At 44.1% G+C, this 144,179-nt stretch overlaps 1 protein-coding gene, 1 non-coding gene and 1 pseudogene across 5 annotated transcripts; 1 reads left to right on the top strand and 2 right to left on the bottom strand.

The window, feature by feature from the left end:
* Window positions 1-26,246: 26,246 nt before the first annotated feature.
* On the bottom strand, window positions 26,247-94,960 carry PXN (paxillin). 4 transcript variants are annotated; one of them, XM_040350391.1, is made up of 16 exons: window positions 94,858-94,960; window positions 60,646-60,857; window positions 56,413-56,489; window positions 56,187-56,326; window positions 55,431-55,620; window positions 55,205-55,340; window positions 38,423-39,142; window positions 37,888-38,151; window positions 36,814-37,275; window positions 36,459-36,530; window positions 36,094-36,216; window positions 35,800-35,970; window positions 35,545-35,718; window positions 35,379-35,460; window positions 35,092-35,240; window positions 26,247-29,410 (listed from the first exon to the last, which is right to left on the bottom strand). In XM_040350391.1, exons 1-16 carry the CDS (start codon window positions 94,868-94,870, stop codon window positions 29,144-29,146), a joined length of 3,252 nt encoding a protein of 1,083 aa, XP_040206325.1. In that variant the 5' UTR covers window positions 94,871-94,960; the 3' UTR covers window positions 26,247-29,143. The 4 variants fall into 4 exon arrangements, with proteins under 4 accessions (XP_040206325.1, XP_040206336.1, XP_040206345.1 ...); XM_040350402.1 differs by lacking the exon at window positions 36,094-36,216 and having other exon boundaries at window positions 94,858-94,959; XM_040350411.1 differs by lacking the exons at window positions 36,814-37,275; window positions 37,888-38,151; window positions 38,423-39,142 and having other exon boundaries at window positions 94,858-94,959.
* A 10,740-nt stretch (window positions 94,961-105,700) lies between these two features.
* On the top strand, window positions 105,701-105,807 carry LOC120925147 (annotated as a pseudogene).
* A 37,641-nt stretch (window positions 105,808-143,448) lies between these two features.
* LOC120925657 lies at window positions 143,449-143,607 on the bottom strand. Its single transcript, XR_005746875.1, has one exon. It is a non-coding gene; the product is annotated as a U1 spliceosomal RNA (small nuclear RNA).
* Between the last annotated feature and the right edge of the window lie 572 nt (window positions 143,608-144,179).

Genomic DNA, 144,179 nt, shown 5'->3' with positions numbered 1-144,179 from the left:
CATTTCTAGAATGACAGAAATCCCCAAATTTAAACAAATAGTGAATGGAAGCAAGGTAACTCTTCCATTCCCCACTAACTTTAGCATAGTGCCCATACTGAAAGTAAGGGGCGCTACACAGGTACATCTCAACAAATTAGAATACCATCAAAAAGTTCATTTATTTCAGTAATTCAATTCAAAAAGCGAAACTCATATTATATAGATTCATTACACAGAGTGATCTATTTCATTTCTTTCTTTAAAATTTGGGGATTATGGCTTACAGCTAGTGAAAACATCAAATTCAGTAGCTCAGAAAATTGGGGGGGACCCCCACGCTATTTTTTATTTTTTTTATGAATAAATTCTCTCTGAATTGCCAGAGCCGACAATTCATTATAGCCGCAAGTCCGGTTTTAAAAGACTTTTTTTCCCTTTTAGAAATGACACTTTGTGCAGGGACAGTTCTAAGTACAGGAAACATGCGCTATTTCACATGCTAACTTTAGGTACGAAATTTAAAGTAATATTTCACTTTTATTGTTTCACTTTTAGCATTATTAAATTCACTGCTCCCGAAAAAACAGCCGTTTTAAAAAAAAAAATGTTGCATTGATACATGTCCCCTGGGGCAGGACCCGGGTCCCCAAACTCTTTTTTAGGACAATAACTTGCATATTAGCCTTTAAAATTAGCACTTTCAATTTCAAATGTTCGAGTCCCATAGACTTTAACGGGGTTCTAAAGTTCACACGAACATTTGTGTGTTCGCAAGTTCTGGTGCGAACCGAACAGGGGGGTGTTCGGCTCATCCCTATTCTTTACCTTTTAATCTTGCACACAGGCCCACTGATCTCATGATACTCCTCGGCACTATTCACTTCACAAAACCATGTGGACTGGACATAGATATTTCCCACTCTACAGGAACAAATGTTTACCAGGCAAATGTCTTTGATAAATATCAAACCCAGGTTCAAGAACTGCAGGGCAAGATTGATAACTAGTAGCCAATACAGGTCACTCTATAATACAAAGACAACCTGCTATCAATGATTGGCAGTCCACAAATAAAATACAGTATATATTATATTGTGCAATGGTCAGTATCCACTGACGTTCATAAGCTTTTATCCCTTGGATGGGGTATACCTGGAGAGTTTCAGTATTTGAACAACTCTAGGAATTATTTTTAAATTGTTCTTAAACAACTCTTAAAGGGTCTGTGAACCCATTTCTAAAAGTATTTTCCAGCCCCTCTGTAAGGCCCCTTTCACACTGGGGCGGGGGCGGTGTCGGCGGAATCTCATCTCATAGCTGTAAAGCGGCCGCGAGTCACGTGACCGGCCTGAAGATAGCTAAAAATCGGTATGTACAACACTTGTTTAAAAAAAAATGCATAGCACAGTATACTATGCCAGCCTCTAAGGCCCCGTACAGACGACCGGATCTGTCCGCTGGGATTTATCCACGGATCAGTTCCAGCAGACAAATCCGGTCGTGTGTATGGCCTAGCGGACATTTTTTGGCGGACATTTGTCCAGCCGACCGTTTTTCAAGCGGATAAAAATTTCTTAGCATGCTAAGAAATCTATCCGCTGGAAACCTGTCCGTCGGACGTGTTCGGTCGTCCGACCGACCGCCATCCCTCGCATGCGTCGTACTGATTCGACGCATGCGTGGAAGCTTTGAACTTCCAGGGCCGCCCACGTCGCCGCGTCATCGTCGCGGCGACGGCGCGGCCATGCCCCGTGTATTGTTTACGTGCGGATTTCTGTCTGATGGTGTGTACAACCATCAGACAGAAATCTCCGGGCGGACATGTCCGCTGAAAACGGGGCCTAATAGTGACAATTTATATATATATATATATATATATATATATATATATACACACAGTATATATATATATTTTTTATAGCGGCGGGGCTGAGCGGAGACAGGCAGAGAGGGCGTTGACAGGGAGGAAGGAGGGGGTGAGGGGAGAGAGAGGAGAGCAGAGCAGAGAGGACAGCAACCTATCACTGAGGGAGGCACTCTAGCCACGGTGATCAGAGCGAAGCTGCCCTGGTTATCATGGTCTGATTACAGAGGGCATACAGGAAGTGGTAAGTTTTTTTTTGCAGTTTAGAGGGGGGTAGATTACATAGCACAAGCACTGTGCTATATAATCTGCTTTAAAGCGAAGTTACACCCAAAAGTGGAACTTCAGCTTTAAGCATTCCTCGCCCCATTACATGATTGCCACATCTGGCATGTATTTTTTTGGGAGGGAGTAAGGGCTTCAGTAGGAGTGGGACTTCCTGTCCCACTTCCTCCTTCCGCCCAGGGACCGACTAGGCAACTCCTCCTCTCGCCTTAGACGGCCCCTCCCTCTAGGCGATCTCCTGGGACACGTGACAGGTCCCAGGAGATCTCCTGTCCACTCCTAGTGCGCAGCGCAAATCACGCATGCGCAGTGCGTGCCCAGTCGTGAAGCCGAAAGCTGTCACAGCCGGGTGCCCACAGTCTGAATGGAGGCGCCGGCGGAGAGGGGGGTAGAGGAGCGATCAAATGGCTGGAACTCTGCTTTAAGGGACCAGGATATGATTTTTTTCCTCCAGGTTAACAACTGCTTTAAAGCAAAACTAAATACTCTTATCCTTAGCCTCTTTTTGATAGCAGCTATTTGATTGCTTGACAGTTCATTTGAGAGCACAAGCACCTGTGACAAATATCATTCACGACATGACTTGAGTAAGTTGGTTTTTTTTCAGGGGAACTTGGGGGAACTCAGTTCCACCACCTCTGGCTCAGACCCTTTGGTGCCTGCTCACCACAATCACTTGTAAACACAGAAGTCTGGTTTCTGTGTTTACAAGTGACAGCTCTGCACTCTGTGTGTAACCTCCTGAACTCTACACTATGTATGTAATGCAATCCTGGTATTTAATGCCCCTTTAAGACCCTTCTACTGTTTGTGAAATTTGAATGGGGTCATGGTTGAGTTCCTGCACCTATTTTTTGAGAAAAAACGCGTAGAGTATAACAGTTTTGGAAAACCAATAAATCAATGTGTTTAGTTCCGCTTTAATTTCCGAAGTCTTCTAGATGGGTCACCTTTCCTTCTTCCCTCTACAACAGTGGTGTGTGGTCTTCATTAATACAGAAAGCAGTATGACGACAGATCATCAGTTTTGTTCCGTGAGCCCAGGCTCATGTGATGTACCCTCAAGAGGCATTCTCATGCCATGACAGCTTTGGCTCACAGGAAATGGCCTCAGAGTGATAAGTCTGCTGGTGACAGCATCAGAAGAAGCATTTTTTTTTTTTTTTACATTTTTCAAGCCTGCAGTGCGATGCAAAAACTAAACACCGGTGTGAACCAAAAAAAACTGCACTAGGGTGTCATATGGTCACCTTAGTAAAGGCTCTTCCCTGAGCTCCTGAAGTGGAATATTCCTGAAGAGGGCTAGGCGCTCTAGTCCACCTAGCCAAAATGTCCAGCAGTTCACACATCTTCCCCCTAGACTTCAGGGTAACCCTGAACACCGAAACCCTACCAGTGACACACGTGGTAAGTAATAAATAAATGAAAAAGGGTGCCATCGTATATACAATGGCCTATGCCTCGTGGCCTGGTAACAAAAATTGCCCCAGTCCCGATCAAAGGACCTAGCCTATGAGGCAATGTGCAGAAAAAAAAACAATTGGTGTTGTGGTCTGGTGCCTGTTTTCACAACTCCATAGTGATACTCAGAGCATTTCTGGGTAGCCAATCCCGGGGGTGCTTAAAGGTGTTGTAAAGCTTCGTTTTTTTTTCACCTTAATGCATCCTATGCATTAAGGTGAAAAAACACCTTTCACTCTTGGGCCCCCCATCCCCCAGTTTTACTTACCTGAGCCACGAAACTCCGTGGGCGCCATCACACGATGCTTTCCCCCAGCTTGAGGTGGCTCTTCGTTGGAGATTGATAGCGGCGCAGCCATTGGCTCTCGCTGCTCTCAATCAAATCAATGACGTGGCGTGACCGCCACTGTATCACACAGGAGCGCTCCCGCAAGCTAACCCCCATGGGAGAGAGCTTCCCAGAAAGGGGGTTAGCTCCTGCGGGGAGGAGCAAAGACAGCCGCCGAGGGACCCCAGAAGACGAGGATCAGGGCCACTCTGTGTAAAACGAACTGCACAGTGGAGGTAAGTATGGTATATTTGTTATTTTTTTATTTAACCCTTACAACCCCTTTAATGCTGCAGGCTGTCTGCCTTCCCAACCCCTGCCCAAACAAGGTAGCACCACTCAAATCAGGATACACTGGGCACCTTGAGCACTTGATTCGGATTCCTTTCCACAAGGAAGGTCCCTCAGAACCCCATCATAGAAGCAGGGAAACTATACAGCCGGCCATCCTAGTCAAAAGGCCAGAATGATGATGGAGGACCCCTACTGGATGCTGAACAGATACTACACTTCATCTTAGCCAAAAGGCTGAGAAAAGATTTATCATGTATCCAAGAGCAACTTTTTTTAGTTTTAGATTTGGATAGAATAGGCAAGTGTTAGAAAGAACCTGGCAGGTTATTTGCAGTCTGTATTCCTCTAGTTAAAGCGGAGGTTCCGCCGTTTTTTTTTTTAAAGTCAGCAGCTACAAATACGGCAGCAGCTGACTTTAAAAAAATGGACACTTACCTGTCCAGCGCGCCCGCGATGTCAGCAGCCTCGGCTGAGCAATCGCTCGGTCCTCGGCTGCTTCCGCCGCCATCCTCGGTGAGGGAGTCAGGAAGTGAAGCCTAGCGGCTTCACTGCCCGATTCCCTACTGCGCATGCGCGAGGATCGCGGCGTGCCGCCACTGGTCCCCGCTTTCTGCTGGGAACAGTGTTTTCCAGAAGACAGCGGGGGGACGGACGTCACAGGCTGGATACCCTGTGGGGATCAGACCCGGAAGTTGTGCAAATACCTGTCTTAGACAGGTATCTACACCCCCCTCCCCCCTGAAAGGTGCCAAATGTTTCACCGGAGAGGGAGAGGGATCCAAAAAGCGGAGGTTCACTTTTTGTGTGAACCTCCGCTTTAAAATCACCCTCTCTATTTGTTTTGGTGACCATTGTCACCAGGAGTTCTTTCCTTTCCCACACTCTACCCAAAATAAAAAAAATGGCTTTAGCAAAACTTTGAACACTACTTTTATCTTGAATTGTATTTGGGTTAGCACAAGAGATAGAATGCATCCTGTGTATTAGTGCAGTGAATAACCACATTACCACTAGGTGGCAGTTAACTTCAATTATTCTGATTTGCAATGACTTCATGTTCACAAGGAGGATGGTTTACATATAATGGGGGAATAATTCACCATTGCAATCACATATTTAAAGGTGATTTGAATGTTTCCCGGATCCTGCCTTTCTCTCTACAGCATTGGAACTACATGGCTTCTCAGAGCCAACTCTGTGGTATGTTTTTCCCTTTATGCAAGTAGCATTGTGGTGCTTTTACTTTGTTCCACGCATTTCCCTAAGTTAAACCTGCAGATGCAGCCATACACCTTTTGGTGGCAAGAAGTGGTGCAACATATGTTGAAAACCGAAACTACCCAAATTACCCTGATCAAAAGTTTACATACCCTGGTGATTTTGGCCTGATAACAGGCACACAAGTTGACATTACATGATTAAAGGTAACCATCCTCACCTGTGATCTGTTTGCTTGTAATTAGTGTGTGTGTGGGTGTATAAAAAGTCAATGAGTTTCTGGACTCCTGACAGGCCTTGCATCCTTCATCCAGTGCTGCACTGACGTTTCTGGATTCTGAGTCATGGGGAAAGCAAACTAATCGTCAAAAGATCTGCGGGAAAAGGTAGTTGAACTGTATAAAACATGAAAGGGATATAAAAAGATATTCAAGGAATTGAGAATGCCAATCAGCAGTGTTTTAACTCTAATCAAGAAGTGGAAAATTAGGGGTTCTGTTGAAAACCAAACCACGATTAGGTAGACCAACTAAAATGTCAGCCACAACTGCCAGAAACATTGTTCTGGATGCAAAGAAAAACCCACAAATTACTTCAGGTGAAATACAGCACTCTCTGAAAACATGTGGTGTGGCTGTTCCAAGATGCACAATAAGGAGGCACTTGAAGAAAGATGGGCTGCATGGTCGAGTCGGCAGAAGAAAGCCATTACTACACAAATGCCACAAAGTATCCTGGTTACAATATGCCAAATAGCAAAGAGACAGCCTCAAACCTTCTGGCACAAAGTAATTTGGAGTGATAAGACCAAAATTTAGCTTTTTGGCCACAACCCCAAATGCTACATTTGGAGTGGAGTTAACAAGGCCTATGATGAAAAGGTACATAATTCCTACTGTGAAACACGGAGGTGGATCGCTGATGTTTTAGGGATGTGTGAGCTACAAAAGGCACAGAAAATTTGGTCAAAATTGTTGGCAAGATGAATGCAGTATGTTATCAAAAATACTGGAGGAACATTTGCATTCATCAGCCAGGAAGCTGCGCATGGAACGTACTTGGACATTCCAACATGACAATGATCCAAAACACAACAGCAAGTCGACTTGTCATTGGCTACAGCAGAATAAAGTGAAGGTTCTGGAGTGGCAATCTCAGTCTTCTGACCTCAATATCATTGAGCCACTCAGGGGGGATCTCAAATGTGCAGATAAAGAGCCTCACCCACAAAAGACTTCAAGCTGTCATTGATGTTAAAGGGGGCAATACACGGTATTAAGAACTGGGGGATGTAAACTTTTGATCAGGGTCATTTGGGTAGTTTATGTTGTCATAATGATTTAACCTGCAGCTCTTGTGGGATATTCACACTCTGCAGTGATCAGGACCGACCAAAAGTGGTCCAAGGAACAAAAACTGGCGAACCAACAACAGGGACATGGGCAGTCCAGGGTCACTGATGCATGTGGGGAGTGAAGGCTGGCCTGTGCTAAAAAAGTTAATGCTGTTTCTGGTAGAAAGGTGTCAGAGCACACATAGCATCAAAGTTTGTTGCATATGGGGCTACACAGCTAAAAGCATCAGAACAGAACCACGGAACAACGGAAGGTGACTTGAGGTGTTGGCTTGGCCTCTAAATTCTCCAGTTCTCAATCCAATCAAGCATCTGTGGGATGTACTGGAAAAACAAGTCTGTTCCATGGGGTTTCTAGCTTGCAACTTGAATGACTTAAATGATCTGCTACTGCTGACTTGGTGCCAGATACAACAAAATACCTTCAGAGGTCTAGTGGAGTCCATGCCTCGAAGGTTCAGGGCTGCTTTGTCAGCAAAAGGGGAACTACTCAATATGAGGTGGGTCATGATGGGTGCTGACTTAAGGTATACCTGAACAGAAAAAGTGAAGATTTGCCATCTTATAGCAATCATTTTGAAAGATTAATTGCGCCTAAGCAGTACTAAAAGATTAACAGCTTGTCCTAAATGCTTTCTGAACAGCAGTGAACTTCCTGTGCTTTGAGCACCATGGCTATTACATGTTCAGTGTGAAATCATCCAAAGGCACTGTGACTGGGAGCATAAAAAGAATTACATTTCACTACTGTGCTGCTCATAGTTATCCTTCCTGGAGAGGGATTCTGCACCTGAGAATCTGTCATGCAAAGATCTCCTTGCTTCTACTTTATCTATTCTTTGGATCTGTGCTTTCTGCACCATGCCCACTGCTTTATGACCATAACCTCACCAGTCGGTAGGAATGAAGCTTGGATACAATAGCCTCCACTACACAGAGACAGTGCGGCACATGGCACGGTTAGGCCCCTTTCACACAGGCTTTCCGATCAGGTCCGCCTGTCAGATTTTCAGGTGGACCTGGCCGGAGCTTTCATTCACTCCTGTGGACATGTTCGCTGACACCTGCTGCTATCCGATCCAATCCTGTCTGTGAAATGCAGGTGGTCCGTTTTCATCCGATCACCACATAGAGGAAAGCGAGGCTCTGAGAAGTCCTTCTTAGCACAGTGAGCAGAGACAGACCTGTCATCCGCCTGCTCAGCGGGGATCAGCAGATTGATCCCCGATGAACAAAGCAGAGGACCCTTAATCAGTAATGGGGAAAAGATGAGATACAGTGAGCGCATGGGCGTCCGCTCCATAGGGCAAGGGGGGGCAATTGACCCCCCCCCTGGAAAATAGAGAAGGCGTTGAAGAGTCTCGCGGCTGTGGGCTGTCTGAGCAGTCCCGGGCCGGATGTCACACAGACACAGCGAGCAGAGTGAAGCCACCTCCCCCTCCAGTGTTTATGTGTACACAGGGAACCTGCTGTGCCCATGCCGTGCTGATGGCTGATCTGAGGTACTGAATGGGATGGGGGGGGTCTGTCTGTGCTGAAGGGGGGGTTGTGCTGAATGGGGGTCCATCTGTGCTTAATGGGGGGGCTGTGCTGAATGGAGGGGTCTGTGCTGAAGGGGAGTCTGTACATTCTCTAGGCTATATTTATATGGGCATGGAGTGAAGCTGAATTATCTCGAGCTATTTCACACTGCCAGCTGGCTGCGTTATCGGTAAAGTGTCGCTTTACCATCATTTTAGCTGCGCTATTTGGCCGATAGCACAGTGTTTTTAACCCCTGCTAGCGTTTGAAGAAAGGGTTAAATGTGTATTGCGGCTGCGGAAGCGCCCCCCCTGAAAAAATTTCAGCGGACGCCCATGAGTGAGCGTATGGGTAATGCTCGTGGACTAGTCCCTTGCTTACCTTTTTTTAAGGCACAGGTTTCACAGTTGAGATCCTCTAAGGGCCCTTTCACACGGGGCAGATCAGTAATGATCCGCCTTCGTGTGTCCGTCAAGCTCACCACAGCTGGAGGGCCGAGGTTGCCTACCCCCTGCCTAAAGCAAACCTGTACTAACAGAAATACAGTGCCTTGAAAAATTATTCATACCCCTTAAAATTTTCCACATTTTGTCATGTTACAACTAAAAACAAATGTATTTTTGGGGGATTTTATGTGATAGACCAACACAAAGTGGCACATCATTGTGAAGTGGAAGGAAAATGAGAACTTTTTACAAATAAAATATTTGAAAAGTGTACCGTGCATTTGTATTCAGCCCCTTTACCCTGATACCCCTAACTAAAATCCAGTGAAACAATTCGCCTTTTTAGAAGTCACCTAATTAGTGAGTCCACCTGTGTGTAATTTAATCTCAGTATAAATACAGCTGTTCTGTGAAGCCCTCAGAGGTTTGCTAGAGAACCTTAGTGCACAAACAGCATCATGAAGGCCAAGGAACAAACCAGACATGCCAGAGATAAAGTTGTAGAGGAGTTTAAAGCAGGGTTAGGTAATAAAAAAAAAATATCCCAAGATTTGAACATCTCACAGAGCACTGTTCAATCCATCATCCGAAAATGGAAAGCGTATGGCACATCTGGAAACCTACCAAGACCTGGCCGTCCACCTAAACTGACGGGCAAGGAGAGCATTAATCAGAGAAGCAGACAAGAGGCCCATGTTAACTCTGGAGAAGCTGCACAGATCCACAACTCTAGTAATGCACTCCACAAATCTGGCCTTTATGAATGAGTGGCAAGACGAAAGCCAATGTAACAGAAAAAAAAGGCATAGAATTCCAGTTTGCGGTTTGCGAGAAGCCATGTGGGGGACACAGCAAACATGTGGAAGAAGGTGATCTGGTCAGATGGGACCAAAATTAAACTTTTTGGCCTAAAAGCAAAATGCTATATGTGGCAAAAAACTAACACTGCATTTTACGCTGCCATGAAACGTAATGGTGGTGGCAGCAGCATGTTGTGAGGATGCTTTTCTTTATCAGGGACAGGGAGATGGTCAGAGTTGATGGGAAGATGAATGGAGCCAAATACAGGGCTATCCTAGAAGAAAATCTGTTATACCGCGTACACACGACCGTTTTTAATGTCATGGAAAAAACGAGTTTTCTCGACGTGATTCTTGTCAAGCCTGCCTTGCATACACACGATCGTGAAAAAAAAAATGCTCAAGCAAAGCACGGTGACGTACAACGGCACTATAAAGGGGAAGTTCCATTCGATTGGCGACACCCTTTGGGCGGATTATGCAAATTTCCCTTCTCATATAACCTGCTTCTGAGCATGCACGTTTTTCTCCACCTTCGTTAAAGCCTACACACGACCGTTTTTTCCGACGTGAAAAACGAAGAGGAAAAATAGAGCATGTTCGAAATTTTTAATGCCCATTTTTTCACGTCGAGAAAAATGCTTTGGAGCCTACACACGGTCGTTTTTATTGACCAATTTCAAAAATGGCATTTTTCTCGTCATGAAAAACGGTCATGTGTACGTGGCATTAGAGTCTGCAGAAGACTTCACTGGGGCGGAGGTTCACCTTCCAGCAGGACAACGACCCTAAACTTACAGCCAGAGCTACAATGGAATGGTTTAGATCAAAGCATATTCATGTATTAGAATGGCCCAGTCAAAGTCCAGACCTAAATCAATTTGAGAATCTGGCAAGACCTGAAAATTGCTGTTCACAGACGCTCTCCATCCAATTTAACAGAGCATGAGCTATTTTGCAAAGAAGAATGGGCACAAATTTCACTCTCTAGATGTGCAAAACTGGTAGAGACATCCCCAAAAAGACTTGCAGCTGAATATGCAGTGAAAAGTGATTCAACAAGGTATACAAATGCACCCCACCTCTTTCAGATAATTTCCTTTAATTTTCCTTCCACTTCACAATTATATGCCACGTTGTGTTGGTCTATTGCATAAAATGCCAATAATTTTTTTTTTACATTTATGGTTGTAACATGACAAAATGTGGAAAATGTCAAGGGGTATGAATACTTTTCCAAGGCAGCCAAAGCAGATATCTGAAAAGGCGATTTACCTAGTTTCTATTCCGAATCATATATTCCGCTTTCTGAAGTCCTTTTTTTCAGGTTGACAATTCAAAATACTTAATTCAGACAGCCAGGAAATTAGTATTTTTTGCATGCTAGTTTAACCACTTAAGACCCGGACCTTTAGGCAGCTAAAGGACCCGGACAGGTTTTGCGATTCGGCACTGTGTCGCTTTAACAGACAATTGCGCGGCCGTGCGACGTGGCTCCCAAACAAAATTGGCGTCCTTTTTCCCCCACAAATAGAGCTTTCTTTTGGTGGTATTTGATCACCTCTGCGGTTTTTATTTTTTGCGCTATAAACAAAAATAGAGCGACAATTTTAAAAAAAATGCAATATTTTTAACTTTTTGCTATAATAAATATCCCCCAAAAATATATAAAAAAATGTTTTTCCTCAGTTTAGGCCGATACGTATTCCTCTACCTATTTTTGGTAAAAAAAAAAACAAAAAAAAAAATCGCAATAAGCGTTTATCGGTTGGTTTGCGCAAAATGTATAGTGTTTACAAAATAGGGGATCGTTTTATTGCATTTTTATTAATATTTTTTTTTTTACTACTTATGGTCGGCGATCAGCGATTTTTTTCGTGACTGCGACATTATGGCGGACACGTCGGACAATTTTGACACATTTTTGGGACCATTGTCATTTTCACAGCAAAAAATGCATTGTTTACTGTGAAAATGACAATTGCAGTTTGGGAGTTAACCACAAGGGGGCGCTGAAGGGGTTATGTATGACCTAATATGTGTTTCTAACTGTAGGGGGATGTGGCTGTAGGTGTGATGTCATCGATTGTGTATCCCTATAAAAGGAATCACACGATCGATGACGCCGCCACAGTGAAGAACGGGGAAGCTGTGTTTACACACAGCTCTCCCCGTTCTTCAGCTCCGGGGACTGATCGCAGGACTCCAGCGGCGATCGGGTCCCGGTCATGGAGCTTCGGACCGGGTCGCGGGCGTGTGCCCGCGACCCACGGCTGTGTACTAGCACAGGACGTACCTGTACGTGCATGTGCCCAGCCGTGCCATTCTGCCGACGTAAATGTGCAGGAGGCGATCCTTAAGTGGTTAATATCAAAAATTAAGAGTTTACCAAAAGTGACAAAAATTCTCGTACAATAGAATAAAAATTCAGAAGTAATGTAGTGTATTTTGGAATGACAACTGTATTGATTAAACTAAAATCGTACGATCTTGTATCGTACAAGAAATCTTTTCATGCTTGCCTCATCGGATGAACTGTCGTGATGGGGTCTCGAAAGCTGTGTACCAATGATTAGATTATCGTACAATCGATTTGAAAGTGGTATTTTTCGTACAATTTTTTGATCGTGTGTACAGGATATTAGTCAGTACACTTGGTCATGTAAGTAAGGCACCATCTAAAGAAAACTTAGAGGAGGATAATTTTGCACCATAGCAGGTTTGAAGCCCTACACACCAGACCTCAATAATCAGGGCCACAGATAGGAGGGGTACAAGCAGCCCTCCTGTACAGTGCCCAAGCCCAGCAAGGGTGGCCTGTGCCGTTCTCTCTATTTATTATATATACACACACCCCGTTCATAGCTCCCAGGTGCCAGGAGCATGTTCTCTCCAGGGGGCAGAGGTGGTGGGCGGGGCCACCTCCTTCTCTTCTCACAGAGGTGACTGCTGCACTGTGGCTGATGCAGCTGCCAAAGATGGGGCACCAGAGAGAAGGAGAGATGGTAGCTGGGCTTTACCCTCCAGGAATGTGGTAAGAGGCCAACATCTTTGCTTTTCCCAGCAGGAATGCCCCTGCCACTATATGCTGCCAACTGCTCAGACTTGCCACTACATACTACCCCATCGTGCCCTGCCACTTCATACTGCACACTTCTGACTTGCCACTACATACTGCCTTCTGTCAGGCACTTACACTAAATAAAATCACTGGCCTGCACTGTTTTTCTATACTGCCAGTACATATAACTGAGCGTGCTCTGGACTGCCACTAGGTACAGTACTGTGCATGTTCTTGCACTTTTTTACTACTACATACTGCTCACTGCATGCCACTAACTGTCCTGCACTTTTCCACTGCCACATACCACACACTCCACAGATATTTCATACTGCTCATTGTGCAATAAACAATCTCTCCATCCTGCGGCTGCACATCGCACACACTAGTACCATGCAGGGCCTTGTCAGGTAGAGTGTACAATACCCCATTATTTTTAAACGCAGCCCTGCCCACAGTGTATCTTAAATAATAATAAAAAAAAATGCTGTGAATTATCTGTATAACATGTAAAACCACTTACACTTTGCTTTATTGTATACCTTTTCCAAGAAACACAAGTGCTAAGGACATTTTGTCATATTTGGATAACCAACAAAAAAAGCCGTCTTATCACATATGCTCACGTTACATGGTATTCAAAAGGAATGCTGAATATTTTTCTCAGCCTTTGGTTTGTATACACCAAATACTTTAGTGATTTTTATCAGCATTGGTTAGCGTTTGACAAATCAAACCTGTTAGCTGGTCTTTTATGGAAATCATTTTACCTTATCACAGCCATGTAAAATGCAAAATAATCACACTTCCCATTACACAACTGGTCTGTCCAGGACCATGTAAAGGAAACCTGTCCAAGAAATACAGAAATGGCCACCATTGACCACTTTTCATAAACTCTACTTACCGTGCTGTCTTTGCTGATCCAATGGTTTCCATATTTTGAGTCACACACCCAGAGAAGTCAAAACTGTACATAGATAAATATTACAACTCAGTGACTTGTACTTTGAGGAGAGACTGGCAAGGGCATGGGAATGTAGGCCATACCAGTTCTTACCTAATAAATAATAAAACCAAACCAGGACCATCAAAGATGGTGATAAATTGGCCGCGGCACCTTTATTGGTATAAATATCTATATAATACAAACATTGTAATATAAATTAAAATCTTATCTTTATTAAATTTAATAAATAAATAAATATTTAAAACTTAAATTATTTCAAATCTTTCCAAATCTCACTCAGTCTTAGGACTCGAGCGAGTACCATAAATAAAATATTTAAACAAAGTCCCCCCTTGATTCAAGGGTGACAAATCACATATAAGGTGCAGCGACAGGGTGGGGGGGATGGGGAGCTCTTCAAACCTCTCAGGTAACTGACCTGATACCTGCCCTCACAAGGGGGGTTTATATACCCCTCCTTGCACGTGGATGAGTCATCCAGTACACGTGCCTTTCCCGCTCAAAAAACACCTGCTTCCCGCTCTAAATACCTGTAGACTTCCCGCCTAAACTTCCTCAACTGCCTATGCCTCAATTACCTCAACTAATAACCCACTATAGATACTATTGGGATGGCCACAATCCCATGCTGTGGGCACTAATAATGCCCCCTCGCTCATGGGAATGTAGGCCATACCAGTTCTTACCTAATAAATAATAAAACCAAACCAGGACCATCAAAGATGGTGATAAATTGGCCGCGGCACCTTTATTGGTATAAATATCTATATAATACAAACATTGTAATATAAATTAAAATCTTATCTTTATTAAATTTAATAAATAAATAAATATTTAAAACTTAAATTATTTCAAATCTTTCCAAATCTCACTCAGTCTTAGGACTCGAGCGAGTACCATAAATAAAATATTTAAACAAAGTCCCCACCTAGCCTATTTTGTTTTGTAAAAACAAAAAAGGCTACCCCAACACCGCGGCCTTCTCAATCATGGTTTGGATACCGGAGTTAAAAATGTCCAGGCCTACCTCAGACAAATGGACCCCGTCCTGTCTATATAAACCTGGAAAGCCACCCTCCAAATCCACATGCCTAAATGAAAACCCCCCCAGACTGGGCATGAATTTTTCCATCGAATGATTGAACCTGCGCCGTATTTTTTCCAAATTCCTCACCTTACCCGATGACAACCAAATTAGCCTAGGAATTATTTCTGAAAAAATTAACTTTGCCGTTGGAAAGAAACCGTTTAACAGTTGAAAATCTCTTTTAACCATAAACATCAACTCTAATGTGGATTGTTTACCAACATCATTACCCCCCCCCGTGTATGACATCAGGGGAAGGCCAGCATTCAGCCAACTTAAATATGTGTGACGAAAAATTGCTCCATTGTAATCCACGGATACCTTTCCACCATATTTGACACCGTTCAGAAGAAAAAGATAAGTTAGCAGTATAACATCTCTGACAAGCTCTTTTATGAGCCCAATGCACAAAAGAATGTCCAAATATCCAAACCACTTTCTTTTGTCCTAAAAATTAAACAGATAAATTAGGACGAACGTACAAATTAAATCTACTAGAATCCCACCTACCCAAATTTTTAATAACAGCATTATCAAGGCCCATTCTAGCTGCCTCTGTTGCCGCCCCAATTCTAAAAGAATGGGAGGAGAATTTTAGATGCGAAAGGCCAATAACGGATATGCATTTTTTTAGAATTGCTGAAAACTGAAATTTTGTCAGAGGTGAGTAATCCAGATGTACCAAAAAATTACTGGTACACTGAGGCCTAACACTCTGATACTTGGACAATACCAACAAGGGACAAATAATAGGGTCACCACAGGCATTTAGAATGAGCCAATGACCTCTACCCTGAACATCAGTTTTTGATTTTTTAATGAAAACCCGCACCTTATCTTCAACTACTATCACATCCTCCCACATCAGACCTGATGCGCCCTGCTTACTGTTAGGGACTAACTCCGAAATTGGCAGAGCCGCAAAGAAAATTAAAACAAACGCCGCTTGAAACAATAACGCTTCGTAATCCGAACTACACATGGAAAGTGTAACCGCGCAAATTCTTTTTAAAATGTCAATAGAAATTGGCCTGCGAGTGTCCGGTCTGCAAGTCCTTAGTTTATATCCCTTCAGCGCTTGACGCACCGAGAAAAAACTATTACAACCCGGCAGCCTATTCATTTTGAAGAAAAAAGAAATACCCACCATCGTCTTATTAATATGCGTAAAGGAAAAACCTTTCTCCATTAGTGAACTGAGAAGGGCTAAAACAGTGTTCTCTGTAGGTAACAGGCCTGAAAAACCCAGAGTGTCGTTAAACAGTAGCCACTTCCTCCATGCGATTGAATAGTCAATCCATGTTCTGGGACGCACTGACTGTTTAATAGATTCTAACACTGGCGTTAAATCAATTCCCATAAGTGGCTTGGACATTGCAAACCTACCAGATCCGCTTCCGGAAAGAGCAGCCTGAACCGAGTCATCTGAAATCGAGATAACGAATCAGCCACTGTATTTTGTTTCCCAGGTACATGTTGTACTTTCACCCAGATATTAAATTTTAAACACAACAAAACAAAATACCGTAGCAGCTTTATTACATTTTCAGATTTGGAAGATAAACAGTTTATTGCAAATAAAACGCCCTTATTATCGGAATGGATTAATATTCTTCTGTTAGCGAAAAAACTCCCCCACAATTCAAAAGCCACTATTATGGGAAAGAGTTCTAACAGAACAATATTTTTTGTTGCTTTACTATGCACCCAAAAAGGAGGCCAAGATCCGCAACACCAGTGAGTTTCCCATATAGCCGCGAAACCCAAAGATCCCGCCGCATCCGTGTATAAATGCATGTCCGCCGAAAAAATGAATTCCTCCTGAAACATCGTACGAAAAATACTCCAAAAATACTCCAAAAATTGTGTCCAAACTAAAAGGTCATCTTTTAAATCAGTAGTGAGACGCACATGGGAAAAAGGTGATTTTAAACCCGCTGTTGCCATAGCCAATCTCCTAGAGAATACCCTGCCAACAGGCATGACCCTAGACGCAAAGGCCAGTTGGCCCAGGAGGGACTGCAGCTCTTTTAAAATCACCTTCTTCTTTCGCAACAGACAACATATAGTAATCTGTATCCGAACGATCTTAGCCTCAGGAAGCTTGAACTGAAACAAATTAGTATTGATGCTGATACCCAAAAAATCTAACTCTGTTACAGGGAAAACGGTCTTATCCTTTGCAATCGGAACACCAAAGTATTCCGCAATTAAAAGGAAAAGATTCAATAGCAACCCACAGATAGGAGAATCCGGGGGGCCTATGAAGAGAAAGTCATCAAGATAGTGGGTAATTCCCTTACTACCTGACTCAAAAAGGATTACCCACTGCAGAAATGTCGCAAATAACTCAAAATAATGGCATGACAGCGAACATCCCATAGGAAGGCACAATGTCATAGAAAAAATATCTTTCAAAACAAAAACCTAAAGAACTGAAGGCTTCAGGTGCAATGGGTAACAACCTAAAAGCTGATTGAATATCTGACTTCGCTAGCAGCGCACCAATCCCAAACTGTTTGATGAGAGACACTGCATCATCAAAGGTGGCATAAGACACTGATGCTGACGCCGGATCAATCTCATCATTCAAAGATTTCCCTTTAGGGTAAGAGAGATGATGGATTAATCTGAACGAATTTGCTTCCTTTTTTGGCACAAGGCCCAAAGGGGATATCCGGAAATCGTCAAAAGGGGGGGAGACAAAAGGGCCGGCGATATGCCCAGCCGCTATTTCTTTTAACAATTTACCCCTCACTATCTGGCTATTCAAAAGTACTGATTTTAAATTATTTACCGCCTCACAGCCCGTACCTGAAAATTGAGGGAGTTTGAAACCTTTGGAAAAACCGTTAAGCAAAACCTCCGCCCTCCCCTTGTCGGGGTACAGCAGAAGCCATGGTAACATTTTTTCCAACCTCACCGGGGTGCGTTCCTTTGGGATTGTCTTTCTGCTGAGAACTCCTTTTAAAACACTTCACCACTGGGTGCGTCCCAAAACAGAATGAACATTCATGCTTGTAGCGACACGATGCAGCCCAGCGGCATTGCGACTCGTTAAAAGCATAGCATATTCCTTTTTTATACATAGAAGAAGAACTGCTCTGACCAACCGTAGGTTGTTTGTTAAAAACTGGCTTCTGCGGTACTATCAAATTTAACCACAACCCTACATCCTTCATTCCCCAATGTAGGTTTTTGTAAACTGCTAACTTCTGTCGGAATGACTCATCATAGTTATACCAGCCAAAACCTCCAAAATTTTTATACGCTTCCAATACATGCTCCAAATGTTGGAAGAGTCCACTACACTTTTCTGGGTGTTTTTCCCCCAAAACTGCGGAAAAAATACAAAAGGCTTGAAGCCAATTGTAAAAGGATCTAGGCGCCTGACGACGCCTATCCTCATCATCCGACTTTTTTTCACTTTTAAAAAATTCCTTGGAATTTGGGAGTAATGACATTAAATCAATGAAATCATTATTCCATATTTTTTCCTTAACCGTAGAGGTTAAGTGAAAACCTAAGGGGGAAACTTCGCATGGTAAGACCTCCTTAAAACAATTCTCAGGGATATCAGTTTGAATTTTTTCCCTAACCTCACAAGTGCTTGCAGGCAATGTATTATTGCTCAACCAAACACTTGCATGTGAAACAGGTGTTTTTTTAGGTTGCAAAGTGTCAGTCAGTTTGTCAATTTTTAACAATAATTTTTCAATCAAGCTGCATTCTGTTAACTCACCAGCAGGCGCTGCGGGAGCACACTGAGCAGCTGTATCAGCATTCGATCTAGCATCCTGGCTTCTGGCCGCCATCGCCGCCCCCAGCTGGTCAAGCCTGGAAACACGTGACGCTGATAATCCTGCTGCATTCGATCCGGAGACCTGTGGAGAAAAAGACACATTCCTCCCTCCAGGCGGAGACAATTGAGCCTTGCTCTGTCCTCCTCTGCCGCGCCCCGGAGATGGCGACGCATTCTTCCTCTTCTTCGTGGCCTTCCGAGCGCCCCGCTCACCCGCTCCGACCTCCCGACCGACATCTTCCTCCTGGCGGTGCTCTACCGTTCCGCGAGGTGGCTCAGAGGTAGACGGACGCTCCGGCGGACGGTTGCGCTGGGACCTGCGGGCTGAAACAGAGAGAACAGCGGGTGGAGGCAGCTCACACGGCGACACTACCTCACCCTCCTCCAGACCGGCAACATTCTCCTCCGGGACATCTTCGCCATGGTCCTCTGCAGCCGTCGCCGTGATACCCGACAGGCATCTTTCCAGCCACTCCTCTCCTCCTGCCGACTCCGCTCTCTCCACGACCCTCTGCACCAACGACCTCAGCGCTTCAGAGGTAAGCAGGCTCATCTTCCAGCAGCGACAGGAGCTCTTCAAACCTCTCAGGTAACTGACCTGATACCTGCCCTCACAAGGGGGGTTTATATACCCCTCCTTGCACGTGGATGAGTCATCCAGTACACGTGCCTTTCCCGCTCAAAAAACACCTGCTTCCCGCTCTAAATACCTGTAGACTTCCCGCCTAAACTTCCTCAACTGCCTATGCCTCAATTACCTCAACTAATAACCCACTATAGATACTATTGGGATGGCCACAATCCCATGCTGTGGGCACTAATAATGCCCCCTCGCTCATTCTACATATTGCTGCTGGCAAAGGTTTCTTCAATATGTTTTGTGGATTGAGAATGAGATTACACATGGCACTGATTGGGGCTATGGGGGTTAATTACAAAAGGCAAATCCACTTTGCACTGCAAGTGCACTGAATTTGCACTTGGAAGTGCAGTCCCTGTAGATCTGAGGAGGACATGCAAGGAAAAAAAAAAAAGACAGCATTTTAGCTTGCGCATGATCTTCCCCTCAGATCTACAGAGACTGCGCTTCCAAGTTGCACTTGTAGTGCAAAGTGGATTTGCCTTTCGTAAATAACCCCCGATGTGTCTGGTGTGGAGGCACATGAGGTGGAGCACATTCACAGTAGTGAAAGCACTGTTTATGGTGGAGTCATGTGAGTAAAGGTGGCCATAATTGTCTGATTTACAAGTTGGTTTGTTTAATCCGACCGTGTGTACGCGCCATCAGACAATTATTGGCTGAATTAACGACATCAAAAGTTGGCTCTTCATGCTCACCAATTGTTGGGCCATAAGTCTGTTACGTCAGTCTATCAAAACGTGTGTATGCAAGTTGGTCCAACTAAAACCTGATGTATCCAAATACTCATGCTCAGAACTGCTAAACATCAGAAAACAATAGCAGAAGTTGCCCAAAGGGTGGCCATAAAGAGCTGAAAAAACACGTGGTTTGGTGAAAGTTGGCTGAAAAAGCAATGTCGTGTGTATACAACGCCCTTCGTAACAAAATCCATGGAAAAGTTGGTTGGAAGTTGGAACGTGTGTACGAGGCTTTAGATCAGGGGTGGCCAACCAGTGGCCCTGGGGCCACATGTGGCCCGCGGAGCCCTCTGTTGTGGCCCACGAGCTCCTGCTCTGGAATGGCGGTTGGCATGCAAAGATCGCAGGTTGCCGACCCGCCATACCACAGCATCAGTGTTGTGATATGAAGCTGGTGGTAGAGGAAGAAAGGGGCTGCGGAGCAGAGCCCCATATGCTGATGCTTCCTCTACAGTACCGGCTTTTGTCACAGGCGGAGTCTATGGCAAAGTTCAGCTAACCCCCGGGATAGACACAGCTGGGTAAACCGCAGCACATCAGTGTGAAAGCAGTCTTAGGCCCTTTTCACACGATCAACCCAACCAAATTGGACCCTCAATTCACCTCTACAGAGCGACAGATGTCAGTTTTACGCCCGCCTATCTCCAATCCGAAAAACATTTGTCCCCTTCCATCTGGCCGGATCTAAGGGCCTATAGAGTAGCCGTGACCTGTCATCCGCCCGCTCCGCTCATTGTGGACCGCGATTGGTTACCAAGTTGCTCAAGTGGTCCTCGCTCTTCAAAAGGTTGGGCACCCCTGCTTTAGATGATGGTTATTTGTAAATAAGTGATAATAGACAACACAAGACGCTTTCCCCGACTTAGTTGGGGTAGGCGGTACACTTTGGTGGGGGTGGGTCAGCCACACCCTGTGACCTCTGGGAACCCGCCTTCTGACCTTTGGGGGAGGTCCCTGTTCCAATTCCTGAGTCCTAGCCATATTCTTCAATGGGAAATCCTAGCCCCTAAATTGGAATCATGAAAAGGAATTAAATTCAAGATGTGATGAAAATTGGATGGATGATTCAATTTAACGTGTAGTCAGCTATGCATTTATATATAAAAGAGCATACAGCATCTCACAAAAGTGAGTACACCCTTCACATTTTTGTAAATATTTTATTACCGTATATACTCGAGTATAAGCCGAGGCACCTAATTTTACCACAAAAAATGGGAAAACGTATTGACTCGAGTATAAGCCTAGGGTGAGAAATGCAGCATCTACTGGTACGGTAAATTTCTTTGGTTTTCTAAACAACCAGTATTAGACCTGGTCAGACTTATCCCCTCTATTCCTCTGCAATATAAGTCTGTATAAGTAACTTTTGATAAACAGTGGTCGTTGCTCAGTTATTTCAGCACAGAGCACTGCAGTTGATGTGTAATTTTTATTTGAGTCATAAATCCATGCTTCTCCAAGCTGCCCTAAGGACCATATCTTTGCGACGAAACCCCTCAGACCTTTGTGGACCACCACATCCTAAAGTTCAGGCTTGTCATTCTAGGAGAGTGTTCAGTGCCGGCAGCATTAGGGAGAGGGTGTACAGTGCCTTCTCAGAGAACACTGGTGTCACAGAGTAAAGTCACCAACAGGCGGCAAAAGACTTAAATCACTTACTGTTCCGGGGGCCGCTCCGGTGTGGGCAGGTGTATTTCTGTCTCTCCGGAGCCGCTGTGTGCTTTTACTGTGACTGGTGTGAGCCGCGGCTACAACAAAATGGCGGCGACTCGTAAACAATGCAGGCTGCTGTTAGACCTCTAGAGGCGGCTATGCCTCATATTCTGTATAGCATGACGATCCGCCTCTACAGGTCTAACAGCGGCCTGCGTTGTTTATGAGTCTCCGCCATTTTGTTGTAGCCGTGGCTCACACCAGTCGCAGTAAAAGCACACAGCGGCCCCGGAGAGGCAGAAAAACATCCGCACACACACTGAAGCTGCCCCGGAACAGTAAGTGGGGGCACCGACTCGAGTATAAGCCGAGGGGGGGGCATTTTCAGCCTAAAAAAAGGCTGAAAAACTTGGCTTATACTCGAGTATATACGGTATATCTTTTCATGTGACAACACTGAAAAAATTACACTATGCTACAAAGTCCTCTTCCACTCCTCCATGATGACATTACGGAGCTAGTGGATGGTAGGGACCTTGCACTCCTCCACCTTTCGTTTGATGATGTCCCACAAATGCTCAATAGGGTTTAGGCCTGGAGACATGCTTGGCCAGACCATCACCAGACCATCACCTTTACCCTTAGCTTCTTTAGAAAAGCAGTGGTCGTCTTGGAGGTGTGTTTGGCATTGTTAAGTTGGAATACTGCCTTGCAGCCCAGTCTCCGAAAGGAAGGAAACATGCTCCTCTTCAGTAGGTCACAGTACATGTTGGCATTCATGGTTCCCTCAATAAATTGTAGCTCCCCAGTGCCGACAGCACTCATGCAGCCCCAGACCATGACACTCCCACCACCATGCTTGACTGTAGGCAAGACACACTTGTCTTTGTACTTCTCACCTAGTTGCCGCAGCCACCACACAAGCTTGAATCAATCTGAACCAAATTAGTTTATCTTGGTCTCATCAGATCACAGGACATGGTTCCAGTAATCCATGTCCTTAATCTGCTTGTCTTCAGAAAACTGTTTGCAGGCTCTCTTGTGCATCATCTTTAGAAGAGGCTTTGTTACTGGGATGACAGTCATGCAGACTAATTTGATGCAGTGTGCAGCGTATTGTCTGAACACTCACAGGCTGACTCCAACTTCTGCAGCAATGCTGGCAGCACTCGTACATCTATTTCGCAACGACAACCTCTGGATAGGACGCTGAGCACATGCACTCAACTTCTTTGGCCAACCATGATGATGCCTGTTTGGAGCGGAACCTGTCCTGTTAAACCGCTTCATGGTCTTGGCCACCGTGCTGCAGCTCAGTTTCAAGGTCTTGGCAATCTTTTTATAGCCTAGGCCAGTGGTGGCAAACCTTGGCACCCCAGATGTTTTGGAACTACATTTCCCATGATGCTCATATACATTGCAAAGTGCATAAGCATCATGGGAAATGTAGTTCCAAAACATCTGGGGTGCTAAGGCAGTGATGGCAAACCTTGGCACCCCAGCTGTTTTTGAACTATATTTCAAACTGCACTTTGCAATGTAGGTGAGCATCATGGGAAATGTAGTTCCAAAACATCTGGGGTGCCAAGGTTCACCATCACTGGCCTAGGCTATCTTTATGCAGAGCAATAATTCTTTATTTTTTTTTTGCCATGTTGAACCTCCAGTCACCAGTATGAGAGCGGGAACACCAAATTTAATGCCCCCTTATTCACACCAGAGACCTTGCAACACTAAAAAGTCACATGACACCGGGGAGGGAAAATGGCCAATTGGGCCCAATTTAAAAAAATTTATTTAGGGGCATACTCACTTCGATACTGGGCACCTTCACCCCCTTTCCGTCAGAGGCCAATTTTCAGCTTTCAGCGCTCTACCACTTTCCATAAGAATTGGTACCCAAATTTTTTTTTTGTTGTATCATTTTGTTCACACAAATAGAGCTTTATTGCGGTAGTATTTATTCATGACTCCGTTATTTTATTTTTTTGTGATGCAAGCAAAAAAAAAGTGAGAAATTTGAAAAACAAACAAATATTTTCTATTTTAAAAGAAGTCCAATAAAATCAAACTTTGCCATAAATTTAAGCCAAAATGTATTTTGTTACAGGTCTTTGGTTTAAAAAAAAAAAAAAAAAAAAAAAAAACGTTAAAAGGAACACTAAAGGTTTTTTTTTTTATTAGATCAATTGATTTCTGTAAGCTAGAGCATTTAAATATCACTTACCTCGTTTTTCCTTTTGACCTCCAAAGTACAGTAATCCAGGTTTGAAAATGCCATTTCCTGTCTCTCCTCTTCTTGCTTTCCACCAGCATCTGAGCCGTTTTGCATGGTGGAAAGCAGAATGTGCTCACCCCCTTCCCTATGACTACAGCCCTGCGTGAAGATGCTTTCTTATCCCTCACAGGCATGGAGGCTAAGCCTAATGGGAACTGTAGTTCCCATTAGGCCGTGATGTAGCAATAATGAATGCGCACCGCAAACCAGGAAGTCAGTGAGAATAATGATTCAGGAGTGACGGAGGTGAATAAAATGGCTCGATTTCAACAGGTATCAAACTAGTTATAATGCAAAACATTACTTTTTACTTTATCAGCTACTGTCAGACTTTAATTTAAGAGGAAAATATTTTTGTCTTTACAACCCCTTTAAGCATATAATTGTTTTGTGTGAGCACAGACATATGTGTGAGAGGATTACTGGGACATATGTGGGGGACAGGTGATTTTAGTGTGTGGGGACACATAAGTGGTGGGACACTATTATGGGGGTGGGCACTGGGCCGGTGATCAGTGTGCAAAGTAAAAAAACAGCTCATACTCACTGATTAACAGCCAGTTGCAGCGATTCTCCTCACTGACAACTTCTGGGTGAGAAGAGAGCTGATCGCCTAGAACCCGGCTCTCTATTTACATCACATGATGACTGTGATTTGACATAGGGATCATGTCATAAGGAGGGCCAATCACAGAGCCCTCCTGCCTATTTGAGATGCACCATGTGCGGGTAACGCGATCGCATCGGGCTTGTGCCATCCCCTCTCCTTCTGAAGGATGTTCCTGAACGTCCACTCAGAAGAAAGAAGTGCCCAGCCGGCCGTATATGTGCAGTTGGAGGTGGTTAATGGCTCTGTTTTGCGTTAATTTGAGGGTGACAGTAAATTGACACCGTTATACAAGCTGTACACTCACTACTTTACATTGTAGCAAAGTGTAATTTCTTCAGTGTTGTCACATAAAAAGATAATAAAATATTTACAAAAATGTGAGCGGTGTACTCACTTTTGTGAGATACTGTATGCGGTGCCTCCTAAATTTAAGGACCCATTAGAGATGGGGTCCCACTCTGCAAAGGTGAGCGTACATCTGGCACGGAGTGGTGAAATTGCATTTGATGTGGTGCCACGTTATTCTTTTAGAAGCTCAAGCCATTCATTGTTCTGGGACCCATTTACCTCACAACAAGTTCTCTTTATAACCCCTCTCCTTGAGCAAAGCTATTAATTTTCTTATCTCATCTCATCCTCAATCTAATGTGCCTTTTTCTTTTTATCCTCAAGTACAGTCCATATGGGATACACATAATGAGCGCAATCTTTGCTTCCAAAATGTTGTTTCGTGCCATTTATTCCCCCCCCGTATAACTTAAGAACAGAGTCTGTTTTTTTTTTTTTTTTTCAGACTCCGCGTTTACACATTAAAAACACAATTTTTGCTTGAAAAAAAACAAAAAAAAACTGTATAATGTTTGGAGATTTCAACAGCCTGGGTACCCAGTTTTTAAACAGGCACCCAGCTCCCACCTCCCCAGGCTCTGCGGCACCAGAAGTAAGTTCACCTCTCCCCCTCCCTCCAATCTTCTGGGACAAATCACAGGTGCCAGAAGATTGTCCGGCCATTCAGTGTGCACCTGACTGTAAAGCCACAGCCAGGCGCAAATAGTTAGAATGCCGGGGCCGTGGAGAGGAGCAGGGCTGTGTGCGCCCACATTGCTGGACCGTGAGACAGGTGAGTGTCTGATTATTAAAAGTCAGCAGCTACACTGTTTGTAGCTGCCGACTTTTAAATGGGTGGAACTCCACTTTAAAGAATACTGAATCATATCTTCTACTGGACTAAAGTAGTGGACTAATTTACGTTTTAACGTAAATTCAAAAAAAAGTTTTAATCTTCAATTCTGCAGGTTCTGTTACACTTCAAGTCTCCAAATGCTTCTACATTGTCACATACCACTGGGGAAACTACAAAATGGCCATGCCAACAACTATTGCACAGGCATGATCCACTATTGTCACCATCAGGAAGCCCACACTGAGCAATGTGTAGCTGAAGCACAGAATATCATTATAAAAAAAAAAAAAAAAAGGATAAAAACAAAAAAAATCTACACATATAATGGCAATGGTTATTGACACACATGGCTTTAACAAATATAATGTGTGCCGCTTAGGGCTTACTTTTAAAGATCTTTGGGAGTCAGTGGAAGCCAGGCTGTTCCGTTTGTCATATTACTAAAACATCCCAAGATTCTTTTGTTGGTAAATCAGAGCTACTAAGGAGTATTGGACACATGCACAGCTCTGATATTTTACAAAAAATTCCCTTCACATCAACGACCAAGAGACACTAAACATTTTTTTATTTTCCTTAATTTTCACTGGGTTTTTTAGTCAGTTGGAACGCAAACAGAAATTAGAATGTTTCTTCAACCAGTAAAAAAAATAAATAAAACACAAACAAAATTTAAATGTTTATTGTCATTATGTCACAGAAGCAAAAAAGTTACATAAAGCAATGTGGAAAAAACCACAAAAAAAGGAAAAAAACTTGATGGTTTTGCAGGAGTTGTGGCTCCAAAAACTGTTGACTTCCAAAGTGGAGGCTTTTTTTTTTATTGTCTACAAAACAACTGCAATGTGCAGTAAAGCAAGTTCACTCCACACACCGCAGCTCAAATCAATACAGTAAATGCATCTGCAAATGTGACAAGACACCTTTAGAAGAGCTGAACTCCCAGAGACAGCAGTCTAGGTTGGGCTCGTTCATTGCAGAACAATTGAAATGTGTCCTTAAGAGTTTAGAAAACTGTGAGGTAACAGAAAAAATAGTGAAGGTGCTGTTCCAGAAATCACACAGAAATCCAAAGCACCCCATTTTACAATTCATTCTAAAAATGTATGGGGCTGATTTCTAAATACCGAAGAAAAAAAAATATATGATGTTGCCCCTAGCCACCAGATAAAGTTTTAAAAATTCCATAATTGGCACTGGAAAAACAAAAGGGGGATCAGATTTGTTACCAGTACTGTCCCTTTACCTGTGGTCACCTTATAAGAATGCTAGCCTGTGCGAACATGTGACTTAGGGAAATGTTCAGATTTAACATATTGATGCCCTTTAAGTGAACAGAAAAAAAAAAAAAAACACCTTTATTTTCTGTTGGTCAATTTTTAACAAACATATCAATTTTAATGCGCGTCAAGTACAGAAATACAAAAATAAATTCAACAGAAATCTTCTGTATTGGGCAATATTTCTCCCCATGTATGCATCAACACGTGCAAAGATTTCACTGGTGTGAACCTGTCGATATTCATCCAATCAAAACACCAAGTCCAAGCAAATGTTTTTTCCCCACGTTTCAGAAGTACTTGGGAAGAGTGCTGCTTTTGGGGGATATTTAGCTTTTGTTTATGTTTCTATGACAGTGGCACAGGAAATGAGGGGGGGAGTTTTCACTGGAACATGTAGCCATAAAAAGCAAATCATAATATGACAGATGTTATAACCAATGCACATTTTTATTAAAAAGTGGTTTGTAGCAGTCTGTCTTTCCCATCACTCACTGTCCTGACAGAAAAGTGTGAGGAAGGCTTCTCAAGCAGGACCCAAACCAAAAAAATGGACAGTGGTTGCGTTTACTCTCACTCTGTCCAAAACTAGAAGCTTTAGAGCTGAACTCCAGGCACAAAAACTTTCATCCAAATATATTCATCATAGCTGCAAATGGTTAAAAAAAAAATCACTTGTGTGCACCAAATGCCTTTGGAAATCCAAACATTACCTGGTAAAAGTAATGACATCATGCCTATGCAGAGAGCAGAGCTGTGGGAGGGACCCAGAAACTCTACCCGCTACAAGCTGTCTGAAGAAAATTTAGGAGAGTGGGATCAGCAGTGACTGGTCTTATAAAAAGGAAACTTCATACAGAAGCAAAAGTACAGGAGTTGATTCATGCTACACAAAGGATAGCAAGATTCATAAAAGAACAGCCTGGATGGATTTCTGCTTTATGCAAAGTGTGTCTCTCAATACTTAACATTTTACATTCAAGTGAAAAGTCCATGGACAAAAGATTATAAAACCGCAACAAAACAAATACATAGGATTTCCCCAGCACATTCTAGAAATGTTTCATTAAAAAGGCATGTTGGCCACAGTCACCAGTCCAGGGTTATCTTTGGCATTTCAATCACATTTTTAATATTAGCACTGCATGCCCACAAATAATTATTTTGACATGTTTAGGCAATGCTGAAACTTCTAGATTCAGGTGTACAAAATAGAGCAATACATATAGAATTGCAGATTGCCCTAAAAAATTAAACAGGGTCATCCATCACAAAAATGTGGTATGCTTCTCTAAATCAGAAAATAAAAAAAACTATAAACATGATTTATATTTTAATTTGGCATTTGCTACTCATACTTGATTAAAGATTATTTCTTGATTGTATTTCAACACTGCTTTTAAATTAACATGTATCCAAAAGTTGTTAATATAGTAAATTCACTCTAAAAATACTGAATGTTAATAGCCAGGTTTAGTTAAAGCAAAAAAAATAAAAAAAAATCCTAACGGATATTCTTTGATATAGGCATATATATATGTATACTTTATTCAAAAAACTGATTTTATTTTGTCAATAAAACTTATTTCACGGATAGGAGAGCTTAATTTTAATGAGAAAAGAGTGTCATTACGAGTTAAAAAAAAAAAAAAAAAAAAAAAAGGTGAGTGAGCTTACTCCCCCAATAAGGCGACAAGTTACCAGTAACTGTCAGTAGAAAAAGTTATTGCTGCAATTCCCAGACCAGGCCTTTTCTAGCACAGCTTAATCAATAGTATCAAAGCTGCCAGATTTAGTAACAAGAATGGGATAGTTCCATTCCAAAATAGTTTTAATTTGAAGGGAACCTACAGCAGATTCCTCTCCATTTCATTACAAAATCACTCACACGCACTATCGCACGCACGCAACCCTTCATCTGCTGCATAGAAGATTGTCTCTCTTTCTAAAGTGCCGCGCCACCCACAGCACAAAGTAAACATGCCATGTAGTTCCGTGATATCATACAAACCCAAGGAAATGGGAATTCATGAATACGCATCAGGAGCAGGAGTTTGTGAAACAAGAGGGGAAAGAGGGTGCTTCTTGAAGTAAGGAAAGATGAAGTGCCTGACACCCAGAAATCAGCACCTTATAAGAAAAAGTGGAAGTGAAAGAGTATGAAATCCCACTCTCTACCTTCTATGCTCCATTCCTTTCAGTATCCAGCTATTAACCACCTGAGCTGCCCACAAGAGCTGCCCTTACCATCATGAGCGAAACGTTTAGACACAGTACAGAACTCTAACAGAAGAGCTTGACAAAGCAGTTCTGGCAGTATGGCTTGTCATTCTGCTCCTTGAAGGTTCCTTTGTTAAGCTGTTTAAGGCAAAAGGCACAGACAAAGTGCTCGGGATGGAACTTCTTCCCCATAGCGGTGATACAACGGCCAGTGATGGGCTTTTGGCAGCCAGAACACAGCGATCCACGGCGTTCATGATAATGAACCTCACAGTATGGCTGCCCGTCGTGTTCAAAGAAACTCCCATTAACAAATGGAGTAAAGCATTCCTGAAAACAAAGCACATGATTTATTTAGCTATAAAAACAATTTATGTCAGGAAAGAAAATAAATAGGCATTTTGATGTACTTGTAAACTCTACATCTTGGGATACAGTACAAGACACAAATTCATTCACAGACCACGAGTTAGATGCTGATACCTTCAGGTGATTGGACAAGCTTTGCTGGGTCTGCCCACTAGTGTCCCCCGTCTAAATCTGCCCAGCCCGGGATGCTCCAGTTTTGGTAGCAAGGGGAAAAAAAATAAATAAAAAATAATTCATAGACCACTGAATGCCTCAAAGTAATAATTGAGGGGATGTCAACAAAACAGATAAAAAGCAACAAGCTCATAGGAACACAGGTGGAAATGGGCCAAAAAAGGTTAAAAAGCACAACGCTGATGAGAAGAAAAGCCAAAATTCAATAGCGATCTTTGGTAGAAAGTAAAATATAAATTTAGGAGGAGACTGCTCAAAGTGCAGACTATGTGCTGTATATGTCCCGGAACCGAATCTCAATGGGAGCATGGAAGGGGGTGCAATGACCACCCATACAGGTGGGAGTAGTGGGGGGAACCCAAAAGGAGAACCATCTATCTAGCAAGAACAAGGAAAAAAGGGACACTATCCCTTAAGGCACAAGTGTCGAACACAAGGCCTGCGAGCCGAAACCGGCCCTCCTAGGCATCTCATGTGGCTCTCGCACCTCTCCTCCTGCAGCAACCCCTTCATCTCCTCCCTTCACCTTATCTCAGAACTTGGCAGCAGAGGAGGATAGAACTCCTCCACCAGATACTGTGCCTCGGTTTCAAGGGGCAACAAGAAAATATACGAAAGCAATGAGAATTTAACTCCAGGCTACCCTGTTCCCAAGTGGAAGAGAAGTTCAAGGTGGTTATAAAAAAAAAAAAAAAAAAAAAAAAAAGTACTGATGCTCTCTGTAACAGGTGGAATTAATTTTATGAGGATCCTGCAAAAGAATGATCCCTCGTTTTGGAAAGATAAGGCTCGGGACAGTAAGAAGGTCTTGCAGAAAACCCAGCAGGTGACGAGAGTCATCTGCAGTAGAAGGTTGAACATAGAGTTCAAAGTTTCAAGAGCTAGAGAGGCTGTAAACGGTTGACCAGACTTAAATGCCTAAGGCCCTGGCCAGGCCAAAGTATATATAGAATGAGGGAGGAGTAGGGAATACAGGAAGTGGTCCCTATAAGACCACTACAGAGCAGGAGGAATTAACCTGCCTGAATGGGAATATAAAGGGGTACATCCAACACAACAATGGAATATGCCAACATAGGGAATATCAGGGAAGTAAATATACCAGGAAATTGAATGCCCATGGCTGATGGGCATCCATAAGCTAAGGAACATGCCTCGGCAAGGTAGGCAAATGCCAAAGCTGCTATGGGCCATAGTGGGGAGGAGGAAGAGGAACATCCCAATAGACACTAGGAATAGTGGTATTGCAAAACTTTCCAAAATAATTTGGCAGGAAGTTGCCCTGCACCAAAGTCAAGACTTAGGAAGGGTAGGAAGCGCAGATACCTTAGTCTCAAACAAGCAAGTTGGCTAACTGCTGCTGTGGATGGGGTAGGAAAGGATGTGTTGGGGCAATAGCTAAGCCAAGGAGGACATACCATGGCAAAACAAGATAGTAGGGGCACTAATCTCCTCAGGTTGAGGGGATTAGGAACTGGTAACCCGAGAGTAATGAACTACCCCCCTGTGCGGTCTAAAAGGAGAAACTACAAAAGAGAGAAAAAAATTAAATAAAAAAAAAATATCTCAAATGGGCCACTGAATAGTGCCAATAGCAAGGGAGTCTGCAAAGACTTTTGTACTTGGACAAAAAGCGTCAGTAAAAAAGACACACACTCAAAAAGGATGTAGGCACAGCCTTTAGGGAGTATGGAGAGCAGCAGCTATCAAGTAATACATGACAGAATTATTGTGGAGGCCTATACCCACAAACTCCTAAGAAATACCCTTGTTATCCCAGGGGTTGAGGAGGAACTCCAAAAGACATGGTGAAGGGGAATAATCAATCTAGTGAATAAGAAAATGTTTACAGGGATAAGTGGACACAAGGAGAGAACAACCCGCTTTTCCAAAAAAAAAGAAAGAAAAAAAATCACTGATAGAGCTTTAGACACAGAAGCACAGGAATCTTGCTATATATTGTTCCAGCCGAGGTAGCCATTGATTGGACAAGTGCTAAGGTGACAACGGCTGCCTATAAGGCAGTACCTGCTAGAACTACAGAGTCTCCAAATGTCAATCCACTGGACCTTTAAAAAGATATACCCTCAATAGAGATAGTAGATTCAGCATTCAGTGCAAGAATGGCCAGGACCACAGTAGGGATGGACCATTTTGTCAAAATCCAAAATGGACATAAAAAATCTTTCAAATTGTCAAAGATGGCACCAGGCAGCCAACTAGCATTAAGGTAGAAAATTAGCCTTCAAAAGGAGAAGGCATTCATCACAGTAGCAAAAAAAACCTGGAGCTTCACAGAGCAGGCGGGGGTAACTTTGGGGACACTAAGAGGCAGACCCAGAAAAGCCTTTGCCTTGTGTCCAGTCTTCAACAGGTAGCAGTATATAACCCATGGTCTATGGATTCCTGTGTGTTGTACAATAAGGCACCCAATAAAAGAACAACTTGGCCTGTTCGAAAGCACCAACTCCTACAACTCCTTCACCACTTATGATGTCTTGGGGATTACTCGGCTAACAAAAGTGAAATATACAACACAAAAAAAAAATAGCTTCCTATATGTGAAATATATCGCTGGAAAATGGATGCTACTGGTGGGCACCCGTGGACACTACTACTGGCAGTACCTCATCTCCCAAGGTTGCAAAGACAAATTTATGACTGCATATACTCTTGCCAATACTCCTAACGAAGGTGTCTGAACCAGAAATGTGTATGGTTTCGGCGATATTACTATAATACCGGAGAGTATATTTATATTCTGTCATACTAATTATGTACCATGTCATGTTCTCTTCGTCTTGTTTTTGCTTTTGATATATGTATCTGTTTGCGATGTGACTTTTTGATTATCATTTCATGTTTAAATGATAAAGTGATTTTATACAATCATAATAAATTCTGTCTATGCATTGATGTGTGGGTTGTTGCCTACAAAGTTCCAACCGGGGGGTTCCTTTTTTCTTCTACATACACCGGGATGTGGCGACAACACACTGATCTGACATGGTGAAATCCTTCTCTTTCTACAATTGTTCCATGTCAATAACCCAAAATACTGAAGTAGAAGGCACCTTGCGTTTGTAGCAGCAACGCTTCCCTATTTTCTCTAAATATAGGACTTCCTTTAAAAAGCTAAAGACGTTTAATAAGAACAGAAATGATGTCTTTAAAGGTCAGTGCTATCTTGAGTATGATTAACATGGTGTATAGCCAGCTCGGAGGTGCACTATATTGTCAAAAGTATTGGGACACCTGCTTTTTTTTTTTTTTTTTTTTAATATACACACTATAATAGCATCCCAGTCTTAGTCCCTAGGGTTCAATATTGAGTTGGCCCACCCTTTGCAGTTATAACAGCTTCAACTGTTCTGGGAAGGCTGTCCACAAGGTTTAGTAGTGTCTCTTTGGGAATGTTTGACCATTCTTCCAAAAGCACATTTGTGTTCAGGCACTGGACAAGAATGCCGGCTTGCAGTCTTCGCTCCAAGCAAGGTCCATAAAGACATGGATGAGAGAGTTTGGGGTGGAGGAACTTGACTGGCTTGCACAGAGTCCTGATCTCAACCCATTAGAACACCTTTGGGATGAATCGGTGGAGATTGCAAGCCAGTCCTTCTCATTCACATCAGTGGTCAAACATTCCCATAGACACACTCCTAAACCTTGTGGATAGTCTTCAAAGAAGAGTTGAAGCCGTTATAGCTGCAAAGGGTGGGCAAACTCCAGATTGAACCCTACGGACTAAGAATGGGATGCCATTAAAGTTCATGTGCCTGTAAAAAGGCAGGCATCCCAATACTTTTGGTAATGCACCTGTATATTTATAATAAAAGACCAGTTTTGGGTTACCAGGCATCCAGATATCCTTTATGGCAGACCCCGTTAATGCCCTGTTGCTTTTCACTGAACGAAACTTTCAACCAAAATATGGGTGCCATAAAAATCTTTGGTCTACACTTAGTAGCACATTAAGCAGTGAATCCAATTTCTGTTCAATGTTCCTGGTGCATGTATTTTTAAAGGCGAGATATATAGAGATAGAAAAAAAATATTATATATATTTTTTTACTTTTTAAAAACAAAAACACCAAATAAATGCACCTTTTTGCAGGTAAAAAAAATATGCATTTAATATTTCTATACTCTGGATCCTGTAAGACATTGATGCCAAGCTGACCACTCATTTGTCAATAAGGGGCTAGAGAAGTGTTAAAAAAAAAAAAAAAGTGGTTCTGCTGCCATGTTCATCACAGAAGGGATGCAAGCTCATCACAAAATTTCCAACCAGTCAAGTTGATATGATGTGGCAACCTACCCATTCTCAATGATAAAGGTCACATCATGTTTATGAGCAACTCGGCTCCTTTGTAAAAAGACTAGTTTGCAGCGCACTGAACTCAACGTACTTCTAAGTGTCAAGCAAGAGGTCAATCGCAAGCTAACTTAAAGTGGATGTAAACACGATTCATATTTTTTTTTAGCTGGGCACCTATCTGCAGTGTTTTATTCTCTCAGTTCAAAGCACTATGTCCTGTAGATGTCTCCTGCTCAATTCTCCTGTTATAAGCCTGATAACTCCTGAGAAGTTCAATCACATATGATAAAAGCAGACTGAGTTTTGTGTTGGGGAGGCTACTATAGACATTGGCAGAGCCCTGAACAAATGAAGCTGAAAGTCTCTACATATGAGGAGAGGGGGTGTGTGCCTTTCCTCATATCGGCTGTATGCCCAGGCTTCACTGCAGCGCTAACCAGGAAGAGAAAAATCTCCCAACACCATGTGCACTTTCTAAACAGTATATAAAGATGAAGACAGCATATACATGTGAATTTCATGTAGGGAGATTTTTTTTTATCTCTGTGCATCATCTGAGGCTGTTCATTTCACTGGGAATATGTGAGGGTTTACATCCACTTTAAGCTAGGTTCACACCTATGTGCTTTGGTAACATGTATTTTTACACATTGCATTAAGGCAGCCCAGTTATTACACCAGAATCATACATGCATACATACATTTTTTAATTCAGTAAACCACAATGCATGGCAATACATTACTATTCCCTGTGCGCACACTGGAGCGCCAATAGGAATAAATGGCACTGCAGAAAATCGGCAAGAAAACACGTTCCTGCGGTGTACTTATGTGAATGGAGCCCTAGACCCCATACACACCATTAGATTTTCTGCAGATTTTTGTCTTCAGATTTACCAAAACCATATAATAATAATGATGTCAAAACCTTAAGAGTTTCAATTTGTATGCAATCATTAGTATTGCATTGAACTACATGGTTTTGGTAAATCTAAAAGACAAAAAGCTGCAGAAAATCTAATAGTGTGTATAGGGCTTAAGTCTCCTATGTGGTTCAGGCCTAAATCACAGCCAATTGGCAGTTGCTGCACATTACAGGCAAAAATACTGTGGTTATTGTAAGTGCTGGCAGATGAGCAAAGGTTCTTACCCTGCAAACAAAGCACTCCGGGTGCCACAAAGTGTTCAGAGCAGATATATAATTCTCCAAGATGGCATGGGTGCATCCACCACATTTGGGGGCAAACATGTCAAAGTAATCCTTACGACAATAGGCCTTACCATCCCTCTCATGGAAGCCTGTGAAATGGAGATATGTTAGAACAAAACACACAAGCATTGTGCGTTATATTATACATTAACATTTTAAGAATACACCCAAAGAAATGTACAATACTGTTTTCACATTGCTTTCTGAAAACCACTGAAGTATATTACCGTCTGGGCCAAAAAATGATCCGCACTGTGCACAGAAGAAATGTTCAGGATGCCATGTTCTATCTAATGCAGTCACAACTTTCTATTGAGGAAGGGGATAAAAATACAATGTAATAAGCCCAACACAGAATAAAACACCATGTTATTTGACAAACAAAGCACTTACATCCAGTATGGGCCCGTTACAGTAGAAACAGCGTGGGGAGAATAGATTATGATAGTCTTTTTCACAGTAAGGCTGACCATCTCGCTCAAAGAAGTTGCGTGATCCAATTTCTTCCTGGCAGTGTGTGCATACAAAGTGTTCAGGATGCCAAGTCCTTCCCATAGCTGTGACAACCTGTGCACACAAAAATATTCTCAGCGTCAGCTGAAGGTTCACTAATAAACTTTCCTTTCAACACCAACAAACTAGACTCACCTGACCAGCAATCGGCTTCTTGCAAGCTCCACAAACACCCTTAGCCACAGTGGCTACTCCCAGCTTGTTAAGGTCAGATTGTAGGCTGCCCAGCATGTTGTCCAACTGACTGCCTGGCTTTGGAGCACTGGAAGGGGGAGAGCTAGTCACAGACTTTCCTTGAGCCATGAACTGTTAAAAAAAAAAGAAAAAGAAAGACAGTTTGTCATAGAATCATGCTCTTCTTATGCAGTCCCAATTTCAAATTGGATGGACAGGTTGACATTTTAAGTGCGTCACACACAAAGTATATACCAAAGATGTTTCATTAGCAGTAAGGGACATAGAGGAAGGATTACGATAGTCATAACCATTTATGAAATCCTCATCTTCCTGTGAAGCCCATGAAGGGGAAGGTGGAAGGAAAGGAACCAATGGCTAAAGACCAATACAAAAAAAGAAAAAAAACAAGAAGTGATGACTAAGCCACTGCACAGGATGCTACCCAGCATGCAACTTGACACACCAACTAAACACATGCACCCATTTATGTTAACAATTCTAAAGAGGATATGCCAACTAGTTTTCAACAAATGTATTTACCAAATTGGTTTGTGAAAAACTACTTTTCCATTACACTAAAAAAAGGTCAAAAGACCTTGCACAGCAAAATAACCTGCCTTATCAGGAGAAGGGTTCAGAGGAGGACGTGAAGGAAAGACTGCCACGTCAGTGGAATCAAAAGGAGAGATCTGAAAGAAGGACCAAATTGGTCTTATTGAAAAAGCCAACTGACCTATGTTCAAGAGACAACACTGAAAAACCAAAACACGGAGCCAATTTTTTCAAACACAAGACGCACATCCATCACAACATATTACTAATCTCAGAAAAATCTTATAACCATCAGATGGCCACAATCAACATATATTTTGGTTAAACCATGATCACTTAATGTTAATGTTAGAATTTAAATACAATTTTCTTCTTTTTATTATGCCTATAAAATCAGACAGCAAATTAGCAAATTCCTGCCTGAATAGGTGGAAAGAGTGGATGATCATCCGTCTGGCAGGCAACAGAAATGTGGGACTTGGGAGCAGGCAGGGTTCTTGAGGGAGCAGCTGTGAAGACCCATGGGGCAGGAGGCTCTTCCCGATAGTAAATTTGGGGTACTTCCTGCAGCGGTACTACTCTAGACAAATCCTGATAATCATCGCTATAGCTTTTCCAAGAAGGTGGTGGCTGAGGAGGTAGTGTACTCAGTGCAGGAGGATGCAAAGGAGGGAGAGTGGGGGGTAAAGGAGGTGCAGGAGGAGGAAGAAAAGAGGAGAGTAATGAAGTAACAGTAGCACTGGAAGAAGGAACTGGAGTAGGAGGTTGAGCTGGCGATGTAGATTTAGACACAAGTCTGGTCGTCTGCAGTGTGCCAGGTGGAGAAGTAGTGACAGATAATGTCTTTCTCATGAGTTGTGGAGAATCCGGGGGTATAATTATCTAAATAGAAAACAGTGGTATAAATTAAGTCAGAAAAGAAAGGAATAATTAGGGAACATAATGTGTGTTTTATTTAAATAAAAAAAAAAAAAAAAGAAGAAGGAGGTTGATGCTGCTGCACGCATTGCCAAAAGCAACCAACATCACAAACCAACAATCCATTCCAAAACATTCTAGGTAACTTAGCCATCTGAGTCAGCTTTCCCAGTGGAGCTTCACATATCACAGCCACGTCTGGATAAAATATTGTCCCCTATATGGGCTTATTCCAAAGATTTCGGGAAGTTGTTCTTTAGTACTGTGACTTTGTCATATCATTTCTAAATAATTAACCACAAAAGGTTAAAAGAGGAACTGTTGCACTTCTATGTGCTTATAAAAAAAAGAAAAAGATGGTCATGTTAAAGTCACAATTGTCAATTTATGTCAACAGGGTGAAAAAAAATCTCTGAAAAAAAAAAAAAAAAAAAAAAAAGACGGACTGACAAAAAAAAAAAAAAAAATGCTGGCAGGCAAACATTTAAAAATGACAATTCAGTGACTTTCTACTGGTCCCAAATCTTCAGTGTCCATGCAAAGCATTCTTTAGACAGACACATGCACTAGATGTACCTTCTCCACCCTTTGTTCTGACGTTCGCACATTTTTAGCAGGCTGAGATGTAATAATTACTCCCTCTGTCAACCAATTATCTTCTGGACTCTTGCAAGTCTCCTGCTTGTCTATACCAAATCGCCCGTGTAGTTCTTCAATAAGTCGATCTTGTGAAGGACTCTTGTTATATATAGCCGGTCCAAATTTTCTCCGAGGAGAAAGGTCCCGAGACATTGGATGCACATTAGGCGACTCTTTTGTTCTTTTGATCACAGACTTTATCTGAACATTAAATACAGTGTTACTGAACAGCAGCACACAATGTGCCTAACAAAATGCCCAAGTTTAAACCATAAGTGCACACTACACAATGAGGTACCAAATGTCCATATTAGACTTCATTGTTATAAAAACTGTAGTAGATACTAAAAACATTCCAGGATGTGTTAGGAGGTCATCAGTTTGTTCAAATAATGAAGCTGAATTTTCATGCACCTACGGAAAACACTTCAGACATGCACATTATGCCATGCACAGAAAACTCCATGCTTGCCTGGCGCGAGGCTGAGATTCGTTCCTGTACTGAAGTCTCTGGAAATGTAACTTGGGAAGATTCCTGAGCCCAAGAAGGCTCCATGGGTGCCTCTTCAGACTGAACCCCAAATGTTGTATGCTGCTGAAAAACTCCATTGGGGGCAATGCTACCAGCCAGATCACCAAAAGACAGCAAAAAAGTGTTGTCATTCACTAGTTCAATACCTGCACCCCTCACTGGGTCTTCAGTTTTTTCAGGGGTTACATTTTGTTGGTATGGTAGTTGTGATAAATCACTTTCTCCATCAACAGTTACTTGTTCATGCGATCTTATAATTTTAGACCTGTTTGTTCCAAGAAGTGGATCAGTAACTCCATCAGGCTGAGCTGCATTCATTGGTTTTGTAGATTCTTGATGAACAAAATCAAGCTCCTTAACTTGAGGCTTTTTTAAAAAGCTTGGAAGATAAATGTCTGTTCTCAGACTGTATGCACTGAAAGGGCTACATGCTGGCAAATCCTTGCTGGCATTATCCGTCTCTAAACCAAGACTTTGTAGGATAGTTTCTTTTCTGGAAGAGGGCGATGAAACAGAGCCTTCCTCCTCCTCAATGTGCAGGAGAACACCGGGACCGATAGGTGCGAGAGTCTCACACACACTCTCTGGCCATGTGTGCAATGGAGTTTGTGGAAGGCTACTACAAAGCTCAGAAATGGGCTCAGAAACAGCATAACATGTCTGCATTAGAGGTAGAAAGGGAAAAAAAGTGAAACAAAGCAGTTATAGGGAGAAATGGCAATGAAAGCATGTAAGAAAAATTAGGTCAACACCCACTAAGTAGAAATTATTCAGGTGTGCAGAGATTAGAGAGTTTATTCATGAAAAAAAGCATGACACAACCTCACAGAATGTGGGCAATGCCTAAACTGAGCTACAGGTGTGTAGGACAGACGCTTCTCCAAGTAAAACACAATAAGAGACTTTCTGCAAGGTATGTGGGAAAGAGAAAGTGAGGTGCCACTACAGGAAAGGTAACATTTTTAGAATATAAAAGAAAGAAACCGAAAGAATTCTAAAAACGAAAACTTTGCATTTAAGGGAGTAAAACTGGATAGCAAAAAAATAAATAAAAAATCCACAACAACTGGGCAGTGACATGGCTCCAATAATGACCCTCTTAGCCTGCAGTTCAAAAGACACATAACCAGTCACGTGACCATGGACCTAGTTAGGTGGGGTCTATTTTTTAATTGCCCCTGCGATTACAGCAGCCGATCCCTAGCTGGATCTCTTTAAAATGTGTAATGCAGCTTAACTGATTTAGACAGTGTCCTTTATCAATTGCTTTTATGCTATATGTTTACAATCAGGGTGTATTTGATTTAAATCCAGTCGATTTAAATCACAATTTAAATCACTAGTAAAAAGGCTTGATTTAAATCATAATTTTTAAAGAACTGTCATCTGTCCCACAGCGGCTCCTCCTTTGACCCACTGTTGACTCACCAACAGTCCCATTCTCTTTAATAGGACAGCTGGTGAGGGAAGTGGCAGCAGCAGGTGAGTGGATGACCGATAACAGGCACTGCCATGATGGATCTGAAATGACAGGTGCTCTTTAAATGTAAAGCCTTATTCTTGCCGGCAGTTAGAACCTTCATTTTGTTTGCAAATATTAAAGGTTTCCCCATTTAGAATAATAAGCGGTCAGGTTAGTAAAACAGCGCTATCAGAAGAGATTTACTCATACAGTTTGTAGTGTACATCAGTGTTTCCCAACTCCAGTCCTCAAGGCACACCAACAGGTCATGTTTTGAGGATTTCCCTCAGATGACACGGCTGTGGTAATTACTAAGGCAGTGAAACTGATCAAAAACATGACCTGTTGGTGTGCCTTGAGGACTGGAGTTGGGAAACACTGGTGTACATAGATTTGCAAAACAATGAGATAAAGGAATATTATTTGTTTGATCTCATGGTTACTGTGAAATTGTGTGAATGCATCAATGCAGTGCATGTTATCTCAGCTTGGATTCATTCAACGAGTACTAAAAAATGTAAAAATAGTGCAAGCGCCATTTCATGCTGAAGCAACTAAATTAATGTATCTTTAATAGATTTTTACTCCAAAAGCATTTTATAAAAACAAACATGTGTGGTGCGATCACCATTTACATATGCGTGAGGGACTAATGTTTTTAATTACAATTTTTACATTGTACCTTTAATTTTTTTTTTATCAACTTTATTGCCATCACAAGGGATGAACCCTTCCCTTGTGATAGCATGGGCCATGACAAATCCTTTTTATGGAGAGATCTGGGGTCTTTAAGACCCAGGATCTCTGCTTTGGGCTCCAAAATTAGTTTGATCTGCTGCTTCACAAGTCAGTGACAGCTTGTCAACAAAAATTGATATGAGAAGTTACAAAATAGTTTGTTTAGCCCAAACAAATCATTTCCTACACCAACAGGTGTGCCCGCTGGGCATGCTGTATTGAACTGTATGTATCCTCATCTACATACAGTACTGTATTGGCTGTGGGACAAACATGTTCAACACCTGGGGGGAAAAAAAAAAAAAAAGTCAGGCTGAGCCATTCTTAGGCATCTTTAAGCTCCTATTCACACAAAGCTTCCTCCGATTGGTTGAGGCAGGGATTGCAACGGCATCCACCCACCCCAGCCAATCAGAGGAAGCATTCTCTGAATGAACACAAAACTTCCTTAGACTGAGGTGGAAAGCGGGGCGGTTGACGTCATGATCCCCATCTCAGCCAGAGGAAGCTTCTGTTTCCTCCAACTTCTCTGTATTCAGAGAATACAAAGCTGCCAACGAATGGCTCAGCCCAACTCAATTTTGTGTCAAATGTGGAACAGGATGTTCGCATCCCACAGACAGAACACTATCCTGTATACTGTATGTAGCCGAGGCTACATGCGGTTTATACAGTGTGCCCAGCAGCCTGACCAAGTTCACACCAAAGAAAAAGAAATAAGGTTTACCATATTTAATGCTGCCAGCATTTTTTTTTTTTTTTTTTATACCATATTGCAGAAAAATGGACATCAAGTGTAATGCCTGCCTGAGATGCTATATTATATAGTATATCCAGGACCAAACTAATCATTGCAGAATGTAGGATCTGCTCTAAAGTTAGACTCATACAAGATTCACCAATGCTAATCAGTATGAGAGCCAGGAAATAAAAAATAAACCTCAGAAGAGAATTATCTAAAAACCAAGACCATGCTGCTCCAAGTACAAGTGAAAAACATGGTTTTTGATGGGACCATAAGAGGGACCTCCTTTATTGACCTCCAAGAAAATAATTTTACGGGCAAGTCAAAATTTCCATTTAAAGTAAAACCTTGCTTTGATAGCATTTTGCAAGACAAGCAAAATGTTTTAATACATTTTGCCTTGATATACAAGCGATGTCTTGATACAAGAGTAGCGTCATGTCACAACGGAGTATAAATAAAGGAGAGGAGACTCCAAGTGTAGCATAGTAATGAAGGTACTTCATTAAAAGGTACTTTAGCAACTTATTGCTACACTTAGGAGGTGCTTCTTCTATTTTATACACTGTAAAAAAATGCTTTGATATACAAGTGCTTTGGATTACAAGCATGTTTCTGGAACGAATTATGCTCGCAAACCAAGGTTTTACTGTACATAATTGTACATTACAGGATACAGGAACCTTCTCTTACATGATTGCAATGTTTCAAAGCAATACAAAGGAGGGGGTAAACAAGGCAACACACACACACACGAAAATGAGCCAACAGAGGATTCAAACTCAGAAAAGCCTGAAACACCATGTGCCCAAAAGTGGCATCAGAGACCCAAACATGGTAAAGCTTAAAACATGTAAACAGAAAACCAGGTGGCAGTTTTAGACTAGGGTTTCATGAAACCCCATAATTCCTCCAAAAGTTGCAAGGGGTTCATTGAGTAATTTCTAACTTAGATAAGTTCCCACGGACCACATAGATCTTCCCATTGACAACCACACCAATGTATCATGATCTACTAGATCATAATATTGTATAGCTAGTATTTAGCAGGGGTTCCCGGAGAGTGGAAAGTTATTTCAAAGGTTCCTGTGCCGAAAAGGTTGAGAAAAAAAAACTGCTTTAGGCTGGAATGAGGAATTGTCCACCGGCCAACTGTCAAATGAGAAGCAGATGTACCCTTTGGGAACCCTCAGGAGTAATAAAGAGTGAATCCAACGGGGTAAAATGTTGTGCAGAGGTAAATTCCCACAGCATGCGGCACATCTAGAAAAAGGAGAAATTTTCCTGAAATGTGACAGAGGAGGACACAAAGAAAAAAAAAATGTGGATTAAAAAGGTGGGAGCACAAAACCACCTTGGAGAGAAAAAGAGACCTTGAGTCTCAATACAATCCTTTCCCTATCCTAAAACACGAAGAGAAGCTCTTTACAGGATAAGGCCGTTAACCCAGGAACTCGTCTCGCACAGACGACAGCAATGAGGGAGGCAACCCATTTAGGGAGCATAGACTGGAAAATCTTCCCAATAGGTTCCCTGGACAGTTTAAAGACCAAGGGGAGCCAGGCTGAGAGCCCGCGGTGCCACTAGAGAGTGAATAGGGGAGCCCAGGAAGCAACATCTTGCACCAGTGGCAGTCAAGACACCTTTGTTGTAAATTCAAACGCATAGGAATGGAGTAAATCAAGGCTCATTCAGAATTCAGAAAGGAATGAAGGCAAACAGATCTGTTGCACGGAGTACCTCCAAGGGTGGAGTTTCCCAGCCCTGCATGAGGAGAAATACACTGTCCAAGTGCAAAAGTTAAATGAGCGAATTTGATTACCTCCAAGAGCGTGGGAATAACTGAAGAGAATAGGCTCCTGTTTCTCAACAGCCAAGTTGTGAAGCCAGCAACCAAGAAGCCGGGCAAAGCACTGGCCCCTGGAACAAAAAAAATCTGAATGGACCAGGGGGGTCCATGGAGAGTTGGCATTGAGTCTGAGTATGCCTGATTACCCCACCTACAATAGAGCCCTTGAACATGCAAAGCAATCAGGGCTGGAATGTGAAATTCTGCCCAAACCATAATCCGAGACACTACTCTCACCACACTCTTAAAACTACCCTTTCCCTCTCCCAACACCTATTCTGACTAATCTTTGTAGCAAAGATTTGCATACTTACCTATTTTCAGGCTGCTTCAGTCCAGTCACATGTCAGTCAGTCAGTCAGTCAGTCAGTGTCAGCGGTGGAGTAGGGCGCTTCGGACCTTCCGCATACGAGCCTGCTTCCACCCAGACCTGGCAGTCAGATGCTAGGCAGATGCTAGGCAAGACTCTCCAAGAAACAGCTCCCTGGAACCAGGAACCAGCACCTCGCTCTCCACGAGGACTCCTCTTTACTTCCGCAGGTAAGACCCTGCCTCTCAGGGCCTGACATCCTGGGGATCCACTGACGGCCGTCCTTATCAGGGCAGCCGTCACACAGACCCCACACTGCGGCTCTCTATACTATCTCTCGCCGGCATCATTCGCCCGCACGGCCACCCTCGTTTGTGGTGGCCCCAAGTCACCCCCCCGGGTGTATTTCCGGCGTTTTTGGTGCTCCTTCGCCCCCGCGCCAGCCTGCTCCTTTTCGCGGCCGCCGCACCTTAGGAAAGTCCGCGGCTTCAGCCGCGGCCTACCGGCGCGCCGTTCGTTTCTCCCTACACTAACTTCCAAAAGCACAGATTGCTCTGGATTTCCACCCCCACACCCCCAGAGGCCCCCTGTTCAGCAACTTCATCGGTAAAATATTGTTTTTTACCAAGCTGACAGCCCCCCCCCCAGCCTGGGTCCTGTGCTTTGCCTGGCGGCCATTATTTTGGTACACCCCAGCAGCAGTGACACCCAGTATCCCCCCCCCTTTTTTCCCCTCCATAGCCGTCAGTCTTTTGATCCAGGGTTTTGATCCGATCGCCTTTAGGGATCAGGAAGGAATTTTTTTCCCTGCCGCAGCACATTGGCCAGCTTGCCCAGGGTTTTTTTGCCTTCCTCTGGACCAAAAACCTAATTCCCCTTGAGCTAGGATTCTTGAATCCTCTCTCACCCTACGCCCGCACTCCCGCCCATGGTGACTGGCAACAATGGTTAAGTTGCGATACTCTGCAGAAACCATTTGGGGTCTGAGACAATTCGCAACTACATTACCTGCCGCCACCACAATAGCCTTAAAATCAGATCAACTTTTGAGATTCGATCATCGATCGATCATCAAAAATTTCAATCATTCAACACAGCTCAAGCACATATCATGTGCTTTGCTTAACACTAGATCAGCAGTTAAACACCGTTCAGAAATCCATGATTTCTTACTACAAAACGATCTAGACTGCCTCTTTATTACGGAAAGTTGGCTGTCGGACGATTGCAACACCATTCTCGGAGAACTGGTACCAGCAAACTATCGCATCTTAACGGAAAATAGAATAGGGCAAAGGGGAGGAGGCCTGGCGGTGATTCATAAGTCGCATATTGCAATCACTAAACCGGTCCTTCAAAATCCTCTACCTTTTATGGAAACCCTTACGCTTCAACTTCAAGCTCATTCTCAAGAGACCGTTCACATTCTCCTCTGCTATAGGCCCCCTGGGCCCAAATCGCAGTTAATTTCAGCATTAACGGAGTTCATTTCCACCTACTCCCTTAACAGCAATCATCTTTTGCTGCTCGGGGATTTCAATTTATGGGCAAACTCCTCACAGGATCCCATCGCGGACGCCTGCATCGACCACCTGGAAGGATTAGGACTTCAACAACTTATACGCGGACCAACGCATGCTTCAGGTCACACACTCGACCTAATTTTCAGACAAAATCTGAAAATAAACATTTTGGGAAATGAACCTTTGCCATGGACAGACCACCATGCAATTAGCTTCATAATTCCCAAAACTCCATTAGTCATGAAAGTACCCAAGCCGGTGACAATACACTGGGCTAGATCTCAGAAGAAGCTCCACTCGGAACTCTTCAGATCTACCCTGGGAAACCGAATTGGGGCTATTCCTCCTCAGCTAGCAGCCTCAGATACTTTGGATGCCATAAATGCAGCTCTGCTACAGTCAGCCGACTTAGCAGCACCAAAGCGCAAACTCCGCAGCCGGGCAAAAAAGTCCAGCTGGTTCAATAACCAGCTGTCGCTATTGAAGCAAGAGCGCAGAAGGGCGGAAGCCGCCTGGAAAAGAAGTCCTTCAGAAGACCGCCTCAACTTCTACAAAGCAGTAACAACACGATATCACAAGGAAATTTTCAAAGCTAAAAAACTTCACTTCTCCAGGGTGATTAACAGCGCAATGAATCGCCCACGCGAACTCTTCAGGATGGTCACCCAGACCATGAATCCGGGATGTCTAGAAGTCCCCACTTCAGACACCCAAGAGTTCTGCAATGAACTATCGGATTTCTTCATCAACAAAATTGAAAAAATTCGGGTAAGTATTCGGCAAAACAATACTCCACTTAGCCCCTTCTTCATTCAAAACAACGACGGAACGCCTCTACAATCAACTAAGTTCTCTTTGGAACCCATCTCCATCGATACAACAAAAAAATTCATTGGTGTGCTGCGCAACAGCACAGCACCGAATGACATCATTCCCACTAAGCTACTGAAGGAATGTGCCGACATCCTGGCACCTCCGATCACGCAGCTTATAAATCAGTCATTTAAGGAAGGCATAGTGCCTTCCCTGCTGAAAGAGGGCACAATCCTGCCGATCTTGAAAAAACCTAATTTGGATCCTATGGACCCAACTCACCGCCGTCCCATAACAGGTCTAAATGCTCTGTCCAAGATAATGGAGAAAGTGGTGGTTAATCAGCTGCAACAGCATCTGGACACCCACAACCTACTCGATCCATTTCAATCCGGGTTCCGTCCCGGACACGGGACAGAAACGGCCTTACTGAAAATATGGGACGATGCGCTCGAGGCCGCAGACGAAGGAGAATCGTGTCTCCTGGTTCTGCTGGACCTAAGCGCAGCTTTTGACACAGTAGACCATAAATTGCTACTGAGACGACTAACAGAAGTCGCCGGAGTCTCAGAAGATGCCTTACCATGGTTCTCCTCTTTTCTTGGAAACCGATCACAAACAGTGAAACTGGGATCCTTCACGTCAGAAAAACGCACGGTGCCATGTGGGGTCCCCCAAGGATCCCCCCTATCACCGGTGCTGTTTAATATCTATCTTCGTCCTCTCTTTGATATTATCAGTAGCCATGAACTACTTTATCACTCTTATGCAGACGACACGCAGTTGTATTTTCGCATCTGCCATAAAAAGGATCATCATCTCAGATTAGAGAAATGTCTCTCTTCAATAGAAAGCTGGATGACTAAGAGTTATCTCAAACTCAATAGTGCTAAAACAGAACTCTTTATCTTCGATGCCAGTCGGAAGAAACCACCGACAACAAACTGGACACCATCTCCCATCCTGGGACAAATCATCGCCCCTAGCTCCAAAGTCAAAAGTCTGGGAGTCACGTTTGACACCTTCATGACAATGGACGCACAAATAGGGTCAGTAGTCAGCGGGGCGCACCATTTGATGCGCCTACTACGCAGACTGATTCCATTTATCCCCAAAGAAGACGTAGCAGTCGTGGTGGGAACTGTCGTGAATTCCAGACTGGACTATGCAAATGCCCTTTACCTCGGGCTACCCAAGTACCAAATCGCTCGTCTTCAAGTCGTACAGAATACGGCCGCTAGACTGGTGACTGGGAAAAAATCTTGGGAATCAATCTCACCTTCACTGAGATCCCTTCACTGGTTGCCAGTGAAAGACAGAATTGCATTCAAAGCACTCTGCCTGACACATAAGTGCATCCATGGGAAGGCTCCTAGATATCTATGCGACAAGATCAAACCGCACAATTGCAATCGCATGCTGCGATCCACCGACCAAAATCTGGTCAAGGTTCCTAAAACCAAATACAAGTCCAAAGGAGAAAGAAGGTTTGCTTTCCAGGGCCCCAGGCTTTGGAATGCTTTACCAACCAGCATTCGGTTGGAGCAAAACCACCTGTCTTTCAGAGGGCAGATCAAAACCCTGCTTTTCTGAAAGGCATGAGACACAAACAACAAGCGCCCAGAGGCGATTCAGTTCGCATGAGCCGCGCTATATAAGTTTTTCATTCATTCATTCATCTCCTGTATCAGCCAGTGCCAGATACAGGGGGAGAGGGAGAGCCCTCGGCTCAACAATGGCCGATAATGCCTGGGAGTGGTGACCTCAACAATAAGCTTATTATGGCCCATCTGTTGCCAGCTCTCCCTCCTTTTCCCTGCAGCTGCCGCTTACTGACACACGGTAGCTGGATCACATGACTGAAGCAGTCTGAAAATAGGCAAGTATACAGATCTTTCTTACACAAGTTAGTCAAAATAAGTGTTAGGAGGGGGGAGGTGACAGTTAATGGTAGTAAAGCTTAAGCAGAATTGTAGTTTAATGTGTAAAGGAAAGTGTTTTTTGTTGGATGAGATGGAGAGGTTAGAACACAGGTCAGATTTTTATTGCAGTTAGAACAGGAAGAGAGGGGAAGCTCTTGTGAGCCTGGTGAAAACCCATCATCTATTACATTACACCAAAGCAAAGTTGGAATGTTACAACGAGCACCAATTAAGAGCAAGTTCTGCAAAGAGCACCAATGAAAGGTTAATGTTGCTGCTTTAGCGCTTCTTATATCTACAAATTTATTGCAATATCTATAGCTCACTGGTCACATGTTTTCATGGGTTATTTGTGGATAAAAAAAAAAAAAAAAAAAAGTTGAAAAAGGCTGGGGTTTGGAATACAGTCTGTTGCCGCAGTCTTTTAATAGGAATAGAAGTACAGAAATTCGGCTATAGTGTTGCAAATTCTGAACAACCTGTGTCGACAGGCATTTTTTTCCCATACAAGTCTATAGGAAAGCAAAAGCAACTTGAAGCAGATCAAAAGCAGGTCAGAAGGAGGTTAAATGCATCTGTCAAATTCTGATGATCTCAAACTTCGGTCACGGAGACAAGCCCAAAGTCCATTAAAAGAGGCCCTTAACTTTCAAAATATCTCAACTCTTCTCAAAGTCTTCCTGTTCTCTCAAAAAGTCACAAATAATGTATCCATAGCACATACATTTTCATAAAGTCCATAATTTCTTCTCTCTAGTCTTATTAAAATGCTCTGCTGACCCAAGAACATTAAAGCACATTTCCAAATTTCCAATCAATTTTGAGAAACACCACTATGTGTTGTGTTTCCATTCACACAAAAATAAAAATGTCATACTTTTATAGCTTCTTTGAAGGAGGATTATAATAGCAATACAAGCTATTCTGAACAATTTCTGAGACAAAGCGGAGGACAATGTCGGCTTACATTCATTAACATACAATGCAGAAGCCAATCCTCGAGATCTGTAGCCATTTGATGGGACAGGGTTTGGATCTAGTTTACAACCCCAAAATTAGATTTGCCAGCACAGACAGGGTTACTTATGGGGACATTACCACCGCCACAATGTTACACAGGGGTCAAGCCAAGTAGCTAAGCAGTCCTTAACCCACTGGATGCACTGGCCATCACAGCTCTCCTTCCCCTCTCCACAACATAAAGTTGCATTTTTCTGTGTTTTTTTAACATGGGTCGACTGAAGTTCCTCTTTAAGTTAAAAAAGCACTTAAAAATGTAAACAATTTTTTTTTTTTTTTTTTTACAGTAAGTAAACAACAATTTTTAGATCATTTAAGTTGGTAAGACTATTTTTATGTAAGCACATAACAAATATAAAGTAGGCGTTATTGGCTGGAAAAGTTTAATTACATCCAGTCAAAAGGCATGGTTGCCATGGTTATGCGAGAATCATTTCAAATGATGTGCTTTGTATGCACATCCAGGCTGTGAAGTTTTATCCCTGTGAAGGAAACCCAGCAAAAAGAAGGTGAAGTAAAACGGAGAATTCAGTAGAAGGATTTATGACTAAGCAGACAAAAAGTTCATTGTTCAAAATATGGCAGTGAGAACATTGCAGAGTGAAAAGTAAAAGCTGCAAACACAATACACACAAAGCATTAGTGAATATTAGAGCAAGCAGTGATTGACAGCATACAACTGTTACTACAGCCCATGAGGAAACACCTGATCAGAAAAGCAAAAATTCAGCACTGAAAGCAGGCATCCAAGCGCAACATTACATATCTTCATGTTGTGCCGGTAGCTTTATGCCAACCTGTGCTTAACCACTTAAGGACCGCCTCCTGCACATTTACGTCAGCAGAATGGCACGGCTGGGCACATGCAGGTACGTCCTGTGCTAGTACCCGGTCGCGGTGCGCACCCGCGACCCAGTCCAAAGCTCCGAGACCCGATCGCCGCTGGAGTCCCCGGAGCTGAAGAACGAGGAGAGCTGTATGTAAACACGGCCGTTCTTCACTGTGGCGGCATCATCGATCGTGTGATCCCTTTTATAGGGATACACAATCGATGACGTCTCACCTACAGCCACACCCCCCTACAGTTGTAAACACACATGAGGTCACACATAACCACAAGGGGGCGCTGATGGGGTTAACTCCAAAACTGCAATTGTCATTTTCACAGTAAACAATGCATTTTAAATGCATTTTTTGCTGTGAAAATGACAATGGTACCAAAAATGTGTCAAAAGTGTCTGAAGTGTCCGCCATAATGTCGCAGTCACAAAAAAAAAAAAAAAAAAAAAAAAAAAGCTGATCGCTGCCAGTAGTAAAATTTTTTTAAAAAAAAAATGCAATAAAACTATCCCCTATTTTGTAAACGCTATAAATTTTGCGCAAACCAACCGATAAACGCTTATTGCAATTTTTTTTACCAAAAATGTATTTTTTTTAAATATATTTTTGGGGGATGTTTATTATAGCAAAAAGTAAAAAATATTGCATTTTTTTCAAAATTGTCACTCTATTTTTGTTTATAGCGCAAAAAATAAAAACCGCAGAGGTGATCAAATACAACCAAAAGAAAGCTCTATTTGTGGGGAAAAAAGGATGCCAATTTTGTTTGGGAGCCACGTTCCACGACTGCGCAATTGTCTGTTAAATCGACGCAGTGCCGAATCGCAAAACCTGGCCGGGTCCTTTAGCTGCCTAAAGGTCCGGGTTTTAAGTGGTTAAGGAAAAATGACAGGCAGGCAAAAATAGAGTTGGCCACTTTGAAACCAGCAATGCGCCATCCCAGGAACATTTCTCATGTTTAAAGCCACCATTCAGAAATTGCAATGTAGTTCAATAAGTATATAGATAAGTATAAGTAGTGATGCTAGGATTTTCTTTAAGCTACACATGACAAAAAAGATCAACTAAATTTGGCACAAAACAGCCTCAATCCGCTTCTCGGGTCGCAGCTGCTCTTAGCCCCTCCCACCTCCTGAGTGCCCCCAGAGCAAGCAGCTTGCAATGGGGGCACCCAAACAGGTTAATTCTTGAGCTGTAACTCTGCATGCCCGCCCCCCCTCTTTCCCCTCACTGGCTGACATTAACAGCAGCGGAAGCAGATACTTCCCACTGCTTTCAGTCAATGAGGGAGAGCCAAGGCCCTCGTGCACATAGCTGCATCAAGATAGGGCTCAGGTAAGTAATTGGGGAGGGGGGGGGGGTGCATGATGCACATAGGTTTACTACCTTCATGCATACAAAGCATGAAGGTAAAAAACCTTGAGCCTTTACGGCCACTTTAAAAAAAAAAAAAAGGGATTTAAAGCCAAACTTTAAAATCATATATGAGATAAGCTGCCTATACAAGACCGGGCTCTATACCCACCAAATCATTTTGGAAATACCTGTAAAAAGGGAAACAAAAAAAATGTCATAAAAAGTAAAGTAGGTAGCTTTAATGCAGAAACCCCCCAAGCACGTCTCTTCTGCATTAAAAATCCTGCCCACCCCCAACCCTCCTTTTAATTTTATAGCCTGAGATTCCACTCTAACATGCCAACTTACATTGAAAATGTCCATTTATCACTCTGAGCAAAAGAACTAGAGGCTTTAGCTAGATTTTAAAGAGAAACTTTACTCTTCCTCCTCTACCAATAATGAAACCCGCTCCCACTTTAGCTGGCCAGGGGCATCAAACTCAATTTCAATGTGGGCCTCGTCAGCATCATGGTTGCCCACAAATGGCTGAATGTATCTGTAAGACTATATATATATATATATATATATATATATATATATATATATATATATATATATATATATATATATATATATATATACACACACATATACACACACACATACATATATATATATATATACATACACACACACACACACGTATAAGCCGACCCGAATATAAGCCGAGGCACCTAATTTTACCACAAACAAAAAAAAAAAAAAAAAAACTGGGAAAACTTGACTCGAGTATAAGCCTAGGGTGTCCGTGCCTAGCCTAACGTTTAACATGGGAACAATGAAAGGGGTGCCCGGCTTTGAAAAATCCGTGCTCCCCAAACTGCACACTTGTAGAGGAGAAATAGAGCTATAATGTGTGCCAAGTTCCTGGTCCAGGGGACCTACAAACTGCCTGTACCGGGTCCCCAAAGTCACCAGAGAAATTACCATTTAACATGGGAGTCTATCGAAGGGGTGCCACGCTTTGAAAAATCGGTGGTTCCCCAGACAAACTTTGCACACTTGTAGAGGAAGAGTGGGGCTACATGTGAAGATCAGGCGCAAAAAGGTGACTCGAGTATAAGCCGAGGGGGGCATTTTCAGCACAAAAAAAAAACTTGGCTTATACTCGAGTATATACAGTAAACTTACCCAGGGCTCCCCCCCCCCCCCCTCTCAAAAAATAGGTGCCCCAACCAACACTATACCTACATCTCCCTCGTCCCAGCTGTGAGCACAGGGTGGGCAGGGATCTGTGAGAGCACCAAGAGACAAGCTGCCCATGCAAACACAGAAGAGTGATACTGGCACCGGCCCCGAGTGAGGACAGCACTGTATCCCTGGACTGGCAAGTGTATCTATTAAAAGAGAGAATCTACAGTATTTGTAGCATCTGACAATTAAAAAAAAAAAAAAAAATGACTGATGAACCTCAAGTTCACAGCTTTAGAGCGATCAGCTAGCAAGCCAAAAAGCGTTAAGCTTTGATACGCAAGTTCCCTAGTCTATGATGTTTAATAAGTTACACATTTATATTCGCTGTCAAAAGACCTTCATTACAAATACTGTGCATAAACCGGGCCTTCAAACTTTGGTTATGCTTTAAAAAAAAAAATAAAAAAAAAAAAACACACATAACCAGTTGAACCAAAAGTCCAGCCTGCAAAAATCTAAGCCAAGGATCCTTGGGTTGTTCAGACCCAATACAAATGGAATGGAATAGATATGGTGGAAAGTAAATCTTTTACATCCATAAGCATTCACTCTGTACTGCCGTAAATTTTACATTCACTTGAATAAAAAATGTTGATGTGGGTTGCATACCTTGCATGCTTACTGTATCATTTAATAACATTTTAAATACGTATTTGCAGCTTTACATACTTACAAGTGAAGTCGCTGCAATCAACAATTTTGCAGAATGACTACTGTGGAAGGGCTTATAATAGGACGAACCTTTAAAAGCAATAATCACATTTCTATACCATTAAACTCCAAAAATGTGTGTGTGTGCGCGTGTGTGTGCGAGAATATATATGAGATTTAATTATGTTTGCACCAAGAGAGATAATTATATATATATAAAAAAAAAAAACACTATTATACGACTTACCTCACCTACAACCATACCCCTTAGAGTCCTCAGTTATGTAGCAAGCAAAGCAGAGTAACAATTAGAGTTTAGGGAGGGTTGCCTGTGTCCTGTACTATATACCAAGACAAGTCATTTACAGGCAAGTCAATTTCCCTAATCTTAATCAGGACATGGACAACTTATTCATACACCATGAGAATAGATACCCAACATGTCACGGATCTTCACTATGTCCAGGCAATGATGAGAGATCTCTTTTGTATGCTTGTGAGCAGGGCACAAATGTGGCAAAATAGTGTCTTCAAAAAGATGAAACTCTGAAACTACCTTTGGAAGAAAAAAAAGATGGTCTTGGGCATAACACAACCTTGTCATTGTGAAATATGAAGAAAGGCTCTTTACTGAAAAGGTCTGCCAATTCATTAACTGTCCGACAGACGTTATAGCGACTAAAAAGACTAATAGTCAGGTTGAAAAAAGACACAAGTCCATCTAGTTCAACCAAAAAATAAGAAAATAAAATAAAAAGATACAACCCCATATACAAAATCCTTCACCCACAGTTGATCCAGAGGAAGGCGAAAAACCCCAGCAAAAGCATGATCTAATTTGCTACAGCAGGGAAAACAAATTCCAAGCATCATCTTTGGGGTGCTTTAAGAGCAGTGTAGCTCCTAAAACAACCTGCCCATTGAAATCAATGGGCAAAGCCGCCAAAGTGCCTGAAAAGCAATTTGGCAGCGGCGCATTGCAGCGCTATTAAACCTCTTCTTCGCCCGCTAGCGATATACCGCTTTACTGCAGATGCCCCCCCTGCCCCCATTGCCCTAAATACGTTAGTACACCGTTATATTTTCATTCAGAAAATAATCTGAGCTTGCCAGAACCACCTCTGGAAAGAGTCTATTCCACATTTTCACAGCTCTTACTGTAAAGAAACCTTTTCGTATTTGAAGATGAAAGCATACCCCTTGTCCTCTGATGTTCTCAACTACTTACGGACCGTCCACCGCAGGAATGCGTCGCTACTTTGAAGAGGAATATTAGCTACCATAACCCCGATATCCTCCTCTTCAGCAGGCAGTCCGCTTTCAGATAAAAGTGCTCTCTGTGGCGGTATTGCTTTTAAAAATCGGTGGCAGGAGAGGGGGCCCCCCTCCCGCCGCACCCTGGTGCCCCCTGCCGCTTACCGGAGCGGTCTGCAGCAGCGGAGGCGACCAAGTCTGTTCCACGGGCTGACATGGAGACAAGCGAGGGGAAGATGGCCCCCACCTGTCTCCATATCATTGCAGGGTGGAAGCAATGTCAAAACGTCACTTCTGACTCCCCCCCCCCCCCCCCCTTTTTTTTTAAAATGGACATTTTTTATTGTGTTTTAGTGTAAATATGAGATCTGAGGTCTTTTTGATCCCAGATCTCATACTTAAGAGGACCGGTCATGCTTTTTTATATTACTAGGGATGTTGATCTTCATCCACCTTTATTCTTTCTAAATAAAGGGTGACCCTGTCTTACTTGCTCACGATGCTGACTGTATATAAAAAGTCAGGACTTTGCCAGTCACAGTTAGTCCTCCAAATCGGTCTTCAGGAAATGGGTTACATAGCAAGGTGAACATCCCAAGCAAAACCCAGTGTCTGAAGCAACATTATAGGTCTCCCCCCAAGAGTGTGATCCAGGTCCAGCTCCCAAGAAGGCTTAAGAAGACAGCAAGATTGAAAAATACAAAGATTAAAAAAAATATATAAAAACTAGAAGCTGGTTTCTTCAGGAAAGGAGAAGAAGACCATCAACTACAGACACTAGCATAAACAGGACTCATGGGAGTAGGGTATAGTTATAAGGGAGGTGTCACGAGAGTGTGCATTCTCAACAGCTTGCCAGTGTTCAATCACCTGAAGGTATACACCTATAAACCATGGTGTAAGAATAAGTTGCCTGTGTCATGTATGATTTTAGTAAACTCACTAAAATAACAAAGATGAAAATACAAAGGGCTCAATGAAACGTTAACTTTAGAACACATACCTTAAAATCAGAAAGTGAGGCCATGAGTTCATCCAGTTCACGTGTAGCAGAAGAGGCGGAGATTCGAGTTTGCTGCTGGTTGGTGCTGACCCTCTGAGGGTTGTGCATCTCTCCTTGAGGCACAGTGATTGACGGACTGCATTAGATATAATAATAATAATAATAATCAACAACAGAGTACAGATTCAAAAACCGGCAAATATATTCTTACAGCAGTGGTACTTACACTGGACTGGGAACAGAGCTTTCTAGTTCATCTAAAAGGCTTTCCACACTTGGACGGACATCTTCTATGCCTCGTGCTCCATTTCGCTTAGGCTTTTCCTTTGAGGCTTGTCCAATCTTAATGGCAAAGTTGTCAGAGACACTGGTGACAGGAGGAGCCATGGGCTGCGAGAGGTTTCTGCTCAGGTCATCTGCAAGTATAAGTGTCTCCAAGAACTGACTGGTGCAAAAATATTTTTTCTCAAAGCCACTGCTTGAGGAAAGGTTTAAAACAGAAGTCATATTCCTGCACTGGCACAGATGCCGACATGCAGTGACTCATAACATTGGCCCAACGAGATCTATAGTTTGCTGTTAAACTCAAATACAGAGCTTTAGTTCTCATAAATGGCTAAAAAGCTTAATTTACACAGGCGCTTAACCCCAAGCAGCGCTGAGACACTTTTTGCGCACAGCTTTATGCTGGCAGCCTATACAAGTAAGTGGGGATACAGTGGCTGTATGGACTTATACGCAAGTTTGACAACGCAAGGACTGCTGCACGGCTGTGTGGGTGAGTCCATACAGCCTTTGAATCTCCAATCATCTATATGGGCTGCCTGCATGCAGCCAAGCCCTACTCAAAAAAATAAATCACGCTGTATGGAGCACAACGCCAGAAGTTTTCTCAAAACTGTAATATGGAAAAATTGAAGAGAAACTCTTTTCAGGGTACATATAGGTTAAACAAAATCAAGCAGTACACATTGTGTCTCACCTGATGATATGCTACTTGGAGGCCCTTGCTGCACAGCATTTAATTCCAGAAGTAGACGGTCCAGCTCTGACAGATTGCTGCCCAGAGACGTGCTTATGATTGTGGGAGACGGCTCTGCAGATCGCTGCTTATTGGGAAAACTGTCCCAAGAACAAAAAGCAGATCAAATCAAAAAGGGGCATCTCAGACAGGGAAGAACATTACAAAGCTGTCAAATAATGCTTACCTGTATACATGCTCCTCTTCACCAGCAGAAGGGGACAGAACAGTCTCCTTCAGAGATGAAGAATTGTGAAGGGGATTCTGGGGAATAATATTAAAGGATGTCAGAAGGTCAATCACAGTTAGCTACTAGTTTTTAATTTTTGCAGCTGAGCTCACAAATGTGACATGCTGGCTGTACCCAAGTCAATCTTATCCATCGAGTTGGACACAAGCAGCCTGCCCATAAGATAGATTTGGAGAGAGATAGATAGAGATATATATATATATATATATATATATATATATATATATACACAGTGAGGAAAATAAGTATTTGAACACCCTGCTATTTTGCAAGTTCTCCCACTTGGAAATCATGGAGGGGTCTAAAATTGTCATCGTAGGTGCATGTCCACTGTGAGAGACATAATCAAAAAAAAAAAAATTTATTTGTATGATACAGCTGCAAATAAGTATTTGAACACCTGTCTATCAGCTAGAATTCTGACTCTCAAAGACCTGTTAGTCTGCCTTTAAAATGTCCACCTCCACTCCATTTATTATCCTAAATTAGATGCACCTGTTTGAGGTCATTAGCTGCATAAAGACACCTGTCCACCCCATACAATCAGTAAGAATCCAACTACTAACATGGCCAAGACCAAAGAGCTGTCCAAAGACACTAGAGACAAAATTGTACACCTCCACAAGGCTGGAAAGGGCTACGGGGAAATTGCCAAGCAACTTGGTGAAAAAAGGTCCACTGTTGGAGCAATCATTAGAAAATGGAAGAAGCTAAACATGACTGTCAATCTCCCTCGGACTGGGGCTCCATGCAAAATCTCACCTCGTGGGGTCTCAATGATCCTAAGAAAGGTGAGAAATCAGCCCAGGACTACACGGGAGGAGCTGGTCAATGACCTGAAAAGAGCTGGGACCACCGTTTCCAAGGTTACTGTTGGTAATACACAAAGACGTCATGGTTTGAAATCATGCATGGCACGGAAGGTTCCCCTGCTTAAACCAGCACATGTCAAGGCCCGTCTTAAAGCGGTGGTTCACCCTCCTTCACATCAGTCTAGCATTACATTCGGCATCGTAGCGCGAAGCTACAGTATGCCGGTCTTACATTTTTTTTATCCCCGTACTCACTGCGCTATTGCACATTGAAGATTCCGACTCCCGCGGGGAATGGGCGTGCCTATGGAGAGGGAGGATGATTGACGGCCGGCTTTGGCACGTCACGCTCCCCGAAGACAGCCGGAGTAGGTCTCGGCTCTTCACGGCGCCTGCGCACAGGCTATGCGCAGGCGCCGTGAAGAGCCAAGCCTATTTCGGCTATTTCCGGAGAAGCGTGACGCGCCAGGGCCGGCCGTCAATCACCTTCTCTCACCATAGGAACGCCCATTCCCCGGAATCTTCAATGTACAATAGCACAGTGAGTACGGGGATAAAAAATGTAAGACCGGCATACTGTAGCTCGCGCTACGATGCCGAATTTTATGCTAGAATAAAAAAAACATTTTTTTTTTTTTTTTTAATAGGGTGAACCCCCGCTTTAAGTTTGCCAATGACCATTTGGATGATCCAGAGGAGTTATGGGAGAAAGTCATGTGGTCAGATGAGACCAAAATAGAACTTTTTGGTCATAATTCCACTAACCGTGTTTGGAGGAAGAAGAATGATGAGTACCATCCCAAGAACACCATCCCTACTGTGAAGCATGGGGGTGGTAGCATCATGCTTTGGGGGTGTTTTTCTGCACATGGGACAGAGTGACTGCACTGTATTAAGGAGAGGATGACCGGGGCCATGTATTGAGGGATTTTGGGCAACAACCTCCTTCCCTCAGTTAGAGCTTTGAAGATGGGTCGAGGCTGGGTCTTCCAACATGACAATGACCCAAAGCACACAGCCAGGATAACCAAGGAGTGGCTCTGTAAGAAGCATATCAAGGTTCTGGCGTGGCCTAGCCAGTCTCCAGACCTAAACCCAATAGAGAATCTTTGGAGGGAGCTCAAACTCCGTGTTTCTCAGCGAGAGCCCAGAAACCTGACTGATCTAGAGAAGATCTGTGTGGAGAAGTGGGCCAAAATCCCTCCTCCAGTGTGTGCAAACCTGGTGAAAAACTACAAGAAACGTTTGACCTCTGTAATTGCAAACAAAGGCTACTGTACCAAATATTAACATTGTTTTTCTCAGGTGTTCAAATACTTATTTGCAGCTGTATCATACAAATAAATAGTTAAAAAAAAAATCATACATTGTGATTTCTGGATTTTTTTTTTGATTATGTCTCTCACAGTGGACATGCACCTACGATAACAATTTCAGACCCCTCCATGATTTCCAAGTGGGAGAACTTGCAAAATAGCAGGGTGTTCAAATACTTATTTTCATCACTGTGTATATATGTATATATATATATATATATATATATATATTTTTTTTTTTAAATATACGTTTTTAGTAAATAGTTTGCAAGGTTACATTCAAAAAGCCCATAGTCTGGATCGCCTTCATCCCATATATCACAACATTGATGAAGCCAGAGAAGTAAAAACTTTTCTAATATTTGGAAGATCAATATAAATATATCTCATCATCTGTTCAACATAAACAACTATACTTACTTAAAGTCACCATTATTACACTTGGGCAAGAATCTACCCAAAGGCAAAACAAAAGACAACAAAAAGAAAAATAGGAAAGGACAGAGGAAAAAAAAAAAAAAAAAAAGTTGGGAGAATTGCACAAGCAATTCAATCCATTTCTCTGACAAGCTATGTGGGGAACCACTATTTTAAGTCAGAGTCACGTCATGAAGTAAAAACTATTTATAGGAAAGATCTTAGAATAGCAAAGCCCAAAAACGCAACCCAAGGAGACCCTATTGCCATATACTTAGGCTAACAAGCATGTATGTTTGCCGTTAATTCTTCCATTCTCCTTAAACGACTCAGCTATCCACTCTTTGAAGTGGTTATAAAACACAGCAAAAAAAAAAAAAACCTGCAAGACAAAGGCATAATAAGCTAGTATGCATAGCATACTAGCTCATTATGAATGACTTGCCTTACATCAAAGCCCCCGCAGCGGTCCTCGTACCCTCCTCTGGCCGGCGACATCTCTTCCGGGGGTTACTTCCAGGTATCGCGGCTGGACGGAGCTGGACTGATGTCACACTCCCTGAAACAATGGCACATACGTGCCATTGCTTCAGTTTGCATGTGCCGATGACATTGGCACATGCAGGAGACAGGGGATATCTCCTAAACTGTTCAGGTGATATACAGGGTAGCTACAGGTAAGCCTTATTATAGCTGCAGCAAAAAGTCTCTCCCTTAGAGCCTAGATAGACAGACAATAGGGCCATTTCCAGAGATTCCTGATATGGCATACCAGTAGCAATAGAGCAAATTTGAAAAACAGACTCCCAAAAAGTTGTAATCTGGGGGCAAGTCCACCATATGTGGATCATTGTTCTACTGCAGCCGTAAGCTGTTTAGTTATTGGATGTCCCATGTATGTCCGAAATACTGAACTCGTTAATGTTTGGTACCTGCTGTCAAATGATTATTTTATATTACAGGCTTTCTACATACAATATATAATTACAATTATCATCCAAAGTACCTACATAATTTACAAATCTTTTGAATACTGTATATACTCGAGTATAAGCCGACCTGAATATAAGCCGAGACGTCCTAATTTTGCCACAAAAAAAAAACAAAACAACGTATTGACTCGAGTATAAGTCTAGGGTGAGAAATGCAGCAGCTACTGTAAGTGGGGGAAAAAAGGGTCAACAATGCCCATCTGCAGCATCACTGTGCCCATTCTGCAGCCTTATGATCTCCCGGCGCTGTAACATGGTCTAGTCGGTGGCCGTCCAGTGTAACAAAGCCCCGCCTTCTACGCGATGGAACGCTGACTCAGTTTCCCAGCAGTGAATCAGTGTTCAGCCTATCAGGGGCGAGGACGAGAAGAAGGCGGGGCTTTGTTACACTGGACAGCTGCTGACTAGACTGCATGTCACAGCGCCGGGAGATCATAAGGCTGCAGATCGGCACAGTGAGGCAGGAGAAACGAGTATAAGCCGAGGGGGGCTTTTTTAGCACACAAAGAAAAAAAATGTGCTGACAAACTAGGCTTATACTCAAGAATATACAGTAATCATGTATGTTTTGATAGCCCCAATCAGGATATGAAAAAACACTCAATTCTGCCTCGAAGCCTTTCACCAATTTACCTGCTGATGTGAATATTTATTGGAGCTGCTGGTCCAGGAATCCAAAGAGTCTGCATGGACTGTGCCATTGAGGGACTCGCTTGCAGCTGGAACAGAAATCTCTTGGTAGGTTTGGCACCCACTGGGATAGGAATATGGGGTCTCCTCAGATAAGAAGACAGGCCGCTTGGAAATATGAGATGTGGTAGATTCCAGGTCAGCAAGCAATGCATCTGCAATATACAAACACAGCGTTTAGAAAACTGCAATAGTAAGTCACTTATAGGGCACCTTAATGAATAACTAATTAGACAACTTCGCTACTTCCACTATGGAACAATTTTAACATTAAAATCTGTATTTTTGGCTATAAAAGTATTCAAAACCCCCAGGATATGTTCTGAAAGAATGGGGCCATGTAAAATAAAAAGATGGTAGTTGAAAGGTTTTATATTTGCGCAACCGATTTATCAAATCTATATTTTTTGGGGAAAATACACGAACATGAATTTAGGTACACACAAATCTAATCAGTTTTTATTTTATTTTTTAATACCAATAAATAAAAAATAAAAGTTGTGTTAAATAGATACCAAATGTATTAGGCCTCAACACTGAACACTTTGCCTATGAAATTATGGTACCTAAATCATCAATAAGTAGCACTTTTAAATTTCTGTAAATGAGGAAAACGGAAAGAAAATAGGTGTTGTGAAATTTACATTTATGTGTGCTGCATTTGTGCTTCTGCATTCGAATGTGTGCACACGTGCATGTTATTTTCCTTTAATTAGATTTTACATTAACACATATATTTTTACTTTGTTAAAAGTTCCAGAAGGAGCAGAAGAGATTGTGAACCACAGAGTGGAGGGCAAACTCAATCTGTCCCCACTGACAATAAGGGAAACCGTTTCTCCTCATTCACTTTCAATGCAGAAGTACAATTTCCAGATAACCCCATGTTAGGACAGAAAGGGTTCCGATAAAAGTGATTTGCCAACATAGTACAGACAGATTTGATGTCAACTTTCAAACACCACCTCAATTTTATTAGCCCTTTAATTCCAACCCGTAGGATGTTTGTTACCTTGAAAATTTGTTTCATAAACCGCTGTGCAAATATCACAATGCTATAGCAAATTGCAACAACCTTTTTATTCTCCATGGCCTTTGCTTTAAGAAAATATTTAACGTTTTAATAAATTTTCTGGCAAAAAAAAAAAATCAGATTTTTACATGTATGAGAAATGTCAGAATTGACAGGTAGTGGTCAGTGGTTAAAATATGATTGTATAAATCACTTACCAACAGCTATGTGAAGCTAGAGACTACTTAAAGAATTGATCAAATGACAGTATATTCAATCAGGTAGGCCATCATACATTAAAGCTGCACCTGTGACTCCAAGGCCCCTTTCACACTTGTCTATGTAATCTTGAGGTGAATGGATCTCAAGTCACATCAAAGTAGTGAAGGTACTACTTTGAAGTCACACAAATATGAACGGTATGACTTGTCATGCGACTTTGTAGTCCCAAGTTGCACAAGTGTGAAAGGGGCCTAAAGGATATTTTACTATGAGATTGTGACAGCCCATTTATCATAGGTATTATATAGTGAAGACAATTTACACAATGCTTTACATGTTATACCATCAACCCCATTTCCTGTGTGAAAGAGGAAGCCACGAAAGACGACGATTCGCTTAACACCCCTTAAAACAAAGTTCAATCTAGCCTTGAATGAAGACTACAACAATCTTGGAATAAGCCAGGTTCTTCCACCTTCATTCCAGGCATAAAAGGACTGGGGATTTTAGCATGCCCAGGAGGCACAGGTGCAGCATACAGCCTCACTGCCAGCAGCCTGATAAAATGTATGGCAGCCTGTTCTTGCAAGGGCTTAATAGTGTACCTACTAGAAATCTGCTGTAGACTGACAGACTGCAGAGGAGGCTGCACCCATGCCCCACCATGCCTGGATGTAGGCTGTGCACCTAGACAACCCTGAGTGCAATAGACAGAACAGTATATATGGGAGGAAGTCACAAAGGAACACTTGAAGGATGGATGGATGACTGAAATGCATTATCTCTAGAGTCTACACAGTTAACCTGCACTATAGGGCAGGGGTAGACAGATAACCTTACAATTCAGGCCTGACATGAGGAAGCAGAGCCCTAGATTTCACCAAGATGAGTGCAGAATAAGACAGTAAATCATGAAGACTAGTGCTTTGCCTTTTGCTTTCCTTTTTTAGCAAAGCTTCCAGAATTTAGTTCCCCTTTAAAGCAGAATTCCAGGCAGATATTAAAGATGCAATTCTGTAATCATGAATATATCACCAACTATATTTTTTTAATAAAAGTAGTGCTAGTACCTGCTTCTGGCCTGTTATCAGCCACTGGTGCATGGTTCCTGTACAGCAAAGCTGGAGTGTGAGAGGAAGAAGCAGCACAAAGCTGGCAAGAAGCATACTGATCAACATCAGATGTGCTCCTCACTGTGCCCTTTCTCCTTTCAGGCCCAGTTCACACTGGTACAGTGTGGGAAGCGCATATGATGGGACACAAACTGCACTGCATTTCTGTTCAAATCAAATGCGATTCTGCAGCAGCGCAATTTGGGCTGTTCTTTTTGTATGGCTCAAATCGCACCACATCAAGATCATGCAGGACCATTTTTTTTTAAACCACACCAGAATCTGATCACATGGCTCTTCACACCCACTGGATCAAGAGACTGCAAACAGATTTTGGGGTGTCATTAACATACACACCCACAGTGGTTTGCATGAATAGGGTGAGGTTTTAATACAGTGCAGGAAACAGAAATCGCTGTGAAATGCGCACCAAAACAGTGTGAACCAGGCGTCATGGTCCAATCACAGGCTAGGGCAGGTCCAGGACAGTAATGGCTCACTGGAAGTGTATTAATTGAAGCTAAAACATCAGAGTGATGACATCTAGCACCAGAAAAAAAAGAGCTGCGGATGAAATCTTCCAATTTAAGCTGAATATTACGGTAAATGCTGGTTTGGTCATTTTATCGGGCTATTTTTCTCTCTCAAGTTTTGGCTGCAGTTCTGCTTTAATCAATGACCTGCAACAAGTATTACAGTCAAAGTCAGGAAAAAGTCAGAAGAACTTATCCACACACTCCAGATTAGGGCTTAAAAATATAGGACGCCAACATAACTAGGCAGCTTCAATTTACATAGAGGTCAGATAAGGCAGCCAAACTTTCAATAGTTTTATGGGGTTTCTTTTTAACTAGTTTAATTGCAAAATAAAAAATAAAGTACTTTTTCAAAACAAATTGTGAACACATTGTTGCATAGTTAATATATTTAGCTCATTCCCTTGCCATGTATAGGTAGATAGAGTGTCAGGCCCTAGACTACCTATTAAGGGCTTTTGCACGCAGGCTGGCTGTATTTCCTCTGCCAGGGCAGCCCAAGTGCAGTGAACAGCCCGTCATTGACATGAATGGCTGTAGTCTGATGTACTAATGTGTACAGTGGTGCAGACTATTTGTTGATTTTTCTTTGCATATGTTGTCTTCATGCAACAGCCTTAAAAGCAGAGGTCCACCCCCCCCCCCCACCCAAAAAAAAAAAAGCCAATAAAGGCTACAATTTTTTTTTTAAATATTTACCAGAAGTGGCCGTTACTAGCAGATCTTCCTTGTCCGCGGTGGGTTGTCGTCTCCTCGTCACGCTGCCTCCTGGGAAATGGGGAGCGGTGTCTTCTGGGACCTTGTGTGTGTCCCAGGAGACATCTGCCCATTCACATAGAGCAGGCGCGGGTCGCAAATGAGCAGTAGGGAAGCGGGCAGTGAAGCCTAAACGCTTCACTTCCCGATTCCCCCGCGAGGATGGCGGCGGGACAGCCGAGACCCGAGTGATTGCTCAGCTTTGGCTGCCGACATCGCGGGCACCCTGGACAGGCAAGTGTCCTTATTGAAAGGCAGCAGCTGCAGTATTTGTAGCTGCCCACTTATTTCTTATTTTTTAAGCCGGACCTCTGCTTTAAATAAGCAATGGTTTAAGCCCATGCACTTCATTACAGAACAACTTCTGAAGAAAAGGGATTGAACCATGATGCTAATAGAGTGGGAAATTAGATATGGGTAATGTATAAATACATTCGTTCATCACACATTAAATAAGTCACCCAAAATATAGCTTATAACCAAGATAAATTAAAAGGGGATGTAAAGGTTTGTTTTTTATTTTCTAAATAGGTTCCTTTAAGCTAGTGCATTGTTGGTTCACTTACCTTTTCCTTCCATTTCCCCTCTGAAATTTCTTACTTCCTGTTCCTCCTCAGTAAGCTTTCCACCATCATCCGAGCGGTGGTTAGTCAGCCAGAACAGCTTACTGAGGAGGAACAGGAAGTGAGAAATTCAGACCAACAAAAAAAAAAAATTTAGAAGAGAAATCGAAGGAAAGGGTAAGTGAACCAATAATGCACTAGCTTAAAGGAACCCATTTAGAAAAAAACAAACCTTTACAACCCCTTTAAGCAAAGTGTTAAATATTGGTTTGAAAAAAAAAAAAAACACTAAATATTATTTCCAAACAAATCATCCATATATATTAACTGAATGATGTTACTGTAATAATTTTTTTTATATAAAATCATTTGCGAGTCCCATGACCTACCAAATCCCCCCCCCCCCCCCCCTCACTTCCATTCGCATGGAAACAGCAGTGCACATTAGTTGTGGTCATGTGCACTTTACATGAGTACATAGTAATAGTTTATCTTGGAAGTGATCAAGAGAGGGTGGCTAGGTTCAGTGGGACAATAAAGAGAACGTTTGGAAATGTGGAGGACTAGAAATGTTGGTTCAAATCCCAACCTCGGCACTACCTGCTTGGAATTAGCCTGTTGCGGTAGGTTAATTGACTCCTGAATAATTGGCCCCAATATGTGCGTTTGCATGAGAGAGAGGTTGGCTATAGATGATGTGTTATCTAGGAAAGAACATTGCCCCCCATTAACAGTGTTGATGGGGGAATGCCCGCTACGCCATTGTGTTCTGGTTGCACAGGAAGAATTCTCTGCCAGCAGAATACAATGGTTACTGCTAGCAGCTATATATTCGCTTTGTCGCTTTAAAGTGACTGTAAAGACTTACTTTTTTCTTATAATAAAAGATATTATACTTACCCACTCTGTGCAATTGTTTAGCACAGAGTGGCCCCAAACCCCCTCTTCTGGGTTCCCGGCTGACGCTCTTGGCTCCTCCTTCTGTCCAAGTGTCCTCATAGCAAGCTGTCTCCGAGTCCGGTGAGGGTAGAGGGAGTAAGGGAGGGGGGAGGGGAGCAAGCAACATAGCAGTCAATCGAGATCGGTGTCAGTTAAGTATCCGTTAGGACATCTTGGAAGCTTTTTACCTTAAAGGAGTTGTAAAGGCAGATTTTTTTTATCTTGATGCATTAAAGTGGATGTAAACTGGATTCATGAAATCTAATCTGCACATCCATCTGTAGTGTTTTCTTCTCTCTCCAAGTCCCATGGCTTTCTCCTGCTCCGTAGCTCTGTTATCAGCCAGATAACCTGACAAGTTCTCCAACACAGGAGAGAAAAGGAGCCCGTGTTGTGGGAGGTTGCTATAAATAGATTAGCAGACAGCTTGCCTTCTCACAGCAGAGCTCCACACATTCTTTCCTTTGCCAATGTGGAGGGAGGGGTGTGCCTTTCCTCCAATCGGCTGTATGCCAATAATCCACTCCCCAGTGCTAAACAGGAAGAGAAAATCTAACACAATGTGCACTTTCCAAAGGATATCTACAGCTGAAGACAGCAGATATGCATGTAAAACTTATATAGGGAGATTGGTTTCATCCCAGTGTATCATCAGAGGCCGTTTACTTCACTGGGTATATGTGAGGGTTTACATCCACTTTAAGAAAAAAAAAAAAACACCTTTAGCCTTAACGAAAAAGGATCCCGTGCTTTTTGTGAAGCAGAAAAACTGAACAGCTGGAGAGCAGATGTCCATAACAATTTAATTAAGGCTGCAGTACCTTTGATGTCATTGCATATTAGATCTTTTGCATAACTTTCTGTGCAAACTTGGGGAAGCTAAAATCTAAATCCCCCCCCCTGCCCCCCCAAAAAAAAGCTTTATTCAGCACTTGTCACTGCATGCCCCTTGTGTAAAATGTAACGTAAAGCACAGATAAACAGGATACAAACTGAAACCTCAGAGACTCATACATTTCTCAGACTGAGTCACTTCATCAGCCATTTCCGGATTGCCACTCGCAGTGTATCACACACACAGGAGTTAAGAATATTATCAAAGCACAATGCAGCGGCCAAAGGTCAGCAGCTGCACACACACCCAGGAAACTCCTAGCTGTACTCATATCCAGCTAAGACATAAAAGGAATTTGAATCTGCGGTCAGATGCAGCCCATTCCCTAAAAGCACAACAGAGGACTATACTAGATTTGCAGTGGTGTGAGTCAATGTTCTGAATGTTGCTTACCTCACAGCTAAGCAATTTCCATACTAATCCTCTCCAGTAAAGATATCATCATACAAGATTTTTGTGGATTCTATGGCAAGAAGTCAAACAGTATTTCAAAAGGCTTATTCAACCTAAAAATTCTCTAGAATTGGCAAAAACCATGCATTTGTCAAAGCCCTTTTATTAAGTTAATTATCAACCCTTTGTAGGGAAGTCCCGTCTGTACTTAGTAGGGCTGCGACTTTTACACTTTGCCATTTATGTGAACTGAAGGAGATCCATCACAACACATGTAAACACAGGTACAAAAATACAAGTCAAAAGTGTATACATCCAATATCTAACCAATATTAAAATATGCAGCCTTTGGGAATTCTCAGGCAGGAAAAACTACAGAAATCAAGAAATCAAGTAGTTTAACCACTTAAGGACCGCCTCCTGCACATTTACGTTGGCAGAATGGCACGGCTGGGCACGTACCTGTACGTTGCCTTTAAGAGCCCAGCCGTGGTGGCGCGCGCGACCAGGTCCGAAGCTCTGTGACTGCGCCCGCTGGACCCGATCGCCGCCGCCGTCGTCTGCCAATCAGTCACAGGAGCTGAAGAACGGGGAGAGGTGAGTGTAAACACACCTTCCCCGTTCTTCACTGTGGCAGCGACACTGATCGTCTGTTCCCTGACATAGGGAATGACAATCAGTGACGTCACGCCTACAGCCACACCCCCCTACAGTAAGAATCACTCCCTTAGGGCACACTTAACCCCTTAGCACCCCCTAGTGGGTAACCACTTCACTGTCATTTTCACAGTAATCAGTGCATTTTTATAGCACTTTTCACTGTGAAAATGACAATGGTCCCAAAAATGTGTCAAAAGTGTCCGATGTCTCCGCCATAATGTCGCAGTCATGAAAAAAAAAAAAAAAAAAAAATGATCGCCACCATTAGTAGTTAAAAAAAATTTTTTTTAATAAAAATGCCATAAAACTATCCCCTATTTTGTAAACGCTATACATTTTGCGCAAACCAATCGATAAACGCTTATTGCGATTTTTTTCTTAAGCAAAAATAGGTAGAATACGTATTGGCATAAACTGAGAAAAAAAGTATTTTTTGGGGATATTTATCAAAAAGTAAAAAATATTGCTTTTTTTTCAAAATTGACTATTTTTGATTATAGCACAAAAAATAAAAACCGCAGAGGTGATAAAATACCACCAAAAGAAAGCTCTATTTGTGGGGGGGGGGAAGACGTAAATTTTGTTTGGGAGCCAAATCACACGACCGTGCAATTGTCAGTTAAAGAGATGCAGTGCCGAATCGCAAAAAGGGGCAAGGTCCTTAACCTGCATAATGGTCCGGGTCTTAAGTGGTTAACCACTGCAGCCCGGACCATTTGGGCCACTTTTTTGCAATTTGGCACTGTGCCGCTTTAACAGACAATCGCGCAGCAGTGCGACGTGGCTCTCAAACAAAATTGACCTCCCTTTCCCCCCCCCCAAAAATAGAGCTTTTTTTTGGTGGTATTTGATCACCTCTGCAGTTTTATTTTTTTTGCACTATAAACAAAAATAGAGCGACAATAAAAAAAAAGCTATATTATTACTTTCTGCTATAATAAATATCCCCCGAAACTATATATTTAAAAAAGAAAAAACATTTTTTTCCTCAGTTTAGGCCGATACTTATTCTTTTACATTATTTTTTTTAACCAAAAATTGTGCAATAGCGCACAAGTTATAGCGTTGACAAAATAGGGGAGTAATGGCATTTTTATAAAAAAAAATTTTTTTTTTTACTAGTAATGGCAGTGATCAGCGATTTTTATCATGACTGCGACATTGGTGGACACATCGGACACTTGACACCATATATTGGGACCGTTGCCATTTATACAGCGATCAGTGTTATAAAAATGCACGGATTACTGTAAATGACACTGGCAGGGAAGGGGTTAAGTGTGTCCTAGGGAGTGATTCTAACCCGATGAGAGGGAGCTGACGATCAGTGTCCTGTCACTAGGTAAAATGGGGAGACTGCATTCCCCAATCCATTGGCTGATTGAACAGAGCCCTAGGAGGCACTCTGCACATGCTCAGTTTGGTGTGTATGCCTTGAACAGTGATGTCAAACCTTGGCACCCCTGATGTTTTGGAACTACATTTCCCATGATGCTCATGCGTTCTGCAGTGTAGGCGAGCATCATGGAAAATGTAGTTCCAAAACATCTGGGGTGCCAAGGTTCACCACTTGGGGGGGGGCTGCCTGTCCTCTTACTGACCGTGCATTAATGTGTGTCTGCAATTGTGTCAGATAATATTCTGAGATGCCATTTATTTTCCAGTAATATTGGAGGTTCTATGGACAGCATGAAAAGCAAGATGGAAAAGGAGGCAACCCTACAGAGTTTTTGCATGTTTAAGCCTAGGTTCACACTGCTGCGAATTCAAAATCGCGGTAAAATGCGCGATTTTACCGCGATTTTGGCCGCAATTTAATGTAAATCGCGGCCCAAAATCGCAAAAAGTAGTACAGGAACTACTTTTTGAAATCGCAGATGCGGCGTCGCACTGATTAGGACAGTGCCATTGCCGACAATTGCCGCCGATTTGAGATGCGATTTGACATGTAAAATCGCATCTCAAATCGTTCCAAATCGTACCCAGTGTGAACCAGGGCTAAGGCTGGGTTCACACTACTACACTACTTTCATCCTACTTTGCTCCGCTACATTGGTCCTACATTTATCCTACATTGGTCCTACATCCATCCTACTTTCATGAACAGGATACTACTTTGGTCCGACTTCAATGATATTCAATGGGCCTGAAGTAGGATCAATGTAGGACCAAAAGTAGTACAGGGAGCATTTTCAAAGTCGGACCGACTTGTGTAGGACGCTACAAGACGCTCTCATAGGGAAACATTGAACACAGAGCAAAGTAGGATGAAAGTAGTGTAGTAGTGTGAACCCAGCCTCAATGTTTTCTCTGCATAGAAACCAATTAGCTTCCAGTTTTTTTTTTTGTCAAAGCTTAATTGAACAAGCTGAGGTTTGAAGCAGATTGGCTACCATACACAGCTGCACCAGATTTCTGCACTCTTCAATTTTCATAAATCATCCCCAATATGCTGGCATTGCCCTCGTTTCTGCTTCCGGATTTTTCTGTGTGCTGTTGTGGTGCTATTAGAGCTCCTAAGCCAAGTCCACTATGCCAATTGCCCCCCCCCCCCCCAAGCCCTCTTGTGTGCCACGCTTCTTTTAACCACTTCAGACCCGTAGGACGTCCTGGATTTTGAGTGGTGATATCTGAATGATGCCTGCAGCTGCAGGCATCATTCAGATATCTCTGTCTTCAGCCGGCGATTCTGTGCACCAGAAGAACGATCAAAGCGGCGGTTCCGCCGCTCAATCGTTCTTCTAGGCAGCGGGAGGGGACGCCCCCCCCTCCCGCCGCCATCCGGTGCTTCTCCGGGCTCTCCCGTGCCATCGGGGGCCCGGAGAGCGAATCGGCCGGCGCGCGTTGCTGAACCATAGAGATGACTGGTGACCAGACGGTCACAGTCATCTCTATGACCGTCGGAGGGCCGGGCGCGACGTTATGACGTCACGCCCGGTACCCGGAAGTAAACAAAGCCGCAACCGCGGCTGTCGGCATGTAATCGGTGAAATGTTTTTCACCGATTTCATGCTTGTAAGCCTGTAGGAGAGATGTGGGGTCTTATTGACCCCACATCTCTCCATAAAGAGGACCTGTCACAGTGATTCCTATTACAAGGGATGTGTACATTCCTTGTAATAGGAATAAAAGTGATCAAAAAAAAAAAAAGTCAAAAAAAGTGTAAAAATAAAAAAATGAAGTAAAAAAAAAAAAAAAAAAAAAAAAAAAAAAAAATTTAAAAACGCCCCTGTCCCGGTCGCTCGCGTGCAGAAGCGAACGCGCATGCAAGTCCCGCCCACATATGTAAACACCGTTCAAACCCCACATGTGAGGTATCATCGCGTGCGTTAGAGCGTGTGCAACAATTCTATCACTAGAGCTACTCTGTAACTCAAAAATAGTAACCTGTAAAAAAATTTAAAGCGTCGCCTATGGAGATTTTTAAGTACCGAAGTTTGGCGCCATTCCATGAGTGTGCGCAATTTTAAAGCGTGACATGTTAGGTATCCATTTACTCGGCGTAACATCGTCTTTCACATTATACAAAAAAATTGGGCTAACTTTACTGTTTTGTTATTTTTTAATTCATGAAACTGTTTTTTTCCCTAAAAAAAGGCGTTTGAAAAATTATTGCGCAAATACCGTGCGAGAAAAAAAGTTGCAATGACCGCCATTTTATTCCCTAGGGTGTCTGCTAAAAAAAAATATATATAATGTTTGGGGGTTCTGATTAATTTTCTAGCAAAAAAAATTGTGATTTTTACATAAAGGAGAACAGTGCCAAAATAGGCCCGGTAACGAAGTGGTTAAAGAGCATCTTTGGTGATGTAAAGTTTTTTGTGGGCCCTCACCAGGTGGATGAATATTTCAATGTCCAACATGAAAACTTCTGAATAATACATTTTGTTCATGTGTGGATTGCTAGGAGGAGGCCGCAAATTAAGAGATAAGATGTGCTAAAGCATTTGTATCAAGCATTTTTAGGTGTTCTCGTTGAAGTCTATGGGGGACTAAAACGTGCAAATGCGCCTGGAAAAAATAAAATAAAAAAGCACATGCAATTTTTCATAAAATAAGGTCAGGTGTGAACAGAGACCATTGAATATAATTAACTAACATTTCCCACTGAACACAATCAATGACCTGTACATGAATAGTGTATAGTGTAGTGGAAAGGCAATAAACTATTTTTACACCAAATCTGAGAAGTCTGAAATGGCTGTCAAAGCCTAAGGAAAACAAGCTCAAAGTTCTTTGATCTTCACAAACATGAAAAATCCTAGAAAGGTAGGTGGCATTACACAAAAAAAATTGCGAGGTGAAAAAAAAAAAAAAATTAAAAAAAAAAAAAAGTATAAGCTGCAACTCAACCCTACTATCCAATGCAATATGTAAATTACGACATTCCTATATTATGATCGTTTTGGAAGTCCTGTGAATGTGTAAAGCTAACCATACAAGGGCAGTTTTTCTTTTGCAATGAGACTGGTTGGAGCTTTGCCAATGATAACTGAGCCATATGCGACACGGAGTGACCAATTCTAAGTGTGGGTACAAATTTATTTCCCATACATGCATACAGCCAAATTAAAATGCCTTTGCAGGAGAGCCTGACACCAAGAAATTCAAATGCACTCACACGCAAACAAAACAATGTAAGGCCAATTCTGTCAAACAACTATCATAGCAATAAGTTTTGCCGATTAAAAAAAAAAAAAAATCCAACCGTTCAGAATCTTGCTTCTGTGATAAACCAACATGTTTTCCCAATACCACTGAGGAAACCTTTTATAAAGGCACTCGCTCCTAAAAAGTATGGTCATGTGCAGTCCCAAAATCAGGTCACTACACTTAGCAAAGTCGTATTTTAACAGTTCTGCTTCATTAAAGGGGATGTAAAGGTTAGTTTTTTATTTTCTAATTAGGTTCCTTTAAGCTAGTGCATTGTTGGTTCACTTACCTTTTCCTTCAATTTCCCTGCTAAATGTCGTCGTCCCCCCCCCTTGTCTGAATTTCGCACTTCCTGTTCCTCCTCAGTAAGCTTGTCCCCATCATCCAGGAGGGTTAGTGAGCCAGAACAACTTACTGAGGAACAGGAAGTGAGAAATTCAGACAAAAAAAAACATTTAGAAGGGAAATCGAAGGAAAAGGCAAGTGAACCAACAATGCACTAGCTTAAAGGAACCTATTTAAAAAATAAAAAACAAACCTTTACAACCCCTTTAAGTGGAAGCATATTATGGCACATGTCATGTCATAAATGCTACCACTTTAAAATTGTCCAAAAACAAAAATGCATGAAAAAACAAACATGCAAAAACATGGTTGGGTCGACCCCCCTTTCACCTTACTTTTCACGCCGTTTATGGAGCCTCTAGGACTTCTTTGCAAAACCTTCAATATTAGTGGAATAGAAAGAGCAGTTTATCATCACAAACTGTGCGTTTGTATGATATACTGTAGTAGTCCTTTTACGCCACCTCTGACAGAACCCCCACAACCACCCTGGGAGGTGGTTGTGGGGGGGGTCTGTGGGCAGGGGGCTTATCAAAATCTGGAAAAGCTACATCCGTAAAGAAGGGAGACTGCCCGCTCCGCCTGACAGTTTTTAAATAGGTAAGGAGCGGGGCCAGTGGAAAAAGGAAAATGCCACTCCAGGTGAGTGATGGGACCAAGTAAGCTGGTGAATGGACTCCTCCCAAGGGCGCTAGCCTCGGCTCACCCCATACTCATTCACATGGGGGCGGTTGCCAGTTAAAGACATGGCCAGCTTTAGTACATTCTCTATAGCCAAGCACAGCATTTTTTAGTATGCATTTTCTCTTTAGTGAACGACTTAAATAAACACATTCTACAGAGCTCACTGGCCAGCTTTCTCAATCTATCCAAATTTCCGTCATATGATGGACATGTTGGATATATAGATATAATATGTGAACATTTCCCACTACTCACAAGGGACACTTAGAGCCTGAAAGTGCATAGGGACAGAGGATATGTAGCAATTTGTCAGAAAGCCCGCAGCAAAACTCCAAGAACGTTCTCGCTTTTCCCCAAGGTCTTAGTTATTGTTCTCATTAGATCTTTCATATACACTAGCTAGTGCTTTAGTAAATCATGACGCTTCAGACTGAGTACATGTGAGACAACGCAGCAGGAAAGCCGATGTATGTTAACGGATGAAGCAAGGAATTTTTACTGAAAAACATGGAAGGCGGGTACATTCCACAGCGATTTCTGCAATACTACCCCCAGGGCCTGTTTCTATCACAGGAGGGAAATGTCTCAAGGAATCCTGACATTCCCTGCAAGTTGGCACTCGCAGCACCTCCGCAATACCAGCACAGCATACAAAGCCTTACAACTACAGAAATGACACTACCCACACAAGAGAAAATGTCAACATACAATCACAGCATTGTTACACAACAAATAAGATCCTCTTATACCAAAGAAACAGTGGTCTATGGAGCATACAATCAAGACGGAGGATCGGTGGGTTCAGAATATATTTTTGGCTAACCTCTTTTCCCTTTAATTGCCTTATCACAACCGCACAAACTGTTACTTACAAGTATGGCCGAAACAACTAATCGATTATGAAATTAAACGATTACAATTTTCATAATCGATTAATCGGCCAGTAACATAATGGGGTTAAAAAAATAAAATTGTCCCTTTATAGTACAAAAAAGCAAATCGCTTCTGTAAATATGACTTTCACTGTCCCACAGTAAAAAAATGAACCCCTTACAGTAGCGAATGTTTGCTCTTTTTGTACTGTTAGTTTTTTAACCCCATTATTTTACTAAACATCTCAGGACGGGGTCACACCTCTGTTTTTGGTGTTTTTTGCAGAAACGCACTACAGTTCATTTACATGTTTTCCTATGGGACACGTTCACATCCATGATTTTTTTTCAGCTGCTGCGTATTTGGAAAGTGCAAGGACTTTTTAATGCAAAACGGTGCTTTTTTTTTTGGTTCAATATACTTCAATGGTGAAGCTGCAGAAAAGCATGTAATGTGTTTTTGCGGCAATTTGTGTTTTGTAATCTGCCCAACAACAAATTGGCCCAAAGAAAAAAGAAATGCGATTTTTTTTTAGGCTATTATCCGATTAATCTAAACAATAATCGGCCAACTAATAGATTATGAAAATAATCGTTAGTTGCAGCCCTACAAGAATTAATTGATGCTTATTTTCGTTCTGTTGACTGTTTGGGTGTCAAACAGGGGGGGGGGGGGGGGGGGTGGAGAGCAGGAACAGGAAGTAGAGCTGCACCCACCTTAAAAGCAGAACTTTACTAACAACTTGATAAATAATGTTCCTTAGCAGGGAACATTCCACATTAATAATTATGCTACCAAAATTATTGTGTGCTGTAAATCGCCTCCAGCATTATGTTTCTTCTTGCTGGAGGCGGCCATTTTGCTGAAGCCCAGAGTCCCTGAACAGCAATAAATCATAAAGTGGAACTAAACGCATCAATTTTAGTTTAAAAAAAAAAGTTACTTTCCTGGAATGCTGGGATTGCCAACTGTCACATTTGCTTGAGTCCTCAAACTGTCAAACCATCAGACAGCTGGTGTTATACCTGATCATATGTGCAGCACCATGGCAGTTGCAGATCAAACAGAAGCAGCCTTGGCTGTAAAGGATAGGAGGTAGGAATGCACCAATATATCGGCCACTAAAAATTATCGTCCAAAAATAGGGTTATCTGCATTTTGCAGAAAAAAAAAAAAGTACCAATAATGGCCAGCGAAAAAGCAGTCCATTTTGCCATGATTTTCATAAGTCATGAGACTCAGCCTAGGTTCACACTAGGGTTGTCCCGATACTAGCATCGGTACCGATACTGAGCATTTGCGCGAGTACTTGCGCAAATGCTCCCGATGCTTCACCGATACTTTTTTTTTAGAGAGCGGGTGGAGAGGGGGCAGAGAGTGGAGCAGAGCAGTCCTCGGGTATGTCACTAATGGAGGAGAGCTGCTGCTGTCTAGTCCCCAAAGAGAAAGCCAAGCCCTCCCCGCCGCCGCCGTCTAGTTGATCAGCACGGGGAACATTACAGCTTTCATTTAAATAGCTGTGTGCGCCCCACGGCGCCTCGTCATATATAGCCCCTCCCCCCTTGTCTGGGCACTTTGATAGACAGATCACCCATCCAATCCTGGAATGGGTGATCTGTCTATCAAAGTGCCCGGACAAGGGAGGGGAGAGATAGATTAGAATCCCCCGAGGCGCGGCAGGGAACACACGGCTATTCAAATGAAAGCTGTAATGTTCCCCGCGCTGATCAACTAGACGGCGGCGGGAGGGCTTGGCTTTCTCTTCGGGGACACATGGCTGCATTTGGGGACACATGGCTGCATTTAAAAAAAAAGTATCGGTAATCTGTATCGGCGAGTACATGAAAGAAAAGTATTGGTACTTGTACTCAGTCCTAAAAAAGTGGTTTTGGGACAACCCTAGTTCACACTTGTGCGGTTTCGGACACCCAATGTCATTCGCACAGGAAATAGCACACCAATCCTGTACACATCACATGCGATGTGTTTGCAGTGTGATTTGAGCCACACAGTATGGTTTAAAACAATTTGCATCTGCACCATAATGGTGCAGGATCCTTTAAGAGTCAAAAGTAAACACCCATGCGATCCGCTCTCCCTCGGGGCAATCGTGCGTGTCCTGCTGCTGCGTCCATTGACAGACAGCAGGACTCAGCCCGCTCCTGGGTAATCAGATTTGATTGAAAGCAGCGGGAGCCAATGGCTGCGCTGCTATCAATCTATCCGATCAGGACCTAAGACACCAGCTGGAGCTGGTTTGCTCGTCCCCGTCGCTGGAAAGACCGGGTTCAGGCAAGTAAAAGAGGGCAGCTGCATCACAGGAGGTTTTTCACCTTAATGCACACAGGCATCATGTACACTGCAGCTGGTAAACAGACGTTTAGGAGCATTTGTGAAAAACTCTCCTCCATGTTATCTTATCAGTACATGTACACTGAGGCATTTATAGTCCTTTAGAAGCAGTTAAGGTTAGAAGCTTAAAAAAAAAAAAAAAAAAGAAATTGCATTCAGGACGGTAATTCGTTCTGAATGCAAACGCCAAATGCTTGCAATAGCGTGTAAACGCGGTAACTCGCGCTTTTAAGAGTTTTCAATGGAGAATCATTTATGATCATTTGCCATTTTAAAAAACAGACTTTCCAGAGAAAGACAGGTTTTTTTTCCCTCCAATGTGGGCATTTGTGAGGGTCTACTGATCTGTAAAATCTGTTACCTGTCAAAAGCGCTTCTAAATGCAAATACGCATTAAAAGCCCCCAAACACGCATTAACGTGGCAAAGCTGGCATTTATAAACGTTGGTTACTAGCTGTCAAATTCCAGCCTTCAGAAGAGGGTTTCAAACGTCCCATGTACATGAACCTTAACAATGGAAGAACATGATCGGTATAAAAGTTGCGTCCACCAACAGTCGACTACTACTATTGCTTAAGATGTTTTGCAAGTTACTGATAAACAGATGTACAAAGCGTGGATATCCAAGTAGGAAACCGTGAAACAGAGCCCCCAGTGTCCTCATACCCAGTAGACTCATTACACACCACTCTGCACTGTAATCCAATCTTGTGTAACTTCATATACTCAGCCAGTGAGTAACTTCCCAGGAATGGGGAGTCTATACTCGTCACATAATAGACAGCAGGCAGATATTGCTCCTTAATGACTTTTAAACAGATATGGCTTTAATTCGCTTTACTCTTTCAGTTAATTAGACTACAAATAAAAATGCATACACACCCCCACAAAAGGCTGTGAAGGGTCAGAGCTCGTCTTCTAATTAGAATCATTTGCTTCCATACAATTACAGAGAGAATGAGTGACGTGACATTAGCCATTCACAAGCAGGAATGCGGGAGCCATGTGGCATCATTATCATCCATTACTGTAGAGCAGCACATTTCTCTGGAATGAGGGAGATACATTTCTACTTTCTAATCCCCAGCATGGACAGAGTACAAAGCGGTGATTACACCGGATCTTTTGCCTGAAGTTCAGCATCTATCTACGCAAACATTAGAAATTGAAAGGAAGCAAAAGCCAGCAATGTAAGGAAGCAGGCCCTTCCTCCCACACCCCTCTATAACATGCCAAGAACCCATCCCCCTACAATTCCACCTCCAAGCTATGTCAGCAGTCCTAGTACACACCTTGTTACTCAAACACCAGATCCAGTGCAGGAAACTCTGAGAAAAACAAGGCTGACAGCATGGCCCCGTTTAGCAGGAATCTACCATAGAAGAAGTGCAGTGGATCGGAGTGGATGGTGTTAGTGTGTTTATTTTAATTTTTATTATTTTTTACAATTAAATTAAATTATTTATTGCAATTTTTTTTTTTTTTAGCCCTGTTGGGGGCTTTGGTGAGATATCAGGGGTCTTAACAGACCTCTGACATCTCCCCTTTGAGACAGAGAAAGGGACTAAGGACACAGCTTCCCCAGTCCCTTTCTCACTGCACTGAAAGTGAATGGACAGGAGACAGAGGCTCCTCTCCATTCATAAACTGAAGCATCGTAAACACAGGTTATGATGTTTCAGTTATATGAATGGACAGAGTCAGTGATCACCGACTGATCATTCAGAAGAGGTAGGAGCCGGGTTTAGCGGCTCCTACCTCCACTCTCCATCCTGACAGAGGGGGCAGAGGTGGATATTGAGGGTGACACAGAGCTCAAAGGGGGACATTATGGGTGACACCGAGCGCGGAGGGGGACAGCAGCAGCACTGAGGGGGGACACTGAGCGCGGAGGGGGAGAACAGAGTAATGGAGGAGGACAGCAGCAGCACTGAGGGGGGACACTGAGCGCGGAGGGGGAGAATAGAATAATGGAGGACAGCAGCAGCACTGAGGGGGGACACTGAGCGCGGAGGGGGAGAATAGAATAATGGAGGACAGCAGCAGCACTGAGGGGGGACACTGAGCGCGGAGGGGGAAAACAGAGTAATGGAGAAGGACAGCAGCAGCACTGAGGGGGGACACAGAGGAGGATACAGGGACAGTTAGTTATCGGGTGAAGCATCGGAGCATTTTCCCCAGAGTACAAATACTCGGGGAAATGCTTGGTATCGGTACCGATACTGGTATAGGGACAACCCTAGTCTACACCATTCATATTACTTATACTACTTCACTCCCACAATGTATTACATTCTTCCATTCAACCTCTTCCTCAATTCACAGAAAGTGATGCATTGTGGGTCAATAGGAGTTCTGTGAATAATGGAGGGGGGCGGGAGGGCAAGTGCTTCAACTTTTATTGGTAACAGTGGTTGTTTAGGCTGAAGGTTTTTTGCTTAAGTGGAGGTCCGTCAAAATGATTTATTTTAATTTTTTTTAAAAGCCAGCAGCTACAAATACTGCAGCTGCTGAATTTTTAAATATTGACCCTCACCTGTCCAGCGCCCCCGTGATGTCGGCACCCGAGGCCGACGTGTGCCTCGGTCCTCAGATGCTGCGTCTTCACTTCCCAGTTCCCTACTGTGCATGCGCGTGTCGCGCTGTGCAATCAAAATGGTCCCTCCTGTCTTCTATCTTCCAGAAGACAGGAGGGGGCAGGAAGTGGCGCGGATTATCCGCAGACTCTGGATAACTATGCCCGCAAATACCTGTATTATAAAAAAGGTATCTGCACCCCCCTCCCCCCTTAAAAGGTGCCAAACGTGACACCGGAAGGGGGGAGGGTTCCAAAAAGCAGAGGTTCACTTTTGTGTGAACCTCCACTTTAACGTATTCTCTGCATAAAGTTAAAGAGGAGTTCCACCCAAATTTGGAACTTCCTCTTAACCCACTCCTCTCCCCCTTACATGCCACATTTGGCATGTAATTTTTTTGGGGGGGGAGTGGGGGCTTCAGCACGAGTGGGACTTCCTGTCCCACTTCCTCCTTCCTGTAGGCGACTAAGCTTAATCGCCTTCAGGAAGTGGCTGCTGTAGGCGATCGCCTAGGACACGTCACAGGTCCTAGGCGATCTCCTGGCCAATTACACGGCGCCGGGCCGCGCCGCTCGCGCATGCGCAGTGGGTGCCCGGCCGTGAAGCCGAAAGCTGTCACGGCCGGGTGCCCACACTGAAGATGAAGACGCCGGCCGGGGAGGGGGGGAGAGGAGCGGAGCCCCGGCCGGCGCGTCACTGGAGCGCTGGAGCAGGTAAGTGCCTGTTTATTAAAAGCCAGCAGCTACACTTTTTATTAAAAGTCAGCAGCAACAAACATACAAATGGCTGGAACTCCCCTTTAAAAAACCTTCAGTATGCAGGCCCCCCCAATATACACCTGAACCCGATTGCAATCCAGGGATGTGCATAGGAGCAGTTTCAGGTGTTTTTTCTATTTCTCACTGTTCAGGCTTTTTCTATTGAAGTCTATAGGGACAAAAAACACTAAAAACTGCCTGAAAAGTAGCTTATGTACTTTTTTGAGTGGCAGGCATTTTGCTACACGCAGTGGTTTTCAACCCCTGTCCTCAGGAGCCACCAACAGGTCAGATTTGAAGTATTACCTTGGGAGTTGCAGACTAAAATACTGCAATCACTGAACAGAAAATGATATCACCTGTGATGTATTTCAGTTATCTTGCAAACCTGGCCTGTTAGTGGGCCCTGAGAACCACTGTGCTACAGGCAACAAAACACACAAATGTGAACAGGGGCCATTGAAATTAATAGGATTTTACTTGTGGAGTGCTTAGCTTCAAGCTTAAAAGCACTCAAGGGTGAATGGGGTCTTATAGACACAAAGAGCAAGGCTCAGGAGCAAGCACGCACGAGTGCCCCCATAGCAAGCAGCTTGCTATGGGGGCACTCAGCAGAGGGGAGGGACCAGGAGCGCCAGCAGGGGATCAGAGAAGAGGAGGATCAGGGTTGCTCTCTGCAAAACCATTACACAGAGCAGGTAAGTAGAACAGGTTTGTTATTTAAAAAAAATCAAATAAATTATGTATATATATATATAACACCAACTCACAGCGTCTGAAAACAGCTGCTCAGGGCAGTATCCAGCAGCTGAGAAGGAGACACTTATTAGCAGAAGCAGCTGTCACAGGTAATGAGATATGTATTATTACACATACATGTTCGTTACTGTAGCTTAAAAAAAAAAAGTCAAAATGCCAAGTTTTTCAACTGGGCACCTAGAACCAGCATCACTTGCATTCCTAATCACAACTTCAGTTTTACAATACAAAGTATGTGCAGTGAAAGATGTACACTCCCTCCTGTTATATGACTGCTGACAATAAACTTTGCCATTTATCATCACCATGCATCTTTTCTGCAAACAGTGTGAATGCCACGCATCACCTACACTCATGTTGTAAAGAGCTGCGCAAACTGTTGGCGCTACATAAATCTGGTATAATATTCTTAAAAATACACTGCCTGAGCTGTGGAAGCGGCCTTTGCACAACCACCAAGAACCCTGTATATATATATATATATACACACACACACACACACACACACACACACACACATACATACACACACACACTCGCCTTCAAAAGTTTTTTCCCCATTGATCTTCCTCAATTCCATCTCCAGACAGGCAACACTACCCTTCAAGGACCAAAATCCACAGAGAACACAGGCGGTCATAGAAGCACATACTTCCAGGCTGCAGGTTAAACCAACATGCTCCATTTCATGCCCACTACTGTCCATCATCACTAGAGTACCGTATTTTCCAGCGTATAAGACGACTTTCTGGATGCAAAAAAAATGCATCCAAAGTCGGGGGTCGTCTTAAACGCCGGGTACGGTCTCCGTGCTGCGAGAGCGTCAATGATTTAAAAGACGCTCCTTCTCAGTGTGTTCTGTGATAGGTGGAACACAAATCTTCCCAGCAGCGCCTCTGTTCTGTGTTCCTCCTATCACAGATGCCTTCTCATCCTCGGACGAGATGAGAAGACGTCCGTGATAGACGGAACACAGAACAGAGGCGCTGCTGAGAAATTTTGTGTTCCGCCTAACACAGGACAGTCTGAGGAGAAGGCGCGTCTTTTAAATCCTTGACGCGCGCAGCATGGAGACTGTCACCGCACCGCCTAAAGTCTATCCAGAAAAAAAAGTGAGTGATGGCACTGTTTGCAGTGATTGCACTGGGGGGCAAGCTCAGGCACAGAGAGGGGGCAAGCTCAGGCACAGAGAGGGGGCAAGCTCAGGCACAGAGAGGGGGCAAGTGATGGCACAGTGAGGGGGCAAGTGATGGCACAGTGAGGGGGCAAGTGATGGCACAGTGAGGAATGTAATGGCACAGTGAGATTTGAAAAAGCCTGTTTCTGTCAGCGGTTCTGGCTACCCCTCAGCTTCCAGAAAGACTAGTAGGAAGGGGGTAGTCTTATACGGCGAGTATATCCCAAAACCAACATTTTTCATGGAAAATTGGGGGGTCGTCTTATACGCCCAGTCATCTTATACGGCGGAAAATACGGTAAGCATGCTGTTGCTGTACATAAAATCTTGAATTGTACCAATACCACCCACAATGAAGAGCAGTACCACAGACAACTAATCGATTATGAAATAATTTGATTACCATTTTCATAATCGATTAATCGGGCAGTAACATAATGGGGTTTAAAAAAAAAAAAAAAAACACTAAAATTGGCCCTTTATAGTACAAAAAGAGCAAATCGCTACTGTAAATATTACTTTCACTGTCCAACAGTAAAAAATGAACCCCTTACAGTAGCGATTATTTGCTCTTTTTAGACTAATTTTAGTTTTTTTTTAACCCCCATTATGTTACTAAACATCTCAGGCCTGGGTCACACCCGCGTTTGTTTTTTTTTTGTTTTTTTGTTCATTTTTGCAGAAACACTAAAGTTCAGTTACATGGTTTCCTATGGCACACGTTCACATCCATGATTTTTTTCAGCTGCTGCCCATTTGAAAAGGGCTAGGACTTTTTTTTAACGCAAAACTGTGCCATTTTGTTTTTTTGGTTCAATATACTTCAATGGAGAAGCTGCAGAAAAGCATGTAATCCGTTTTTTGCGGGAATTTGTGTTTTTCAATCTGGCCAACAACAAATTGGCCCAAATAAAAAAATGCAAATCACTGCAAAAAATTTTTTTTTGCGGTATTAACCGAAACAATAATCGGCCAACTAATCGATTATGAAAATAGTCGTTAGTTGCAGCCCTAGTACCCCACCCTTGCCACATTTAAAAAACAATGCCATCCGGTGAGTCATGAATGAAAATGAAACAAAACAAGAACTTGTCCAAAACATATCTTGCACTTTGCATGCAGCCTTTGCAAAACAGTTTTCTACAGAATTAAAAGAAACACATGAGGAAGTCATTATGACACAATTACACAAAGGAAACATTAGAATAGGCTGTCACCATGGAAATCGCACAACAGGACATATACAATAAGGATTATATAGCATGATGTTGGCTGACCACCATAGGTATATTTAGAGAACATTTCCTTGTGCTCCGTTCCGGGTTGAGCTCCTGTACTACCTTACCTAAGGGAATTCTTATTTTTAGCGGAAATCAATCCCGTTTGTCTTTGGACCACTATAACTCTCAAAGCATGCAAAAGGGACTTTCAGTCTTGCTAAAAAAACAAAAAAAGGCCCTCGCTTGGTGGTCCAAGATGATACACATTTTCCAGTTTGATCATGTGCCGAGGTAGATTACAAATCCTCCGATGCCTTTACATATTACACAATTCAGACATCATATGGAGTTCAGTTATTAAAGTGGAATTCACCCATCAAATGAACTCTCATGGGTTTCACAGATTTGAATATTTTAGGAAAAGCAAATGATATACTACACACACACAGCCAATCACTTCCCGGTTCCTTGCTTAGGTTAGGAATAAATAGAGAGCAACCCTTCTGCCTCCCAGGCTGTCCACACTACATATGCCAGCGGGCAGTGTTTAAAATGAGGGGTGCATGTTCACTGTAAGACCACGTATACAGGACAAGGCAAAGCCCTGTGGCATGTCTGCATGCGCAGCATTCCGCAGGTATATCATAGATCTGTGCCAGATCCCAAATATCTAGCAGGGACCTGCAGAATTTGGCATGCCAGCTATGCCCCAGGACTCTGCCATGGTTCAAATACCCGCTAAAGACCTACACACATGGGATCTTACTGCAAACATAACAATCAAGGGGTCTCCCCGAAGAGGGACTTTTAAGATGGCAACAGAGCTGCACAAGGAGAACAGTAGCTGCAAGGAGGACAATGCTGGACTTCATGGACTAGTAAGGCAAGCACTGTGCGACTCTAAAACTTTGCACTTTATTGCTTGTGGTCATGCTGAAATAAAAAACATTTGGACTGAAGATCAGAGACGTGCTGGCAAATAGATTTGTTATGACGTTCATGAGCCAGTCTCCAATATTTTTTTCTAAAGAATGTGGCTGTGTGGGGCTCCGCCCACATGGACGCATCATTCATTTTCCTGTAAATGAACAAACTACAACTACCATCAGCCATTGCGACTGACTGCCTGTAGTTCTCAATGAACTGCGAGAGTGCCGGTGATCGCCTTTGTAGTTCATTGATTCTTCCTGCTCTCAAGTGACTGACTGCCTGCCCATACAAGGTACAAGGCAGACGGCCATTTTCAGAGTCCGCAGGACCCTGCATTGCACCCATGATCTGCCGTTACAAGTGCAATGCTCTGCAGACTCCCTAGAAAAAAATATAAATGCACTTTTCTACCTGCAAAAAAATGTGCATTTATTACTTTTTAGGGAAAGGTGAATTTATCCTTTATGTTTTGTTTTTTTTATCATAAAACAGAGGCAGAAGAATAGATGCCCCCCTCTGCACAATAAAAACCAACCAATTTTTCTTCAAGTTGACGAACATACAAATACAGGTCGAAGGAACAGTAATGCAAAAACCAACAAATGAGATGTTAGTATTCACTTTCCATCCAGCACTAGACACTACAGATGGAACTCCATGGTCTGCCAATAGTAGCATCTTTTGTCAGCATCTGTTTTTATAAATGAGCCTCATCAAAGCGTACGCAGCACGCCAGACATAGACCAAGTCAACTCAAACGATATGCCTTGCCAGAACTAAAAGCCTACATTACACGTTATTTAAAACAAACACTGTATAGCAGGCCAAGAAATACACAAGCCATCCCCTGAAATAACACGGAGCCACTTCTCCTGTTACAGCTGACATTCTCAGTGCTGCGGGCACTTCTTAAATCTGCAAAACCTCAACTTCCCAATTGCATTTATTAACCATAGTCAAGTATTACGGTGAAAAAACAAATGCATTATGCACTAAAATCATATACCGTATTTTACAGTGTATAAAACGACTTTCTAATCCCTTTAACTCTTCTTAAAAGTCGGGGGTCGTCTTATACGCCGGTAACCTAACCTTACCTTATCCCAGAATCGCGGCCGTCCGATTTTTCAAAAGCCGCGCCTCCTACGTCTTCTGTTCCGTGATAGGCGGAAACACTCAGCTTCCCAGGAGGCACTGTGTTTAGTGTCCGCCTATCACGGAGGCCCTCTCGTCCTCGGACAGTGCCTCCTGGGAAGCCGAGTGTTTCCGCCCATCACGGAACAGAAGACGTAGAAGGCGCATCTTTTGAAAAATCGTACGGCCGCGATTCTGCATGTCTTGGAATAAGGTAAGGGCACCGTCTGGCATGTAATGGTGGCACCGTCTGGCATGTAATGGTGGCACCGTCTGGCATGTAATGGTGGCACCGTCTGGCATGTAATGGTGGCACCGTGAGGCGAGGCATGACTAGTAGGAAGGGGGTAGTCTTATACGGCGCATATATCCCAAAACCAACATTTTGGCTGGAAAATTAGGGGGTCGTCTTATACGCCGGCAAATACGGTAGATCACATAAATAGGAACACGTGAAATAATTGAGGTAGACACTTTAGTTCAATTCAAAACCACTTCCAGAAAAGTACAAGATATTTATAAACACTACTTAGAGCCCAACTCCAGGAAATATGAAAATAATCCCTTGGGGTGCGACAATTGCTCATTTAGTCTCGTGAGAGTTTTGGCATTTTAAGTTACCCGACGCTCAGTGTGGCCATGTCCAGTGCAGGGCTATGGACCCTTTATTGGTCTTCATGAAATCCGGACCTTAAACTGCAGGAGAAGACATCACAGGGAGCGGTCTAGTGGAGGATTGGGTACGTAGATCGTCTTTTCTATGTCCCCTAGACCTAAACAAGCGATTACCCCTGCAGTGCAGATACACTGCCAGAAATAATTTTTAGTAGGGTTGCACCAATACCAACACTAAGCATTTAAAAGAGTATCGGTATTTGTGCAAATGCTCCAATACCTGAAACCAATACTTTCAGCCTTGATTATTTCAGCGGGATTCCCCCACTGACAACTGAAGTGCAAGAAAAAAAAATCCAGTAATTTAAATCGGTTAAGGAGCAGGGTCGCCACTTCCTTAACCGATGACTCATTCAGCCGTCAGTGGGGTTCCCCTGTTGACAGCTGAAGTGTTAAAGCGGAGTGTTAAAGCAGAGTTATACCCAAAGTGGTATCTTTTCCCCCAATCCGATGGCACATTTGGCACCTTTTGGGGAGGGGGGGGGGGGGGGATGAGCGGAAGGCATCCTGTTACCACTTCCAGGAGTCCCGGCTCCCTCCTCCTTCCCCTGTCGCTGGGCCACTAGAAGAGAGGAGCAGAGCCTTGTGCATGCGCAGTAGGGTTCCCAGCGTCAAGTTGTAAGGCTACACTGCCAGGTTCTTTCCCGCAATGGTGGTGGCATGCACCCGACAGCTGATGGAAACATCAGCTGCGGTGCCGACATCGCTGGACTCCAGGACAGGCAAGTGTCCTATTATTTAACGCCAGCAGCTGCAGTATGTGTAGCTGCTGGTTTTTAATTTTTGCAGTGGCGGGCGGAACACCGCTTTAAAAAAGTCTGGCAATTGGGACTGTCAAAAAAAAAAAAAAAAAATCAGCAGCCGGAAATGTTCATCAAAAACATTGCTCAGTCTCTGAAACACTATGATAAAAAGAAACATTGTTTCTTTTTGTATCTCGGTTTCTTCATCTAGAGATCAAAAGGGATGAACTTAGATCTGCAGATGAAGTCAGTTTAAAGGGTTTGTATAGGAACATTTTTTTTTATCTTAATAGCTTCCTTTACCTTAATGCAGTGCCGTTTTCATGTCCTCATTGTTCGTTTTTGCTCTCAAGTTGCTGTAATTCTTCTCTGATCTCCACACTTCCTGGTTGTCTGTTTACTGATAACCACAGTGCTGGGAGCTTTCTCTCTGTGGTCACTAACTTCAAGGAGGTGTGATTACTGTTTGTCTAAAACCCCAGTTTCGTTTTCCAAACCATCACTGCCCTGTATGGCTCTGTATGCTCTATACAGCAGAGAGGCCGGAAACAACATGCAAAAACGAAACTACAGGTACATTATGATTGATTTTTATCTATTTTTAATCGTTTTTAAAAGGAATCAGTTAACTATTATGTCTCTATACCCTGTAAACAGTCATTTCAGCAAAAACATTTTTTTTTTCTTTACAACTCCTCTAAGGTCCCTTTCACACTACCGCAACTTCAATTTTAGGGAATGCCTGTAACTCACATCAAAGTCGGACTAGTCACACAGATATGAATGGTACTCATTGGGAATCATAAGGTACGACTGCAGTCGCAAAAGTGTGAAAGGGGCCCAATAAAGCAACCGGTCAAGTAAATAAAATCTTTTTTTTTATTTTTTTTATTAAATGTTCCTTTGTTTAACCCCTTATTAATACTTAATTTACTCTAATCAGCCTTAACTAATTATCCTCCATTTAATAATTTTACTGCTGATTTTTTTGTTCACTTCTATTTTCTAAACTATTGATAATTAAAACTTTTGTTCGTTAATATTTTTACACCTTTAACATATTTATACGTTTCACAAAAGTGCAAAAAAAAAAAAATATATATATATATATATATATATATATATATATATATATATATATATATATATATATATACACATATACACACACATATATACACACACACATACCCATACATACATCTCATATTTTTTTTTTTTTTTTTTAATTAGAGCTGCACAATTAATCGTTAGAATCGTGATCTTGATTCAACCCCCCTGATGATCTCCAATGCAGAGTTTGCCGATTCTTTCATACAACAAGTGGAGAGAATTTATCTGTTCACTGTCTATCTGAGCAGTCTGCCAAGTTCTTAACAGGAAACATTGTAACCAACACTTCCTTCTTAGATTAAAGGGATAAACTTCTGTGTGTAAGGAAAATATCCAGGCAGTCTGTCAAGTTTGTAACAACATGAAACATTGTAACTAACTTTCTTCTTAGATCAAAGTTCTGTGTGTAAATGCGGGAAGTTTAACCACTTCAAGTCCACATCTTTTTCTGACACTTGTTTCTCAAGTTAAAAAATCTATATTTTTTGCTAGAAAATTACTTGAAACCCCCAAACATTATATATATTTTAGCAGAGACCGTAGGGAATAAAATGGTAATTGCTACAATATTGTATGCTACACTGTATTTGCCCAGCGGTCTTTCAAATGTAACTTTTTGGGAAAAAATACACTTCAATGAATAAAAAAGCCCAATTTTTTTTGTTTTACTGTGAAAGATGTTACGCCGCAAGAATTGTGATCTTTATTCCAAGCAAAAAAAATCGTTATAATTTTAGCCAGAATCATGCAGCTCTAATAGATCGAGAGATATAGATAAATATAATTTGTAAATAACTATTCAATGCTTTGTGTCATTGCTGACAGCTGAAAGAAAACCGCTGCAGTAGGTATTGGTAATTGGTTTCCGCGAGTACAAAAAATAAAAGGCATTACCAATTCAACTCCTAAATGCCGGTAAACCAGCTTCAAACTGCCTTTGAAAAAGTGATCCACCACAGATCGCTTTTCAGCGGGGTGGTAGAACCTGTATTCCAAGTGAATGAGTGTACGCCTGCATACCCCATTTCCATGTAGGCCGAATCCATGGTGACAGCTGTAGGAACTGGTTGGGGCCACCATATATGTTACACTTTGACTGTACAATCTTTTTTACAACCATCTTTAGATTTACCAAATCTATGAAATATGGAGACCTACATAAACTCTTCAGTCAGACAGGCCCTTATATTACATATGTTGGTAGAGCTAAAAGGAAATTGCACATTCAAATTATAACATGTGTGGTGCATTACATTGTACATCAAGGGCTTTAGGCATTTCGGATGAGAACTCGACTGTTACCATTGATGCATGCTGTGCATACTGATACATGTGTTCACATGCTGGTTCACTGTAACCTGTAAGTATTCAATTGATTTACCCAACTCCATGACTTTGCTTAGTTTATAAAATTTTCTAAAAATACAATACAAAAAAGTGCCAGTACAGATATAGTGCCATATTAAAGATCATTTGTTTGGCAGAGACCTTAGGTTAGCCAGAGATCTCTTCAAATATTGGCAACAGGATGATTTTGTGAGTTAGGTTGGTGTGAAACAAACAGGGTGGATAAAACTCAATGATTTAAAAAATAAAAAAAACGTTTTTTTGAATTTTAAGTGATTGTAAAGCCATGATCCTCCTCTTCTCGAGTCCCTCTTCTGTGCTCTTGGCACCCCCCTCCTGTTGAGTGCCCCCACAGAAAGCAGCTAAGCTCAGGTGCTCCCATAGAGTCAGGTTCAGGGTTCGGCCCAGGCCCCCTCTCCTGACTGGGAGCCTATGGCTTTTACGTTTGGAAAAAATAGCTAAATATAGTTTTCCATTTAGGATACATTAACCACTAGCCGACCGCGCACCGTCATACGGCGGCAGGTCGGCTCTCCTGGGCGAGAGCCCGTAGCTATACGTCCTCTCTTTGAGCCGCCACTAGGGGGCGCGCGCCCCCGACTCCCGTGCGTGTGCCCGGCGGGCGCGATCGCCGCCGGGCACACGCGATCGCTCGTTACAGAGCGGGGAACGGGAGCTGTGTGTGTAAACACACAGCTCTCGTTCCTGTCAGCGGGGGAAATGCTGATTTTCTGTTCATACAATGTATGAACAGAAGATCAGTGTTTCCCCCAGTGAGGCCCCCCCCCCCCCCCCCCACAGTAAGAACACACCCAGGCATACTTAACCCCTTCCCCGCCCCCTAGTGTTAACCCCTTCACTGCCAGTGGCATTTTTATAGTAATCCAATGCATTTTTATAGCACGGATCGCTACAAAAATGCCAATGGTCCCAAAAATGTGTCAAAAGTGTCCGAAGTGTCACAGTACCGAAAAAAAATCGCTGATCGCCGCCATTACTAGTAAAAAAAATATATTAATTAAAATATCATAAAAATACCCCCTATTTTGTAAACGCTATAACTTTTGTGCAAACCAATCAATAAACGCTTATTGCGATTTTTTTTACGAAAAATATGTAGACGAATACGTATCGGCCTAAACTGAGGAAAAAAAATGTTTTTTTATATATTTTTGGGGGATATTTATTACAGCAAAAAGTAAAAAAATATTATTATTTTTTTAAATTGTCGCTCTATTTTTGTTTATAGCGCAAAAAATAAAAACCGCAGAGGTGATCAAATACCACCAAAAGAAAGCTCTATTTGTGGGAAAAAAAGGACGCCAATTTTGTTTGGGAGCCACGTCGCACGACCGCGCAATTGTCAGTTAAAGCGGCGCAGTCCCGAATCGCAAAAAGTCCTCTGGTCTTTGGGCAGCAATATGGTCCGGGGGTTAAGTAGTTAATTTTGTTTATTCAGTATGAAATGGAGCTTTGTTCTATCGCAGGAGGCTGTATATTCTGCAATATTTAAATTTTTGGTAAAATCATTTAATGAATCCAAGCTGAGATAACACACACTGCATTGATGCATTCACACAATTTCACAGTAACCATGAGATAAAACCATTCAGGAATAGTTCTTTATCCCATTGTTTCGCAAATCTACAGTATGTACACTACAAACTGTGATTGAATCGGTTCTGATATCGCCGTTTTACTAACCCGACCACTTATTATTCTAAATAGGAAACCTTTGCTTTGTTTGCAAATATTAAAGATTCTACCAGCAAGAATAAGTCCTTACATTTAAAGAGCACCTGTCATTTCAGATCCATAATGACAGCGCCTATTAGCGGGCATCCACTCACCTGCTGCCGCCTGAGCCGTATAGAGCCGACTAGCAGATCTGCATGTTCGGCTTCTTTCGGAAACGCCGCGACTCGGACGCGCCTACGCAATACGGGGGGCGGGGCCTTATCCGCCGGGGGGAGCTTTTGCTTTAAAGACATCAATCATCTGGGCGACCTCCCAGATGACATGCCTCCTCAGCTTGGAAACGCCTACTCCCGCGGGGAGAAGTCCCCGGAAGCCGGAATGAAAAGATAGATTATAAGGTATGTACAGCGTAAAAATAAAATAAAAATTGTGGACTGTACAAAATTTTATTTGGGTGAACCTCCGCTTTAATCTCGGCTTACCTGTAGGTGCAAGTTGTCAGAGTGAGTTTACAACCACTTTAAAGCAGTTCTAAAGGCATAAGGTTTTTTACCTTATTGCATTCAAGTAAAAATCCTTCTGCGAACAGGATCCACCCCCCAGCCCCTCCTAAATAGTTAAAACAACCCGATCTTGATCCTGCACTGTGCCAGAGAGCAGCAGTTCTCTATCTCCTTAGTATACAGAGGCAAAAGCAGCAGCCACTGGCTCCTGCTGCTGTCAAACACAGCCTGTGAGAAAAGAGCATGGACGGGGCCCAAGCCACGCTTTGTGTATGGACGCAGGCAGCTCGGGATCAAGCAAGAAAGTGGCTTATGTGGGCACCCCAGAACAGGAGAATCAGGGTCACTCTATGCAATACCATTGCACAGAGCAGGTAAGTATGATGTGTTTATTATAGATCTCACTTTAAGATTTGTATTTTAGAGCAGTGTTGGGGTGGGGTAAGAAATAAAAAGGCACTCAGGAGCTTATTGCCATAAATTACAGAGATGCATATAAACGCATGTGTAAAATGTGCAAAAAATCTTTCTAGTGGCTCCGACAAATGAATATTCTAGTCAACAGGACAAGTTTATGCACATATGCGTCTAAACGTCATATGTAAATACAAATCAAAAACCAGCATCTGTTAGGCTGGATTTTTTCTATCAGCCCCTGGCAGAAAGATCCAGCATAGACGAGAATATTTTAATACACCCATGCAGTCTTATACATTTACGTTATAAGTAGCACCACTTGTACATCTGCCTTTTAGCACTTGGGCCCTTGATTTGAAGCCCAACTGTCTGCATGTTCCCATCTCACATTCCAGAACATACTGATCCCCAACAATCAGCACTGAGTTTGCATATCCCCATGTGGTTGCACGATTTTCCTCTCACATTCCAAAAATATACAGAATCCCAACAGTCAGCATGGAGTTTACATGTCCCAGTGTGGTCGCATGCACGGTTCCCCTTTGCATTCCAAAAACACACTCAATCCCTACAGTCGGCATGGAGTTTGCATGTTCCCATGTGGCTGCATGAGTTCCCCCCACCACTCCCAAAACATGCTGGTAGGTCAATTGGTTGCGGCCCAATTTGGTCCTAGCATGTGCACTTACCTTATGGTAGCCATACATGGAACAATTTTAAATATGATGGCATGATCAATAGAATCACTGGCCCAGATTCAGAGAGCAATTGCGCCTGCGTAACCATAGTTACGCAGCGCAATTGCTGACTTGCTCCGGCGTTACGAAAGCTCCTGATTCAGGAACATCGTAACGCCGACTGCAGCCTAAAATCTGCGTGGCATAAGGCTCTTATGCCACGCATATTTTAGGCTGCAATCTTGTGATGACCGCTAGGGGGCGCTCCCATTGTGCTCAGTGTATAGTATGCAAATTGCATACTAACACCGATTCACAACGTTGCGCGAGCCCTGCGTACGCAATTTACGTAGTTTGCGTATGTCGGGTTTCGCGCAAGGTTGCACATCCTAATAGCAGGTGCAGCCAATGCTAAAGGATACCCGTCGTTCCCGCGTCGCGATATTTGAATGTTACGTCGTTCGCGTAAGTGATTCGTGAATGGCGCTGGACGCCATTCACGTTCACTCTGAAGCAAATGACGTCCTTGCGACGTCATTTGCCGCAATGCACGTCGGGAAAGTTTCCCGACGGAGCATGCGCTCTACGCTCGGTGCGGGAGCGCGCCTAATTTAAATGATTCCCGCCCCCCACGGGATCATTTACATTAGGCACCCTTACGCAGGGCAAGTTTACACAGCGCCCCCGCAATTTACGGAGCTACTGCTCCGTGAATCGCGGGTAGCGCAGTAAATTTGCGGGGGGGGAAAAAGGGCAAAAACGCTGCCCTGTGCCTCCATAAAAAAAGGGGCAAATTCTACCTGAATCTGGGCCACTGGGGATTTACTAAAATTGGAGCACACAGAATCTGGTGCAGCCGTGCATTGTAGACAATACGCTTCTAACTTGAGCTTATTCAGTTAAGCTTTGGCAAGAAAACCTGGAAGCCCATTGGTTACTTTACAGAGCTGCACCAGATTTTGTTCTCTCAAGTTTTAGTAAATCAACACCCACTGTCTGACTAGAAGATTTAAAAAAAATCTTCCATACACTTAAAGTGGAGGTTCACCCACAAATGTTGATTTTTAACCTTAGATTGATGCTCATTTTGTGAAGGGGAATCGGATAGTTTTTTTAAAATCAAAGCAGTACTTACCGTTTTAGAGAGCGATCTTCTCCGCCACTTCCGGGTATGGGCTGCGGGACTGGGCGTTCCTATTTTGATTGACAGTCTTCCAACGGTCGCATCCATCGCGTCACGATTTTCTGAAAGTAGCCGAACGTCGGTGCGCAGGCGCCGTATAGAGCCGCACCAACGTTCGGCTTCTTTCGGCTACTCGTGACACGACCGTCGGAAGCCTGTCGGAAGACCGTCAATCAAATAGGAACGCGCAGTCCCGCAGCCCATACCCGGAAGCGGCAGAGAAGATCGCTCTCTAAAACGGTAAGTACAGCTTTGATTTTAAAAAAACTAGCCGATTCCCCTAGACAAAACGAGCATCAATCTAAGGTTAACATTTTTTTATAGGGTGAACTCCCGCTTTAATGATCATACTTGGTCATCTACTTTCCTAAGATCTCTCAAGACTGATCAAAATAAAACCAATCAGTTGTGCTTGGAAAAAATAAATAAAAAAATCAATCGATGCCATGTGTCGTTTCAATAACACGTAGATCTGATCACATGCTCTGATTGTGTGATGAAGCGCATGGAACAGATCGTTCTGTAGATGGTCATCATTAGATTGTAAGCTCTTTGGAGGGCAGGGGCTGAGATGAATGTACGGCATGTAAAGCTCTGTGTAAACTGTCAACTCTATGTAAATACATGTCATCAATAAATAAAGTAGCCCAAGGCTGTGTTAAACCTGATGTACCAGGATCTGAACAACTTGAAGAGGGAGGGGGTCATGTTGCAGAAAGGAGAAGTGTGGTCTATGGCAGCGTATGCATGGCAGGGATGAGTGCCAGTGTATGCATGGCAGGGATGAGTGCCAGTGTATGCATGGCAGGGATGAGTGCCAGTGTATGCATGGCAGGGATGAGTGCCAGTGTATGCATGGCAGGGATGAGTGCCAGTGTATGCATGGCAGGGATGAGTGCCAGTGTATGCATGGCAGGGATGAGTGCCAGTGTATGGGCACATCTTCCTCCAGGCAGTGCTGTCATAGCAGATCCCCAGTACAAGGAGCATGCTGCATTCAGCGTCATAACATGTGCTGCCTCCCCCTCCTCCATGTGATAGGCACAGGAATGCCACTTGTAAGATTGTCCCGCACACTGGAGCCTCTCTCTTCTCTCTCCTCTCACACACATACACTGACTGACCGCAGCACCGGGCACTCTCCTTCCCATACAGGGAAAAGAACTTGGAGGGAGCCAAGTGTCACTGTCCGTACACACACATTCCCAAAGCCAGCCATGCGCCCCTCCTTGCTCTGCCAGACACTCACCCAGGTCGTCCATGATGCCGCTCAGCCGGAACGCTCCCCGGGAGTCGGCTACAACTTTCACACTTCAAGGCACGAACGCGCCTCCGCTTCCTGCGTGCGCGTGCACCAACTGCCCTCCAGCCACACCCCATCGGTCCTTGCGTAGCCCTAGCGTCACGCGCAGCACCCCCCCTCCTCCGTGTGCGTGGGGTGGCTCGCTGCTGGGGGGCGCGCACATACTTGGCCGCGCGTTCGTGGTGCTCTACTGTGATTTTTTGGGGGTGGAAGCTGAGACAGCTTTCATAGAGTACTGTGACTGCAAGATGGGATGTGTCAGCATAGTCCCTAATTTACAGGGACTGTCCCTGTGTTCACACCAAATCACTCTGCTGCTTATGCTTAGTACACACTATAGGACCCCTTTCACACCGGGCCAGATTCACGTAAAATAGTGCAAAACTGCGGCGGCGTAACGTATGACATTTACGTAATGCCGCCGCAAGTTTTACAGGCAAGTGCTTTATTCTCAAAGAACTTGCCTGTAAAGTTGCGGCGGCGTAGCGTAAATCCCCCGGCGCAAGCCCGCGTAATTCAAATGAGCCGGGTAGGGGGCGTAGAACATTTGAATTAGGCGCGTTTCCGTGCCGAACGTATTGCGCATGCGCCGTCCCTAAAATTTCCCGACGTGCATTGTGCTAAATGACGTCGCAAGGACGTCATTGGTTTCGACGTGAACGTAAATGGCGTCCAGCCCCATTCACGGACAAACAACGTAAAATTTTCAAATTGCGACGCGGGAACGACGGCCATACTTAACATTGGATACGCCACCTAGGGGGCATGTTTATCTTTACGCTACGTATCTCTTACGGAAACGTCGTAAATTTACTGCGACGTGCAAGCGTACGTTCGTGAATCAACGTAACGACTCATTTGCATATTCTACACCGACCTCAATGGAAGCGCCACCTAGCGGCCAGCGTAAATATTGCACCCTAAGATACGACGGCGCAGGCCGTCGTATCTTAGGCATGTTTAAGTGTATCTCAGTTTGAGAATACATTTAAACATACGACGGGCTTAGATTCGGAGTTACGCCGGCGTATCTACTGATACGCCAGCGAAACTCTTTGTGAATCTGGCCCACTGAGACAGTTTTAAGCGCTAGAAATAGCGCTTGAAAACTGATGCCTGAATGTTAAAGTGGAGTTCCACCCAAAAATGGAACTTCCACTTTTTGGAATCCTCCCCCTTCCGGTGTCACATTTGGAACCTTTCAGGGGGAGGAGGGAGCAGATACCTGTCTAATACAGATATTTGCTCCCACTTCCTGGCATAGATCACCTCAGGGACCAGTGAGGAAGCGCAGCGCGAGTCTTGAGGAAGCGCAGCGCAACTCGCGACTCGCACAGTAGGGAACCAGGAAGTGAAGCCGCAACGCAACTTAGGACACATAAAGTCGTATGACAAGTCACAACCCATTGATTTCAATGGCACCCGTTCCAATGTATGCGACTTAGGCCCCGTACACACGACCAAACATGTATGCTGAAACTGGTCCGCGGGCCAGTTTCAGCATACATGTTCGGTCGTGTGTAGGCGCGAGCGGGCCGAATTCCAGCAAACATTTGCCCGCCGGGCCTTTTCCCAGTGGGCAAATATTCCTGGACGTGTTTTAAAACCATCCGCTGGAATCCTGCCCGCTCGGACATGTACGGTCGTCAGTACAGACCTACCGTACATGTCCGAGCGCCCGCCGTCCCTCGAATGCGTCGAATGACTTCGACGCATGCGTGGAAGCCTTTAAATGGCAGGCCCGCCCACGTCGCCGCGTCATCGTTGCGGCGATGACGCGGACACGCCCCGCGTAGTGTTTACGCGCGGACTTCTGTACGATGGTAAGTACAACCATCGTACAGAAGCCCTCTGGCAGGCATGTACGGTGAAAACGGTCCGACGGACCGCTTTCATCGTACATGTTTGCTCGTGTGTACCGGGCCTAAGAGTTGCAACGACTTTGAAAAGGTGCCTGCACTACTTTGATGCAACTTTGATCCAGAAAGTGTAGAGTCAGATTGAAGTCCCACTCAAAGTCGCCCTCCAAAGTCACACTAGTGGAAACGTAGTAAGGATATCAGACGAAAGATCATCCGTTTTTTTTTTTTTCCATGCTAGTCTCATGCAGAAAACCATTAGGTTAAGCCTAGTACACGCCATGAGATTATGATTGTCTTGTTTTTTGTTTGGATGCTATTCTCCGCATCGAAAACTAAGAAGTTACTCAAGTAGGACAATTCTCGTACGACAGAATAAAATGTACTTATTAAACAATAATCACACGATCTGGTATCGTACGAGAACATTTTTTGTGTTTTTCCTTTCAGAAAATTTTGGATGAAAGCTGTGTACTAACGATCAGATTATCACACGATGGCTTTGAAAGCAGTATTTCTTTGTAGGATATTCTAATCATGTGTGTACCGGCCTTTAGGAAAATTCTCGTACGACATAATAGAACTTCAGAAGTGATATTTATTATTGTATTGTAGTTAGGGATGAGCCGAACACCCCCCCCCCCCCCGTTCGGTTCGCACCAGAACCTTCGAACAGACCGACTGTTGGCGCGAACATTTAGAACCCCATTGACGTCTATGGGACTCGAACGTTCGAATTCAAAAGTGCTCATTTTAAAGCCTAATATGCAAGTTATTGTCGGAAAACGTCTTTGAGAACCCGGTTCTTGCCCCAGGGAACATGTATCAATGGAAAAAAGTTTTAAAAACGGTTGTTTTTTCTGGAGCAGTGATTTTAATGATGCTTAAATAAAAAAAATATATATTAAAAATTATTTTAAATATCGTACCTGCTGGGTGTCTATAGTATGCCTGTGAAGTGGCATGTGTTTATAACTGTCCCTGCACAAAATGACATTACTATAAGAAAAAAGTAATTTAAAACTGCTTGTGGCTTTAATGTAATGTCTGGTCCCTGCAATATGGATGAAAATCTTTAAGAACAATAGCACAGACACAGACAGTACACACACCACGTAGCTTTAGGTGCACACTGCAGAGGACACAGGCAGTACACACTACGTAGCTTTAGGTCCAAACTGCAGAGGACACGGGCAGTACACACCACATAGCTTTAGGTGCAAACTACAAAGGACAAAGGCAGTACACACACCATGTAGCTTTATGGTGCACACTGCAGAGGACACAGGCAATACACCACGTGAGAATGCTGCAGCTAGCACAATCACCTGCCTGCCAGTAAATTAGGAAGAGCTGATCTAGCTAAACTATACAGTGTATAAATATATATACAACACCTGGGATGCATATATATCCTCTACACACTGTAACTTTAACTGACTAGCCTGCCTGCCTGCTCTATCTACCTACTAAAAAATTACTCTCTCTCTCTCTGTCTTCTCTCTTTTAACCACCGCAACACACTACACAAGGCCGACCTGCAGGCGGCCTTTTATAGTGTGGGGCGTGTACTAAACCCCCTGAGCCATAATTGGCCAAAGCCACCCTGGCTTTGGCCAATTATGGCTCTCCGTTTTTTGCAAGCTGTAATTGGCTAAGCATGCGGGTCATAGTGCATGCTTGGCCAATCATCAGCCAGCAATGCACTGCGATGCCGCAGTGAATTATGGGCTGTGAAACGTAACTCGAATTTGGCGCGAATGTCCCAAAATGTTCGTAATTCGACGAACGATCAAACATACAATGTTCGAGTCGAACATGAGTTCGACTCGAATACGAGGCTCATCCCTAATTGTAGTGATATTATTGTATTGTAATGTATTCTTTCAATTCTGAGCATGCTTAGTCTTGGTCACACGATTCTTTTTGTACAAATATCATACTAATTACATGAAAATTGTATGATCTGGTATCATACATTTTTGTGCTTGTCCCTTCGGATAATTTTGTATGAACTGTCGTGGTTGTCTCTTGAAAGCCATGTACTAATGATTAGATTATCTGGCGATCGCTCCAAAAGCGATATTATTCGTCCGACATTCTCATCGTGTGTACTAGACATTACCAGCGGTGGTTGTTTTTTTTGGGGGGGTGGCAAACAACCCCCCTCGAGCGGCTGGCGGAACCTCCCCCCACTCGCTGTCTGCCCGTCAGTCCAGCACTTACCCCATCTAGGTGGCTGGTGTCCTCTCCTCAATCTTGGCAGTTTCCGCCATGCATCTTCTCCCCTCCTCCTAAGCATCCAATAGAATCGCCTGTCCTTTCAGCCAATCTGTGATATTCAGTCTCTATTGTAACACACCTAAGTGGGCTTGGTACGCATTCTCTGCACCCTGAGCCCACCTTATTTTGAAGTCTATTATAGCCCCCCCCCCATTGGAATCTATGCATCTGACATCCTGCAAGGAGGCAATGGATAAAGGGGGCAGTGCCCCTGGACATTACTCTGCTTCAGTTGTCTCTCTTTTCAGTCTGATGCACAGACCTCCATAAAGTTAGGGTCACATCTCTGGGAGTGGGGAACATGCGTAAAATTGTACACAATACCAGCCCCCAAAGAAACGTGTAGCACCCTCATCCTAGAATAGGGCTACAGGTAAATTTAGTTATGCTGGGTGGTAGCCAGCCTAGCTAATTTGTAGTGTTTATTGGTCTAATGGCTTCCTTCCTAATCCTGTTTGGCTGTGCTTTCTCCCTTTTGTCAGTAAGTGGTGCTGTTGCCTTTGTGTGATGAGCTACTGTGAGTTTAGGTTATGGATACATATACCTTGCTCAGCCAATCATATTTGCTGCTATGAATGCCGGGAGAGGCTATTTATTTGGAAGAAGTCAGGTGATCTAGGTATTTCCCGCCCAGGGCTGCGGCCTGGGTGGATGCGTGTGGAACAGCTCCTGGCTGCTAGGCCTGAAGCCTATTCTGGTGGTCTCCTGGCTGCTTGGCCTATCCAAGGCCTATCCGAGTGTTCAAGATTTTGTTGAGAAAAACCTGACAAAGATCCTGAAACAATTCTGAGAGGGATGGAGTTCTAAGGAAGCACCAGAGGTGACTCTTTATGAGCTGGAGGCTATGAAGTGGCTGGGAGTGGAAGGACGTCAAGAGATAACTCATTCAAGAGAATCTGTGTATGAATCTGTGAGTAAAGTTCAGTTACTAGAGGAGACAGCCAGAGGCGGCTCTCTAATTAGGCAGATTAGGCGCCCGCCTAAGGCCTCGCACTGCCAGGGGCCTCAGGCCACCTAATCTGCCTTACACAAGAGTAGCAGTGTCAGGGAATGTCCTCCGTAGGTGTTCGCAGAATCCCAGATCCCTCTTTGATGCGGGACCCACGGATAGTTTTCTCTGGCCAGTGGTGGGCTGAGCACTGCCTGGGTCATTGGGTGGCTAGGAGGTACTCCCTTCCTCTGGCTCCTCCTCTTCTGCCGCGCTCTGCGGAATTCTGCCATGTGCAGAGCACGGATAATGTCCGCAGGTTTATCGGCCATGCAGCTCCCTAATCTCCTCTCCAGGATAGACCTGTAACCTGCCAGAGCTGGCGCCGCAATCATCGAGGAGCCAGTCGGCCAGTCTGCCTGGATAGGAGAAGCTCCGGTGGATGAATCCCCTCCTGGAGCCTGCTGCAGCCTGGCCGACTGCCCAGAGAGAAGGTGAGTGCCCGGCCGTGCCATCCTCCTGTGTGCCAGGATAGGAGGAGCGGCGGGGACAGCTGCATATGGAGGAATTGATCTTTCCATATTCTTTCTGCAGCCAATGAACGTCCGCAGAAGAAGCAGTCATTCAGCGGCTGCAGGAGGAATATAGAAAGATCAATTCCTCCACATGCAGCTGTCCCCGCTGCTCCTCCTATCCTGGCACACAGGAGGGCGGCACGGCCTGGCACTCACCTTCTCTCTGGGTGGTCGGCCAGGCAGCAGTAGGTGCCGGGAGGGGATCCATCCACCGGAGCTCCTCCTATCCAATTCTTTTACTGCCAACGTGCTTCCTGGTTTCTCCCAGTTCTCCCTGCATACCCGCTCTGCCCCCTGGCTCCTCCCCAGTGCTCTCTGGTCCCCCACTGTGCTGTCCAGTCCCCCACACCCCCCTGTGCTCCCCCACAGTGCTCTCTGGTCCTCTCTTTGCTCCCCCATGCTTCCCCCCCACTGTGCTGTCTAGTTCCCCCCCCCCACTGCTCCTCAGCTCCCCCCGCAGTGCTCTCTGGTCCCATCTGTTCTCCCTGGCTCCCCCCCAGTGCTCTCTGGTCCCCTCTATGCTCCCTGGCTCCCCCCCCACTGTGCTGTCCAGTCATCATCCCCCCATAGCTCTTCATCTCCCCCCAGTGCTCGGTGCTCCCTGGCTCCCCCACACTGATATCCCCCCACAGTGCTATCTGGTCCTCCCTGTCTCCCACCCCCAGTGCTCTCTGACCCCCATACTCCCTGGCTCCCCCAACAATGCTCTCCAGCCCCCCAGAGCTCTCTGATCCCCCCATGCTCCCTAACCCCTCCCAGTTCTACCTGCACCCCCAGTGCTCTCTGCCCCCTATGCTGTCCAGTTCCCCCCAGGCGTTCTCTGTTCCCTGGCTCCCTCTGTGTTTTCAACTTCCCCTGTGCTCTCCAGCTCCCCCCCCACAGTGCTCTCCTGCTCCATCCCTTGTGCTTTCCAGCCCCCACTTTTCTTCCTGCCCCCCCCATGCTCTCCACCCCACTATGCATTCCAGCTCCCCCCAGTGCTTTCCAACTTCCCCCACCCCCCCTGTGCTCCCTGGCTCCCCCCATGCTCTCCACCACACTGTGCTATCAAGCTTCCCCGGTGCTCTCCACCGGAGACAGCCCGGCGAATGACGCTGCTGGAGCTAGTGACATTTATTATATAGGTGAGGCAGGGCCACCCGTCACATGACCCCTCCCCCTCTGACGCACCCTCTGCTATGTCACTGGGAAAGCCCAGGCTTCCCCCTTGCGTCAGAGGGGGCGGGGTCACGTGACGGATGGCCCTGCCTCACCTATATAATAAATGTCACTAGCTCCAGCAGCGTCATTCGCTGGGCTGTCTCCGGTGGAGACAGGCGGCTGGCGATGCTGCGCTTTTGGATCCCGGACGATCTTCTCATCGCTGGACCGGCGAGGAGATCACCAGTCGCTGGATACCGGCAACGTTGGAGCGGGGAGCTGGGACAGAGAGTGGATTACCACCGCTGGATTTTTTATTTTTTTGTTTAATAAAGGACTTTTTTCCACGGTGTGTGTGTGTTTTTTTTACAACTATTTACACTTCCTTCGTGAAATGGTAGGGGTACAATGTACCCCATTACCAATTCACATAGGGGGGGGCCAGGATCTGGGGGTCCCCTTTGTTAAAGGGGTCTTCCAGATTCTAATAAGCCCCCCGCCCACAGACCCCCACAACCACCAGGCAAGGGTTGTGGGGATGAGGCCCTTGTCCCCATCAACATGGGGACATCCTCCCCATGTTGAGGACATGTGGCCTGGTACGGTTCAGGGGGGGGGGCACTCTCTCGTCCCCCCCTCTTTTCTGCGGCCGGCCAGGTTACGTGCTTGGATAAGGGGTCTGGTGTGGATTTTTGGGGGAACTCCACGCCATTTTTTTTTTTAAATTTGGGGTGGAGTTCCCCTTAAAATCCACACCAGACCTGAAGGGTCTGGAATGGATTTTTGGGGGGAACCCCACATATTTTTTTTTTTTAAATTGACGGTCCTGGTCCAGGGCCTGGTAATTGAATTTGGGGGGGGACCCCACGCTTTTTTATTTATTTTTTATGAATGAATTCTCTCTGAATTGCCGGGAGCCGACAATTCATTATAGCCGTGAGTCAGTTTTAAATTACTTTTTTTCCTTCAGAAATTACACTTTGTGCAGGGACAGTTCTAAGTACGGGAAACATGCACTATTTCACATGCTTACTTTACACCCCCCCTAGGTATGAAATCTAAAGGAATATTTCACTTTTATTGTTTCACTTTAAGCATTATTAAATTCACTGCTCCCGAAAAAACTGCAGTTTTTACAACTTTTTTTTGCATTAATACATGTCCTCTGGGGCAGAACCGAGGTCCCCAAACACTTTTTAGCACAATAACTTGCATATTAGCCTTTAAAATTAGCACTTTAGATTTCAAACGTTCGAGTCCCATAGACTTTAACGGGGTTCTAAAGTTCACACGAACATTTGGTGTGTTCGCAGGTTCTGGTGCGAACCGAACAGGGGGGTGTTCAGCTCATCCCTAGCGGCCACTTGGCATGTTATTTGAATTTTAAACTTTTTTATTAAATGGGATTACACTATGTTCAGTCTATCTTGTTATTTGCATATCCTGATTTGAGCCTGCCAGTGTATGAGAAGTTCTGATCTCGTCTGCATCAATTCCCTCTATCTGCCATCATCCAATATAACAACAAGCACATTAGACCTCTTTTTTAATTAAAAGGGTCAATGGGCTAGATTCACGTAGATCGGCGCATCTTTAGAGTGGCGTAGCGCATCTCATATGCGCTACGCCAACGTAACATAGAGAGGCAAGAACAGTATTCACAAAGAACTTGCTCCCTTTGTTGCGCCGGCGTAACGTAAATTGGCCGGCGTAAGCCCGCCTAATTCAAAGTAGGAAGAAAGTGGGCGTGATCTATTAAAATGAAGCGTGACCCCATGCAAATGAAGGGCCAAACGAACGGCGCATGCGCGCGCATGCTCAGAATCACGTCGCATATACTCCCTAAGATACGACGGCTCAATGCCTACGACGTGAACGTAACCTACGCCCAGCCCCATTCACGTACGACTTACGTAAACGACGTAAAATATGACGGCTGTTCCCTGGTCCATACCCTAACATGACTTACACCTGCTTTATGTGGAATAACTTTACGCCGGACATATGCCTTACGTAAACGGCGTAGATTACAGCGACGGGCGCAAGTACGTTTGTGAATCGGCGTATATCGGTCATTTGCATATTCAACGCGTAAATCAATGGAAGCGCCCCTTGCGGCCAGCGTAAATATGCGCCCATGCTCCGACGCGTAGGAAACTTACGTCGGTCGGATGAAGCCACAATTCAGGCGTATCTAGCTTTAGGAATCAGGCGCATAGATACGACGGCGCATCAGTGCACTTACGCGGCGTATATAAAGATACGTCGGGGTAAGTACTTTAAGAATCCGGGCAAAAGTGTTCTGTTAAGCTGCCATCCTTACCTTGAGCACTTTTGGGTGTCGTTTATTGTTTGCAACTGTGGTGAAGGTGAATGTAGCAAGTCACTTTAAGTTTTGGATTGGCTCCCTCAATAAATGTTTTTCAAGAAAACCACCATCAAGATTGTCATTATTATTGTGTTTATGCACAAATTTCTTTTTAAGGACTTTATTAGGACTGGTTCAGTTCTGTTTTGTTTTGGCTATTGCTTTCCAAGCAGCATCACTTTATGGTTCTAGTCCCATTCAGTTGGGTATAGAGTCAATATAATAATTGGGTTTACACAGTCGTGTTCACATTTGTTTTACAACAATTACCCGTGGTTTACATGTTATTAGTGCACTCTATCATTCATTAATTTATTCTATTTGTTCCACTAAATAATCAAATGTTTTTATATTATCAATTTTTTGAGCGCCCCTATTAATATATTATTATATATATAAAAAAATCACTACGTCTTTCCAGTTTGGTCAGTTGGGGACAGCAGCTTTTATTTAATATTTTTTATTTATCAGGCGCGAGATTTATACACATTTTTCAATCAAAGGGTTAAATGTGTGCCCAACAAGTGTTTCCTTACTGTGGGGGAGGTGCTTTTACTAAGGGAAGGCATAGATCCCTGTACCTGCTTTGCAGGAACACAGGATCGATGTCCTCCATACTGACATAAAGGTGATCTGCCTTGTTTACATAGTGACCACTGTTCTGCCTATGTACATAACGATCAGCGGGTACCGGTGGACATTGAGTCTGCCGGAGTCGCTGATTGGGTTTCATACCCAGAAATGCAGGCTTTCGTATCCTGCGCAGCGAGGCCGCCCTGTAGCAGTAAATCTGCTATCAGGCGATCAGCAACTAGTTAACATCATCAGCATTATGATAACTCACAGGCAGCAGGCACTCTATCATGGCACTGGGTGCTGCCTGTGAGTTATGATACCATCCATGATGCCAGAGAGATAGACAAAGTGCAATGTAGTCTATTCACAGACACCCCCAAAGCACACCTGTGTTGAAGGCACTGGCAGCCCCATGATTGGATCCGCCTCCCCTCTGTACCTGCTGCTGGACACCATCAGATGAGCTCAGCTGCCTCTCTTTGGCCGTCGCCACCGCCGCCATCACAGCCTCTCAAGTCTCACTCTCTGGGCCCAGGCTACTACTGGGTGGGGAGTGGAGGAAGATCACTCCACCAGGGAAGGCAAGGAGATAAACAGGCAGGCGGTTGACCGAGACTTAAGCCAAGGCAGAAGAACAGCTGAATGGGCATGCACCCAAAACTGAAGAAATGGCCCCTCCACTCTGACCAGCATATGATCATCAGAAAGGGGCACAGATAATGGAACAAATAGTGGTGGAGTGGGGGGGTGTAATTCAGAATTTTTTTTTTTATTCTGCACTGACTTGTCTTTGAAAATACCCCAGCCCCTGTTCAAATTCAATGCAGGGACAATACCGGGGACAGACATGGTCTGGGGACAGTGTCCTCAATCCGGGAACTGTCCCCAGAAATCGGGGATGTCTGGTCACCCTAGGTTAAACTGCCACAGTCATTGGCGTGGTATCTGGTAAGGTGGCAGGGTCTCTGGTAGCATGGGGGTCCAATGTTGTGGCTTCCTCCCCAATGGTCCGTTTTGCTTACCTGGCAGGAGAGACACCATGATCATGAAGGTGGTTCTCCCCGCTTCTCAGCCTTTTGGCTAAGATCAAGTGTAGTATCTGTTCTTATCAGTTGTCAGAGGAGCGCTGAAGCACCTCCTATATGGGGAGGGTGGATGCAATCCAATGATGTCATTGCACCTGGAAGGATGGTTTCAGCACGGACTAGGCCGTGCTGCCCGACAGATACTGGGGGCCGGCCTATGGTTGCGTCTGAGCCATCTGGAAGGGTGCTCCTGGTGAGGATGGGTGGCTGCGCTTGGTCTGGTCTTTTTGCCGAGTTCTAGTCCGGCCTTCTGGCTGGCCGGTGTAAGTGCTATCCCTGTCGGCGATCCGGGTGAAGGAGCTGGTACTGCCCTGTGATGGGTCGGGGTAGGACCATGAAAATCCGCCGGGTTGACGGAGGGTCTGGAGGGGCTAGTATTAGTGGAGGCTGCTAACTGGAGCAGCAGTTCTCCCTAAAAAAACCTTGAAGGACTTTCTAGCTGGCAGGGGTGGAGGGCTGCACTGGCCGGTCGGGGGGTTGGATTTGGAATGGAAAAACCTATGGTGCATGTGCCCCTGGAGTGGCAGTCCAGGGGTATCTGAGAATCACTGTGAGGGAGGGTCACTTTGATTTAAAGATACCACGGTCACTGCACCAGCAACACACTTTTCTTAGCACCTGCCTCCTGGGCCGGGCCTTTTGGCTAGGACCGGAGGATTTTTGACCACTTCTTTCACTCTCCTCTCCACTATCCCTTCCCCCCACTTTATTTTATTTATTGCATATGTTTGTCACGTTTTTGTCTTTTTTTTGTTTGTGTTTAGGGCTGGCCCGAGGACCGGCACCCTAATCAAAATAAAAAAGAAAGTGGGGGAGAAGGAAGGTGGGAGATATGAGTAGAAAGTGACCATCGTGCAATACGATGGCTGGCCCTCCGGCCAGGAAACAAAATTTCCCCTGGTCCTAGCCAAAAGGCTCGGCCGTAGAGCTCCAGATGCAGTGAAACACCACCCCGGTGATGGCCTTGCAGGTGTTAACCTGGGGGGGCCAGGCCTGGGCGAGGTACTGCAACACAGGGAGAATCTCGCTGCAGAGTACCAGTGTTTTACCTTTGATGGTGAGCTAGCTCTCTGAGGCTCCAAAGTCCAAACTTTTGTCGCATCTTGGCCAGTCTCTCCTCACAGGACTTCAGGGCTGCGCCCTCAGCTCCGAACCAGACCTGGGTGCAGAAGAAGACAGGAACCACTTTCCGAAGAACATGACTTCTGACTTCGTGCAGTTGAACTTTGCCACTGAAGCTTTGCCGAAGTCCTCACAGGTCTGGACGAGTGTGTTGATGGAGCACCGATCGGCACAGAACACTGTCATGTCGTCTATGTAGAGTGAGCACTTGATCTCCCGTCTGTCCGGTCCTCGTGCGGTGATCCCTCTGATCTCTGGGTTCCGTTCGATGTTTTGGGCAAAGAGCTCTATACAGCAAACAAAAAGCAGAGGTGAGAGAGGGCAGCCTTGTCTTACCCCAGAGAGAAGCGGGAAGGGGTCAGTTTTCTAGCCATTTACCAGCACCAAACTACAAATGTCATTATACATCACTTTCACATACAAACAAAACATCTCCCCAAGACCCAACCTGCGCAGAGTTCTGCACATAAACTCATGGGAGACACAGTCAAAGACCTTCTCCTGGTCAAGACTGACTAGGGCCGCGTGCACACGGTGGCCATGAAAGTACTGGACCGTGTCCCGGACAAGTGCAAGGCTGTCTGCAATCCTGTGGCCAGGAATGCCACAAGTTTGATCCCGGTGGATAATCTGTCCGATGACAGACTTCCGCCTGTTGGCCAAAACCTTAGTGAGAATTTTGTAGTCCACATTCAAAAGAGAGATTGGACGCCTATCTTTCAAGTCCGATCTCTCCCCCTTCCTCTTATACAAAATCGTGATCTTACCCTCCCTCAGCGACGTATAGCTCGAGCAGGTCCGGGCCCATGAGATCTCACAGCGCTACATAGAGCTCTACTGGGAGACCATCGCAGCCCGGGGTCCTGCCCCACCTAAAGGATTTAGCGGGCAGAGTGCATCTCCTCCAATGCCAAGGGCTGAAGAGAATTCAGGATCAATTTTTTTAGAGATACCTGACAGGAACCCGTCGGCCGCATTCATGTCTATTTATTTTGGGGAGTAGAGGTTGGTGTAGTAGTCACAGATCACTTGCATTACGTCCTCCTTGTACCCAGCTCTGACAAGGATTACATTTCTCAACTTTCTCAAAATTCTCCACCTTGACACGAAAGACAATGTGCCTAGATTCTTCCTCATAGTGGTCTTTCAGGCTCTTCTTGGTGTCCTCCAGGTCCTGCCTAATGTCCCGGCCACAGTAATGAAGGTCCTGCAGGGACTGCAACTGATATTGCAGTCTCCCGAGTTCCCTCTTCCTGGCACACACTTGCTGGCCTCCCCTTACCTGAAAGAAGCTGCGCAGCTTAATTCACAAACTCCCAATATTCACTTACCCTTCCGAATAATCTCTTTTCCTCCTTCCAGATGGTATAGGCCTCCCTGAGTTCCCCCATCAATTCCTAATTTTCCAGCAGGGTACTATTCAGCTTCCAGGAACCCGGGCCATGGACAAAGCCCTCGCCCAGGTCACCCCGAAAGTTCATGGCCCTGTGGTCAGAGAAAAAGCAGGGGATCATCATGGAGTACTCACGATGCTTGACTGCCCTTGAAGTGAGCACAAAGTCAATCCTGGAACGCACAGATCCGTCGGGTCGGGACCATGAATACTTCACGGAACCTTTTCCTATGGATCCCACGTTGTCCTGCAAGGAAGCCTCTGAGATCATCTTCCTAAGCAGCCAAGAAGTAGCATCAAGTTTTGCGTACATGCTGGAGCTGCGCCCATCCTCCTCGATCGGACAGTCAAAATCACTGCTGATCGATACTGTTCTGGGGATGATGAATTGGGTCCTCAGGGTCTGGAAAAGTTCCAGCTGCGAATTCTTATCTGGGGGGCGTACACATTCATGAGCCTAACTTGCTCTCCCACCCACGAACCGTGTATGACCAAAAGACGGCCACAGACTAGCTAATGGAGCGAGTCAACTGTAAAGCGCCCACCCCTGACAAGAATGGCTACCCCAGTGGATTTACAATCGCCACCCACGGACCAGTAGGAGGGACCAAGGGTCCACTGGGAGGACAGATGAGTGTACCTCCTCAAGGGAGGAAGAGCACACTCCTGAAGCATGTAGATGTCAATCTGATGAGTAGAAAGAAAGGTCAGCAACGCTTTCCTTCTAGAGGTAACCTTGATACTCCTCACATTAATGGGAAAAATAGAGATCTCAGCCGTAATGAAAAAGGGTATGAGGTCTAGTCAGCAAGGGGCCAAACTTACCTCCCCAGAGGGGGGCGACTCTTCCATTGCATCTGCTGCCTGTCCCGTGTTCTGGGTTAGACCCAGCTCCTCCAGGACATCATCTATAATCTGGTTGAGGTTGAGGGTGGGGCATAGGCGCCGGGGCCAAGTCCGGCATTGTGTCTATGGACGCAAATGCTGGACTTGGGAGCGCGTCCGCACGGTGCCTTCAGGGAGAGTGCTTCTCCTAGGGGGTTTACTGATGCGAGGAGGAGCCGCAAGCACCGTTGGGGGACCCCAGAAAACGATGATCGGGGCCACACTGTGCAAAACAAACTGCACAGTGGAGGTAAGTATGATATGTTTGTTATTTAAAAAACAATAAAAAAACAATGAGGGTTCACAACCCCTTTAAGGGTTTATTTCTACTTACTAATATGGTTTGGGGAGGTTGGGTTAACAGTTTATTGTACAAAGAAAATGGGAACCAGCTCAAAGTGCAGTAAGCTCATATAAGGATATTGTATAGACAGCTCATGGTTTCTATTACTCAAAGATTTAAAGTACAGTTAAAGACAGAATGTGTATTTTGTAATGTGTGATATACAGTATTACAACTTGGTTCATTTTCGATAGATTAGACTTTAGTATGTATAAATGTAATATACAGCATATATATACACACACACTGTATGTATGTGTGTATATATATTTTTTCTTTATATTCTATATGAGTTGAGCCCTAATCCTCCATTCAGACTTGAACGTAGCGTATGTAGGTAGTTTTGAGGCATTTCTTGTGCATTTTTAAGCTACAGTTGTCTTGGGGCAGGATTGCAAATTATTGGCCCCAGAGACCCAAAAAGAAGAGGATCCGGCTGCTCTGTGCAAAACCTGTGCAATAAAGTCTGGCAGCTTACCTGTCTCCATGTGTTCATTAGAGGCCTGACTCTGTTCTGGCTGCCTTTTTGTCACCTCTCCTTCCTGTATGGCCCTACCCCAGGCCATCCCAGGAAGTCTATATTAACTGTTGCACTGCAGGTCTGCAGTGCTGTTCAACCTTGTTGTTAGCTTAAGTTCCTGTCTGCAGTGTGCTAAGTTTACCTTCCTGTGTACCGTTTTTTGCTCATCCCTAACTTCTCCTGTTTGACTGTGACCCTGACCTTTTGCCTGTCCCTCGGTTACCCTTGTCTGCCTGTTGCCCTGACCTTGGCTTACCCATCACTTTCGCTTGTCCTGGTTGCTGCTTCCCCTCTCTCCCTGCGGAGCGTGACCTAGGGGATCCCAGGGGTCGCGACCTGGATCCAGCTGCAGCGATGGCCATCCTTACCACTAGAGGCTCTGGTGAACACAAAGCTGGGTCTTAGACTCCGCGCCCTGGGGAATCTTGGGCTCATGCTTCCTCTCTGATTGCAGCAGTCGGCTATAGGGTTCAATACCCTGTGGTGCATCCCTGACCCCAACGGGGTCACCTTGTCACCTGGCCACAGGTGACCTGACAGTAAGTATATCATTTTTTTAAAAGGCTTGTATACTGATAATTAGGGCACTGATTATCAGTGCTCTGATTATCAGCGCAGTCCCAACAGTGCCCATCAGTGCTGTCAATCTGTGCCACCAGTGCTGCCAATCAGTGCCCATAAATGCCTCCTCATCAGTGTTACTTATCAGTGCTGCCTAACAGTGCCCATCAGTGCTACCTATCAGTGCCCATCAGTGTTGCCTATCAGTGCCGCATTTCAGTGCAGCCTCATCAGTGCCTACCAGTGCCGCCTCATCAGTGAATATCAGTGCAGCATATCAGCATAAATCAATGCCCATCAGTGTCACCTCAGCAGCGCCCATCAGCGCAGCCTATCAGTGCCGCCTATCAGTGCAGCCTCATCAGCGCACATCAGTGAAGGCGAAAAATTACCTGTTTGCAAGATTTTATAACAAACTATAAAATTTTTTTTTTTTTTTTCCGGTCTTTGTTTATTTAGCAAAAATGAAAAAAAAGTGGTAAAAAATACTACCAAAAGAAACCTCTATTTATGTGGAAAAATTTGGTTTAGGTACAGTGTTGCACGACCATGCATTTGTCATTCAAAGTACGACAGCGTTGAATGCTGAAAATTGTCCTGGGCAGGAAGGGTGTAAAAGTGCCCAGCAGACAAGTGGTTAAAGGGTTTGTAAAGGATTTTTTTTTATCTTATTAGCTTCCTTTACCTTAATGCAGTGCTGTTTTCATGTCCTCATTGTTCGTTTTTGCTCTCAAGTTGCTGTAATTCTTCTCTGATCTCCACACTTCCTGGTTGTCTGTTTCCTGATAACCACAGTGTTGGGAGCTTTCTCTCTGTGGTCACTAACTTCAAGGAGGTGTGATTACTGTGTGTCTAAAACCCCAGTTTCATTTTCCAAACCATCACTGCCCTGTATGGCTCTGTGGTTCTGTATGCTCTGTACAGCAGAGAGGCAGGAAACAACGTGCAAAAACGAAACTAGAAACTACAGGTACAGTATATGATTGATTTTTATCTATTTTTAATCTTTTTTAAAAGGAATCAGTTAACTATTATGTCTCTATACCCTGTAAACAGTCATTTCAGCATATTTTTTTTTTTTTTACAACTCCTTTAATTAATAAAAATAAACTATTAACACTTTTATTTCTGAAAGCATGCTTAAAAAATAAATGTTCATTCATTATATCGGGGAACTGGAGAAAGTGCAGAGAAAGGCAACCAAACTGATAAGAGGCCTGGAGGAACTCAGCTATGAGGAAAGATTAGAGGAACTAAATTTATTCACTCTTGAGAAAAGGAGATTATGGGGGGATATGATCAACATGTACAAATACATAAGTGGTCCATATAGTGAACTTGGTGTTGAGTTATTCACTTTGAGGTCATTACAGAGGACAAGGGGGCACTCTTTGGCCCAGATTCTCGTATATGGGCGTAAAACTGTGGGGGGGCGCAACGTATCTGATTTACGTTACGCCGCCGCAAGTTTTACAGGCAAGTGCTTTATTCACAAAGAACTTGCCTGTAAAGTTGCGGCGGCGTAGCGTAATTTACCTGGCGCAAGCCCGCCTAATTCAAATTAGCCAGGTAGGGGGCGTGGAGCATTTAAATTAGGCGCATTCCTGCGCCGAATGTACTGCGCATGCGCCGTCCGGAAAATATCCCAGGGTGCATTGCTCCAAATGACGTCGCAAGGACGTCATTGGTTTCGACGTGAACGTAAATGGCGTCCAGCCCCATTCACGGACGACTTACGCAAACAACGTAAATTTAAAAATTTCGACGCGGGAACGATGGCCATACTTAACATTGGTAGCCCCTCATATAGAAGGGGCAACTTTACGCGGCGCAAATCTAACGTAAACGTTGTAACTTCACTGCGTCGACTGCGCGTACGTTCGGTAATTCGCGTATTTTGCTAATTTGCATACTCGACGGGGAAAATGACGGAGGTGACACCTAGCGGCAAAAAAAAAAAATTGCATTTAAGATCCGACAGCGTAAGAGCCTTACGCCTGTCGGATCTAATGGATATCTATGCGTAACTGATTCTAAGAATCAGTCGCAGAGATACGACGGCCCAGATTAGGACTTACGACAGCGTACATTGCGTTGCGCCGTCGTAAGCCCTTTGAGAATCTGGGCCACTGTGTCTAGAGGAAAAAAAATCTCCAAATACGGAAAGGTTTCTTTATAGCAAGAGGTGTGTGTGTGTGTGTGTGTCAACCTGACTAACTATGTAACCATTTATAAAACAAATATATATAAAATAAATAAATACAATTAGGTATAAAATAGCATTTCAACAGTTTGAAAATGTACACAATTAGAAAAAAGAGAAAAATACATTCTACTACTAGGAACCATTGCAGAGAATATGGATTACTTTGATAGACGGAAATACTACCATGCCCCTAGTTATATGTTTAGAGCTAATATGCCAACGAGTCAACTTATGCTTTATTTCCAGTTCCTGCTACTCATGAATCATTTGCTTGTCTGAAACCTTTCAAGCAAGAGTATAGCCATTAAGAAAAGTCACACTGAAGGGAAAAGAGAATATTAGGCATGAATATATTACTGTTCACTTTGCATTTAAAATGAACAACAGCAATATAAGTAGTCAATACAGGACAATGTTGAGAAAAGAAAAATAGGTTTTATTTATAAGAACAGACAATAATTTAACTAGTGGTATAGTGATCAGCTTTTATTTTCAGGCGCACAACTAACATCTTGTTCAGTAATGACTTTCCTAAAAGCTACCTGCTCTTAGTTTGCCTTCTTATTTTGCATAATAAGAAGTTAAAGGTATAAGGCTATTTAGTGAAGTTATATACATTTCAAGTATTTCATTTTCTTTTTAAGTGAAGACCTTTACCTAGCTGTCATTGTTATCAAGAAGAGATTTATGTTAAAGTGGATGTAAACCCGATTCATGAAATTTGAGCTGGGCACATATATCTGCAGCATTTATTTTAGCATTTCAATGAGCTAAGTCTTATAGCTCTCTTCTGAACGGTTCCTCTGTTATAAGCCTGAGAACTCCTGACATATTTTTAGACTTTTTAGACAAAAACAGCCTGAATCTTTTGTCAAAGGAGGTTGCTAAAATAGATTAGCAGAGGGCAGCTCCTATTACAAAACAGCTCTGAGACTCTCTGCCTATGAGGGAGAGGGGGTGTGTGCCTTTCCTCCGAGCAGCAATTTTAGCTATCTTGGCTGTATGCACAGACATCACACTCTGGGGCTGATTTACTAGAAAACAATGCGCTGCGCCGGTTCATGGCTTAATTGGCATGCCGGATGAATCCCTAAATAGGCGCATGAACCAGCGCAGCACAGAGCGCAATGCAATTAATATGTAAAGCCGCCGCCGAACTCCCTTTAGAAGTCTATGGGAGAAATCAAAAGTGTTCATTTTAAAGGTTAATATGCAAGTTATTGTCCTAAAAAGTGTTTGGGGACCCGAGTCCTGCCCCAGGGGACATGTATCAATGCTTTTTTTATTTTTTAAAACGTCCGTTTTTTCGGAAGCAGTGAATTTAATAATGCTTAAAGTGCAACAATAAAAGTGAAATATTTCTTTTAAATTTCTTACCTAGGGGGGTGTAAAGTAAGCATGTGAAATAGCGCGTGTTTCCTGTACTTAGAACTGTCCCTGCTCAAAATTACATTCTGAAGGGAAAAAAGTCATTTAAAAAATCACTTGCGGCTATAATGAATTGTCGGCTCCCGGCAATTCATAGCAAATTCATTCATAAAAATAAAAAAAAAGCGTGGGGTCCCCCCAAATACCCATACCAGGCCCAAAATGTAAAAAAAAATGGCGTGGAGTTCCCCCAAAAATTCACACCAGACCCCTTATCCGAGCACGTAACCTGGCCGGCCGCAGAAAAGAGGGGGGGACGAGAGAGCTCCCCCCCCTCTCCTGAACCATACCAGGCCACATGCCCTCAACATGGGGAGGGTGCTTTGGGGTCCCCCCCAAAGCACCTTGTCCCCATGTTGATGGGGACAAGGGCCTCATCCCCACAACCCTGGCCGGTGGTTGTGGGGGTCTGCGGGTGGGGGGCTTATCGGAATCTGGAAGACCCCTTTAACAAAGGGGACCCCCAGATCCCGGCCCCCCTGTGTGAAATGGTAATGGGGTACATTGAACCTCTACCATTTCACCAAAAAAAAAGTGTAAAAAAAGACAATAGCTGTTTTTTGACAATTCCTTTATTAATGTCTTCTTTCCGCGATTCTTCTTCTTCTTCCATCTTCTTCTTTTCTGCTTTCATTTGGGTTTCTTTCTCCATCTTCTTCTTCCTCTGCTTCTTTCTTGGGTCTTCTCCTCCGCATCTTGCACCGGCTTCTTCCTCCATCTTCTTCTCCTTCCTTCGGTCTTCTCGTCCGCATCTTGCAAGGCTTCTTCTCCCCCGGACGATCCGATTCCAATTGAAGTTCCCGCCGTGTGACACTCCTGTGACCCCACCCCCTCTGACGCACATGTACCACACAGGGACTTTCTTATGGCTTTCCCCGTGGCGTCAGAGGGGGGCGGGGTCACCGGATGACGCCGCGTCCTCAGTGATAAAAGTACTGTCTGAAGAACAGGAGCGTCACACGGCGGGAACTTTAATTGGAAGTGGATCGTCCGGGGAAGAAGAAGCCGTGCAAGATGCGGACGAGAAGACCGAAGGAAGGAGAAGATGGAGGAAAAAGCCTGTGCAAGATGTGGAAAAGAAGACCCAAGAATGAAGCAGAGGAAGAAGAAGATGGAGGAAGAAACCCGAATGAAAGCAGAAAAGAAGAAGATGGAAGAAGAAGAAGCGCGGAAAGAAGACATTAATAAAGGAATTGTCAAAAACCGGCTATTTTATTTTTTTTTACATTTTTGACACTTTTTTTTGGTGAAATGGTAGAGGTACAATGTACCCCATTACCATTTCACACAGGGGGGCCGGCATCTGGTGGTCCCCTTTGTTGGGATGAGGCCCTTGCCCCCATCAACATGGGGACAAGGTGCTTTGGGGGGGGACCCCAAAGCACCCTCCCCATGTTGAGGGCATGTGGCCTGGTACAGTTCAGGAGAGGGGGGGGCGCTCTCTCGTCCCCCCCCCCCTTTTCTGCGGCCAGCGAGGTTACGTCCTCGGATAAGGGGTCTGGTGTGGATTTTTGGGGGAACTCCATGCCATTTTTTTGTGATGATGAGGGGCGCGCAGGGGATGTTTTATTTTCTTCCTCCATTCCTCCACCGCTGCTGTGCCAGCGCCTCCAACACTGTACGGAGGGACTCTATAGTGGAGCAATTGAAAACACTGGGAATGTGATGTAACAAAGGGTGGGGTCGTCTGTTGGCATCACCCGGTGACCACGCCCCATGCCTACGCTCACACGGCATTACAGCGGGAGAGTTTGTTGTGACAAAGTCCTCTTCCCCACAACTTGGCCTGGTGGTTGTTGGGGTGCTTGGAGTGACTTATTGGAATCTGGACCAGAGATCCCAGCCCCCCATGTGAATGAGTATGGACTCATTCACCAAGAAAAGTGAAATGTAAAAAAAAAAAATCCATCACAATGAACGATGGCCACGGACTTGCAAGAAAAGAGGCCCTTGTCCACATCAACATGGGTAGACGATGCTTTGCTGTGGTAAATAAATAGATCGAGGTTTCTTTTGGTGGTATTTATTAAAAATACCATACAATGCAATTTTGAAAAATCAAACACATTTTTCTTAGTTTCTGTTTTAAAATTTTGCAAACAAATAATCTTTCTTCATAAGTGTAGGCCAAAATGTATTATGCTACCTTTCCTTGGTACAAATAACTAAAATCAGTGTATAATGTTTAATCTATGTGAAAGTTATAAAGTCTACAAACTATGGTATACACAACATTTATCAATCCTAACTGACTTATTTCCTGAGGCCCTAAAATGTCAGTACAGTACAAATAACCCCCATATCACCCCTTTTTGGAAACTACACAGTCCAAGATATTTAGTAAGGGGCATGGTGCTTTTGTTGAAGTTGTTTTTTATTACATGTAGTACTGGCCCCGTAGGGCTTGCTGAGTGTTGACTTCTTAGGCCTCTCTCTGGTTACCTGCAGCTGGGTACTAAGGGTTCCCACTTGGTTGCTATGGGTTTCCACTTTGGTGCTAGGGGATCCACTTTTCTCACCCTTACTCGTTACTCAAAAACCAGTCCAGGGTATTCGTGTTTCTGTATTTTATTTTGGAACTTTGATGGGAGAAGAGATTAGTGGGATACTCCAACTGGAACTATTTAAAATGGATAAGGACAACTCTCACTTGACCTTACCAGATTAATTTGTGGAAGCAGTCACACTGCTTTACCCATACAGCCACATGTTTGGAGGAATTAAGTCTTCTTGCTCTCACTAGCAACAGACTTAATTCACTACGTTATCTTCAAGATACTCTCTAGCATCCCCTTTACTGACATTGTCCACTTACTCTTCTAGCTGAGGGGGGCAGCCCTCACTCGACAGGCCCCAAAGACACAGATCTGTACTCACAGTAGGCAGAATTAGATCCTTCCTGGTGTCTCCATTCCAGTCAGCTCTGCAGGACCTCTGGGTTCAGCTTCTCTCTCTCTTTCTAGGCCCCTGAGTCCACCACCCAGGCCCGCATTATCACCTTTGCGGAGGAGAGGGCAGCCGTCCCCTCCCTCTTGGACTCTGTTGCTCGGCTCAACTCACTCTGAGCACATGTACTCTGGCTTTATATACAGTATCCCAACATGCAATGCAGCACTTTTTCTTTGGCCAATTGCCAGGGCTGTAACAAAGCCTGTGCACTCACTTGTCAGGTCCCCTCCCACTGTCCAATATGCCTTCCTATTGGACCAGTGAGGGACAGTCAGAACAAGCTGAGCTGCACCTGAGCATAATGAGCATGCTTAATCAATAGATCATGCTCCCTGGTAGGCAGAGAGCATTCTTAGGTTTTACCTGACCATCTTCCTGGTAAGCAGAAAGACCAAAAATGATACTCTCTTCTAGCACCTACCCAGGAGGGTGCTACATAAAAAAATTTGGAAACATTAAGAAATTAAATAAAATATGTTTTTTTCCCCCACAAAGTTGGCATTCTGACACACAGCGTGTGCATATACTTACAGACATGATTACACCCCAAAACACATTCTGCTACACCTCCCAAGTATGGGTGTACCACATGTGTGAGACTTTTTCACAGCTTAGATGCATAGAGGGGCCCAAAATCCAAGGAGCACCAATGGCCTTTCAAGGAGCCTAAATTACACATCTAATTTCCTGACTACCTATCACATTTTTGGAGGTCCTGGAGTACCAGGACAGTGGAAACACCCACAAAATGACCCCATTTTAGAAAGCAAACACGCCAAGGTATTTTCTGAAAGTCATTTAAAACTTTTGAAAATTATTTTTTTTCCCACAGGTGTTTCGAAAATGCAAGAAAGAAAATTAAAATGTATATTTTACACAAAGTTGTCAATTAATAATATATTTCTTAAATCCAAGGTGCACCTTTAGGCAGTCCAGTGGTATACATTTCTAATTTCCTGAGTACCTTTCATTTATGAAGGCCCTGGAGCACAAGGATGGTGGAAACACCCAAAAAATTACTGCATTTTGGAAAGCAAGAACTCCAAGGTATTTTCTCAGAGGCATGGTGAGTCTTTTAAAGACTTTATTTTTTTGCCACACGTTTTTGGAAAATGCGGCAAGAAAATAAAAAAATAATTATTTACACAAAGTTGTCAACTTAATAAGATTATTCTTGCATACAGCGTGGGTGTACTTAAAATTACAACCCAAAATACATTGTACTACTACATTTGTTGATACCAATTGTGTGAGACTTTTTTAGTGTCTGGACTAAGGCCTCTTCAACACAGGCGCACTCCATCGCTACGGAGTCCGCCTGCTCCCACCGGCTTAGCGGGAGATCTTTCCGCTAATCTCCGCTGAGCCAGCGGATGACAAGTCCCTCTCTGCTCACTGAGCGGGGAGGGGCTTTTGCAGCGCCACTGTCTCCTATGTGGAGATCTGATGAAAACGGACAGCATGGATCCGATCCGCCATGGATGAATGGGGACGTATCAACATTCGTCCGATTTTATCGGATCGGGTCGTATGTCAGCGGACATGTCTCCGCTGACATCTGACGCCAGGGCCGGCCCTATGATGGGACCGGGTAGTACCATGGGTACCAGGCGGCACTCTTAGGGGAGCGGCATACGCCCGCCCACCAGCCCGCTCTGCTGCCTGTGAGGAGCGCGGCGCCGGGCTGCCAGCGTGCTCCCCTCCCTCCTCCTCCTCTCCTTTCCGTAGGCGGGTCTCTCCTCCGGTCACCGCAGCCACTGGAGTTCCCTGTCAATGTCCATCCTCCCTCCTCCTGTCAGAGGAGGAGAGCGGAACACCCGAAGATCGGAGCGGCTGTCTCTGTGTGCAGAGAGACCAGCAGGCAGCCGCGCAGTGATGCGGGGAGGGCGGTCCGTGATGTGCCGTGCCTGAAGTGTTCCAATTCTCCTCTTTGTGTCCAACTCCTGCCTGCTGCCCAAGCCTGACATGGCATGCTCTTTTCTCCACTATCCTGTCCTTTCCAGCCGCCGCCTGGGTAGTTTTAGTTAACCTGATGGCGGGGGTGGTTTGTCCAAGGGGGGTGTCTGTACTAATTGAGGGGGGGGTGGTTTGTCCAAGGGGGGTGTCTGTACTAATTGAGGGGGTGGTTTGTCAAGGGGGTTCTGTACTACTGCAGGGAGGTGGTTTGTTGGGGGGGGGGTGTCTGTACTAATGATGGAGGGGGGGTGGTTTTCCTAGGGGGGTCTGCACTAATGGAGGGGGGTGGTTTGTGGGGGGTCTGTACTAATGGAGGGGGGTGGTTTGTCCTGGGGGGGGTCTGTACTAATGGAGGGGGCTTTGTTCTGGGGGAATCTGTTTTAAAGGAGGGGGGTTTGTTTTGGGGGGGGTCTGTACTAATGGAGGGGGGCTTTGTTCTTGGGGGGTCTGTACTAATGAAGGGGGGTGGTTTGTCCAGGGGGGGCTGTACTAATGGAGGGGGCTTTGTTCTGGGGGGTCTGTACTAAAGGAGTGGGTGTTTGTTCTGGGGGGGTCTGTACTAATGAAGGGGGGTGATTTGTTCTGGGGGGGTCTGTACTAATGAAGGGGGGGTGATTTGTCCTGGGGGAGTGAGTACTAATGGAGAGGGGATGGTTTGTCCTGGGGGAGTGTGTACTAATGGAGGGGGGTGATTTGTTCTGGGGGGGTCTGTACTAATGAAGGGGGGGTGATTTGTCCTGGGGGAGTGTGTACTAATGGAGAGGGGGTGGTTTGTCCTGGGGGAGTGTGTACTAATGGAGGGGGGTGATTTGTTCTGGGGAGGTCTGTACTAATGGAGGGGGGGGTGATTTGTCCTGGGGAGTGTGTACTAATGGAGAGGGGGTGTTTTGTCCTGGGGGAGTGTGTACTAATGGAGGAGGGGTGATTTGTTCTGGAGGGGTCTGTACTAATGGAGGGGGTGATTTGTTCTGGGGGGGTCTGTACTAATGAAGGGGGGGGTGATTTGTCCTGGGGAAGTGTGTACTAATGGAGAGGGGGTGGTTTGTCCTGGGGGAGTGTGTACTAATGGAGGGGGGTGGTTTGTTCTGGGGGGGTCTGTACTAATGGAGGGGGGGTGGTTTGTTCTGGGATCTGCACTAATGGAGGGGTGGTGGTTTGTTCTGGTGGTCTGTACTAATGGAGGGGGGTTTGTTCTGACGTGGCACGTGACAATCTGCAGCATGTGGCAGGTGACTTGGTAAATGACAACCCGCAACGTGTGGCAGGTGACGTAAGTGACCATCCCCAACATGTGGCAAGTGACAATCCGCAACGTGTGGCAGGTGACAACCCGCATCTGGTGGTGGAATCTGAAGCAAAACTGTAAGTACAAACACACATCACAAGTTGTATGAGACATGAGAGCCTGAGAGACTTGCCTTGCCCAGTCCTGATCATCCACTTAAGGACCGGAAGGCTTTGCCCACTTAATGACCGGGCCATTTTTTGCAATACGGCACTGTGTCGCTTAAACTGACTATTGCGCGGTCGTGCAGCATTGTACCCAAATAAAATTGATGTCCTTTTTTTCCACACATAGAGCTTTCTTTTGGTGATATTTGATCACCTCTGTGGTTTTTATTTTTTGTGCTATAAACAACAAAAAAACGACAATTTAAAAAAAATATATATATTTTTAACTTTTTGCTATAATAAATATCCCCAAAATTTATAAAAAAAAATCTTTTTTTTTTTGGGGGGGGGGGGGGGGCAGCATTTCATTCTTGGTCCCAGGCAGCACAATGTCTTGGGCCAGCACTGTCTGACGCGCCATAGGACTGCATGGAGCGGCCGTTCAGGTCCGCTCTCAAAACTGACAGGCGGACCTGAATGGTCCAATCGTGTGAAAGGGGCCTAATTCTGTACTGGACATTGTATCTTGTGTATCACACAAATCAACCAGTTGTGTCAAAACCAATATACTGTAATGGTTGCCTCGAGTAATCAGAGAATATAGCTTAGTGTAGCATCACCTATAGCAGTCCCAGACCCTATAAGCCAAGAAAACCTAGCCTACTGGTACATGACTGTCCCCAGGAATGCCATGTTCACTGGCCAGGAAGTACAGGAGGCTGAAGAAAGTAAGAACAAAAGAGTTCCTATGGTTCCAGGAATTCAGTTGCAGGGGATGGCTGGGACTGGTGCCTCGTAGGATCGTCATCAGCAGGATGTGCAGATGAGTCAGTTCAGTTACAGGCAGACACGTGGTCAGAAAACAGGCAAAGGATCGGTCCAGGCAGCAGGCACAAACATGGTCAATAAATAGGCCAGGGTTAGTAAAGCAGTAGGTATAGGCAACACTGCATTATTGTGGTGATGATCAGAAACACTGTTGCTGGCTTACACTGGGGACTAGTGTGTTAGCAATCAGGAACACAGCTGCTGACTTACACTGGTCTGGTGACACTGAGACTGGTGTGGCGACAATCAGAGTCACCGTTGAAAAATGGACAGACGGAATGCCTGTGTGAAAGGGGCCTTTGTGAAAATAAAGCAAGTATCCCAGATAGTATTTTACTGTGTTGTTGCAAGTGCAGTAATATAGTTACAATTACCTTATGCGTACACACAGAACAAAATTATTTTAGAGCTAGTCAAGGAGAATGTCAACAGGCTTGTGTACAGAGTACTACAATCCCACTGGGCCTGGAGTATATTATGCTGACCTGCTGTTAAAGCAGGGTTTATATTGTTGCTCTGAAGTAACACACACATTACAGCAACATGTGAAAATATGTTATGCTGTGCGTTGCCATTCATTCTAACGCCCCATACACACTATTAGATTTTCGTCTTCAGATTTACCACAACCATATAATATGAGGTCAAACCTAAAGCCTCATACACACGATCCGATTGTTGGCAGGGGATTGTCTGTTGACAGACTGTTGGCCTAAAATCTTACCATTATTACGCTCCTTCTGACAATTGTTGTCCAACTTTCGGCTATCAACAGTCAGACTATCACAAAGTCAGATCAACATAGTATCCTGTTCATGAAAGTTGGATGGATGTAGGACCAATGTAGGACCGATGTAGGACTGATGTTGCAGAGCAAAGTAGGATGGATGACTGGTCCTGTAGTATCAGTGTGAACCGGCCTCATCCTACTTTGCTCTGCGACATTGGTCCTACAACTTTCATGAACAGGATACTACTTTGTGATAGTCTGACTTGTTCTTTGACCAATCAAAACAATCCCAGAGTGAGGTAAAGTCCTTTTACTGCTGCTGTAATCACATGTTGGATGTCAAAAGTTGGATGGTAATTCAATGATTAATGATATTCAATGGGCTGAAGTAGGATCAAAGTCAGACCAAAGTAGTACAGGGAGCATTTTCAAAGTCGGACCGACATGTGTCAGACCAGTTAAGACGGCTCTCATAGGGTAACATTGATTTTCATGCGACATGAGTTCCCAATGTTGGAGCGTTTGTCGGACCAGTGTGAACCCGGCCTAATGTCGTGTACACATGGTCGTTTTTTGTGATGAAAAAAAACTACATTTTTAAAAACGTCATTTAAAATGACAGTGTGTGGGGAAAACGTTGTTTTATGTCTTCTGAAAAACGACAAAAAATTTTTTGGAGCATGCTTAATTTTTTTATGTCGTTTTTCAAAACGTCATTTTTTGTGTCATAAAAAATGACCGTGTGTAGCTAAAACGACGTTTAAAACAAAGTTTTTAAACCCGCGCATGTTCAGAAGCAAGTTAGGACGCGAGTTTGAATGGAACAGAGTGCCGCCGTACGTGCTGAACGTAACCGCGCTTTGCTAGAGCTTTTTGAAAAAATGATGGTGTGTATGCTACATCGTTTTTTAAAATGAAGTTTGAAAAAATTAGTTTTTTTTCATGCTAAAAATATCACAAAAAAACGACCGTGTGTACGCGGCATAAGAGTTTCAATTTGTATGCAATCAGGCAGGCCCTTGCACTACATGTGTTTGGTAAATTTGAAGACAAACATCTGCAGAAAATCTAATAGTGTCTATGGGGTCTTAGGCCGCTTACACACGGTCGGTCCATTCGATGAGAACGGTTTGAACGACCGTTGTCATCGGTTAAGCGATGAAGCTGACTGATGGTCTGATGTGCCTACACACCATCTGTTAAAAAAACGATTGTGTCAGAACGCGGTGACGTAAAACACAACGACGTGCAGAAAAAAACAAAGTTTAATGCTTTCAAGCTTGAGTAGACTTGATTCTGAGCATGCGCGGGTTTTTAACCGATGCTTTTGCATACTAACCATCGGTTTTGACCTATCGGTTATCAGTCCATCGGTTAAATTTTAAAGCAAGTTCTCTTTTTTTGGACCGAAGGATAACTGACCGATGGGGCCCACACACGAACGGTTTGGACCGATGAAACGGTCCTTCAGTCTGTTTTCATCGGTTTTGACCGACCGCGTGTACGCGGCCTAAGTGTCATTCAAACACATCTTACCAATGCACCTGTATTGCACTTCGCCATGCATTGTTGTAAGCTGCTTTGCAAAAAAATAGTGCATGCCTTTTTTGGTGCGTTTGGCAGCCCATTCAAATAAGTAGGCTTTCTTAACACAGCTCACATTAGTAGTACACGGCATAACAACATGCAATAAGGCATAACAACTGTTCGATTTTCCTCATTATGGTAGTGGCAACCTGAAAAAAAGACTTAGTTAGACTTACCGATGACGGTATTTCTAAGAGCCTTTCAGGACAACCTTGGAGAGAGCGCAGCTCCGCCTCTTCATTAGGAAACACATGCTAATCTTTAAAAGCCCTCCTCTTCCACCATGGCCTCAGTTATTGTGGTCCGACTCTCTGGAAGACAAAGCACAGAAAACCACAACACCATGATAGATTTTATAACTTATTACTTTAACATTTAGGGAGGGAAACAGCGGTTGTCCTGAAAGGCTCTTAGAAATACCGTCACCGGTAAGTCTAACTAAGTCTTTCTCCAGTCGCCTTTCAGGACAACCTTGGAGAGGATAAACAAGTAACTTACCCTAGGGTGGGACTACTGCTTGCAGAACCTTTCTGCCAAAGGCTTGGTCTGCGGCAGACAATAGATCCAACCTGTAGTGCCTTAGGAACGTTGAGTAGTTGCTCCAAGTGGCGGCCTTGCAGATCTGCTCAGGTGTAGCGCCGGCTCTTTCGGCCCAGGAGACTGCAGTTGACCTTGTTGAGTGTGCCACAATACCTGAGGGAGGCACGACTCCTTTGGCTTTATAGGCTTCTGAAATAGCAAGTTTAAGCCATCTGGCTAAAGTACTTTTGGATGCTTTTTCCCCCTTGCGGGGACCTGAGAAAGCTACGAAGAGAGCATTTGACTTTCTGAAATCTCTGGTGACAGAAAGAAACTGTAAAAGACACCTTTTCACGTCTAGTGTATGGAACGCTTCTTCTCCAGCATTAGAAGGGTTTAAAGCAAAAGTGGGTAACACTATTTCCTGTGACCGCTGAAATTTTGATGATACTTTCGGAAGAAATGAAGGATCCGTCTGAAGGATCACTCGGTCTGGAAAAATTCTTAGGAAGGGTTCAGTGATGGCCAGAGCTTGGAGCTCACTGATTCGTCTTGCTGACGTAATAGCCACCAAAAAAACTGTTTTGAGGATTAAGTTTTTTAAAGAAATATTCTCCAATGGTTCGAACGGAACTCCCGTCAAACCTTGTAGTACAACCGATAAGTCCCAACTGGGAAAACTTTTGAGGGTCACTGGCCTATTTCGAGCCAGTGCCCTAAAAAACCTGGAAATTAAAGGTTCTCTGGACAGAGTTTTTTCTAAGTAAACAGAAAGAGCCGCTTCCTGTGTCTTTAAGGTACTGGCTGCAAGTCCTTTTTCCATTCCTTCATGGAGAAATTCTAGCACTGAGACCACACTTTTAGTTTGAAAGGTCTTGGAAGAACACCATGAGTTATACTTCTTCCACACTTTAAGATAAATTGATCTTGTTACCTCCTTCCTACTGGACAGAAGAGTTTTTACAACCTTGTCAGACAAGCCTTTGTTTTTCAAAATGTCTTCCTCAGAAACCAAGCGCTTAGATGTAACCTGTCTGTTTCTGGGTGACACACAGATCCCTGTGTTAGAAGGTCCTTCTTGGGAGGCAACTTCCATGGAGGTTTTGCGGCCAGGTTCAGTATGGTTGCGAACCAAGGCCTCTTTGGCCAAAAGGGAGCAATCAGAATTAGGTCTGTTTTCTCTTCTCTGAATTTCCTTAGGACCAATGGAATCAAGGGAAAGGGGGGGAAAGGCGTAGCACAGATGGTAATCCCAGGGATGAGCTAGAGCATCTATGCCTATCGCCTGGTATTCTCTGTGGAGAGAAAAGAAGTTTTGAACTTTCGTGTTTTGCTGACTGGCAAAAAGGTCTACTTGGGGATGTCCTTGGAGATCATGTTGAAAATCTCCTGATTTAGACTCCATTCTGCTTCTATTACTTTCTTTCTGCTCAGAAGATCTGCCAGCAGATTTTGGGATCCTTTTAGGTGGATTGCTGACAAAGAGGCAACATTTTTCTCCGCCCAAGTCAGTAACTGATTGGCCAGTTCCATCAATCCCTGGCTTCTGGTCCCGCCTTGTCTGGTCACATAGGCCACTGCTGTAGTGTTGTCCGACAAAATTTGAACATGACGACCCTTCAGCATTTGTTGAAAAGCCAGGAGACCCATAAAAATGGCTTTTAGCTCTCGCCAATTCGATGATCTCTTTGCCTCCACTTTGGTCCATGACCCTTGTGCGGTCTGTCCATCCAGGTGGGCTCCCCATCCCCACGAACTTGCGTCTGTTGTCAGACGTTTGTCCGAGGGAAGGACCCATGAGAGACCTTTTGTGAGATTGGAAGGATCTCTCCACCACCAGAGGGACCGCTTTACCTTTGATGTTAGAGAGAAGGTTTTCTCCAGTGACTCCTGGTGAGACCACTCCTGTAGGATGTTCCTCTGTAGGGGTCTGGAATGAAGCCTTGCCCATTGAATGGCAGGAATCGAGGCCGTGAGTTGACCTAGGACTGCCATGGCAGAACGTACTGACACTGAGAGATTCGTTTGAATCTGGCTCACTGCAGAAACTACTTTTTCTACTTTTTCTTGAGGGAGAAACACCTTCTGTAGAACTGAATTGATGGTGTAACCGAGGAACCTCATCTCCTGTGAGGGGTCTAGGTTTGATTTTTCTAGATTCAATATCCACCCCAGGCTCTCGAGATGAGCCTGGGACGTCTGGAGATCTGAAACCAGCTGATCCCTTGAACCTGCAAAGAATAAGAGGTCGTCCAGATAAGGAACAACTGAGACCCCTCTCAGTTTCAGAGGCTCCAAGGCTTCCGCCATCACTTTTGTAAAGATCCTTGGTGAGGATGAGAGGCCGAACGGCAGAGCTCTGAATTGGAGGTGCCATATTGAAGTTCCCAAGTTTATTGCCAAGCGTAGAAACTTTTGTGAGGCCTGCGCTATTGGCACGTGTAGATACGCATCCCTTAGATCCAGAGAGGCCATGAAGCACTCTGGTGTTAATAACTTTGTGATGGAATAAATGGTGTCCATCCGGAAGTGCTTGTACCTTATAGTTTTGTTCAGGATCTTCAAGTTCAAAATTAGGCGATATTTGCCTGAAGGCTTTTTTACTAAAAATATGTGGGAGTAAAACCCTCTTCCCTCCTGATCTTTTGGGACTTGGACAATCACTTCCTGTTGGATCAGATCCTTTAGAAGGTTCATCATTGCGGAAGCTTTTTCCTGATCCCTTGGTAGGGCTGTCACATAAAACCTGCAAGGAGGGCACTCCAGATTGTATCCTTGTGTGACTATGTTTTTCACAAAGGGGCTCTTGGTCAGAAGACACCACTGAGAAGAGAAAGCGGACAGTCTTCCCCCCACAGGAGTCAGATTGTCACTTGTCTTTTGAAGACTGATCTTGGGGTGATTTAAAGAGGATACCTCCTCTTCCCCTACCTCTTTGAGGAAACCAGCGCTTTTTGTTTTCTTCTTTTTTGGAGGTTTGTGAAAAAGAACGAAAATTCTTTTTAACAGGTTGTTTCTTGGCCGGGAAAGCCTTCTTTCTGTCGGTGTACCAGCTTCTACATGGTTCATCAGCTTTTCCACCCAACACTCCAAGTTTCTTGCCACCACTGTGGAGGCCATTGCAGGTTTTAGACTAAGAGAAGTAGAGTCCCAAGCTTTCTTTAACAGGGAGTCCGCTCTTTTGTCCATGGGATCTTTTAGTATCCCCATGTCTTCGAACGCAAGATCCGTGCGTCGAGACACCTGGGAAAAAGCAGCATCTACTTTTGGCTTTTTATTCCAGGCTTCAGAGTCTTTATCTTCAAAGGGAAATCTTTTCCTTAGACTTTTAGAAAAGAAGGGGCCCCTTTCTGGATCTTTCCACTCTTTTTTAATAGTATCTGATACTACTTTGTGAACTGGAAAAACCTTGTGTTTGGAGACATCCAGACCCTGGTACATTTTGTCATGAAGAGATAATTGTACCTCCTCTTCTTGAATATCAAGTGTAGTATAAATTGCTTCAAGAAGATCATCTACTTCATCTAGAGAGACTTTGTATCTGGAACTTCTGTACTCTCCTTCCTCTTCCTCCTCATCTGAATCCCTGAGTGAGCGAAGAGTACTTGTCCCTTCATCCCCTGAATCCGCAACCTCTGACCTTGAGGTGGAAGCTTTTGGGCTGGGTGGTAAATGTTGGGGTTCAGCTTGCGCTGCTGGAGTCTGAACCAACATAGATTTGACTGAGTTCAAAGAACTTGTAAGTTATTGTACTGAAGAAAATAACACTTTATATTGCTGGGATGTTTCCTCTTCTACTAAATCCTTAATACAGGATTTACACATTGCCTTCTGCCATGAATCTCTAAGAGGGTTTCTGCAGGAAGGACATTTCCTTTGAGTTGGTGGCTTTTTAGTTTTTTGTTTCTCCTAAAAACACAAAAAAAAAGGTATTTTACCATTGGAGAAACAAAACAAAAAGGTTTTTTACAAACAAGGAAAAAACCGCCACCACTTTAAAAGGAAGATGTGATAGAAAAAGATCCACAGATAATCAAAACACCACCCAGTGCAAACTGCCAGGGACCAAGAGAAGTTACCTCTGACCCTGCAGTACAGGCTCCCTAAAGGAGGACAAATAACAAAAAACCACATAAGCCCAATAGTAAGGATAGAGGCACCGCTGTACCCCCCTACCTGGACCTGAGCAGCGTCTGAGGCGCCTGGCTGTTGGTTCCCCTTCCATCGCCGAGAGAAACACAACCGGGACTAAATGATTTTTAAATCTTTCCCGGGTCCGCGTGTCATCAAAGATGTCCGGAACCGGAAGACGCCGCTCTTAGGCCTGTCCCCTGACCTCTGCGTTGCTAGGCGACGTGGACCACGCGTCGCCACGCCTCTACAGGAAACTACGCCGCTGTGCATGACGTCACCCGCCCGCCAGGACCCGGGACCGTCATGCGGCGTTTCAAAAAACAAACACCGCCAACGCGGTAGTGTGCCGCCCGGCCACCTGAGCCAGAAACAGCGGACCCCTGGGCACTCAGCGCCGCTTCCTGTAGAGCCTTCACTCCACTGAGCAGGGAGAGGCTGGAGACTCCGGAGGACCCCCCCCCACCCTTAGGGGAGCCTGGGATGGCCACTGCACACCAAACAGATACCGATAAGGTAAGGCTTACCCCTCCAACCTTGGAAAGAGCGCAGCACCCCTGGTCCACAAGCATGCGCTTCCACCATGGCGGAGGAAACACAATAACTGAGGCCATGGTGGAAGAGGAGGGCTTTTAAAGATTAGCATGTGTTTCCTAATGAAGAGGCGGAGCTGCGCTCTCTCCAAGGTTGTCCTGAAAGGCGACTGGAGAAAAATGTAAAATATGAGTTCAGATGATTCAGACTCACTAGCCAGTAAATCCAGTATCTGGATAACAGCACAGTCGGAAGAACGTCAATCACTTACCCTGTAAATAGGAACGCCCACTCCCGCGTGAAATCTGGGGAGAAAATACAGATAAAACGGTATGTACGAAAAAAAAAAAAACGACCAGCATAATGTCCGTGTCACAGGTCAGCTCATTGTAATGTTAGAACTTTTTTTAGGGTGAACCCCCGCTTTAAAAACAAGTTAGCAATGAGAGCGTCTACATTTCTGAAATAATACACTCAATTAAAAGTATAAAGTAATTTAAAAAGTATCTAAAGCCCAAACTTCTGTTTTCCATTTTATTTTGGATAGAGGAGGGGGATTAGAGGATTTTTTTTCTTTTATTTTTGCCATCTGTGTCCAATTAGGGAGAATTCTCCCTTCTAGTCCTGTAGACGGGAAGTGAGTGGATATCTTTTCAATGTGAAGGATTTCCTCTCATAGACAGCTGTTGTGCAAGCAAATGTCCACATTGGAAGCTTTCCCCTAAGGCCCTGAAACTCGACGGGCAAAACACATCGTTTTGCTCGTCGAGTTCCTTGTGAAGCCGCCGAGGATCTCGCCGAGCCAACTTTTCCTATTGACTAACGAGGAAATAGAGAACATGTTCTCTTTTTGGCCCGACGAGATCCTCCTCGGTTTCCTCGGCGAAAAGTGTACACACGACCGGTTTTCTCGGGCCTGAGTTTCAGTTCTGGTGACAATTTAAATTGTGGATTCACCCTAGTTTTCATTCCTTACCATTATTATTGAATGTGAAATCCCAAATTTTGGGTTGTCTCCAGAAACCTAATAGAGGGGAAATCTTCCAATGGGGACACTAGATTTGGTGACCTGGGGGTTTCCAAGGAATTCTACTAATTTGCAGGGGTGTTTGGCTATGGGACAGGAAGTGAATGGAGATCTCTACAATAGGTCACAAATTGGGGGGAAAATCTGACCCTCCCTTGCTCTATCCAAAAAAAGGTTTTGCATACAGTTCTACTTTAAGGAGTAGGTAGACCTCCACACCGCCAACATTCTTGGAAAGCTCTGATGCATTTTTGATATTTCTAGAAAGAATAATGTAACAAATCTCTAATAGTTAGAGATTTGTTATATTTTCTACTCTACTGTACAGCTGAAATTCCCTCTAGGGTGATTTCAAATGGTGAACATAACAATGCAGAAAGAAAACACAAGCTATGAAGCTGTATTTGAAGATATAGAACTATAAGAAGGTTATCCCTAACTTCATTACTATTGATCCATCAATAATTTTACCACTTTTTATTGAATCAGTGTTTCCGTTTTTATGTTGTTTTTTCTAGATAAGGCAATAAGCGTCCACAAGTAATACCAGAACATGTTGCAATGAAATAGAGTCATTCAAACAAATGAATGCCTTTATAAAACAAGGTACAATTAAATCACTAACAAATACCTAGAGAATACTAAGTCTAGATTCACATCTATGCGTTTGTGGTTGATGCATTTTTGATGCGCGTTTTGTGGTGCATTGTGCATTTTTAAACCCATTTTTTTTTTGTGTTTTTGCATGCAGTTTTCTTGCATTTTCCCCCCCCCCCCTTTACCTCTTTAACAACCGATGAGTCATCAGCTGTCAGCGGGGGTTCCCTGAATGTAAAAAAATAGAATTGCCGTAAAAAAAAAATGGTGAAAAAAAACAGTGTGGGGTCCCCTCCAGATCCCTTCAGGTCTGGTATGGATTTGGAGGGAAAACAGTGGCGGTGCATCCATTGGGGCGCTCAGGCGCCGCCCCCTCTCTCCAACCACCACCTCTGTGTACCACCCCCTCTGTGTACTATGGATAGATTCATGCATTGCATGAATCTATCCACGGCTGCTGTAGCCACCCGGCCCCCTTTCGGGCACCGGGCGCCTGATTTCCAGCTGCAGGATATGCAGCCCAGCAAGTCAGAAAAGTAGAGGGAAAGGGCGAACACCCTCCCTCCTGAACCATACCAGACTGCATACCCTCAACATAAGGGGGTGCTTTAGGACGGGGGGGCTTAGCCCCTCACTCCAAAGCATCTTTGTCCCCATGTTGATGGGCTGTGGGCAGGGGGCTTATCAGAATCTGGAAAAAAAAAGCTCTGCACTCATTGAAAACGAATGCCTCATACACACAGACGGTTTTCCTGTCAGGAAAAAAACAACGTTTTTCCCGACGTGATTCCTCTCCAGCCTGCCTTGCATACAGACGTTCATGCCAAATCCCGCCCTACCAAAGCGCGGTGACGTACAACATGTATGACGGGACTATAAAGGGGAAGTTACATTCAAATGGCACCACCCTTTGGGCTGCTTTGCTGATCTTCGGGTTAGTAAAAGTTTGGTGAGAGACGATTCATGCTTTTCATGCATTAAACGATGCAATAATTTACAGCGTGATGAATGTGCTATCTCCATTATGAACGCTAGTTTTACCAGAACGAGCGCTCCCGTCTCATACTTGATTCTGAGCATGCACGTTTTTTTTCCCCTTAGGAAAAGCATACACACGAGTGGTTTTCGCGACGGGAAAAAGACCGCCGGGAATCATGACAGGAAAAAAGAGCTGGTTCTAATTTTTTTGCAGGCAGTTTTCTCCTCGGGAAAACTGCTATGGAGCATACACACAACCGGTTTTCCAGACAAAAAGCAAACATGGCAATTTTCCCGTCAGGAAAACCGGTCGTGTGTACGAGGCATAAGACCACCGACTACCTGCTCCTTAGTTTGACAGTTTTTAAAAAGGTAAGGGGTGGGGCCACCCGGGGATGTGACCTGGTGGCCCTGCCCCCTGTGACATCACCGCCCCAGTTTGCACTGGGTGGTGACGTCACATGGGGAGCGGGACCCTTCAATGAGCAGTGAGCAATGGCGAATTGATCTCTCACCTACACTACTAGCAATGCATTTTTTTCCCACTACTGTAATGGGTCTTGTATACGCCGTTGTTAGAGACACCCCAATTTTTGCTGTCTGTCTTTATTCTCTGTTATTAGTCATTTAATATTTAAATAAAAATATTAATGAAAATTATTTTGCAGGGGGTGGTAATCAGTGATCTGCTCTGGGTGTCAAATATGCCCTAGGACTTTCAAAAAAGTAAAAAAGTATGGTAAAAGCTGTGTTTATTGGCACTTTTGGTCAACTTGAGAAAAACCACAACTACATCCTGAAAATTGCAGATGTGATAATTTACTTGAAAGACTGACAAATATAGTAAACATCTGTAATCATTTCCTACTTGTGGTCCTAAAAATTCACATTTTAGATCCTAAAGTTGTATCTTCTCTGTACAGTTCTGTGTGCTTTTTTTCTGCACAAAATGCATGCACAGTGTTTTCCATGTATTCCAATGGCTCTAGTTGTCTCTAGTTCACACCATGCAGTGAGTTTCCAGTCAGTTTCTGCACCGGAAACTGACTGCATGGTGTGAACCAGAGCCAACTAGAGCCATTGGAATACATGAAAAACACTGCATGCATTTTGAGTGCAGAAAAAATGCACATGAAACTGTACGGAACTGCGTCTGGTGCGAACTGGCCCTTAAGGCCGGGTTCACACCTATGTGAATTGGTTGCAGCTTAAACCGCATCCAATTCGCATAACATTATAAAATACATTGATTTTAATGAGGCTGGTTCACATATGTGTGATGTATTCGCACTGGGCATTGCCGAAAAAACGTGTGCGTTTTCTAGGCATTGCGGTGCGGCTCAGGTGCGAATTCAGGCCCATTATCTTCTATGGGCACACATCTGATTCGCAGATGTGTTAATTTCTCATCAGGATTTCTCTCATTCACCTCAATACACTTCCCTCCTCCCCCTCCCCCTCCCCTCTTCCAGGTCTCCAAATTCGCAGCTAAAACGGAGATGATCTGCTGAACAGTTCTCTTATCTCTCTGCAGAGAAAAGAGAGCTGAAATTCGCACCGCACAAGTGTGAATCCAGCCTAAAGCGGAGTTCCAGCCTGGGTGAAAAAAAGTATTTTAATTAATATAAGTACACTTACCTGTCCAGGGAGCACGTGATGTCGGCACCCAAAGCCGACCCGTCCATTGGCTCTGTGTGCTTACTAAGGGAAACAGGCAGTGAAGCCTTGGGGCTTCACTACCTGTTTCCTACTGCGCTAGTTGCGCGGCGCTTTCTGAATGGTCCCGTCGTCTTCTCGGACACACATAGGTCTCAGAAGGTGACAGGGGGAAGGAGGAAGTCATGAGAAAACCTGTGGAACTGACGTACACCACTGCAACGCCGTGGGACGGAAGTCCCCGAAGAAAATGTACAAAAAGGTATGAAAAAAAAAAAAAAATATCCAGAAACAAGGGGGAGTGCTTCTGTTTTTATAGGAGTTCAATTTTTTGCTGGAACGTCGCTTTAAAGGGGCTGTAAAGGTACAATTTTTTTTTCCTAAATAGCTTCCTTTACCTTAGTGCAGTCCTCCTTCACTTACCTCATTCTTCCATTTTGCTTTTAAATGTCCTTATTTCTTCTGAGAAATCCTCACTTCCTGTTCTTCTGTCTGTAACTACACACAGTAATGCAAGGCTTTCTCCCTGGTCACGTAATGTCACTGATGTCAGTCCCCCCCCCAGTGTCACTTAGTGTCAGATTGTCCGCTGCACTATCTCAATCCTATTATAAGTCACTGATCACTGCCATTAGTAGTATAAAAAATTTAATTCAAATATATATACCATAATTTGTAAGCAATATAATTTTCACACAAACCAATCAATATACACTCGTTGGGATTTTTTTTTTTTTTTTTTATCAAAAAAAAAATCAAGTCAATGTAGCATAATACATTTTGGCCAAAATGTATGAAGAAAAATTTATATATATATATATATATATATATATATAAATAAATAAATAAATAAATTTATATATATATATATATATATATATATATATAGTATATGTTTTATAGCCTTAAAATAAAAAAATATTGTTTCTTTTTCTTGTTTCTTTTTCAAAATGTTCAATCTTCTTTTTGTTTATATCGCAAAAAAAAAAAAAAAACACAGTGGTGTTCAAATACCACCAAAAGAAAGCTCTATTTGAGTGAAAATAAAAATAAAAATATATAAATTCCATTTGAGTACAGACCCTGCAATTACTAGTTAAAATAGCAGAGTGCAGAATAGCAAAAAATGGCCTGGTCACGAAGGGGGTAAAATCTTCTGGAGCTCAAATGGGTAATCAGTCCAAATCACATTATATACTGGCAAACCAACATTTCCATTTAGTATGTTTCCAGATAAGCTCTGCCTTTTCTTCTCCCATTTGTTTTTGATCCAGAAAAAAATGAAAATTCACATTTAGAAATTACAATTTTGCATGCCTTGCTAACAGGTATGACAAGTTCACTTTTTTTTTTTTTTATAAAAGCTTTATTTAAAACTCCACATATATACATAGTCTAAGTTCACTACTATTAACTACAGAACACCTCCTCCTGTGTTATGGAGATAAGACAAGCGAGAAGTGTTATATAGTCCTAATACGCTACGCCGCCGTACCTTACCTGGCTTTAGTTCGAATCCTTAAAGATTTTGTGCCGTAAGTTACGCCGGCGTAGTCTATCTCTGGCGGCGTAACGGCGCGTAATTAAAATCTGCGATTAGGGGGCGTGTTTTATTTAAATGAAGCGCGTCCCCGCTCCGAATGAACTGCGCATGCGCCGTCCCTAAATTTCCCGCCGTGCATTGCGCTAAATGACGTCGCAAGGACGTCATTTTTTTTTAACATAGACGTGAATTACGTCCATCCCGATTCACGGACGACTTACGCAAAAAAAAAAAAAAATTCAAATGAAACGCGGAAACGACGGCCATACTTAACATGGCAAGTCTAACTATACGCCGCAAAACAGCAGCTTTAACTATACGCCAGAAAAAGCCAACTAGAGACGACGTAAGAGAATGCGACGGCCGCGCATACGTTCGTGGATCGTCGGAAATAGCTAATTTGCATACTCGACGCGGAAAACGACGAGAACTCCACCCAGCGGACGCCTAAGTATTGCATCTAAGATCCGAAGGCGTACGAAGCCATACGCCTGTCGGATCTAACCCAGATGCCGTCGTATCTTGGTTTGAGGATTCAAACCAAAGATACGACGTAGAAAATTTGAAAGTACGCCGGCGTATCAGTAGATACACCAGCGTACTCTCTTTGTGGATCTGCCCCCTAATGTCCAATTGTGGTGAGCCTCTGCGAATTGTAGCCTCAGTTTCCTGTTCTTAGCTGACAGCAGTGCTTCAAGGTTCGATCTGTTGTGCATTCAGAGATGGTATTCTGCATACCTTGGTTGTAACGACTGGTTATTTGAGTATTGCCCTGTACACACGATCGGTTCATCCGATGAAAACAGTCTGATGGATTTTTTCATCAGATATCCGAAGGAAGCTGACATTCATCAGTCGTGCCTACACACCATCAGTTAAAAAAACGATCGTGTCAGAACGCGGAGAGGTAAAACACAACGACGTGCTTAGAAAAATTAAGTTCAATGCTTCCGAGCATGCGTCGACTTGATTGTGAGCATGCGTAGATTTTTAACCGATGGACTTGCCCACAGACGATCATTTTTTTCGATCGGTTTTTTAACCATCAGATAATTTTAAAACAAGTTCCTAGTTTTTTCACCGATGGGGCCCACACACAATCGGTTCGTCTGATGAAAACGGTCCATCAGACCACTTTCATCAGACGAACCGATTGTGTGTACGTGGCATTACTGTTTTCTTTCTATCATATAGAACCAGTCTGCCCATTCTCCTCTGACATCAAAAGGGCATTTCTGTCCACACAGCTGCCTCTCACTGGATATTTTCTCTTTCTCTCTGTAAACCCTAGAAATTACATGACATTTATACTTTTTTGGTACATGCTTGTGCTCTGAAATAGTCACCTGTTAGGTACTATGTCTTATTATTAGATAGACAGGCTCTCCTCTCATGTCTAGGCCGGAGGAAAGAGCGAAAAGAAGGGACGGGGAGGGGACAGAGCATTTTTAGCAGCAGAGAAAGATGAGTCTCGCCCGGCAGAGACCAACTTAGCTTTCAGTTGTTTTAAGTATTTTTAGACTGGAGGAGGCTGCCTATCTCTAGTAACATACATAAGCCACAAAGCACATGTCTATTTTTATTGTGCTTTCTCTGTGGATTAGATATCAGGAAGGTGTTCGCCCATTAGTGGGCCACAGGGACGTGAGGGGGCTATTTCTGAACATAATCCCTTTTCTTGGCTAGATGGAAGATGGTAGTAAATCACACCTGGGTCAGCATTGCCGGACTCGTTCAAATGTTTAAATCTGATCTCACATTTATTCCATTTTTGCAGTATAGCTACTCATCTGTATGCAAGCAATGCCATCCATGTGTTGCTGCTTATTATGGCTTGTTTTGGCACTTGAAAGTACAGGAGTTCTTCTCCGTTTCCCACGGGGAAAGACTACACAGAAATAAAATTGTGGTCAGGAAGGCTGAAAAGACAGAAAAAAAATATTGGGGTAGATTCAGGTAGGGCTGCGCACTCTTACGGAGGCGCAGCGTACCGTTTTAACGCTACGCCTCCGTAAATTACTCGCGCTACGCTTCATTCACGAAGCAGTAGCTCCGTAATTTGCGCGGAAGCTCCGAAAAACTGGCCGGCGTAAGCGCGCGTAATTTAAATGACCCCGTAGGGGGCGTCGATCATTTAAATTAGGCGCGTTCCCGCGCCGAACGTAGTGCGCATGCTCCATCGGGAAACTTTCCCGACGTGCATTGCGGTAAATGACGTCGCAAGGACGTCATTTGCTTCAACGTGAACGTAAATAGCGTCCAGTGCCATTCACGATTCACTTACGCAAACAACGTAATTTTCAAAAATCGCGACGCGGGAACGACGGGTATACTTGGCATTGGCTGCTCCTGCTAATAGCATGAGCAGCCTTACGCAGAAACCGACGAACGCAAACGACATAAAATGCGAACGCCGGGCGCGCGTACGGTTGTGAATCGGCGTGAGTATGCAATTTGCATACTCTACGCTGACCACTACGGGAACGCCACCTAGCGGAACGGGGATCTGTCAATGTAAGCAGGCAGATCCCCGTTCTGTCAGGGGAGTAGAGAAATATCTGCTGTTCCAAGTTATCAGGAACAGCAATATCCCTCTACTCCCTGTCAGTCCACTTCCCCCCCATAGTTAGAAACACCTCCCTCCCTAGGGAACACTTAACCCCTTGATTACCCCCACCGTTAACCCCTTCCCTGCCAGTGACATTTATACCGTAATTTATAGCACTGTATGAATGTCAATGGTCCCAAAAAAGTGTCAAAAGTGTCCTATCTGTCCGCCACAATGTCGCAGTCCCACTACCCATTACTAGTAAAAAAAAAAATGTATAATAAAAATGGCATACATCTTTTCTTGTGAAAAAAAAAAATTCCATACATCTATCTCCTATTTTGTAGACGCAATAACTTTTGCACAAACCAATCAATATATGCTTATTGCGATTTTATTTTGTTTTTGCCAAAAATATGTAGAAGAATACATATTGTCCCAAACTGATGAATACATTTGTTTTTTTATTTTTTGAGGATATTTATTATAGCAAAAAGTAAAAAAAATATACCGTATTTATCGGGGTATAGCGCGCTCCCGTGTATAGCGCGCACCCCTAAAGTTGCCCGAATTCCTGTGGAAAAAAGATGTTTTGTACTTACAGTTTTGGTGTCTTGCGCGGCGTCCATCGGCGGCCTCGTCGGTTCCGGCGTCCGTCTGTGGCTTCGGGTGTCCTCTTCGTTGGGTCCGGCGTCCTTCTGCGGCGTCCTCGCGTCCTCCCCGCTCGTTTCCCACGCCGAGTTTGAATACTGCACCGACATATACCGAGCGCAGTACACTCGTGTATCGTCGGGCAGGCTCGGCAACTCTCGCGCTGACGTCCTGTACGCTCAGGACGTCAGTGTGAGAGGCGCCGAGACTGCCCGAAGATACACGAGTGTACTGCGCTCGGTATATGACGGCGCAGTATTCAAACTCGTGGCGGGAAAGCGGGTATCGGCGTATACCGCGCACCCACGATTTTGCCCCGATTTTTAGGGCAAAATAGTGCGCGGTATACGCCGATAAATACGGTATATATTTTTTTTAAATTGTCGGTCTTTTTTTGTTTATAGTGCAAAAAAATAAAAACCGTAGAGGTGATCAAATACCACCAAAAGAAAGCTCTATTTGTTGCGTACATCGTCACATTACAGCGCAATTGGCAGTTAAAGCTACGCAGTTCCGTATCGTAAAACATGGCCTGGTAATTAAGGGGGGAAATCCTTCCAGGGCTGAAGTGGTTAACTGAATGAGATTCTTGGTGGAATGCATATCAATGCGTGTCAAAACAAGTCAATGCAAGCGTGAAATTTTTTATGTCAGGCCAGGATCATAGCCAATAAACACTTTTTTTTAACATTATCTCACTTAAAATCTACATTTAAACAATACCCCCCTTTCTTTTTTTTACAAAGAGTAAAAAGAGACCATAACCATTATCAAGTTTTTATTATTGTCTAGGTCCCCATTGTGGAAATGTTTACTTACCATTGGTGACCATCAATGGCGGCTGGGGCTCAAAATTTTCGGGGGGCGCAAACAAACTGGAAAAAAAAAAAACATCAATTGCCACCACTGTGCCCATTAAACGCAGCCACTGTGCCCATTAAACGCAGCCACTGTGCCCATTAAACGCAGCCACTGTGCCCATTAAACGAAGCCACTGTGCCCATTAAACGAAGCCACTGTGCCCATTAAACGCCACCAGTTTGCCCCCTCAAACGCCGCCAGTTTGCCCCCTCAAACGCTGCCAGTTTGCCCCCTCAAACGCTGCCAGTTTGCCCCCTCAAACGCTGCCAGTTTGCCCCCTCAAATGCAGCCAGTTTGCCCCCTCAAATGCAGCCAGTTTGTGCCCCTAATTGCAGCCAGTTTGTCCCCCCAATTGCAGCCAGTTTCCCCCCAGCCCGGCACTTACCTTCCTCGGGTCAGCGCCGTCCTTTTACACGCTCCCTCTGTGTCTTCTCTCGTCCTCAATGTCGCTTCAGCCAATCAGGTGACCGGTAACCAGACCCAGTGCACCCGATTGGCTGAGAGGCGGGTCAGTGTTAGGGAAGCGATTCCCTAACACAGCACTGTTTAACTAGGGAACGCACAGCCTGTGTGCCCTCTGGTTAACCATTTGGAAGCCGATTAGAGCCCGCAGGCTCTAATCAGGAAGCCTATTAGAGCCTCACGCTCTAATCAGGCACTTCCAAAAAACACCCACCGCTGTTATTCAGATGGCCGACGCTCAACAGCTGAATAGTGGGCGGCAGCGGCAACAATACATAGATTTATGCAATGCATGAATCTATATATTGTTGATTGATGGGTGCAGGAGAGAGGAGGCGGCGCTCCTGCGCCTACTATAGACACACCGCCACTGGTGACCACTGTCTTTTGAAGAGGATACACTATACAATGTGATTGTACAATCTCTGTAAAATTTCCTTACAGTTACCTTAACTATGTAATATGAGGACAAACCTCAGGCTGGCCATACATTATACAAATTTCTTGTACAATTTTCCTTTAGATTTACCAAAACCATATAATATGAGCTCAAACCTAAACACTTTCAACTTGGATGCAATTAGTCAGGCCCTTGCACTACATAGTTGAAGGTACATCTAAAGGAAATTGAAAAACGCATGGCCAGCCTAAACAATCTATTCAATTAGTAGCAATGCAGGCTTTGCAGCTATAATAGTCTCCACTTTTCAGAGGTTTTTAGAGTTTGAGGGAATGGAATTTTTGCCCATTCAGTCAAAAGAGCATTTGTGGGGTCAGGTATTGATGTTGGACAAGAATGCAAGCTTTGCCATTAGCATTCCAGTTCATCCCAAAGGTGTTCAGTAGGGTTGAGGTCAGGGCTCTGTGCAGGTCACTTAGGTTCCTTTACACCATGATGTCTTTATGGACAGGGGCTTGGTCATGCCAAGACGGAAAAAGGTCTTGTACAAACTGGTGGAAAAATGTTGGAATTGCACAATGGCCTAAAATGTCTTTGTGTGCCGTAACATTAATGGTGCTCTTCAATGAAAAAAAAAAAAAAACACTTAAAGTGGACCTTCACTCATCAGGGGAACTAGGCATTATTGCACTCTGTGCAACTCAGTGTACGGTCTACAGTTTTGACACGGAAGTCGGAAGAAGGAGCGTCTTTCTTCTTTTCGCTTGTGATTGAACAGGACGGGACAGCGCCCCAGGTGTAATCATCCCAGTACTACAACCACAGCGACTTCACTAATCTATCGGAGAGAAAATATTAAACGAAACGCGTAGGTGTGGCTTGCGTCCCGACGCCATCACGTCTTACACAGCAAGCAGGGACAGCGGGAGGATTCGAGGAGAAGATGCCGAGATCAGTCGTTCATACAGGCGGATGCCATGTTTCAATGCATGCATTGTCAGCCCAATTGTAAGTGCAATACTTTTTTTAAAAAAAATATGGCTGTTGAAGCAATATTACGCTATGGGGATTCTATCTTTTCTCCCTTCTGAGACACATCTGAAGGTACCATCTAGGACAGGGGTCCTCAAACGTTTTAAACAGGGGGCCGGTTCACTGTCCCTCAGACCGTTAGAGGGCCGGACTATAAAAAAAAAATATGAACAATTTCCTATGCACACTGCACATATGTTATTTTGAGCCCACCCTCACCGTCATTTCAAGCCATCATTGCAAGCCCACCCTCACTGTCATTTAAGACCATCATTGCAAGCCCCCCCTCACCACCATTGCAAGCCCCTCACGGTCATTGCAACCCTCCCCCTTCATCATTATAAGCCCCTCATTGCAAGCCCCCCCTCACAATCATTAATTGCAAACCGATCATGATCATTGCAAGCCCCCCCACCTCACCATCATCATTACTTCATCATCATCATCATCCCCTCATTGCAAGCCCCCCTCACCATCATCATTGTAAGCCCCTCATTGCAAGCCCCCCCCCTCACAATCATTAATTGCAAGCTGATCAAGATCATTGCAAGCCCCCCCAATCATCATCATCATCCCCTCATTGCAACCCCCCCTCACCTTTGCAAGCCCCCCTCACCATCATCAGCCCCTCATTGCAACCCCCCTCACCATTGCAAGCCCCTCATTGCAAGCCACCCTCCCACCGTCATCATTACATCATCAGCCCCTCATTGCAAGCCCCCCCCCCCCACCACCACCATCATTTCATCATCAGCCCCCCCCCCCCACCATCATCATTTCATCATTATCAGCCGCCCCCACCATCATCATTGCATCATAATTTCATCATCATCAGCCCCCCCCATCATCATCATCATCATCATTACATCATCTTTTCATCATCATCAGCCCCCCTCCCACCATCATTATCATCATTACATCATCATTTCATCATCATCAGCCCCCCCCCACCACCATCATTACATCATCATTTCATCATCATTAGCCCCCCTCACCATCGCGAGCCGCCCCCCTCCCTCACCAACGTAAGCCCCTCACAGCTTTTCTCCTTACTGTGCCAAACTGCTGTCACGGTCCCGCTGTGTCACGGTCCCGCTGTGTCATGAAGCCCACAGTGTTGGTAACAGTTCTGGTGCACTGTGATAAATGTCCCGCCTCCTTATCTTAGACCAGCTTGTGTGATAGACAGAACACTGGCTCTATCACACAAGCTAGTCTAGGAGGAGGAGGGCGGGACATTTATCACAGCGCGCCCGAACTGTTTACACTGTGATCTCCGTGACACAGCGGGATCGCTGTGTAACAACCTGCCGTGTAACCAGTGTTGCCTGTCAGGGTCGGGTGGGCCGGTTAAAAGTCCTCCGTGGGCCGCGGGCCGTAGTTTGAGGACCCCTGATCTAGGATCTAGGAACCGGATACCCCTCAGTCTTGTTGGGAGACTATAAAAATATCCTGTGCCCATACTGACCGCTGTAGTGGTCATTAGCTTCGGTAAGCAGACTACAACACTTTATCACTTGGGTGTTTTCTGGTGGATAGATCGCATGGATCTTTTCTGATGTTACATCTTGAACATTATATCAGCGATTCACCTGATTCACATTGGATCTTTCATTCTTTGGATTTTTCAATTATCCACCATTATTTATGTTTGGACTTCACTTATTACACTTGTCTACTATATAGTATGAATTCTGATTTCCTGTGCATTCAGGAACCTTTTTCATAATCATATTTCTATATATTTTATATAAAAAATTTTTACATTGTTTGTGTTCTTTATATATATATATATTTTTTTTTTTTTTGAAAAGCCTATGGCGTGTGAACACACCCAAAAAACTCCACCCGGTGCAGAAAAAATGTGCACACACATAAAGAGTGTTCACAAAAACGTGCAGACGGGTGCAACGTCAAGTGGTCCTCCTGTGAAGAGGGACCCAAACCCTGATCCCCTGGGGCGTTAGGCTCCAGACGGGGACTGAGGTACTGTGGTCCGAGCAACCGAAGCCGACACGGACCCAACTTCCTCGGAGGGACTGCCGAAACAGAACCCTCCCAGTACTAGGTGGGGCTCCCCCGAAGGGAGACTCCATGAGAGCAGGCAAACTAAGCAAGAACGCCATGTCCACCCACTCCCAAGACGTTCAGGGCTGGCCCGAGGACCCGCACCCTACTAATCACACAGTGACAAAACGTGCACAACAAAAAAAGACAAAAAAGTGACAAACACAGGCTTAAATAAAATAAAGTGGGGGAAGGGATAGTGGAGAGGAGAGTGAAAGAAGTGGCCATTGTGGTGAAACAATGACCAGGCCCTCCGGCCAGGAATAAAAAATTCCTCCGGTCCTAGCCAAAAGCCCCGGCCCAGGAGGCAGGTGCTAAAAAAAGTGTGTATCTGGTGCAGTGACCGTGGTATCCTTCAATCAATGTGTCCCTCACACACAGTGATCTTCGGATACCCCTGGACTGCCACTCCAGGGGCACATGCACCATAGGCTTTTCGTTCCATATCCGACCCCCCCGACCGGCCAGTGCAGCCCTCCACCCCTGCCAGCCAACCCGGCGGATTTGCATGGTCCTGCCCCATCATATCCCAGGGCATTACCAGCTCCTCCTACCGGATCGCTGACAGAGATAGCACTTACACCAGCCAGCCAGAAGGCCAGACTAGAACTCGGCAAAAAAGACCAAGACCAAGCACAGCACCCATCCTCACCAGGAGCACCCTTCCAGATGGCTCAGACTCAACCATGGGCCAGCCCCCAGTATTCTGTCGGGCAGCACAGCGTAGTCCCTGCTGAAACCATCCTTCCAGATGCAATGACGTCATTGGAGTGCATCCACCCTCCCCATGTAGGAGGTGCTTCAGCGCTCTGCTGACAACTGATGAGGCCAGATACCACACCCAGTCCTAGCCAAAAGGCCGAGAAGCGGCAGGGAAGACAACCACGATCAGCACGGCCTAGAGTGTGCAATAGCCGTGCCTCGCCCTGGGAGAACCGCCTTCATGATCATGGTGTCTCCCCTGCCAGGTAAGTATTGTGTTCTTTATATATATACCTATGTTCATATTATAGACTATTGTGTCTCAGCCTACTATACAGTTAAAGCTTGTGCCACCATAACACTCATCAGCTGATTGACCTACAACTAGGTGGTGGTGCTTGTGAAAGACCGAAAATTGTCCGTCTATTTGCATGTGTATGTCCACCCTGAGATTGTCTGACACTGTGTAACACTGCATGGGCTGGTCAATATTGCAATGACACTCAAGTAGAAAAACTGCTGTGCCGGCCAAATCCAATTATATTGTGGTATAGATCCCAGTTTTTTGTGATGTCACTCTTTATGTGTGTGCACATTTTTCCCTGCACCGGGTGGAGTTTTTGGATTGTGTTTTGCACGCCACAGGCTTTTCAACAGAAAAATTGTGGTATAGATCAGTATTTCTTAACCTTTTTTTCAGTCAAGACACCCTTCAAAATGATGGACAATCTCAAGGCACCTCATTCTAAAATGTAAAAAACGATTCTAATAGTTTTACATAATGCAGCAGCATGGACACAAATAGAAAACCCAACATTAGAGGTAATTTATTCTTCCAAAGCAAAT

The sequence above is a fragment of the Rana temporaria genome, chromosome 1 (assembly GCF_905171775.1).
Source record: "Rana temporaria chromosome 1, aRanTem1.1, whole genome shotgun sequence".
NCBI lineage: Eukaryota > Metazoa > Chordata > Amphibia > Anura > Ranidae > Rana > Rana temporaria.
This window is presented reverse-complemented; position numbering and strand designations above follow the sequence as displayed.

What these genes read in the sequence shown, in the direction of transcription:
- PXN (XM_040350391.1), bottom strand. An exon ending in CCTCACTTTCTGATTTTAAG is followed by an intron (nt 39,143 to 55,204) that starts GTATGTGTTCTA and finishes CCTCTAATGCAG; the next exon opens with ACATGTTATGCTGTTTCTGA. An exon ending in TGAACCCTTCTCCTGATAAG is followed by an intron (nt 36,217 to 36,458) that starts GCAGGTTATTTT and finishes ATTGGTCTTTAG; the next exon opens with CCATTGGTTCCTTTCCTTCC.